The 121,848-nt window shown below is 41.6% G+C and overlaps 3 protein-coding genes across 4 annotated transcripts; all 3 read left to right on the top strand.

The window, feature by feature from the left end:
* The first annotated feature begins 7,661 nt into the window (after positions 1-7,661).
* nudt4b (nudix (nucleoside diphosphate linked moiety X)-type motif 4b) lies at positions 7,662-23,336 on the top strand. The gene is made up of 6 exons (XM_071909641.2): positions 7,662-7,755; positions 11,300-11,592; positions 18,481-18,591; positions 20,949-20,993; positions 21,418-21,505; positions 22,650-23,336. Exons 2-6 carry the CDS (start codon positions 11,494-11,496, stop codon positions 22,862-22,864), a joined length of 558 nt encoding a protein of 185 aa, XP_071765742.1. The 5' UTR covers positions 7,662-7,755; positions 11,300-11,493; the 3' UTR covers positions 22,865-23,336.
* Positions 23,337-28,535: 5,199 nt separating this feature from the next.
* On the top strand, positions 28,536-42,482 carry pkp2 (plakophilin 2). Its single transcript, XM_071909654.2, has 13 exons — positions 28,536-28,840; positions 30,851-30,921; positions 31,959-32,593; positions 32,885-33,023; positions 33,498-33,705; positions 34,299-34,476; positions 36,666-36,783; positions 37,096-37,257; positions 38,095-38,271; positions 39,512-39,665; positions 40,105-40,297; positions 40,675-40,762; positions 41,791-42,482. The coding sequence occupies exons 1-13, from the start codon at positions 28,648-28,650 to the stop codon at positions 41,857-41,859; spliced, it is 2,385 nt and encodes a 794-aa protein (XP_071765755.2). The 5' UTR covers positions 28,536-28,647; the 3' UTR covers positions 41,860-42,482.
* A 20,157-nt stretch (positions 42,483-62,639) lies between these two features.
* rassf8b (Ras association domain family member 8b) lies at positions 62,640-71,830 on the top strand. 2 transcript variants are annotated; one of them, XM_071909658.1, is made up of 8 exons: positions 62,640-62,751; positions 64,773-65,123; positions 65,776-65,972; positions 66,366-66,569; positions 67,366-67,440; positions 68,474-68,596; positions 70,703-70,829; positions 71,715-71,830. In XM_071909658.1, the coding sequence occupies exons 1-8, from the start codon at positions 62,640-62,642 to the stop codon at positions 71,828-71,830; spliced, it is 1,305 nt and encodes a 434-aa protein (XP_071765759.1). The 2 variants fall into 2 exon arrangements, with proteins under 2 accessions (XP_071765759.1, XP_071765758.1); XM_071909657.1 differs by having other exon boundaries at positions 65,776-65,985; positions 66,370-66,569.
* The last annotated feature ends 50,018 nt before the right edge of the window (positions 71,831-121,848 follow it).

Genomic DNA, 121,848 nt, shown 5'->3' with positions numbered 1-121,848 from the left:
CATAACCGTCCCTCAGTGATACTCTGCCTTAAAAGTTTTTGCATAATGTATTTGCGTACCCTCCAAGTCCTTCATGTCCTTACCAATGATACGTATGTCATTAATAATTCCTCTGGAGCAGCTCCCTGTTGGTGTTCAGGATAATGAAGTGAATATATCACAAGCCTGACATCTTGCCGCATTGTTTTGTTTGCTTCAACGATCAGATGCTGGATATAATTATGTTTAAGCTCTGATCTCATCAGACGGTGATTGAAAAGGCACACCCCAACACACACACACACATACTGCCATTACGGGCATGGTGCTCTCACCCAGCAGTGTTGAATGTAAATAATTAACAGTTTCCATTCATTGGATTTCTTTATGGGGCTTGAGCAGGGGAATCACCATGGGCCAACCCAGATGTAGAAAGAGGACTGTGCAATAACCAGAGGGAGCCACACCAAGACAAGTCATGCTTGTGCTGACAACGCTGATCAATAACCCGACTGTAATGTTTGACATTGATTTCAAATAGCCTGCTGATTGCAAGGCTCTAGCACACAGGGTTCAATACATCGTGTCTGTTTGACCAAGATGTGCTTCAGCAGGTTTCCTTGGAGAGATTAGATGAACGCTAACTAGAAACCGACTGATTATTGTCACACCGATTGTTTTAGCCGATATTCACCTCATGGTTACACAACACATACCTTGAACTCCTCGATATCGATGCCACTGATTCTCCCTGTATGAGAAGTAAAAAGAATTCCTACAACTATATTTTCAATACTTTTTTGGGGGATCAATAAAGTGATTACATTATTTCAAACATGAAAGTAATTGCACTGTGTAATCAGCTTTGTAAGTTGACATCAAAAATTTAAATCAGCATTGCATATTGGGCAGTGGCCACCATTATCAACCATTAATCAGTATCAGTATTAAAAAAATTCTGGTTGTCAATCATTAGCACCGACTGCTTGAGGCGTTTAAGGTGTGTGACAACACAGATTTGAGCTTTTAGACTTTACATAGAGGGAACACCCAACCCAGCACCCAGGTAAACAGAAGACAGAGATAAAGTAGCTAGGATGGGTCAGATAACACAGCAGGCATGAAGGTGACTACATTGGGTCGGGGGGAGCTGTTTTTACAATGACACATACTGTAACCTAGAAACTTTCTTGTACTTGAAGAGTTTATTTCCAAGGATATTTTGCAAAAAATTATTATGCTTCATCATTCAGTATCCCTAGAAACATGGAGGATCCAGTATGTAAAAGTTCTATATCATTTTGAAAGAGAAGGCGTCACTTTTTCAAATGGTGGTTGTCTCATTTTGGAACGAAACTCTCCATCTTTTCTCAGATTCATTTTGCATCACTTGCTTGCCCTCTTTGGCTCAGCGACTAATCAATCTCAGTCAAGAAAGAAAAAATTGCCACAGGCAGAGATATGGGCTTAAGAGGATTTGCTTTGCAAAACTGCATACAAAGTTCAAGTTTTGCCCTGTGAGTGAGGTGGTGACTGATAGATATTCACATGCACTTAAACCCCATTTCCTTGGCACAGTCACACTGTCTGGCAGCGATGCTGTGATAAGAAGGTAATTACTATGATTATGTCTTGAACGTCTTGATAAACACCAGCAAATCACCAGCTTTACGACGATTATGTTGGCAAATACAACACATATTTATAATGGTACATAATGTGACCTAATTCCCATCACATGCTATTTTGCCACTATCACAACAGAAATCACATAAATTGTGGCTCTCCTTCTTTTTTGCTACCATTGAGCATCACAATGACGTCATTTGAGTTGCAGCTCTTCTCTCTCTCTCTCTCTCTCTCTCTCTCTCTCTCTCTGTCTGTGTGTGTCTCTATCTTTCTCTCCCTCTATCTCTCTCTCTGTCTGTCTCTATTCAGATCACCTTTCCTTACGTAACGGCTCATTCATAAATCATCACCACACCTCTGGGAAGGGACGAGACTCTCGGCGGCGGCTGTAGAATTAGAAAATGGCCACACAGGGAGGATTTTACTGCAGTGTTGGGTTGTGTGATGTCATATCACATCATGATTCAGGGTAAATAACAACCTTATTATTGCATCTGTCAGATGAGATTCCAGATTCTGCTTTACCAGGAGAGGCCAGTCCATAGGGGATAAAGTTGATGATCCTCCATTTTTAAAAAAACTTTTTCCTTTAAAAGTAGGTTGTTTATTCAGACAGTACAGTACACTTACAGTAGACTTAATACATTTTAGGGCCACACCACTTACAATTTGCTGCACATTTTTGAGTTATATAATGGCTTTGAATTAGGTTTCATGGGTTCTGTCACCACTTGTCAGAAAGGAGAGCTGTGAGAGATAAGAAGTGGTAACTTAACACGAATGATATTGACAAAGTAGTATAACCTCCAAAATCTCACCTGCCATTGTAGAGTATTCCTGTTAAAGTATAGTGTGAGAAAGTACACTTAAAAAACCTGTCTATACCACAGAGATATATAAAATGTGAACAAAAGGGGGCTGAAAGGACCAGGTGATAATAAGTGAAATCAGCCTGAAGAGCACCTGTTGTGCTGTGGATGAAATGCAAGACATGTTTTTTGTCCCCAGAGTCTCTGATATAACTTGAAGATGTGACAAAGATCCAAATCAGAACCAAAACATCAGTATAAAGTTGTATAAATGGAGTTTCTTGTGCATGGACTTAACTATTATTTTCTGCTATCCCTTGAAGATGTACCACACTTTGAAAATGTGTGTGTTTTTGTGTGTTCCTATAATATCCCATTGTGTATCATAAGGATGCTTTCATTGTTGTTACTCATAGAAACACTACAGTGAATGAAGAGGGCAGCTCTCAGGTGTGAATGTACTATATGTGTAAGTATGCAACCCTCTCTCTCGCCTTGCATCTACCTGCTTTAACGAGCTTTTAACATGTTTCAGGGTGTTTTAGCCCACTGGCTTGGTTAAATATGGGTTACCATACTCTGTTTTTACGCTTTCTGTTTGTCACTGCTGTGGGGTTTTGATTCGGAGAACTTTCCCACATTCTGGCAATCACACTGTCACTGTCTGGCTTTGTTTATGCCCCTCTAAGCCTAATCTTCACATGATTATAGAGTGTCTGTGTTTTTGTTCTACCTCAAGGAGACAGAGGCATCATTGTGAGAGCAACATGAGAGCAGAACAACTTTGTTTTTCACCCCAGGTAGCCTAAACAGCGGTAGTTAATGGTGGCACGATATGATGCCCTATATTCCTTCATGAAGCCTTAAAGATACAATCCAGAATTTAATGGAGCGTCTGTAAAATTTGACTATCTTCACATATATTCTTCAATTTGATCTGGTAATAGAAAATAAGCTTTTTTGAACTTCTGACTCAAAATACAGCTCTCTTTTACTCCATTGTTCAAAAATATAACCACTGTCAAACCTTTTATAGCCTAAAAATGCAACTAAACCTCAAGTTTATTTTTCACATAGTGTCCCTGTATAAAAAGCAGAGACAATAGATTTCTAGAGTTAAAATACATCTTCAATTCACTGAAATACTATGTGACCCCATAATGTGATGAGGGAGACCATGCTGAGTCTTTATAACCCCTCGTCTCTCCCTGTCTTTCTGATTGCGTCAGGTAATTCATCCCTAAGTGATGTTTACCCATGTTGAGTCTATTTTACGCTCAGCTATCATAATGACAGGCCGCGATGTGAGCCAACAAGCACCCATTGTGTCCCTCTGCCCTCACAACCAACTTATTGTCATCTCGTCTTCCGTAACCTTGAGACTTGTATTTACTCTTTCCCACTGAAACGCCTCGCAATGTTAAGAGAGTTGTTTTCCAGTATTGTCCTGTGGGGTACTGAGTGGAAAAAACGGCGGATCCCTTGTGCCTGCTGTAGCTGAGTCAGCACAAACCAAAAATCCTTCAATAAATAATTAGAACAATAATAACTGTATTAAGTACAGATGTTAGTTTTTAGTTACTTTACTTGCGTTGATGCCTTTGGCCAGACCTTGTTTTGATCTGAAAACACTATGTGGTTCGATTAAGCTTAACAACATAAAAATAATCATTTCTAAAGATTTTACACCACTGCTTTTCTTCTTGGGAAATTGGCAGCAGGTTCTCTTCACTATGCTTTTCCGTGATTGACAACTCATCCAACACTACTGGAATTATTCTGATGCAGCAAACTCCACTTATCTTAAAACAAATGCTAAGGATCATTTCCAACTCCTATATGATGAAGATCTGGGCTCAGGATAAGCAGAGGGGCTCTACCTCTGTGTTGCTGCCTGTTTCCTGTAGAGACAAGCTGATGGAGGACACAGATTCATTCACAGACGTCACAGACTCTATATTCAACGGCGACAACAGCGACTCACATCCATCTTGGCAGCCTTGGCCGGCTGTCAGGAGCTCACTTCATCACTGGATGAGTTCCAGCACATGAAAACGGTCACCCCACCCCGAGTAACTTCACTCTTTTGACCTCAATCATCTGTTAGTAAAGGTGAATATACAAGGGAAGGGCATGGGGGGGATCTGTATATATTTCATTTTGAATATCACATTTAGGGACAAAACTCATTGTTTATTGTCACAGGCAGCCGTGTCACTCATTTACAAAATCATTTTACACCTATCGTGGATGGATCTTCATATCTCTCAACTTTATTTTTAAACTGCAGTGGCCCGATAATGTAGGCCTATTTGGAAAACAGATGGTCTAAGCTAAAATTAGTTAGCTACTGCATGATAGCCCATGAACTAAATTTAGCAGGACATAAATGATGCCTGGTCATTTTCTCCAACGTGACATTTACATCCTTTGCGTTACAATGCGTTTCGGCCTTGTAGCTCTGATTTTCCTCGCCTGGCAAGAAGCCATTCAGTCACATGCCTGAGGTCTGTAGGGCTGCGGGCTGAGGTCAAAGAAGAGACTTCTGGGTGAGCTAATCAGCTCAGGATTTTATACTCGTAATCGGAGTTGGCTGCAAACACTGAGTGGATCAGAGGCAAATGAAGAGGCAGATTAGTGCTCTATGTGTGTGTATGTGTGTGTGTGTGTGTGTGTGTGTGTGAGTGTGAGTGTGAGAAGGTGCAATTCTGTGTCTGTCTGTGTATGTGTATGTGCATATGTGAATGTGTGTGGCATATGTTGAGTTTGTCCGCACAAGCATTTGTATGTGTGTGTTTGTGTATGTTTGTATGCCCGTGTTAGGCTATATGTGTGTTTATGTGTGTGTGTGTGTGTGTGTGTGTGTGTGTGTGTGTGTCTGAAAGCAGATGTCCTCTTACTCTCCTGATAAAGTGAGGCCAGTGATAGGCAGACATTCGGCTCTGGCTCCTTCGCTCCTCCATCTGTCTCGATGTAGACCAGGAGAAACTGGATCCTTCTGTTCCCCTCACACCTCGGGTGAAGGGGGGGCATCTTAATTGCCTTCCTTCGTTATGCAAGATGACGATGATAGACCACATTCAGTAGCATGATGACAGAACCGTTTATTTTTCTCTGAGGTGACCGATTAAATTAAAATGGAAACATGACTGAGCATCTGTCTTCCTGTTTGGGAGCGAGGTTTCAAATTGGAATCCATTACAGATGACTCATTCACATAACATGAAACATTCGGTGCATCCAAAGGGCCTTACTACTACCCTAGTCCTAATGGGAATGTAGCCCCTAACCCTGACAGTATTGGTGCCCTGTTCTACCTGTTGAGCTGTACAGGACCATTGAGTAATCCTACAAAATGTCCAAACACAGTAATATAATCTGGTTACTTTCAATCACTTTTGGATTTACTTTACCTCCTTAATCCATTGAACATACAGTGAAATAAGATATTTACTGTATATCCATCTACAGGTTAATTGAAAAGTTATCATCTGCAGTTATCTACAACCATTATTTACATTAGTGTATATCTTCTTAATGCCCTTCTTCACTATTCAAATTTCATCTTCAACCTGATTACTGTGTTTTTACAGCACAAACCTTTGTTGTAGATCACTGTAGTCCCACTATATATAATCTGTTACAGCCTGATGTTACACCACTTTCAACTTTCTAACATGATGACTTGAAGGTTTATTCACCTCTGAATCAAGTGACCAATGTGATTAAATGTAACATGATTTGGGCGTAGTGATAGCATTTACCAACACACAGGATCTGATGTAATCATCCCGACTCGTGCTGCGTTTAGAGAACAGCTAAACCTAGCCTCAGAGTCAGAGGACAAAGACGGATGGAAGCAGGCATGTTATTGGGGTTATCTAGTGGGGACCTTCCATCACAGTCTGAATTAGACCCATGACACCTCCAGTAAGCTCAACAGTTAAGTCCTGCCATCTCACAACCACTCCCAATAATTTGCAGTAAATGATCAAGTGAGAGATTTCAATTACTGAGTGAAGAACTTTCGAAAGAAGAATAGTTGATAAGTCAATTTACATATTTTTTTTCTAGATATACCTTCTAAATACATGCACAGAGCCACCTACCTACACATGTCTTTCTAAAGTTCAGAATGCGGGGCATTCTAGTCGTGTTAAAGTCACAGGGAAGCGGCATTTCAACGTATTTAGTGTTCAAAAGTTCCAAAATTTGGGGGTGATTATTGTTAAATAGGTGTATGTTATTATATGGAGAGTTAGCTCCCGAGGTCATGATCATTTTTCATTTAATGGGTACCATAGCTGTAATGCCCAAGTCACCATGTCACAGTTGGAATGCACACTCTTGACGATGCCAGGAATCAAAGCAGCACCATTCTGTTTTTAGTCGCTAACCTATTTCTCTTGGCTGACCTCATGATACTATACCAAGTTACATGCATTGAGGTGGGGGACACTGTGTCACATTTTAGAGTAGACAGATTTCTTACAAGTAGGCTATCCCAGCCTACTACAGCCTGAAAGTAGGCACTCAGACAAGATATGGATATTGGAGACAGTTATCTTCACAAACAAGCAGACTATCTCACTCTTTGACCCACTTTGATCAATCTCACTGTTTGATCAATGCTTTTCTCCTGAAAGTCATTCGGGGTCTGATGTGATCTGGGGTGTCACAACATGTGGACGCAACTTATAATGTGACCGGATGCTCTGGAGCCCACAGGTCAAAGGTAAACTGAGGGTGAATGTGTCACAGTACCTGGAGACACATTTCTCCTCAGACAAACATAAAGGGGTAATGAGCAATTACGAGTATGTGACATCAACACATGCACTCTTATGGAGCCACGACAGTGACTTTAGTATTTGGTATTGAAGAAAAAAAGTTGGCATTGTATTTGGAATTGAAAAAAACTGGCATTGAGAAACAGGACACTGGCATTGAAAACAAAAAATAGTATGTATTGTAACTGAAAAAAAATCTTGCCATTGAAAAAAAATCAACTGAAAAATAAAACATTGGCATCAAAAAATGTAAACTTGGCATAAAAAACAAACTGAATGTAGCACACTTGCTAATTTTTTGACTATGCACTCACAATTGTTATTTTTTTGTTCAAAGTTTTTTTTTTCCGTTAGGGTTAGGTTTAGGTTTGCAGTGGAGGAGAGGAGGAGCGTGACTTGCATCTAATCTGCTTATTTTGGGAAGAATGCTGGCTGCCAGAAACTGCAGAGAAGAAGAAGAATGCTGCCGTTCTTGTTTGGGGAGGCTGACCGAGAAACAAACCCGACCGGCGCTGACTTTACGATGAACTCGGCTCTCAGCTGGACCAGTTGGTAGATTTTTTTTCAGTTCCAATAAATACTATTTTTAATGGAAGTTTTTCAATGCCAATGTTTTTGTTTTTTTTCAGTTCAATGTTTGTTTTCAATGCCAATGCCTGTTTTTCAATGCCATTTTTTCTTTCAATTCCAAATACAATGCCAACTTTCTTTTTCAGTGCCAAATACTAAAGTCACTGTTCTGGCTCCATACACTCTGCTATATCCCCATTACACTGTATTTTGGTACACATTCTTTTGAGTATCTAAGTGAGAAATGTCCCACATCTTTTTTGAATTGCATAATTTAAATAGTGACTACATTTAATCAGTTATTGATGACTCAGTTATAATGGCTATGAGAGCAGAAAAAAATGCCTGCAGTGTAAAGATACTAAGACAATGTGAGAAAATTACACATAAAACGATTTTTTTAAAGCTTTATTTATCCAAGGAAGGGTTTTGCTGGGCATTCATGCCCTTTTTAAGCACTGCCCATCTTTACACTCCAACTGTTATGCATGTTGACACCTGTGAGCTTCCCAGTACAACACAATGTTCTACGTTGGCAGCTTCACTGGAGCAACCGGAGGCAAAGTGTCTTGCTCAAGGGAGTTGTTGAGGGTGGGGAGAGCGTTATTCATTCATTTTACATTATATGAGTCTAACCTAAACCCAGCAACAAATGTGTTTAGTCAGGGTTAGGTGCGGTTCTTAATCACAGCGACAACTCCACCAATAACCAGTCTAGTATTGCAACACTGAGTGACCCTGTGTCCCTGCTGTCCCGGCCATGACCCCTGGATAAAGACTGATGAGAACACCAAATTCTGGTTTAATAAACCAGAAATAATTAACTCATATATACCTATGAACAACTGCTTAACTGGTTGTGTAATACCTGTCCCCTATTCCTTACACTGATACACTGATCGGAACTGAGACATGACTCAAATTTTATGTAATTTCAGTGAAAACAGAAGGTGATTGATATTTAACATTTACCGAAACACAGGATCTGATGCAACTATCCCAAGTGCTATTGAACTAGGTGAGCTCCCACGTATAAATACGACTTTAGTATAGAGTATAGCGAGAGTGGGTATGTCATGATGTGTGAAGTGGGCACATCCCATCACAGGTGTTTCCCTCATTAAGCCCATCACACCTCCAGAAGGCTCAACAGGCTCAACTAGCATCCAAGAATAACAGATAAATGATAAAATTGCAGTGCTTTAGTATTGAACGTTTTCAGTACAATACAGTACAGTACAGTCCAGTACAGTGCAATGTTCAGTTTAAGCAACCAGTGGGCTTGTTTTTCACACTATTGGAATATTTGCACAAACTTTCTGTAAGATGTACAGCTTTCCTTCAGCAAATATGAGGACACAGAAGAGCTAGGAGCACAGGTCTAAGTGTCATTACATGTGTTTGCATAGCAGGTGGAACTTGAAACAGCATGGGACTGCCAAAAGAAAACAGCTAGGAAATGTAGTCTTTTACATAACAATGCAATAAAAACATTACAGTGGACTGTATACTGACACATGGGCTTATAATATTAAGAGCTTATGTTTTTTTTTTGGTTTTCCTTGAATGGCTTTAATACTGAGCCGAGCCTGGGACTTCATGAGGAAAGGTGGCAGTGATTCAAGCCTGATGGGTTTTTAGTTTCGAATGAATACGGCTTTCCTAACATATTTTGGGGGAATTTTAGAGCTTCATTTTCAATATTGCACACAGTGAAACTAGGACTTTGTTTTTTCCTCATACCCTTCTGAGACACACAAACACATTTGCATTTAACTAGAGGAGTCAGAGCAAGTATAGGGCTTATGTGTCTTGCTCAAGGACACTTTGACAGGGTTGGACACATGCATTGTTGTAGAAATTGAACCTATAACCTTCCAGTTACAGGACAGTCTCTCTCTCTCCAGGTCCTCTCTGCCACCCCTGTGTCTCACTTGGACAAGGAGCCCTACTTATAAATAAAGTGGTAATATGTGTTTAATTCTTGATAGCAGTTTATTTATCATTCACCCTCAATTGCACAGGGATGTGATTTTTTTTTTTTTTTCCTCCAGGGTTTCGGTTTAATTTTAAACATGACTAGTTATTTCTGTTGAAAATGCTTTTTCCTCATCATGTCCTGCTTTTTGTCCTGATAACATCCATGAACGCAACAGCTTACTTCCGAGTGCAGACTGGCCAACTCACATGAAGCCTGAAGGTCTCCAGGAGTATTTAGGCTATAAGGTCTACAGTGCCTGAGAATGTGTGTTCTCCATTGACAAACAGATGTATGTGTCTAAGTGGGAATTTTTCACATTAGTTGGAGTTTTAGTTGGGCTATAGCCTACAAACATTTATCACAGGTAGAGCTGCTATGGAGGCAGAAATAATTTCATTGGTTTAGAGTTAAACCTCAATGGGCGGAGCCTGAAGCCCAGTGAAAAAGACAAAAGGTAAGACAGGAGGAAGCTAATATAATATGAAATGTAGTAGCCTACTCTTGCTACTAACTACTAAAAAATGCAATCTAGCCATGTTATCCAGGTTGGCTAAGTCCTGGATAACATAACCTACAAACTGGTCATATTAGCCATACTAGCCTTTAGCTAGCTAGCTGGTCTGCTGTCGACCTTCCAGTATCACGAATGAGTAAAAAATAAGTCATTGCCATTTGTATTTTTAGCTGTGACCAGCAGCTAGTATAAGTCACTCTGTCAGTCAGTCCAGTCGGGGGTTGGTCCATGTTGGCCCCAAAAGTTTTAAAACAAACAAATAAATAAATAAATACAAAATAAACACTGCACATACAATTTCTTAGGCAGCCATACCTGCTCACTTGTTAGGGCAGCGGGTTTTTGTGCGGGGTCCTGGGTTTTAATCCCAGGGTTAAACAGACTTTGAACCTGGCAGGCATTTTTGTTTACATTATGCTATTTGTCATGGTCAGTTTATAAGATACAATTTTTCCACCAATATACTTATGCCCCACACCAAAATTGATCTTTTAGTTCGATAACATTGACTGATGTTGCAAGCAGTCAAGACTAGGCCTAAATTACAGATCATATTAGGCTTCTTCATGAACTCAGTGACTGCACAACATAAACAAGTACAGACCCAACAAAACCTGCACTAATCTGTCCTCAGTTTATTACGAATTACATGCTTGTTTCTTTATATTTTTACAAGAGCTCTTTCTCTGCCATTCAAATTTGCCAGTTATAGTTAGCCAATTTGCACTCTCAAAAATTGTAATTCTTATTGGCTCCGCCCATTGAGGTTAACTCACCCAATGGGATTATTTGTGCCTCCGAGAAAGGTTTGTAAATCTAAAACTCCAATCTGCCTGTCCATTGTACTGACTCAGCGGCCATGCGCAATGGGTCCAGAGGAGGGCTGTGTGTGTGTGTAGGTTGTACATAAAATCTGCCTCTGCCGGGGGATTGCACACACTGTCGAGTGGAGTATGGGGAGAAGCTGAGAGCCTCGGCTTCCATGCATTAGTGTTATAACGCGCAGTATAACCGTATTGTTTTCCAGACGCACCGAGGTACGATTTCAGCCAATGGGAGAATATAAAGCCGGGATAGTTTGACTGTTCTCCGGGATCTCCAGGCCCCCAGTGACTGACCACCACGGATCACGGATGCAGAGAGCTACGACGATGCGGTGACTCCACTCTCTACTCGTCGGGTCCCTTTTGCCGGTTCCAGTTGGTGGCAGCAGAATAATCCATGATGAAGTTCAAGCCGAACCAGACCAGGACCTACGATGGCGAGGGCTTCAAGAAGCGAGCGGCGTGTTTGTGCTTCAAGAACGAGCGTGAAGAAGAGGTAGGGGATCCCGCAGTGCTGTGGTCAGCGGCTGGACCAGACACATATGATATAGATTAATATGTGGCCTACACATTATCCTGCAATCACATCCAGTCATTCAGGGAGCACAGGATTTATTATAAATACTCCACCTAACCTAAGATATGATGTGTCAGTGATAAAACCCAAATACTTTTTTTTCTTCTTTTCCACTCTTTTGATAATGCATGAGGGGTTTTGATTTGACATTTTACTTCGCCCATCTATGCACAGCACTGATTTTCTATATTTCTTATTGTGTCTTTAAGACTTTCCGTGCTGCTGCTGCTGCTGTTGCTGCTGTGCGCCCTGTGCCATCCAGTTTAGGCTAGTTTGATAAGCACACAGAGAATGAGAAAATGGATTGTTGTCAATTTTGACACAATAAAACAAACACGACGTCCGGTCAAAACTTTCAAAATAAAACCCAGTAGAAGTAACTCGTAATAGCGACGCTTTTATTTTGAGGACAAAGCCCGCTTTACTCCCGGTGTTACTCTTGCTAACTTGACGCAGCTGGCACGGAGGGGGCGAGGCGCTCTGTTGCACGTTTCCTTTAATAGCGGGGTCTAACACTGGGCTATGTTGAGTTGGGGGATAAGAATACACGGCACAAGTCTTTTCTAAATATATCTATCAATCTATCCGTCACTTATTCAGCAGCGCGACAGACTGTGCGTTCACAGCCACGCAGTGACCATTCATGATCATGCAGCAGCCTGGCCTCGAGCGGGCAGCTGTGTTGCAATTACCAGTACGAGGATTTAAAGGGGCTGCGCAGCCTTCACCATGTAAATAATGCAGTGATAAACAGACACATAGTAGCCTACTGTTGCTGCGTCTTAGAAGTCTCATTCATCAGTGATGTGAAATATACATTATCCCCACTTTTAAAGGCGATTTCTGAAAGCAGATGTCGTATTTTTGTGTCTTTTTCCCCCCCAAAATGCGGTTGTTTTTGGAATCGGATTCTATGACGACACTTGAAATCCCAGTGAAAAATTACTGTAATAGGACTGTGAATGTGTTTGTGGTTGTCAGTAGGCAGTTTATAACTATTCCTATAATATTTCTATATGATATTATATATGATTTATAGTTTTGCTGTGATATGTGTATAGTACCCTTCTAAATTTTACTGTAGGATTACAATAGTTCTTTTTCATAAGGGAATGCCCAAATTTCTCCAGCCTCCCCTAAAAGCCTGGAATGGGCTAACTGTTATGCAATGTAAAAACTGCAAGTCTGATATCACTGGCACAGGGAGCTCTGCCTGAGCCCTCCAGTGTTGGCTGTACAACACACAGATTTGAAGATTTGTACGCACGCACACACACACACAAACAAACAAGCACATATACACACTTACACATGTACAGACATGGTCCTTCTGGAGGCTACCATTTATGTCTGAGTTTTAAAAGTAAGGTCACTTTATCTGAAGGATTATAAGACAGAGAGACTTTCTCAATGAAACTGGTGATTTCTATATACATGTACATTTTATAGTCATTAGTATAAAAGCTTATACATGCACCCTTGGCTAATTTTTAGAGGCGCTTGATGATGCACTCTGGGCTTATTCTGGTTGCTCTTTATATAACCAGTAATTTCAAGACAGGACAGAGAATAAAAGATTGTGACAACATAGGTGTGACCATTACCATCGGGATTCCCAGGCTCTGACAGGCATGTCGGCACATGCAGTCCCAGAGATGACACCCTTCAAAGTAAGGGAACCAGTTTGTACCCCTGAATGAGAGAGGAACTCTGTTTGGTGCTAATACTGACCAGTTTGTGACGAAGCAGCCTGTGGGATGTTGGGCTTGGCGATGTCAATACAATCAACGCACTCTTGCTCTCCGTCTTTCTCTCTCTCTCTCTTTATCAGTATATCCACGAAACACACACACACACACACACACACACAAACACACGCACACAATTCCTAGACACAGGAGACCCAGCTCTCTTTGTAATTGTGGCGGAACAGGAGCTGTGCACGCTGCTGAACTGTTTTGTTTTGGAGAGGAAAGGAGAAAGCTGAGCCCTCGGGGCAAGGTGCACTATGACAGCAATTAAACTCCCAACAAGGGAAACCAGGAACTTGACAGCGCTGAGGGACAACAGTGATTGTTGGGTGGGCCACCTGAGTGTGAAAGCATGTGGGTTGCTTGGAACCTGTATGGAAGAAGACTATTTTACATTACATTTTAAGCATTTAGCTGACAGTCTTATCCAGAGAGACTTACAGTTAGTGCAACAGTAGAATACGTTTACATTCCTTGCTTGCCAACAAAACTCAGACAATAGAAGTAGCAAATATTCCTGGGTCCCTAGAATATTCATTTACATTGTATTAGAGTGAGAGTGATGAAGTGATAGGTAGTGCTAGCTTTTCAGTAAAAACCATGCTATAACCTTAAAGGCTTGAATGGATGAATGTCAACTAATTTATACAGTTCATTCAAATTGAAACAATTGCTGTGCAATTTACAGAATATATTTTTCTTAACTTAACAATGTTGATACACATCAAGTCAAATATGGTTTAATAGTGTGAAGCACACTGTAAAAGCCACAATGTGAAATCACAACTTTCTCATCCCATTGTACCTCATGCTGTGTTCTACCACCTTCTTAAATAAAGCCTTCATAGCTTCAAAGCACAGGATACATAAAACTTTAATTTAACTAACATGCTTCTTAGATTCTGCATTAAAAACAAAGCTCAAACTTTGAATTTTAGCATTGAAATCCTCTAAAACATGGTATTGGTGGCTCTTTTTGTTTAGTTCATGATTTAGGATTGACGTGATGTGTAGCATATTGGTTATAAGGTTAGAGGCTTTTATTCAACTAAACCTTATATAATGCCATTCATATTTCAGGATGAAAGGAATGAGGCCCTAACACTGGCAGTACCAGACTGTAGTAAACCACACGCTAGATGTGGAAGGTTTTACAGTGGATTGACGATAATATTATGTCACACTGGAAATGGGAGGGGGCAGGTTATCAGTGTGAGAATAAACTGTATCATAAAGTCATCAGTGGAGGCTATTCGTTTCTTTCTACCTTTTGATTTTCCTTCTGCCTCTATCTTTCATTCTTTTATTAGGTTATTGGTTTATTGGTGATACTTGGATAATCCACAGGCACAGGATTTCACTGTCTTAGTACTATCGATTTGGTCCTTGCACTTCTTATATTATGGCTGCTTGTGATGTTGGTGATAAATGAAAAGCTCTCTCTGTCCCGCTCACTGTCCCCTTTAATCTTCTTTTACACTCCTTCACCCCCCTCTCTTTCCATCCCTCATTCTCTCCCTCCAACACCCGGCCTGGCATTTGGAGCCTTCTTTATTTGACAGCTACAGGCGTTCCTCCTTGGGGAGCAGGAGGTGTTTATATCCTCCAGAATATTCCTGCCTGCTGTCCTTGTTGAGTCCAGGCCAGAGAAGCGATTAACATGACCAGTGTTTTACTGCCAGTGGTAGTTCTGATACCTCAAATTCAATACTGATTCCAATACTGATCCTTTTTTCAAATGAGTTTCAGCTAAATGGTAAATATGTTGAACGAAAGAACATTTCATTTTGTCATTTTTGTGTAACATTAGCATGCTTTGTCCTTTGCTATATATCATCAGAACATGCTCTTTTGATATTATCATGAAAAATGCCATAAACTAGTAGAAGGCTTCAGATCCCCCTGCTTTGACCCTTGCACTCCTTACTATTGATTGCTTGTAATGTTGGTTATCCAGGAATATAAGCTTGCTCTCCTCTTATAGTCACTGGTAGTCGCTTTGGATAAGAGAGGTCAGCTAATGCCTAAAAGACAAAAATCAGTGGAAGTAGAGTCCAGCATTTTGAAAGATTTTGATACTTTCAAATCTCCGTGCAGTTTTTCATTACCTATTCCCAGGGAAAGACTAGGGGGGGGGGGGGTGGGTTGTGTTGCAGAACAGAGTGAAATCTCACTGGAGAACTCTGTGGTATTCCCTCTGGGGTGTCTCTTTCACCCGGCGGCCACGTCACCCCTCCCTTCATTCCTAATGTGTGGGTGTTCTGCGCTCAGAGTTCAGCTGTCACCTGACCCCTGACCTCTTTCATGTCGGTGTGAGTTATTTTGTTTAGTTTTTTTCATCATGTTTTAGACGGCGGTTGTTGTCGATGGTGAGCGTCGAACAGTGATGAAATTTAAAACATTTCTGATTTTATAGATGATATAAAAGTCAGTTGAAAGTGACAGGAAAGCAATGTCATGAGGTGGTTTTGCATCTACAGTGTCCAGAGTATGGGATGTGTGCTTTAGTCTACTGAACTACCAAGACTGACACTCGAATGTGTACAAGTGGGTATTTGGTCCATTCCTGTTGAAATTCCTAATTACACAGAGTTTGTAATATGTCGATTCAGTGCTCTACATTCCTAAAATCATAAAAAAAAGACTAAATGTAGCCTGTGTTGTATTCTTAGGATGGACAAATGACAAGGTTCCTCCAGGGCAACAACTAAATGATAAAAATGGAACAACCAGAGTAGAAAATGGCTTTGTCCTCACTGCCCCGGAAGCTATGTGGCTTTTGTTTTGTATACATCCACACTATCGGTTTAGGACACGTTGACACCCTTGATCTCCCTCTAAGCCTGGCTGTAACTCAGCAACACAACCACAACAGCAGCTCTCTGCGCACGCACATACACACACATATACACACACACACACTCAGACAGGGGTTACTGAGTTAGGAGTGCTGTGAAGTAGCCATCTCTAGCACACACAGACTCTCTCACACACACACATGCACACGCACAGAGGCACGAAGAGCTGGCTTAACTGTGTTACTAGGTTCGTCTTTGCACATTTTTACAGCTCACACACTTCTGAGAAGACAAGCTGTTCTGGACTAGCACTGTTTGCATTAGTGTGAATGGCCCTTCCTGTAACATGCGCCATTTACTGTACACACAAATAGGACAAACACCTGTTGTATGTTTTTTTTTTTAACCTTTGTTTCACCAAGAAAGGTTTGCTGAGCACACATACTTTTTCCGCAACACCCTGCTTGACATTCATACAGTTGCACACATTCACAGCTATGAACGTTATAACCCCCCCATCTTAACCTACAGCAGCTGGGAATAAGCAGGTGGCCGAGTTGCGTTAGCGCGGCACGTGACGCAGGCAGCAGCCGTCGGTGCTGGCTGTCGAGGCCCCTGCATGTGCCGTCCAATTGGTTTGGCCCTCACCCCCGGCTCAGTCACCTGGTGGCCCTCAGAGGAGCCTCTGCTAGCCACAGCCACAATCCCATTAGAGAACATAAGGGAGGCTATATGAAAGCTGAGTTGGGATTAGCTGACAGACTGACTCTTACGGCAGGATTACTGGATGCAGTGATAGGACAGGTAGAGAAGGGGATGGAGGGAAGGTGGATGTGACCATCTGTTGCACAGGCTGTTGAACGTGGGTTTCCCTCTTTAATGCACATACATGCTTGCTGTATATTGTGATCAAATCAGAGGGATATGCAAATAAACAAATTTCCAGTTACACTTAATATGGCAATTGAAGTGCTCAAAAATTCCCAAAAGAAAAAAGTAGTAGTCATGAGTAAATGGGCCATTGAAGGGATTGCATTTGAGGACTATTTCAGCAGTTTGGCTTGCATTGGATTTTTATATTATTATGATCTGTGTTCTGCCACAGATTGTGTGTCTACTATGACGATTGAAGTGCTCTATGAAAAAGTGATTATGCTTACAGCAGGTGTGCTTGTGTCTCTGTGTTGTGGTCGCTATGTGGATACTGCCAGAAACCGCAGACACAGGCATATCTGATCCGTGCGTATCGGTGTACACTGCAACTGTAGTGTAATTCAAGCTCGGCAGGCCGCTTAGGGGAGCACAGAGAGGATTTGAGTCCTTCACGCTTGGTTTACCTTCATTGTTTACTGGGGTCAAATTGTGTTGGAACCCCTGCAAAAATGGCTTTGATTGAGATTCATCACTGGACTGGAAAGTATCCCAAAAGTGCAAATCCTGTCAATCTCAAAGTATCTGAAAGGTTGACAGATAGTTGAAGAATTAAAAATAGCAATGGAAATGCCTGGCCATTTTTGAGTGTGGACCATTTTTCTCAGATTGTCATACTCTACCAGTTCCATATATTTATTTCACTCAGAAGACCATTTATTCCAAAACTCAGGATCAGACTCACATCAGGATGAGACATTGATTTATTGTATGAGGACTCTGGTAGATTTAGGATCCCCTTAAGCAATATGCCACAAGTCAGCCTCTTGAGATTCAAGTCCCAAGTCAAAGGGGTCAGGGGTCAAGGCTCAAGTTCCAGCGTGACAAGCTAAGTCAAGTCCAGTGACAAGAGGAATTAATTCATATTGAGGCACATTTGAATATACAATTTAGTGCAGAAGAAATGTTTACAGAAATATTAATGGGCAATGTCAATGTAAAACTAAACCAAATAAGTAAATAGGTCATTTTCGGTCCTGACCTGAATAAGTTGAACATACCACGATCTAGAGCTGAACAATTTATCGAAAAGAAAATTGAAATCGCAATAGGAACTTCTGCAATTTCCAAATTGCAGAGGCTTCAATTAATTGCATAAGAGAGAGAGGTGTCAAAAATGGACATCTAATCAAGGTGTTTTAGAGCTTCAGGTAATCTTTGGTTCATGAATCCAGTACAATATTGGTGAAAACCTTTCATCATATTCAAACTCAGTAAATCCCACACACTGACATCTAGTTTTTTCAAAATCACTTTTCTTTAAACAATCGTAAAATTCTAAATTGAAATGCTCTAAGTTTCCTAAAGCTGTGTTTGTTCTTTGACAGGTGTTGCTGGTTAGCAGCAGTCGGCACCCGGACCAGTGGATCGTCCCTGGAGGAGGGATGGAGCCGGAAGAGGAGCCGTGTGGCGCCGCAGTGCGGGAGGTGTTCGAGGAGGTGAATATATTTAGGAATGAATGAATAAATTAATTGTTTACTAGCCCAGTTTTTGTTCAATTATATGTTGTAATGCCAGTCCCACATGAGATTACATGACACATAACAAACTTACTTCCAAATCTTTGTAAATATAGTTTAAGATCCAGACCAAGATTCCAGAAAAATGGCATTTTAATTTTTGCAAAGAAACAGAGTGCCTTGGATATTGTTTTTTTGCTGGGTACTACTGTTTTTGACTGGATCGTAAAGTGTATTTACAAAGACTTCCCATGCATCATCTTACTCTGACTCAGCTATTACCTCCCTCAAAAGAGCCACCTGTTCATTCTACACTGAGGATCCAAAGCAGCGCTCCATCCCTTCTGTTTTTGTCTATAAAAATGAGCACTTTGTAAAGTTTGGCAGCGACAGTAGAAGTCCCCTCCCCACCACACCACCAACATGCATCTATCCTGTTTGAGAAGTGCTGTAGTAGCCACTCTGTTCCTCTGTTCCTGCATCTATCCTACATTAGAAGTACAGAACTGTCCAAACAACTCTCTTTTGGTGGGGAGCTACAATGCAGCAGCGCACACATTCACAGTATTCAGAGCACCGAATGCAGCGAGGGTGACAGCTATTCCAAAATAAATCACTATCTACTTACTTTAAACAGAGGAATCCTCATTAATTTTAGGTGAATCCCAGGTATCTGTGTCAATAAAGGGAGGAGCGGTTAGGGAAATTTAATGTTTGAAGAGAATTTACACCGCTTAGAGAGTTCAGCCATCAGATCGATATGGGCATAATAATGCTGTGAGGTGAAAAACCTTGTATATCCAAAAGGCATTTAGCTAATATTCTTAAACAGAGCAACAGAATATAAGTGAGCATACGACTGTTGATAGATATATGGTTGTTGTGGGGATTAAACCTGTGACGTTTTGGTTAGGGAAAGGTTTCTCTAAGCATTTTTCGACCCTCCCACCTGATCTTTTCAGCAATCCTGCAGAACTTTGTAGATTGACAGCCGTGCACGCCTGAAGTCACATACGAGTCTCTCAAGCCACAATGCAATCATTAAATTCCGGTAAAAACATAATAAAGTCACCAAAATTGGAGTCGCGAGGTTTACGCCAGATGGAAGCAATATGCATGTGCAGGGAGAGATTTTTGAAGGTCTTCGGTGTCAGTGGCTGGATGACTGAGGAGTGCGGTGGTATTCCAGAGGTCCCGCCGGTTGGGAACCTCGTGTCCTGAGCCACGTCAGCAGTCTAAACTTGGCTCCCCACTGGATTCCTGTGCATTCGCAGGCCCTGCAGCCTGGCCCAGTGGGCACATCAATGGGACAGAGTGACAGTTCTGAAGCATGCTGAGAAGGGGAGAGGACAGATTCACATGTCTTGACAGTAATTTGATTGCTGTGAAGTAGATATGAATTAATTAAATAACGATCAGGTACTATGAAAAGCTTTCAGTAATACTAATTCAGGATTCAGACCAGGTTTCTAGCTTTACAGCACAAGGGAAAGTTACAACAGATTCTGTGTACTGGTAAATAGTTAGAATAAAATCCAGCTAAAATGTTATCCTTGATTCCCTCACGCAAATATTATATTACACACTCTCAAACACTCCATGGCTTCATGTTGAAACCACATTGCAGTTAAGAAAAACAACAAACAACAGTTGGATTTTGGCTTTGGTTTTAAGTAGAGATTCCCACAGAACGAAGGCCCGAGAGGCTCCGAGGCCACAGAGGATGAAAACGAACTAGAGAACAAAAACAGTTCATTCTGGGTACAGGGACTTATTGTGTCGCTTGGTTCTGAGCTGTATGTGTTTTAGTTAACGATTGGTTGAGTGCCCAGCATTCATATATCAAAACAAAGTCTGGGAGGCTACAGTGGAGTGCGGCACACACAGGCTGGAGCAGTCTGCAGGCTGAGGTGGAATACATCACATACTGGACAGTCAGGCACATTAACTCCTTTTTTATTGGTGTTGCCATTTCGGATGTTTTCGTTGTCCTTTGGTGACATATTTTTATAATGTAGTTGTATTTATGCAGCTGGGTTTCCAAATCAATATATGAAAACAATTGAAGTACTTTAAAACATTGAGATGTAATGCAATTTCCATTGTTTTTGACTTTAGCCTGTGTTTTGAACACTGCTTTTCAGTTGTTATCATTGTGTCTCATTCCTCCTCTAAGGCCACCACCGCCAGTCAAAACTAAACAAGTCACAGAAAAAGAGTTGTTCTGTCCTGTCCACCTTGCAACCCCGGAAACCCTGTACAGCAGAGTCAGTTGGAAAAACAAAACTCCTGCCTGATGTTTTTTTAATTATTTCCTATTTCTGTTCCCTCTTAAGGCCGGTGTGAAGGGCAAGCTGGGACGCCTGCTTGGTGTTTTTGAGGTAAGCTTTTCATTATATCATGCGTCTCAAGCAGTCTCTCATACATTGTACATTGTACATTACATTTTTTTCATTTGGCTCAATGCATATCAACACTCCAGCAGATGAGCAAATCAGAATCAGAATAGCTTTAATCTCCAAGTACAATAAACGTACAGGAATTTGACATCGGTGCAGACGCATTAACAACTCGCAGAGCTTTGCCATACATGCTGACACAGCACAAAGACAGCAGGGCCTCGCATACAAATTATGTAAACAGGTAAAACAGAATTGAGGCAGACAGATGCAAATTTTACAGCATAGCATTTGTCTATTCAGGTTTAGAGACTGAGCATCCTAGCGCACGGCTTATTGCATTTGCCCATGTTTATGTTTATTATATCATTAAATATTCAAATTCCTTTTCCTCTGATCCCTAAAGCAAAACCAAGATCGGAAGCACCGGACGTATGTGTATGTGTTGACTGTCACTGAAACACTGGAGGCCTGGGAGGACTCTGTTAACATAGGTACAATTCAGTTTTTCGCTATTTTCTGTGATGTGTGTGTGTATGTGCGTGTGTGTGTGTGTGTGTGTGTGTGCGCCTATATATGCTCTGCTGGATGTGTGTGTGTTGTGGTGTATATACTGCATTTATGTGTATGCCAATATACTGCATAGGGACTGTATAGGCATTGGGGTATGCAGTTAGGACAGGTGTCTATAAATCTAGACCTCTCCTCCTAGCTGCAGTAGTTCTGAGCTGTAATTCAGTCGGCAGTATATTACAGCTGTCATTAGCCTGGATGCCAGTATCCAGGGTTACTTTGTAGGTCGCTCTAACTGCCGGTTACTGTAAGTCCGAGCTTGCTGCATTGGCTCTTTTGCTTGTTTTCAAATTCACAAGGGAAGCTTGAATTACTGGCTGTGTAAATGAATTCATTCACAAATTGAGTCATTGTTTTGAGTGTTAACTAGTGTATACATTTATTTGCTGAATAAATTAATCAACTATACCCCTTAGTTTTGAAAATGATTCTGTTCAAACCTTTGATCTACATACCTGTGTTTCTGTGCCATGTTTTATGAGCAATGTCTTGAGTTGTTGTGTGTGTTAATCCATATGTGCAGGCATATATGTTTGTGCTTATGCATGCATTTATATGTGAGTGGTCATAGATGCAGTATCTACTTTCCCCTGTTAATCTTGTTAACAAGACAGACCAATTAGCAGAAGGTAACATGAACAACACTGCCCCTTGTGGTGACTTGATGTATAATATTTTGTCCCTGCTTTACGTCATAGCTCCCTTTTTCTGTAATAAGAGGATCTGGAGGGTAACAGAATTCAGCAAAGTGTTAACGACACCACTGCTCATAATCCTAGTGGTTGCTTATAATTCTCTTGATCTTTATTGCATTTTTACTGAGGGAGATTGTTGGATTTGGTACACCTTGAGGAAAAATCAACCTGTGCAAATGGAAAGAAGTGTCTAGTCTCCTTCTTTCAAGCTGTATTATTAGTTTCTGTATAACAACTCAACATTTACATCTGTATTTTATTAGTCTAATTACACTATATTTTTTGCATATGAGGGAAGCGTAATAGGGAGGGAAGTGTAATATTGAAAGCTCCCAATAACTCATACATGGTACTCTGTCTCCCCCCGCAGGCCGTAAGCGGGAGTGGTTCACCGTGGAGGAAGCCATCAAGGTGCTGCAGAGCCACAAGCCGGTCCACGCCGAGTATCTGCGGAGGCTCCAGCTCAGCTGCTCCCCCACCAATGGAAACTCCTTACTCCCAGGCCCGCCGGCAAATGACAACTACCCCCATTACAGCGCCACCGCCCCCTCGACGGGCAGCGTGTTGGCGTCGTCCCGCAGATAGGACCTCCCCCAACTCCCCTGTCCTGGACGGTCCACTGACAGTCTGTACAGTCTACACCTTTGCATGAATCTATGACTTTTTTTCAGAGTTGAGGCTCTCATGTATGTAAAATTCCTAGTCTTAGCCCCAGGACAGACCAAAGCCATTGCCGGAGCTGTGTTAATGACTCACGTAACGGACTTGGAGAGGCTGGTTAAGCTCACACCTCTGGCAGAAATACTGTCCTTGGGCAAAATCAAGGATGCGCTTTTGATTTGGAGCAGCCATGCTGGCAAACACCGGACTGATGAGTTCAAGAGGAAGCTGGCATGAATGACACCCGTGACACCCGGTGAAGGAATGCCTTACAGAAATTTTGTATGAATGTTCTATTCGGGTTATTTTATTTCACTAATGTTTTTTTTTGTTTGTTTTTTATAGTAGAATGCTTATATCTACTGGTAAATTAAAGGGTGATTCACCCCAAAATGAGTCCTTGTGGGGAATGTTTCCAGACTTAATAATATCTTAGTCAGTAAACCATGCTGATATGGTATATATCATATCACGCAAAATGGATCTAACATAAAAAAGACACCAGAGCATTGGTCTGTGTCTCTCCATTTCATTTAATGGAGTGGATTTTATTCTACACCAAGTAATCATTAATTATTAATGTTCTGTGGAGATGAAGAGTTAGTTCTAAAATGAAATATCCACCACCTGAAATATTTGACACCCCCTCTCACAAAAATGCATGGTGGCATGAAAGTCATTATGGAAAATAATTGAAGTTGTTACATATTTTAAAGGATCTGCTAACCTACATGTTTGAAATATTGACCACTCACTAACCACCAGGTGGCAATTTCCCCCAAAATGGATACATGTTTTGGAATTACATCTTCACATTAAATATACAGAGATCAGCTCATTTTAGGAGTGAGTGATCCAAAGTGGCCATGATAGAAATGGCTGTTGGCCGTAAGTGGCAGGGTCAAAGGTCAAAAGTGTACTGTCTCACTGGACGTTGTACCAGCCGTGGCTGAGCTGCTACCTCAGTAAACTGATGACTGGAAATAAGTCATGATGCTGTGTGGGACTTCCTCTGACACAACCCTGTTTAGTTAAAACTTAAGCCAGTGTCTCCGGAGTACGAGTCGGCTAACCTTGACTGATGCAACACTCCGGTCTTTTGTCCCTTTAAAACCGCATACCATTCATCAACCAATCCGTGTGTCCTATGCTGTTAAAGAAAAAGTATTTACTGATGCAAAGTACATATCTTTACCTTAAGTTGTGTGTACTGATACTGTATTCATTTCACTTCAGTTAATTCAGGTTCAAGTAGATTTTCTTCAAAATCCAAAAATTGTCAAACTTTTTTTTTTTTTCTTAAAGATTCATACACCTTACCTTGAATTAAATAACTGTGACTGACTTCTCTATCATTAACCAGTGTTTAGCAGTACTGAATTAACACCCTGTGCAGCTGAATAGGCAGAGCGTTTGGAGTTCTTATCACACTGGGAGCCGCTCATGCCCAAAGTATGCACTCATGGTGCAGTGGGTAAAACTGTCCACCAAACTACATGATTGATTTTTAAAGTGCATTGGCTCCAGCCCTGCCTTGTACAGTATGATTGTTTTGTCCTCCACCTACAGTGACTAGGACTACGTGCGTCCCAGGAAGCTTTAGAGAGCCACTGATCTCTTGCTGCTTCTCAGCCCAGCTTCGGCACAATCGGGAAACATGAATCTTTTTGGCTCAGAAAATGAATGGCAATGCAGTTTTAAGTATGAATATGGTAATATTTCATGCTTGATCTACACTGCTGTCAAAAGAAGCAGAATTTCCCATTGTTCCCTATTTAGACAGTGATAAAAACATAAATGCCACACATATTGGAGGTGGAAAATATCACATTTCAGATTATTTTAACCGCTTATTTAATCACGCACACTGACAAGGAGAGGACACATTGTTTGTTTTATGCAGCGGCCTTGGGGAGAAGCTGCAGGGGGGCAGAGGGTTACACACACACATATCCACACCTAGGAGCTGCCCAGTACCACAGGTTTGTACTTGCAACAATTTGCAACAAAAATGACTGGCACTCATCAGTCCCTGAAAATTAATATCCCTTTGGACATCCTACTGTCTTCCCATGGCCTTCAGATGCCCACAGTCCTTTGTTGACAGCTGAATGAAGACTGAAACCTAAACATGGACAGTGATTTGTAAATAGCTTTGAAGAGAAACATTGAAATGTGTTTGAATTTTTACCCTGAATGAACCTGTACAATTTCTCTTCATATTTTATATTATTCTTTTTTTTAAAACAATGTACAAATAGAAGAAAAAGAAATGTTTAAAAAAAAAAAAAAAGAATCCTCTTCAATATGTATATTTGTATTATTGACGGTTAATGTGCCACAGGTTGAGGATGTGAAGATTGGTTGTTTTGTGTGTGTTAAATGGAGATGATTGCATTTTAAAGTCACGCTCTGGTGAAGTCCATGTTCTGATGTCTGTAATAAATGAAGAGTTTCATTTCAAAATGAGATATCCATTAGACAAAACTGGCACGCAGTCTTATCAAATGATTGACGGCACAAAACAAAAACAGCTTTGGTAGTTTCTAAAGGATAGCAGGTAACGTAAATTTATGGTTGACAAAATTAAATTAACACTTACAGACTTGATCTTAAAACTTTTAGAAATATTGAGTAATAAACTTCATGTATTGTTTTTTTATTTATTTTTTTTACAAAATATTATGGCGTTTTGGAAATTAACTTGTCATGTGCAACCAGGCACATAGGACCTAATATCTAGTATTAATCAATTAATATAGATATAACATGATGAAATTTATGAATTCTTTTTCAAGATGGACATGAAACATTTTGGAAATAAACTCTTCAGTTTTAGAAAACAAAGTGAGGATGGTGATGATCAGAAGAATGTTTTGGAGGTTTTGGAAAGAGAATGAAAAATGGTTTATGAAAGGTGTGAAATTTACTATAGAGGGACATGGAGAAGTGTTTATTTCTGTGTGTGATTCAAACTGCTGCATAGAAGAAGAGAGATCTCCTTCCTTCGGTTTTCCCCTCTGTGCATCAAAAGAGGCCCTGTAACAGACTAGCACCCTGTCCAGGAAAGGGATTTGAACATCAATGTATCCTATATGCTGCAGAATTAGGGGAATCCTCATTTACCTGCCCTATGCATCACTGCTGCCTAAAGAAGTTTACTAACTTACCCACACTATTACAAACCCATTTCAGCTACCATAAACTTTCAGTCTTGTCTTGAATATTACAAAGAGTCGGACCAGGGTCAAATAGTATTTAAAATACTTTTTATTTGGTGTCAGATAACAAGGGTTAGGCTGCAATGAGTGCCAGAACATTTAGACAATCAAAGGAGAGTATCTGAATGTCAAATTAACAACTTACCATCCAACATCCTGTCTAAACCTGGTGAACGTCACCTATATTGTACCTAGAGGTTACAACACACATTAAGAATTACTTGTAAATATCGTTTGACCCTGGTCAGCAAAGAGAACTTTTGTAATCGCATCTTTTCTTTTAATTTTGAGAGAACATCTAAAGAAAACACCCAGGGTATTCTATTTGAAAGATAAAGTAAGACATGCAGAGTTTTAAAGACTCTAGTCACCTCAAAGCTGTCTGTGTGTGTGTGTATGTATGTCTGTATGTGTGCATATTGTGGGTTGATGAAAATGAAGGAAATACGACTTGTGCCAAATTTAAGTTTAAGTAATTCAAGTTTTTGATATGTCAACATTATACAGACCAGTATCCCTCTGACAAAAAATAATAATCATACACAAGTTTAATTGATGTTAACTCATGTAGTGTATAACATTTTATAACTTCAATTTTAGAGACTGACTGTATCCTCCATTTTTGAAATTTTGACTGAACTTCCCCAAAATGGCTATATAGGCTAGTATTTTGGAGTTGCACTTACCATATGTAACACACATAAGACTATCTAAACCACATGCAGCCTAAACCCAACTAATCCTGACATTTTGTTAACACCATCAGCTTGGAGTCTCCTGAACCTTCATCACCTTTTTTGTTCCTCCTCTTGCTGTAACCTTGTACTGATGCTAAACTCTGATGCTTGGGTCTGTGTTGATGTGTGAATGGTCCTATGTATCTCAGTGGGTAGAGCATGGCGATAACAATGCCAGGGTTAGAGGTCTGAATCCCACTGAGGCCACCCACAATAAAAATGTATGTACTCCTGGTACTGTAAGCCGCTGTGGATACAAGTGTCCACTAAATGTCATGTATTATGTGGATTTGGACAGCTGTGAATGTTTGCTGAGCACGTGTCACCTCACACGGATGTGTTCGGCACATTTTTAATCAAAGCAATCTAAAGCTTTGTCACCATTTTTTTTCATGAACATGATGCACAGTTGAGTTTTAAGTGAAAGTGATCAAAAGACCTGAAATGGAAAGATTGTTTTCGGAGCAAAGCGTACATTAAAAAGGGAAGAACTTATTGCACCTGTTGTTATGAGTTAATTGATTTGAAGGCTACTCTTTATACAGTGTCTCGGAGGCAAAATGTCATGATTTAATTAATGCAGATGATGATTTGGCATATTATGACTCAGCAGTAGGCTTGTTTCTGTAGAAGTGGCACCACTTCAAAAGCGGGCTCATCAATCATGGCAACACAGCAGCTAAATGGCAAGCCTCTACATGTTTCTTTGGGAAAATATGAACTTTTAGCTGATTCATAGCCTTGGAGTAAATTAGTAACCCTTGAGGAAGTTTAATAGCTTAATGATATATAGATATATTGTAAGTTTAATAGCTTAATGATATATAGATATATTGTCAATAGAATAGACTAGAACTATGGTCTACATAATAGGCAAAAGAAAATGATCTTTTTCTCATCTAGGAAACAAACAGGGCAGGTGCAGATCGCAAGGTCAGCAGCAAATGTAGCCCATGATGTTGCAAGGCTGAAATCGGCTTCTCTGGAAAAAGACACACCTGGTGATGGGAAGCTGTTATTGTTTTTGCTGTTTTTTTTGTTGCCTGCGGTTTCTGATTGAATCTCAGGCCGATTATGCACTTAGTCCCAGTGAGTAAACTAAACTGTTGGGCTCGTTATTATTAGATTATAATGAAATACTCATCAGTCGTTACTCATTTTTAGAGTAGCCTAATGTTAACACTACTTACTACTCCATGGCCGTGGGAGCAGTAGCTTATTCGTTACTCGTTATTGCCGGTACACCTCCAAAATCCTCTCTTACCTTAAAAATATCGATAATTAAATTGCCTCGACTGTGAATTACCAGGATAACCAAACAGTAGGCTACTGACACATAATGTTACTGTCACAATTTTGCTCTTTTAGTAGTGGGAATACTTCCACCCGGATAAAGCAGGCTAGCTAAACGTTTACAGTTCAGCTAACGTTAGCTTGGGTGTACAGGGGGTGAAACGTATGGACTCAGCTGGCAAATTAACTCTGATATTATATGTGAAACTGGAAGAGTAATTCGTTACAGCACTCGTTACAGGAGAAAGTCACGTTATACCGCCCAGCCGTGGTAAAATGACACCCTTAGGTGACGCCTACGAGCCAGGCCCCACCCTCAGTGACAGACGTTGGTCGATACTCACCTGGATGAGTCAATGGACTACTAAACAGGACTAAAACATTAATCCAGGAACATTATCCAACCCGTAAATGAAGCGAACACTTCCGACCTATAACGACTTTGGATGGGTTCAACATGGACGAGATGTATTTTAAATCGGTTTTACCTGCGCAGGATCCGTTTGTGCTGGATGACACAAGTTTGGCTCTGCCGACCGAGGAAAATATAATATCTCCGACTAAAGTTAATTCAAACGACCGGAGTCTGCGTGTCCACCAGCAGGTTCAGCTCACACTCGCACGGAGGGGGAAAAAGGCAACTTCAAACGGTAAAATACAAGCTGTTGTTTAGCCTGCTTTTACATGTTCAGCCCATAGAGGTTCAAACCTTCTCTTCTCTCCTTTCTTTTCTATCATTACCCATCTGTTCCATATGGGGGCAAGAGGCTTTCCAGCACATTTTAAAAGTGGCTGTAAAAAAAGCATAGGCCTACAAAATACTAGACCAGGGGTTCCCAAATGTTTTCATCGGGCTTCCCCAAAACATTTACCAGACCCCAATTTGATAGGATTTTATCTGAGAGACCCCCACCTGTGAAGACAACTTAATAGCCTCCATAATTACCAGTTTATAATACTGTAGGTGGGGAGAGTGAAACCTCAAAGTTTCATCCTCTCACTTTCTATATTGAAAAGAAATAATTATGATTTTAAACTATTCCTCATTTTGCTGCGGACTCCAGTTTGGGAAGCACTGTAGCCTACTAGACAGTAAAACCCCTACTGTAGGCCAGATGAGCAAGCCCTTGCCTACCTTTTTGTCCACTAAGGGAATATACAAGTACTCTTTGTATACTGGAGGTCTGCTGTTATTTATTAAGACTAAATACAAGCATTTTTTGGACTGGAATGCAGGCTCCATAGCTCCCTTGTCCAACAGGTTTCTGAGTATCATCCATCCGCCTAAAGGCAGATGAAAGTGACAGCAGAGAGAACCTGGTCGAAATCAGGAATTTTACTCACTGGCCTACTTTCCATAGGGTAGTATCCCCTTATTTATTAGTAATAAACAGTGATGTAGTCGTAAATTAAAAGGTGGGTAAACTCAGTTCAGTCAGTTCAGTTCAGTTCAGGGTGCTTTATTGGCATGAAAAACGAAAGTGCATTGCCAAAGCAAAGTCAACAAATTCAAATTCAAATGGCAGTAATCAAACTTGCATGACAGTGACAATGAACCTATCTAAATACATACATTTTGCATTCTCAAACAGTGTTGGTCACACATTTTTTTCTTTTTTACCTTGCCAATGGTTCTCCTGTCACTGATCAGCCACTAACATAAACTAAAATCAATTATATTTTCAGAAAACCATTACTTTATTTTTTCCTCAAAAGATCCTATCTTCATATGACTTACATCGGTTTGATACTACTTACTATGATATGCTATGAATTTACAAAGATTTATGTCAGCCTGCAAAGGTGGGAAAACTCTATTCCTCAAATTAAAAGTAAACTAGGTAAACATCCCTGGTTATAGATTATAGATTACTATAGACTGTAATTTAGGCAGTGCCATTCAGTATCCTTAAAGCCCTGATTTCCTTTACCTGTTGGTCAAGGCTGCAAACAGCCTGCGGGCCTGTGTTTGCTTGCTTGCTTTCCACATGACCAGAGTAGTAATTTGTTTTAATGAGTACCTAGGGTGAGAGATTAAATTCCTGAGCTGAATTGGGTCCCACTCTGAAAAACTTTTAGACCTCCTGCTTTAGGCCTATTACTAAAAATGGCTAACCAGTAGCCGATTATGAAAACGGATTAGTGAATACCAACTGATTCATAAATTATCCTGCTAAGGCAAAATGTTTCATGTGCATATTGTTTTCTGTTGGTCAAACTTGATTCTATACTACTTTGTGTGGTTCTTTTGTTATTATGTGGTATCTTGTAACAGTATACACTGGGAAGATGCTGTCCAAAATTATTGAAAGGGTTTTGGCGGGCCTTTTGGGAAATATGCTTTACATAGTACATGGGCATGTATGTCTGTCAAATTATCAGAAGAAATCTCTCTATTTGATCTGTGCGCTCCTATAGTAGACTTGGGTTTGGTAACCAGCATTGCCATCCTTCTGCTTCACCCTCTACTTTCCTCCTGAACACAAATTAACATATGACATTTGGTTGACACTTCTATCCAAAAAGTCTTACAGTACATTTTTAGCTCAGGTGTCCCCCAGTGGGAATCACACTCCTGACCTGTATTGTTAGTGCCATGCTGCAAGGTAATTACACTGTGAAACTGTACGCTCTAACAAAGCCTCTTCAACATGTTTTAGGTAGTGTCAGTTTACAGAAAAACCCAGCAAGAAGCCCTGATGCTAGAGATGGACCCTTACCAAACATGAAGGTAAGGGAGTCCCTCTCTTTCTCTCTCTCTCACACACACACACACACACACACACACACACAATTTAGTGACGCCGATGAGCCACTGCATGTGTTACTTCAAGATTTGTCAGGTCACCATTTTTTACCGTTAAACTAGATCTGATCTACTTTTTAAGATAGAATAATCTGATTCCTCAATGCACAGGAATCAAGTATAATCTGGTGAATACTTTATGTACTTTACTTGTTTCATTAAACGGGCCTTTCATTGGATCTTGTTCCTGTGCATTATGAGGAACATCAGGAAGCCTTAGATGCATATTCGGCTGCATGTTGACTATTGTGTGCCATCCTCTTTTGAATATAGTCAAATGGGAGAGTCCCTGGTCTGCTGCTGCTTTGTGGCCTTTGGAATTTGTTTTGGCTATCAAATAATTTTGTTCTTACAATATGATTTACAAAGTACGTAATGTCTGACATTTTAATAATGTTTGCTTCAGAGTGTAGCCGAATTCAGTGCAAAATCACATGAAGAAAAACGTAATTTCCATGTAGACTTACATGAGTCTCATACATGATGTTGTTGGCAAGGATCAGGGAAATAAAACATCTTATTTTAATCTGCACAGAAGGTCTCATAGCCTGGTATTATAGTATCTAAATAATGTGATGCCCAAAGTACAACCAGCATATTTAGATTTTACATTTGGGCAGCAGGGTGATGCAGTGAGTAGGGAGACCTTCAACCTGAGGAACCGGGTTCAACCCACTGTGTTGGAAATTATCCACCCTGCTGAAGTTGCTGAGCAGGACATTGAATCCCTACAAGTGCTGCTCTGCAGCTGAGCCTGACCTTTGACCTCTCTGGAGGCGGAGAGCAAAAAGAGAATTTCCCTATGGGGATCGATACAGTATCACATTATTTACATTTACATATTAGGCATTTATCTGATGCTCTTATTCAGAGCAATTTACAGTGAGTGGACCAGAGGAATAAAGTTACCACAGTGTATAGTTGTTGAGACTATTTTTTCAGTGCTCTTATTTTTGGCGCAGGTAAATGGAATGAGCTTCAGCGATCACTCTCTTTCAAGCAGCCATGTGCGGAGGCCCTCCAGGAGGGTGGAAGTGTCTCCTTCCCCGAGCCCAGAGTTACCTCGCAGCCGCTTGGCGTACGGGACCCTCCGCTTCGGGACCTACACCCTCCCTGGCCCCAGTCAGACAGTAAGGATGGCCCCTCTGCTGGACCACTCACTTGGGTCTGATTCATTTCGGCGTTACGCCTTCTCAGAAGTACCTCGAGGCACGCGGCTGCACCTATCCACACCCACTCACGGGAGCTACCACCATAAGTCAGTCAAACAGACAGCAGGGCCACAGGCCGTATTCGCAGAGGCCCCATTTCAGCTCAGTAACCACAATGGCTCTTCACGGAGTCACCACCAAACTGATGTCCAGAGGGAGACAAATAGTGTGCGGAGACACGCTGGCTATGGGACACTTGGTGCTAGCCAGCGTGGGGGGGAAGGGCTAACCTGGCTGGCTCGGGTCAGGAGGGACGGCCAGGGCCAGGTGCTCGGCAGACAGAATTCATACCCTCCCTCCATGGCCAGCGTTGAGGTGGACTTGACCAGGAGGATGGAGGCGGAGCTCCCCATTCAGCAAATACAGATGGAGAACGCTGTGACACTGTGAGATTTTCTTCTTTTTGTGGAACTCTTCTGTTGTGTGTGTGTGTGGGTGGGTGTGTGTTTTGGGTGGGTGTGGCCATAGTGCATGGGGTGGGGGATTAAATTATTTGTCACTCAATGAATTTCACTTTATATATTTAAAAAAAAATACAATAGCACTTTTGCACACGTGAATGTTCCAAAGACAGGTGCGTAGGAGAGAACTGAAATTTTAAATTTGCTTAGGGCCAAACTATTTTTAGTCTTTTGTGGATTGTGTATTTTCTCACCCGTTGCTGTCTTCTCGCACAGGAAGTCGGAGAAGAAGCCTCCGGAGCTGACGTTAGAGAGGGCCGTGAACCTGCTGACTCAGGACAATGAGGACACACTGATCTGTGCAGCCAGCCTCATACAGAATCAATGTTTCAGCAGCACTGATGCTAAAAAGATGGTATGCTTAATAGTCTCTGATGGTACTTGCTACTGGTACTTGTGGGATACAGCTAAGTGGCTATCCATGGTACAAGTCTCTAAGATTACAGTTCTCAGTTCTTACCATTTTAGCTAAGTATGCAAAAGCCAACGCTAACTTCATGACAGAGATATAAAGGTTCAAAATAGATTCAAATATAGAATATGTCGGCAGCTAAACATGTAAAAGCCAACATGAACAAAAACAAAAGCCAAGCCCTTTCGCTTCAAGGTCTGTGAGAAATTCGCAGGAATAATAAAATGCTTATCTCATTTGGACATGACTGTGTAATTGGTATATCAGTCCTTTCATCTCGGCGTGGTGTTATTCATCTTGGTGAGGGATGACTTTGATACTTGGCATGGCTATGATATATGATTACTATATGGCATTTTTTAATAGCTGTCATGGCTTATGCAAATCTGTCAATCAATAATCAATTTTTACCTCTAGGTATTCTATCTCCACGGGATCACGAAGCTCCTGCAGCTCATCCAGAACGACAATGAGGAGGTGCAGCGAGTCGCCGCCGGGGCGCTGCGCAATGTAGTTTTCCAAAGCAGCGAAAACAAGATGGAGGTGAAGGAAAATCAAGGCGTGGCCACCATTCTGCGTGTGCTGAAGAGCAGCCGTGATGTGGAGACCAGACGGCAGCTCACTGGTCAGTTTTTTGCAGATGTTGAGCTTTGTAAATAGATACACCAAAGAAGCAATGCTCTGTTTAAAACCCCAGACTGTACTTGCGATATACAGTTGCTGCCCTATTTAGAAACACTGTCACTCTACCACTGGCTATGTTTGCTGTATATTCTGATATATTGGATTGAAGACTTTTTTCTGAATCTTACTGTGTGGGCTTTTGATATAAGGTCAGACACTACGTCATGGCTAAATATAAGTTTTACATGTATTTTTTGTTTTATGTTGTATTGTTTGCATTCAGCCCACCATTCATTGATATTGTTTACTTCTGCAATCAACAGCACCTTTAAAAGGAATGCTCAACTGTGCACAGGACACATAGTTTTGACAACAGGGCAGCAGGGTGGTGTAGTTAGCTGGGACTGTGCTTCAATGGGACGGTCCGGGTTCAAGCCTCCATGACAGCAAGCATCCACCCTGCTGAAGTGTCCTTGAGCAAGACACCGAAGCCCTTAGCTAGTATTCTGCAGCTGATCCTGCACTCTGACCTCAAAAAGTCAAATTTTCCCTCTGGAGAATAACAAACCCTGCCTCTCTCCACCTTCCTCCTAGGTCTACTGTGGAACCTGTCATCTCACGACCTTCTGAAGGAGCATCTCTCCAGAGAGGCCTTGCCCGTCCTCACCAGCACCGTCCTGGTGCCCAGCTCCGGCATATCCGAGGGCGAGAACCCCAAAGATGAGCTCCTAGCTGACGCAGACGTTTTCCACAACGCTACCGGCTGTCTGCGGTAGGTTTCTTTGTTTGCTGTGAAACTGGACACCTGCTGAGCTCTTGCAGTGTAGATTATGGATAGGGGTAAACAGATACCACTACTGGCATCAGATATTCCGCTGATACAAGACTAAAAGAGGGTATTATATTGGAGAATTTCCCCATTATCATAATCTGTCAGCAAGAGTCACGTAATAAGTTGGACATCAAATAAAGGACTTACTATTCTGTCGTTCTCTGTAATGGAGAAAAACGGATCATATCTCACTGGTTTGTTCCCCAATGACTCACAGTCAAAGTGTCTGCTGAATACACATATTGGATTGGATTGGTACTTAGTATTGGCTCATACTTAAAGTTTAGTATTCATAATCTGTATTAGTACAGCCCATGTTGGGTCGCTGCATCATAAGGAAATAATTTTATGATATTACAAAGGGCAAAACACATGGCAATGAACCAGAGCTAATAAGTTATATAAAGTTATTGCTGGTGTAGTCCTTGTTTACCCAGAAAGAAGTCCCAGCCCAGACCAGCTGAGTTATGGCTAAGCAATCTCTCACCATGGTGGTAATTTTTATGATCCCTTGTCAGAATCCTGCTGTAAAGAGTAATTTCCACAGAAATAGAACCAGTAGAACGGCCTCTTCCTGATGGATCAATGTTATCTCTTGAGGTGCGCTTCCCACATTATTCCAGTTCTGTGGTGATTTCTCACTTAGGGGACAGAGCTCCTAGAAACAAGCTAGGTGTTCTGTCTTTTCACATGTTAAAGTCAGTCAAAGCAAAGCACCCTTACATGATTGAACCTTCCAAGGACAGAGGACTCATAACTGTTGGTTGCTTGTAATGTTGGCAATCTCACAATTTAAGATGATTCTTACTATTGCAAGTCACTCATGAGTCGCCCTGGATCAGCAGCTTGACCTAAAATGTTGAAGAGTGTATCCCATGCTAGATTCAAATGTAAGGGGAGGTATGTGTGATCAGCAATGTTATGGAAGCACTTTGCCACCGACGATGATTTTCTAGTGAGAATGTAACTTAACAAAGCTGCATATTGCTGTAAAATAAAGGAACAAAACAAATATATCAACAAAAAATTGTCCATAAAAATGGAAGACACTGCTGCTCCATTTATGCCTGCTCAACTGAACATAAATAGTCCAACTATGTATAGCATTAATATTATCATTATTCTTAACAATGTAAATTTACAAACACTATAATATTGAAGGTCCACCCATCAGTTCAGTGGCCACTAAGTACACCATCAAATGAAACCAAAAAGAAAGCTGATACTGCTGGCTCATTAAAGCCCACTCAGCAAAATTCAGAAGTAATCACCACTCTACTTGTGTTACATCATTTTTCTATTATCCTGGAAGCCAGGGAAACCACAATTTATCCATTGTGGTCCGAGATTACGTATCAAGTTGTTGGCTTCTAGTTGACCATTTGCTTGTTTGGACAGATAACTCCTATTTACAAAGCAGGGGATATCAGAATTACTGCTCCCCTGGCAACTATGGCCAAATGAAAACGGTGAAAGACTGAATTATTCATCGGGCCCTCTCTTCTCTCCGGTCCACTGAACTGAAATCACTCAGTCCTCGTTGGCCTTGCATGTTATCAGGTTCTCCTTATCATGTTCTAAACCTTTTCAGTCGGCATTCCTCCCTCCTGCAGTTCAGAAAAACAATGAGTTCCTTTCAAATTTATTTTCCATCACTGCACAAAGCACTTGTTAAATGACCAAAGGTTAATTCTTGTATTTATTTTGTTTATTTTCCCAGGGAAGGTTAGGTTATGTTAACATGTTTTGTTAGTCTGTTGAGATAAATTGCTGCCACTGGAATGCCAGAGATCCAAAATGGTGCATTTATTAAATTGTACAGTGCTGTATGGGGTCCCGTATAGGACATAATTCAAACTTTACCTTGTGCATACACACATTTTACCTCTCATATACATATATGAGATGCTTACACATTCAGATATTATGAAATACTCTCACATACAATATTAAAACACTCTCATATACACTACTGAAATGGTTTATGTGCATATATACCACTGAAACTCTTCCTTTTAAAGTATTCAATAATAAGGATCAGGATTTGCATATTCTTTAAAGACAAATGGAATGTAAAATGTTACCTCAATATCTTAAGTGTTACCAAATTCTGTTTTTTTTTTTTCCAGAAATATAAGCTCAGCTGGTCCGGATGGCAGGAAAGCAATGAGGGAGTGTGAGAATCTCATTGACTCTCTGGTCTACTACATCCGGGGCACCATAGCTGACTATAAGTCAGATGACAAGGTGAAGTGATAAGAGTTTATTTTCCCATTCAACTTCACAACAAAATACATTGCAATTACATTTTGCTTGGCAGTCTCATCTACAGTGCAACTTACAATTAATGCACCAGTGATAGGCTTGAATTTCTATATTCTCAAATCATTCTCTACATGCATACTTACTATTTTGTGTATTTTTCTTCAGTAATACAACAAAAATTATCCTTAGACACATACTATTTTTCTACACTGCACTTTCTCATGCCCAATCATTTATATAAGTCCCTTTACTCCTGTAATGTGACATTTGTGTATCTACTCATCTCCTCTGCAGTCCACAGAGAACTGTGTGTGCATCCTGCACAACCTCTCCTATCAGATTGAGGCAGAGCTTCCCCAGAAGTACGCCAAAGATCTCTATGAGTCTCGACAGAACCTGGCCCCCAAGGCCAAGACTCCCGGCTGTTTCGGTTATCGCAGTGTCAAGATCACAGAGGTAATCCCCTCATATGATAATCCAACAAGACAATACAAAGGTTGTCCTCATGTGGCACAAACCTTTGATGGCAACATTCAATGAAAACTGTTGGTTTGCTGCATGCTTAATCGCCAACCTGTTTTTGTTATTTTTCTTTTTACAATGTGAATAAAAGCATAAAAGCAAATTACACATTTTGCATCATTGCTTCATCTGGTTCACTTCTGCCAGCAACTCAAAGACCTACTGCTGTGTACAGAACACCATTCTCTTATTGGCAAAATACAATACTACAATACAATAAATGTTTGAGGCAAGAGACACTAGCAAGAGACCAAGCATGCATACCTTGCATTTAGTACATAGCTGCGTGTATGTAGCTAGTTAATTCCATTGTGAAGTGTCTTGTGCTAAGAGATATGTTAAAGGTTTTTCTAAATTTGGTTTAATATTTTAAAAAAAAGGTTCAATAAAACACTACCCATCAACTCCTCCCCTGTACCTGCATGCACACACACACACCTCAGATCATCTAACTCCAGTGCAGCTCAGTGGGCAAAAAGTAGACGACTGTGGCTGTACTGGGCAACTCCCAAGTGTGGATTTAAATAACTGTGAATGTGAAGTAGGGTGTTGCTGAAATAGAGCATGCATGCTTAGTCAGTCTTCCCCGGTTAAATAAAGTTTAAAATGCATACACACACACACAAGCCTGGCAAGAAGAATAAGAGTTTCGGAGTTGAAGAACAATGCTAAGTTTGTATGTTTTTCAATGTTCATCTGCTGCAATTGTTTGGCAACAATTTAAACCCACTGAACTGACCTCAAATCAACTGTTACAACCTGTCTTCTTAGCATCTGGAGCGGCAGTGCCCCCTGCTGGAGGAGAAGGCCAACCCCCGAGGCGTGGAGTGGCTGTGGAGCGCCATCACTGTGCGGATGTACCTGTCACTGATCGCCCGCAGTATGCGTCACTACACCCAGGAGGCCGCCATAGGAGCGCTGCAGAACATCACAGCTGGAAATGGAATGGTAAGGAGGGGCAGATGCAGTTCATGTCTTTGGGTTTTGGGGTTTTGGGTTAGAGTTCTGGATGCTGCCATTTGTCACAGCTATATTCACACTTAAATATACATATAGTTGGATGCTGTAATGTTTTAGTTATGGATCAGAGCAGGCTTATAGTTTGGGTTATGGTGAGATGAGAATGCTGTGCTAAGCAAAGTATTATCTAGAGGTAATACACTCAATTTGTCCATGTATGCATTAGTTAACTTAAAACAGTTCTACAGGATTGTGGAGGAATTCTGGAGATTGTTGCTGAATTCAAGTCGTGTGTGTTTTTAACAAACACGTCTTTGTACTGGAAAAAAAACCTTTCATCTCCAAAAAGCAAACTTTTCAGTGACTAAATGTGCATTTTTTTAATTAGTGCATAGACGTTTTGATGATTCACAAAATATTTTCAACGGGTTTGCTTCGTGTTACAGTCACGAAACTTGTTTTACACATTGTGGAAAATGTCAGCTATTACTTCAAGACTGAAAAATTAATATTATATTACATATAATACAATAATAATATTAATTTATCATGACTTTGTTTTCAAATATACCAGGCTCAGGGTAAGAATAATGTTCTTCATGATGTGTTGCAAATAAATGTAGTTAAAAGTTTAATTGAATTAGTTCAGTTAAATGAAGTCCTCACAGGCAGAACAGTCACAGCTGACAACAGCAGCTCCTCTAATTAAAATGAGGTAAACCTGCTGAGTGGAGGCTTTCCAGTTCAAATGCTGCAAACTGGACTGACTGGAAGGATTTCAGTGATTCTTTAGTGAGGGAAGACAGTCAAGACCAAGTTCAGTTGTGATGCGTTTACTGGAGTTAGTCTGAAACTGCCTGGGGAAAAAAAGGTATTTTTGAAAATGCAGTAACTTGAAATTTAATTAATCAAACAAAATCAAATATTAACAATGCCTTCATTAAACATATTTGATCATATATGTAAATAAATAGAGGAAAAATTGAATTCCTGAAACAATTCATTTCCAAAAGATCATCACCTCATGTTAATAATTCAGTACCTCTAAAATATAGAAGATCCACATTGTAAAAAATAGTATCAAATTGTCAGCCAGGGACTTAAATGACATACTACCCTTTAAAAAGTACAATAATGTGTTTAAATTTTGTGCTACCAATCGTTCTGTGAGAGTCGCTGTCAGTCACACATACCGTACAAATTGTCCATTTTGTCTGTGGCCTGGCAGGTGACTGAAGCCATCGCTCACACCATTGTACTGCGGGAGAATGGCCTTCAGCAGGTCAGGAAGATGTTACAGGAGGGAGAGAGTGATGTGAGGAGGACGGCCGTGTCGCTAGTGAAAAACCTCTCGCGCTACAGGGAGCTGCACCCTGACATTGGTAAATATTGGGATACTTTGACATTTTGAATATTTGTCTGTTATTTTTCTCCACAAGACAGTTGTTTGCCTTGTTAGGAATACGTTTTTGTATTGGTAGCTCAAATAATCGCAAGATGAAACCAATTGCTGCAAGCTAACAAACTGGCAGAAAGGATTACAGATAGAGTAAGAAAATAATTCAAATTACATGAGAAAATTCTGACCTAAAATAAAATAATGAATTAGCATCACTGTCCATCAGCCTAAAGTCAGCTGAACAAAAGGAAAATTCAGCTACACTTTGTGAATAATAAATGAAAAATTATCATAATACAAATAGCAACAAGTGCTGCTGAATTTTCCTCTTGTACAGTTCTCTACTTCATTCGGACACCTTGGGAAAACTGCGCGGTAGTAACAGATTTTATTCCACTTTCTTTTTCTCCATCATCCTGAAGTCAAGCAGGTGTTGCCGGAGCTGGTGGCGATGCTGCCCAACGACGACACCGGGACAGACCTGCCCACTGAGGCGACGGCCTCCCTGTGTCACATCCTCGTTAACCTCAGCCAGAACGACACGCAGCACATCAAAGCCATCGTCAACCACGGTGCCCTCCCCAAGATCATCAACATCAGCACCAAGGACAACGGGTCAGTTAGAGCTCCCCATATCATCGCTCGTAACTTGGAGTGCTGATATACTGCATACAGAGGCAATTTTGGGGGGGAAATGTTCAAAACAGTTTCTTCTTTAGCACTTTATTGAGAATTTTGTGATACTCAAAGACAATAAAGTAATGTATGAATTGGTGCAAAGCAAGATCATAAAATACAAAGCACAACTTGAAACAGTATATATAAGAACTGCAGGGGAACTTGAGTTTTTGGACTTTGGGATACTAGTACTATCTAGCGTCCCAGTTTCCAGTACAGAACAAGTCATCTTTTGCCCAGTAAGATAGCTGTCTGCTATCAAGTCGATATATATAGGAAGGAAAAAATACTAATTTCACCTTTCCATTTCTCAGCTATGGGCCAACGAGGGCGGGTCAGGCAGCATGCATCGTGCTACACAGCATGTGGAAACACAGTGAACTCCACGGAGCTTACAGGAAGGTGGGTTCCTATGCATGTGACACTGCAGCGTACCGCATAGTTTCTTAGGATAAGGATAATAGCGGTGTTTTCTTTAAGTGTGTGCCAATCATCTAGGCTGTCCCTCTTCTTTACGTTATTGCTGCTGCTCTCTGCACACAGTCAGCATAGTTGGAGAGATCAGGGCTCGTTTTCTACCTTCAGAAGAAGCTATTTGAACATGAACAAGCACAAAATTTGTGATAAGCTGTGACCAGATAGGTGCAAGTTGCCTTATTGTATGTGTTGTGACAAGTGGTAGCCTAAATTAGGCCTATACCTGTTTAGATTGTGCAGTCACTAATAAGGATGTTCATGAGTAGGCCTAATCAATCATCTGTTATTTAGTATCCCTGGGCTCTATATGTGCAGTGGGGGTTTTTGCAATTGTTGGGACCGACTGGCAGAGTGACTTATTCTAGCTGCTGGTTGTAGCTAAAAACAACTTCCACAGACTTTTACCTGAGTTTGATAATCCACCACGGTAAACATGAAGCCTTAACTTGGTTTTGTCAAAGTTTCTGTTTTATCATAATTTCTTTGTGCCCAAGTTGAGTGTTTTCATATCTGTGTGCGCATTACGTTAAGCTCTGCTTACTGTCAATCACCTGACACCCACAGGAAGAAAAGGAAGTCTCCACCAGGAAATAATCTCTTAAAAACATGTCGCCTTACAAACTTTATTGTCACATTCATGTCTTTTTATTTAGGGGATCTTTGTTAGACAGGACAGCAGTTCATTTCAGGCTAGGTTTGACACTAGACATAGACAAAAACAAATGGGCTATAACTCTATATGACACTGGTATTATCCTTTTAACTCTGATTTGGGAGCCTAAATAGGTCATGGGGCTTATTTTGTTTGCGTCTTCATGTAGTATATTTTGACAAGCCTTGTCTTAGGACAAGAGACAAATTGTCTCCTTTGTATCCAGAGACATTTTAAAGAACCACTGCAGTACAGTATGAATTCAGTGTCCTCAGATTGGTTGTCTTTCCTTTCTCAACAGGCTGGGTATAGAAAAGTCGATTTCATCAATGCGAGGACGGCAAAGGCTGTGAACTCATCGCGAGACTGAGCAGAAGACACCCACATAACAAACTGAAGTTGAAGCGTGTTTGTCAACCTTGTTTACACTTTTGGTCCCAAATCATTCAATGCGCTGTTGTATTGTAATGAAGCGTCTATCTTTCTTTTCCCCGTGCTGCAGACAAAAGTTTGTAAATTGTACCTAAGTTTCCCTTAAAGGACTCTTTAGCTTTATTGGCATTCCTCACTGAAACCATTGGGTACTACTGGCCACACTGAAGGACAAATGTAGAAACATTTCCCCCGATATACCAACTGTTTGGTGAAGACAATTAAGGAACTAAAATTGAAAATATCAATGTATCCCTTTACCATGAAAATTGTTGTTTGTGTAGTGTTTTTTCTACTTGTTAGTATGTGTCAGCTCCACTCGACAGTTTAGACTGCTGCTGTGTATTCTCAAGCACTTCAGACGTTACTGTAATTATACAGAGAATCAGAAAGCAATTATGAAGGATGAAAATCAAAGAAGGAAAAACATTACTAGTTGTCAAACTAACATACTATTATATATAAATGTATATAAATGACAGTTTCCCACTTAATGCACAGAAACAAGCTGATCCCTAGCCCTTGCCTTCTGACTTTTTCTGAATGTTTTTCCAGACATGAATAAACCCTTGTAAATGATCTTTGTTGTTCATCATTTCTATGCTAATCACTTAAGAAAATGCCAGGACATAACAGCTCATGAATCACTACAGGTGAATTGGTAAACTAGTTTTCAATATTCTCCTAACTTTTCCCCATTAAATCACTTTTATCTTAATGAGTATTCTACACAGAAATCATTATTGAAAAAGGTCAGTCATTGCCAAGCCATTATATAATGACAAATTAATGTGGTTCCATTTTCCATTAGTTTACATCCCCTTATATGCCATTTCTGTTAAGTACTTTTCTTTTCATTACCATCGACAAACAAAAGTTGAGTCATTCATCAGAAAATAACACTGTACTTCCGAAGTACAATTTATCAATACGATCAAAGATAATTTTTGTCCCTTTACACTTGAACACATGTGAGTTACACAGTCCATACCCAAGATGTTATTTAACTTGGAAACATGCAAACCAAATTAAACAATTCCTTCGATCATTTGCAGATTAAGTGTGGAAGAGGCGGTCTGTGCCAGCGGAATAGACGGCAGCATCAGATGTTCGGCTCATAACGTTCACACTTGTCAGTCAGTCTTGTGTGGGTCAGTGTTTTATCCAAGGGCAGATCTTGGAGACTTTGAGGCCCTGAAGCAGCGCTGACCTTGCAGGGCGAGCTGCACTGCGGTACAGCTGAAGGGGGGAGGAGCAGGGAGGCTGGGCGCCGATCAACATCACCCCTCCCACACAAGGCTGAAGGACAGAAAGAGAAAACAAACAAAAAAAAAAAACATGTTTAATGGCTGAATCAAGATGTGGATTAGGTCAGTTCACTTTCAACTTGGAGGGAAATTAAAAGTGATATTCTTTAATGGTGATTTTATAATGAGGATTCTGGTACATTGGACTGTAGACAGTGGAGAGAGACTGGAAAAGTGTGTGTGTGCGTGTGTATGTGTGTATATGTGTGTGTGTGTGTGTGCGTGTGAGAGAGGTATAACATGCAACAGACAGTGAGCCAGACTTGAACTCGCATCTCCGAGCTGAACACATCCTCAGTACCCAAAAATAGGACGCTCCTCCTCAGAAATCCCTTGCCCTTGTTTTTTATTCAAAAAAAGGCAAATTACCCCTGGGACCCACTCTGTGTAATAAAGCTGATCCCACCTGGGAACTCTAAAAAGGCCTCACTTGATTGGAGGCAAGATTTGATCAAGGAATTTCCTAAGTCAAATTAACATTTATCCCATGTGATTACAGCTTTATATTGGTGATTTAAATTGGCACCCACTCTTATGAAATAACTGAGAGTGCAAAATCATAACAAATTAGGGTACTTTAAAGTGAACAGTAGGTAACTTGAAATGGTAACACTTTGGCAGAGTGGTTTTATACATACCCCTGCTGATCTAACAGGCCCTCCACTGATTCCTTCAGGTCTTCTGGTTTGGATACCTATGCAATAAATATAAAATAAATAATACAACAGCTGAGACGTTGTGCTGTGATAGCATGAATGTAGCTGACAACACTTGAGGTTCACCAGCCAATACTGCAGACACAGATGAGCTAAAACTTTGTAATATTTTGATTTGTTTGGGGTTTTTTCCCTTGTTTTAGTTTCATTCTTGCATCCTTTTGTTGCTCAAACACTCTGATGATCATGTTTTGTAAAAAAGCACTTAGACTTGTCTGCTTACAATGTAAAAAAAAAAGTACATCATGACTTTGTTGATGTATAAAGTTTAACTTCTGTCTTTGACCTGATGGCCCTCACCAGTAACTGGAGATGAGAGGAAATCAGCTGTGGAGCAGGAGGTGCAGGCAGGATGGGTGGAGGATCCTGGATCCTGAGTCCATGGACTGCGGGGAACCAACAGCATCCACTCCTTTCTGTGGGCAAAATGACTGATTGGTTGACTGATTGAATGATTTTGATCATTAAACAGGGATGTAATGATACTAACATGTAACAAAGTAGTACATTTATCTCCTGGTTTTAAGGTTGATATATTTGTACTGGTTTTCTAGTTTTATGCAGACTTAGTATTGCATCTTTGGCATTCAAGTAAAACTCAACACCAGTATTTTCCTGCAGTGGCTTGGCTTCATACCTTAAATCATTCAATGCTGCAATCCCCTCAGCTTCCTCTCCCTCCTCTCTGCCCTTTGTGAGAGGAAATATCATATCAAATATAGATCATAATTGCCCATGAGAAGCACTGATTAATTAATGATTCAAATATAGATTGAATAATGTTACTTACATTAATTAATAATTGATCATTCTAATTAAGGTGTGAACCTTTATCATGATGATTGCAATTGAAGAATGTAGAATAACTCTATTAATCCTCCTGCCAGACATGAATATACTGTACTTGTCTTTAAAGATGTGGAACACAAGTTTTGCAGTGAGGTCAATGGAGTAAGTGCTGTATCCTGCAGAGGGCAGTGGTGTTGTAGCATTAACTCTCACCAATTACTACACATCAGTCTCCACAGTGGGGTGTGGAAAAGTGAAAAAAGAACGTCCAGACTTGAGTTTTATTTCTCATGTAAAGTATTGCTGTCCCCAAATAGAATTTATCTTTCATATAGTTGATTATTCCACATTTCTAAAAGGGATTTAGCGCTCAGATTAAACTCTAAGCCTTTCTATTTCTGGAGCTAAACTTTTCCACACTTTCCCCTACTTTCTTCATTTCTCTAATTCTCTCTAATCACTCCACTTAGTGAACTATTTAGGTTACAAAGTCCATGATTGCTAAGCCTTAGTTATTGCACTAGCAGAGAAAAGCTCTGATGAAGCTAAATCCTTCCAGCAATATTTGTTTTTCCAGAATTTATGCTGCTCTGTGAATTGGTCATATTTTTATTTGACAGGGATTCCCTGAAAGAGCCACACCCTGTTGTGATGTAGTTATTATTCAACCAAATTTTTGTGGAAAAGCAAGGGAGGGTTTAATCAATAAGCAATTAGTTTATTTGTCCTTTTAAGAACAATCAAGCCCAATTGGCAACGGGAAGTCTTACTAACGCAATCTATATCGATATAATTTCCCTTGAAGAGTCGCCCAGGATGACTTACTTTCCTTGTCAGCATTACTCAGTGTGTGAGAGATAAATAGGCGACTCTGAAGCCTGAAGAATGATATTTATAGACCAACATAGAAATAATATACGTCCAAAATACCAAAATAGCCAACAGTAACAGGTGTCAAGACACATGAGAATAGGTTTGTTTGCTGTGGGAGTTAGGGTGGAGCGGAGGGGAACAGAACAGTGCTGCTGGAGTCGCCACATACTCACTGAGCAGATTTAAAACTCAGAGTTCACATCTTCAGAGTGAAAGAAAGGGATTCTTTCACAGGATCAGCAGCAGTGGAAAACAGGCGAAAGAGAAGCCAATCTGAGCGTCTTGCCTTTTGCTTTACACTGAGGCCATTGTCAGTGGTGTCAGCACTCAGGGCAAATTGCTATCCACTGACATAATCACTGGAGAACATTGGGGATGTAAAATGAAGCCACCGACCAAAGGGCTGTTATGTCTTGCAGAACTCTCCAGATATCACTTTCATGAGGTTTGGTCGACACAGAACAAGCCAAACAAGACATTTTATAGTTTCTGTGGCTAGAAAACCCCTCTGATCTCCTAAGAATGCATGGAATGAAGTACCACCCTCTAATGTCACAAACACGGACAGGCAGTGTTATGGGAGGCACTGAGTACGCTTGGTGTTTTGTGTCAGAAGCAGACGACTATAAATACAGAACTCACAGCACTTCGCAGGTAGTCTGCTGCCCCGTCTCCCCAAAGACGCTGGTGCACAATGAACAATGAGAGAAAGAGTCGGGAGGTGACATGTAGCTGATTGTAGTCAACATTTTGGCCTGTACACCTTTCTCAAGACATACAAGATACAGCCTCAAAAGCACAACTGAAATGTTCTCCTGGCGCTGAGGGAATATCTGTCCATTTAGTTCCTGGAACTAAGCGATAACTCCGTTGAACTACACTGCAGAGGAATTAGAGCCTATATGAGCCAATATGCTCCTCCACCCAGGGGGTCGGGTGGAGGAACTGGAAAAGATGAAGACAGGGCACCTGGTATCCAGCAACACTGATAACTGATAATTGATAATTGATTACCTATCTACCCAAACTAAAATTTTGTACATGCTGTAAAATAAAGGAATCAGTACTGAGACTGCAGGAAATTATTGGCACAGCACCAATACATATTAATTTCTAGACCATCTGAAAAACAGGCACTGCCCTTTTCACCACACATCACAGGTAATAAATTATTTTTCAACGCTATTGTTCAAAACTGAGTCAACAAGCCAATTTTGGCAATAGAAATAATTATATCATGTATCTATATCGTGTAGCATGACAACCTGTTATGGGTTTGTTGTATAATTACATTTTGTTTACATGCACTGCTAGTTCATTTGAAATAAGTTTGTAATTTGTTTCTTGGTTGGACCAGTGTTTCAGTCTGCTGGTGGGTGGAGCCTCCTCATTAGTTGGTGTTGCCTAAAGCTGATCTTAGCTTTTAAAAAGCTGAGTTTGATGGAGCACATGGTCAGTTGTTCTGTGTTTGAGGGGGAGATGCCATCAGATTCACCCGCTGTCTTGTCTTGTGTTGTGTGTGTGTGGGCAACTTGTCTCTTTGTGTTTGCTCCCTTTTTGATTTCTGGTTCTCAACTTTATTTGGCCTAAGTTTTAAGGCAGTTTGACAGTATGACATTCAGGTTTCAGCTGGCAGTAGCGAAGCAAATATTTTGGAGATTGTGGAAGCAGTGCTGGTAGAAAATCAACAACTTCTCTCAGAGAGAAGAGGCAGAGGAGGAAGATCTTATGGAAAGAGAAACAAATGTGTCACCAGTTGGAGGGATCCTCCCCAGACAAATCCTCCTCTCACTGCAGGTTCCCCTGCTATGACAGATGCCCCAGTTACACCCTTGCAAATACAACTGTGTGAATTAGACTGAAAGCAGAAAATAAAAGATTAAAGTTATGACTTGAGTTCAGAGAACTTGAATTAAAGGGTAACTTCGGTATTTTTCAACCTGGACCCTATTTTCCCATCATTTTGTGTCTAAGAGACTAATGGGGACAACAATTTTTGAAATTGGTCCAGTATTGAGCGAGATCGCATTAGCCGGCAGCTGTGAAACGAGCTGCAATGTAATCCGATGGGGCAAATGTGAACCGTCAATGTGCGTCCACTAAAAGTGCTTGTTTTTGCCACTGACAGGCTCAGATTGTTATTATAAGTGTCTGACAACATTATGGAAAGGACCCTACAGAGAAATGATCCGGTCTGTGTGTAACTTCCTGCAACAACTCAACTCTCGCGAGACTGGTGCAAGACTTGGTTACACACAGACCGGATCAAGCGAAAGGTAAAGAAAAACGTTTCATTTCTGTGTGGGAGAAACGAGCTACCTCCCGATCTCAGCAGAGAAACAAGATGGCGGAGAAACGGAACTTAAATTTCTGGCTCTGTGATCCTGTGATTGAGTCCACATGGTTCTCAGGTTCTCATGTCTTTTCAATGTGTGTGTATTGCGTCCAGCCGCCCCCTAGCGGCAGAAAGTCAACGTTACAGTGTGACTAACTAACCAACGAACGAACGCACTAACGGACGGAGACTGATCCATAGTCCCCCTGGTGGGGGACAATGAGCACAAAGATCTAACCTTGAGAAAGCTGCAGTTCTTGCAGATCAATCTGACTCACAAAATCACCCTTACAACAAAGTCAGCAGTCACAAATCCTGGTGCTAAATGCAGTTCAAAAAAGTCTCCATCGAAGTCCTTGTCAGCACCAAGAGAGGAAAGGGCAGACTGGTCCCACAAATCAAATAGTGTCATTAGTGCCATCAGAAGGGCGGTGTGATTAATGTAGCCTACGCCCTGCTCTAGGGAAGAAAATAAGAAATTTAAGAGCGTTGCTCTTCTGAGTTCTCTCCCTTAGTGCTCTAGTCAGAACTTGTGACTATGAAACTACATGCCAGATTTGTTTAAGCCCTTTGTTTCAGATGGGTTTGTGTCTGCAGGGTGATATGGTGTTAAACAGAGCATCTCAGAGAATCTCAGTGTTTTTCATATAACTGACAATATGAGAAGTAGTAACAGTGTGTTCCAAGTTCCTTTGTTTAATGTGGTGCTCGAGTCTGACTTGTTTCTGATCCTGTTGAAGTTGCACATGTGGCCTGGTTTGAGCATAGTATCTTATAACTTGATGATACTAGCTATAATTTATTTGACAGTCTAAATTCTGTGTCTTGCCTCCAGATGGAAAATGGGTGTTAGAGAACAAATGTCTACATAACAAATGAAAGCAAGCAAACGTTTTACAGCTTCAAAATGCATATAAAACTCCTTCTGGTGCCACAGTCCTGGTTCCTAAAAGCTCAGACAAAAAATGTCAAGTTGAAAACAGGTTGAAAAAAATCCAATGAATTAGTCATTGTTGGTATATTTACACAGATTTTTTAGGGACAGGGAGAAGGATAGGACTTGAAGGAAAATAATATCTTACAATTTTCAGATCCCATCAAACTCAAAGTCAATGTCAGTGTTTACGAGCAGCACAAATATACAAAAGCAATACTTGTACAGCTTCAAAATACATTTGACTCACATTTAGCTGACACATGTTGTGCGACATGCTAAGCTGTCATATCCAGTTAGTACTTGTATCAGGAGCTCAGTTGCTCACTTTTAAATCCTGGACTTGGTACTTAAAGCAGCAGCTTCACTACAGCGCGCAGTAAGATTGAAGAGCAATCTGAAACATCGGCTGTAAATCCTGGAAACATCTGTCAAACATTCTGTCACCAAACGCCTCCAAGAAAACTTCAATCATCCGTGGCTTGATTGTCGCGAACAGTTGAACCATATGTTGAGGATCAACTGAGGAGTCTCATTTCAAAACAATATTTAGGCCTATACACTGCTGGAACAAACTCCTGTGCCTGCTCTTATAAAATGATTGCTGGCAGGAAAGTGAAGCACATTATGGGTTACTATTAAAGTTATGAGTCATGTAAAGACCTTTGCTTACAAAATGGGTTTGTGACAAAGTGCTTAACAGAGCCACAAAGGACACAAACAGACAAAAACAAGAGACAGCAACTGTGCAAATTTTGTGTAACTTGTCAAAAGTTAATCACTAAAAATAAATAGCATTTTATCTCAGTGTGTGAGCAGCTCTGGATCATAGTAACATGTTCCCACTGCATGGGGAGCGGGGCAGGATCGACATTACAGTATACTCATCAGTGATTCTGCCTAATCAGCACTATAGGCAGCTGTCATGATTAATGCTGTCAGACATGAGGACATGCGTGCTGAGTGCTGAATTTAAATTTCACACACACACACTAACAGAAATCACACTGCGCTATTCAGGACAGATTTTAAGCATCTGGTGTGTGCATTGCCACACAAACAACACTGATTCAAACACAGTGTTGAGAGCAACTATACATCACTTGTCGCCATGGAGAAGCATCTCAAGATGGTTTCAGATAATCTTTAGAAGTCATTTTAGTGGAGGAGTGACATACACACACACACACACACACACACACACACACACAACCTTAGAATCTTTGTCAGGCAAAACACTATGTCAAATAAAACATATAAAACTGTTCTGATAAGGTAAATCAAAATGTCAGACTCACCAGTGTATACGACATATTCGTTGATGTTGTGTGTAACCCAGTCTCTTTGTGAACTGAAGTTCATCTCTGAACAGAAGGCTTGTTTGCTGTTGCCATGGGATACCAACAGAGGAAAGCAACAGGAGATGGAATAATATGTCTCAGGATTGGAAACATATAAATGTTATTTGAATTACGCTGTTCCCATTTCTGTCATAAGGTAATAAAATGATCTATCTTTTAACCTTGTTAACTATTTCATGATTTAAATATTTGAAATACCTTTCCAAGAGTGTTTTACTCATAACTGTGGCTATATCTAAAATTAAAGTAGGCTACACTCAAATATGTTGTTGAAGAGTTTGACTTGAAGATGGAAAAGATATCTATATTTGGACTTTTCTTAATCCATAACTCAAATATAATGAAGCCTGTTGCAGCCTCAAAAAACATGTGAACTCATACTTTCACATACCCTCAGTCCCTGTATCAAAAAGAGAAAAATTGTATTCAATCCAATAAATCACTATGTAAACAAGGCCAGTGGTGGAGTGGCGGCCTTTCAACAGGGGGCGCACTATTCTAACATACTGGGGCTTTAAACTTATGTGGTTGTCCTTATGCGTTCTCTTTCACTACAGTATGAGATATATATTGTTTTTTGTTCTGTTTTGTTATTTACTGAATAAACTTTACTTGTGTGGCAGGTATCAAAGCGACGTTCTTCACAGACAAAAATAAAACCTGATGACACTTACAATAAATATTACAGCAATGTAACATCCCTTACAAAAGAATTATAGTAATCCTAAAATACATTTGAGGATACTATACTATACTATAAATGGGCCTATCCCAACAAAACTTAAAAAATATCATGCAGCTAATCAAAAATTATACCACAGAAAATCATATAGCCTAGTAATGAAAAACACAATCTGTCAATATTCTATCAATATTCCTATAGGAATATTATAGCAATATTATGGCGACACTATAGGACTTATGTAAACTCACTGAGTGTTACAGACACACTTTAAAATAAGAATATCAGAACTGAGTAGATCTCGGGGTCCATTTGCGTCGCCAGTGCATTGCAGCTTTAACCGGTCCATAATGCCTTGCGGTGTCCCAGTTCTGTTCCAGTGTAATTTACAAGCTTCTCTGATGGGGAGCGAGCAGCGGGGAGGGCAGGCGGAGCAGCAGATGTGAATTGCCCCATGTCGGATGTCCGATGACTGGACGGACGCATGTTTACAGCGGGCGTGGATGTGCGCACACCGAAAACTCCCATCCCAGCAGCTGATTTCAGGCGCGGATCCGCACGGAATAAACAGGATTACCCGCCGGTGGCCCGCCTGACATGCAGCAGAAAGTACCGGATTTTTATTCCAGAGAGAATTACTGAGGCTACAGCAGAATAGGAGAGTTTCAAATGCTCTGACATCCAGTCATCTGCGGCTGAGTAGAGGTAGGATATTGGGTTTTTACATGGGGGAGCAGAATGCAGCGGGTCTGTCACTGTGGATCTGACTGCTGTGTGGCTCACTAACTTAAATGCGTCAGTCAAGCCAACATTTTAAATCTGTGGCCATTCAAGCAAGGTTGTATTAAAATGTCCTCGAAATGCCACAACATCACATATTGATTTCATAGTGGACTGTTTTTAGTTCAACGTGAAATATCTCAACAACACACACAGAGGCTGATCAGTAGTTGCATAACTTTATTTTTGCAGCAGGTTTACACTGTTGCCCGTGTTTGTCTCCTCCTCAGCCTCCTGTAGCTTGGCCCTTTAAACACAAATATCCCAGTGATGGTGAACAAAACATTGATCTACTTTTGGTTTATATTTTGCACACAAATGCCCACATCTTCATATGGGTGTGATGGTGGAGTTCCTGTCAAATGTTCATAGTGTGAAGTCTCTGGAAAAGGCAGCATACCTGATCCATGACCTGGCAGGATGTGACTGGACTGGTCACTGTTTGAGTGGATTTGCTGAGTCTGCCAATGATGAATCACTTAATAGAGTCAGGCTATAAGCGTTCACTCAGCAGTGGTTTTAATCATCAGTCATACAGCTAGAGTCAAAAGTAAAGACCTTTTTTAAGTACAGTAAGGACAAAAACTGATTCATAGGCATTCTATGTCACAGCCAAGGACACTCTGCTACACAAACGTACACAGAAAAGACTGAAGAATGATTCCTAAGTTGATTTCATTTCATTTGATATCAGTGTCCTGCACTGTAGGTTCCCAGTCCACACTTACAAGACACATCCAGGCATCACTTGGTAAATCTGTGTGTAACAAACATTCACAAACAAACTCGGGTATCACACAAAGTAAACTGTTGTTTTCCCCAGGCTTTACAGATAAAGTTTGCCACATAGAATCCACCTTTTCTGAAACACATCAAGTCTTTTATAATCATCCAACCAAACAACAAATAACAACATTTTGAACAACAAATAAGCAGATATTGAAGTCATTTTGCTGTAATACATTTCTCCACTCATGCAAAGGACAACTGAATGTAAAATTCATTTCATTTTCAGTTTCTCTGAGATTTACCACTGATCCGTTCTGTTTCTCATTGTAATGTCGCTGACCTAAATATTGCACAAAAGAGATCTTTGGCTTCTAGACAAGTTCTGCATGACTTATGGCTCTGACATATAAAAACGATTTGTTCTTAGTTCAGTTTTTCTACCACGTCAACATACCATTTTTCTTTACAAATGGAAGGGAATGGAAGGGAGTAATTGGTTTTTAATATCCTGTATATCACACCATAATCCATTTCATAGTCTATATTGTCTATCATTTATAGCTGTTTGAAGAATGTAATTTTGTCCATTCAAAGTTTTTTTTGTTTTTTTTGGACAACATTATTTTCTTCTGAGAAACTTTGCACTTTAGAGGTTTTCATTACAGAAAACATGGCCCATTGGGACAGTTTGAATTACATTAGGTCCATCGGTAAACTTTGTATAATATTTCAAGTGCAGTGTCTTCCCTAAACCCTCCCGTCCCTCCCGTCCATCTGGCTCTAAATCTAGTTGACACACCAAGGCTCCATTTACACACTCTGCTCAAATCAAAAATACATTTATTCAGTTCATATTCATGCAGATTTTTTTCTTTTCACACTGTCTTAAGAGAGATATTTGATTTCACATGGTTATACGGTACTTTGAAGAGCGGAGCTATGCACAATGGTGAAAAATTCAGATTTGATCAGTGTAAATCTACGCTCCCAGCTCAAATCTGATTTATTGATCTACAACATGTTGATTCAGATCTCGTCTCTTCACTGCTGTCTAAACAGGAAACATCTGATTCCTTGTGGTCAATCCATATTTTGACTGCAATTTAAAGATCAGATCTGTGCCACTTGAGTGAAAAATTCTGATTTGATGTGGCAGTGTAAATCCAGTCTTGCTGATCTTTCAGAAGACCCCCCTCCCCTCCCCCTCCCCCCTTGTGGTCAGCTAAGCTCTTAGCCTTACAGGGTTAAAGGCTTATTATCTCCACCAAGCTGATTAGTTTCAACTTTTGAGACTGCAAGGTTCCACGTCAGGTGTGATTGAATGGAAGGTAATTTGGTCGGCCAACCTTCCTAGCATACTAGCACCAATGGAAAATATAACACAAAGTTGAATTTTTGATGTGAATATGGTACACTGTTTTCTTTGTGCCTTCAGCTGTTAAACAAAATGTTTTTCCAGATACGGCAGTGGAATTGATGACAAGCTGCCATTTGTTAAGCTCATCAAGCTGTGGCTATTGACTGCTGTATGGCACCAACACTCACACCCATGCTAATGATGTTTTCAGTCCTGGTACTGTAAGGAACTTTGGATAAAAGACCTTGTAGCTCAAAATTGCAGACTTTTCAGGAACTATAAGAAAAACAGCCTTGTGTTTTTAGCTTGACGACCAGGCATTTTGGAGTTTATCTTATTGGTTTATTTTTTAATTATTAGCAATTTGAATTATGAGCTTTTTACCCGACAGCAACGATGTTGCACTCATGTAAAAAAATGCACTGTCGTTTTAGCAACGAGCTGTTTGTTCTCAGGAAAACGTCAAATGGTTTCTTACTTGGTTCCCTCTGACTGTGGATGACAATACCTGAATGGAAAGCCGTTCTGTCCAGTTACTCCCTGAAGCTTTTCATTCAGCTTATTCCAGCTTTTGCTAAGCTTGTAGCCACCTCACTCTCCTCAGCTGACAAAGTTGATGTGGAAGTTATCTCTGCAAGACGTCTCTATTGAGAAGCACAGACGGCATCTAGCAGAACACTTGTTTAACACAGAAACATTGCTGCAGAAGTAGGAAATTGAGTGTAAGACAGGAGGTTGAAAGGTGTAGTTTTGATACAATTTCATGCATTGATTACCTGACCCAGCAACTAAAATGCAACAGAGCGAAGCAACTGAATGTTCAAAAAAATTGCAGACCAGTGGAGAGAGGCCTACATGTTGCCTACATGCCTTTCCAACATGGCACTGATCTTGTCTTAGCGGCTGTATGACGTAATTGAGCTTAAAATTTCATGTTTAACATTCTGATTAGATTTGAAGACAAGGAGTCATGGCAGAATCTGTGAAGGAGACAAAGCACGGCACAAAGCAGCCAGAGCGTGTGTAATATTCTGTTTAAGCCTCTATTTTACAGTTTGACAGTTTTAAAAGAATATCAAATTCTGCCCAGTCGGTGTGATTGCCAATTTTGTTTCATTGTTCAGAAAAGGAATAATGTGGCACACAGAATATCTTTTTAAGAGATTGTAGGGTTGACCGACTGCATTGCTGTAGTTGCAGTATTAGTAACTCCCTCCAACAGCAAGGTTAAAGTCAATTCCTCATGTTTCCATTTCTTCATGTTTGAAACACCTGCTCACCCCAGCATCTCCAGTGGCTGTTTCAAAGGCCAGTCTGTTCCTCTGGCTTGGTTTCCGTGAAAGAAGGAATGGCCGCTGAAGACTGTAGACGGCTGCTGGAGAAACCCTACACTTCCATATGGATCTAAGACATTTTTAGTGCCGTTATGCATAGCGCTGTTCATTCACTGTGTTCAGAAGTAATGGGGAACTTCCCTCTGTATTAGTATTCTTCTCCCTAACTCCTTAGAGGAATCGTGCTGACTCCTGCCTTGGCCTTATTTGATTCAAAGAGCTGGAAAAGGAAACAACGACTGATTTAATTCTCAAGTTGGCTTTTACTAAAATATATCCGGTTGGTAATATTGACAACATGGAAAAGGAGATGTGTAGTTATTTCAGTAACATAGAGAACAGTTTTATATGAGTTGTGTGTTTATAATAAATGAGGCGTGTGTGTGTGTACAGACTCTTGTACAGCCTTTCTCAAATGATGAAACTGAAAAACAATTGTCTTTGTGTCCTTGGGTCTGGCAAGCATTAATAGTTTATATTGATTTTCCATATTGTATACAGAGTGGAGTACGTGGTACAATTATGTCTTTTATATGAGCTGTGATATAGTTTTTTGTACTATGCCATGGCCGGAGTCCAAGAAGAATTTGTCCTTTGGGAGGTGATAGACAGTAAATATGATGACACACAGGGACGGATTCAGGTGAAACTAAGTGTAAAAGTGTCGCCAGCAAACCAACATGAGGACCATTTAGCAATACTCCACCGACCTTCGTCTGTGCCTGATCCCCAGTTTGAGAAACGCTGCAGTAGTAAACACCTCCACGTTCCCTTGTTGACCACGTTAGTCCCAGGAAGAAACAAAGAGGAAGTGACAGGGAAGCACGGGTTGCTTCTTAATTGTCGGCGATTGTTTGGTCTCCTTTCCCAGACCGTGCCCTCCAATCAATCCAGTCATCTGTGTAAGGCTCGGACAAAGCCGGAGCCGTGTCGCCATGGTGAGGGATTGTTTGCATCCAGTCATGCCGCTAGCCATGTGGGCGTCCCAGCACCCCCCACCCACCCCCTGCACCCTCCAGCACGCTCTTTTGTCTGTGCACCTCTTGTTAGAGAGCAACCCCCCCTTCTGTTGCCTCCTTGTGCTTTTTGCCTTGCATCATCAGCTGTCGAACGGCTTACCGCTGCTGTCAGATGAAAACCTCATATCTTCAGCTATGTCGAGTTTTCAGAAGTAGTGTTGTTTTCAGACTGACATCAATGCATTTTTGAAAGGATACAATGGGTTTTGAACATTTTTCATGGGGCCCATGGTCCTGGAATGTAGTCTGTGTGTAACTGACCATGCACAACAAGCGTATTGGAAAACACTTTTGTGTTGAAAATTGAGAGTTTTTCATATAACAGCATAATTATTCTGTTTTTTATTGGTTTTGTTAGCAGGCTGCATGTGTGTCAATGGCTTTGTTAAAGTTTAATTTAGAGATGGGCTGAAAGAGCAATGGGCTGAGGCAGGCTGGGAAATGAACTCTTTGGTGGGCATTTTTCAGCATTTAGTGGGCAATTTTGTCAAAACCCATCTCATTAATGTGAGAATTATGATGCCTGGTTTGCGTGAAATTAGATGCACTTCTTTTGCATTTTCTATCTTGACACACTTTGCACCTGTAATCCTAATTTCAGGGATATTTAAGGAGCCTTCAGGGACATTTTTATGGTGATCCCCCATATTAATTGCCCATCCTGGGCTGAGGAAATATAAATAAGAAATACTGACTTGCCAAACTATGTCCCCTCCCTAACTCTGCCTCCTTGTGGCATGCTGAGAATGAAACTTTAGGGGAGCTAGACTGAAGTCAAATCTAAGTTTAGCTCAACGGTTTATAGCCCAGACAAGCGTAACAGTCTTCATCCTTGAGACCTAGCGGCTGCCATCAGATAACAGAGAGAGACATCTTGGCTCCCCATCTCCCCATCTTTTCACCAAGTACCTCACATCTACCTCTCCATGCTGAATCTCCTCTCCTCACCCTAATTGTTCTCAAAAAAATCCACTTGCTTCTCTCTTGACTTTTGGTTCCTTTTTATATTTGGTGATTCAGGAATTTGATCTTATTCTGTTGTTGCACTCTGCAAGTCACTCTGCATAAGAGCGTGGGCTAAATGCATAAAATGTAAATTTAATGCAAAATGAGATGTATACTTTGAGTGGGATCCTGGTGGCTCAGAGTGTCCTGGCTCATGTATGTACTGATTAGATGGAGTCATGACAGAGTCTGTGAAAGAGACAAATCGCATGCCTACAGACTTTGTTGCCACTCTTCACAGATACTGCAAACATAAAAAAGTCATTTGTAATAAAATCACACATAAAATCACATCTACCATTTCCACTGTAAATGTGAAGAAGGGTGTTGTTCCCGAAATCACGGGGCAATAAAAAGGCTAAATCGACTGTCCTGGATTCTTTATTAATGGTTTACTCTTTGGAGGATTCGGCATCCAGTTGGAATGTAGAGAACTGAGTTGGGCTGTTTATTAAACTATGACTAATGGGAAAGGAAATTCCAACACAGTCTTTCCCACAGGTTCTGAGGTTATTTATTGTGCTGTTGTAGCTCAGTGAGTAGAGCATGATACTAAAGGTGGGGGTACAACAAAGTCGAAGTTTCCCAAAAAAACAAAAAAAGAAACAGTCAAACACACCGGCGCATACACATTTGTGTTTACTCACTGTGGCTTTTCTTTCGTTTTCTCCGTTTACTTACACTCCACGCAAGTGGGGGTGCATTAAGATTAAAGAGGTAACTGTAACCTAGGAAAATTGGAAATAATGGTGACAAAAACTCAAAACAACAATGGCTGTGGTGAAAGAGCGACCAAGGCAGCTGAGGGAATATGAGGATTTAGAAGCTGTTTGATCGGTCATAAAGGTGCAGATTTCCTCTAACAGGCTCAGCAAGCCGAGTGGCTAAACGATTAATTTTGAAAGATTTGAACACAAGATGTTAGCATGGAGATGTAAACAAAGGCAATGAACTGGAAAAAGAAATGGAGGCACTTTTCCACAAGGCAACACAACCAATCGGGATATAGACCAATTGCAGACCGCCACGCACTGGGGGTTGGTGGGCGATGAATTCAGCTAGTTGGACCAGCAGACCTGTGAAGCCAATGAGGCGTTTCCTTTTTTCTGTAAATGTGACCTGTTGAACCTGATGAAATTGGTTTCCGCAGCGGCCTTGGCGCTCCCAGGGTCAGGGGTTCCACACCCTGTGTAGCTCAATAGGAACATGGTGGCACTAACCCCGCCAGGATTAGGGTTTTGATTCCCACTGGAGCCTCCCATGGAAGGCGTCTGAATTGTTCAGGCGGCCCTCGGGCGGTATCGACGTCAAGGATGAGAGCCGAGCTTATAGGCCTCTCAGGGAAAAGGATAGCCCCCGCTCGGTAGGATTGCAGAAAGTCTGAACATCTGCTCCTGCTCGGCTACCTGAAATGAACGCTCCCACGGCACTGTAAGGTGCTTTGGATAAAACCAAACACCAACCGGCATATGTTGTGATGTTTGTGTCGGAGGGCCAGAGGGAGCAGGGGATGCTGAGTCGAGGAATGAGATGGACTGTGCGTACAACACAACAACAGCTGTTAATTCTGAGTTTGTGTTTTGATATTGTGGTGGGCCGCCGCAAATAAATCTGCAGGCCAGGTGACAGGTGGAGGGCGTTTCCAAGGACTAGAATCATCTTTCCAACAAGACTGTTATCTTGGTGGAAAAGATGAGATAGAGTCCTGGAAACACCCTCCAACCATCACTGATCCACCTGCCAGAATGTCGTCTCTTGATAAACGTGGACAGCTTATTATCACAGCTGGTAGACTGTTATTATAAAAAAGATAGTTTTGCTCCTCAGTCCTGATTGGCTTTGTGATGTTGGAAACAGTTGTAAAATATCCAATAAAAGCACACTTCTGACCGCTTAACAGTTAAGCTAACGATTAATACGGCAACCGAAAAATCACCATTCATATTATTTTGCTTGGCGGAAGAATACGATTATCATTGAACTATTATTGACTTAAAATGAAAAGGTTTATTTAACATTTTTATTTCGTTTTTATAAAAGCAATTTATCATGCCCAATGGCTTCTCATGGCTTACTGCTTAATTCCTCTCATCAGATACAGACATTATGTTCTTTCATTCGGAAGTGAATTGCTGTTTCAGTATGTTGACGTGAATGAAGACAAACTGAATTGACCAAGAGCCTTGGTTGTTGCTTATTTTGCTCTCTTGTTGTATTGATAGGGTTATGATAATTGTATCATGGAGGAGTGAATGACTTCAGCATGCATTCTTGTGTGTGTGTGTGTATGTGTGTGTGAGAGAGAGAGAGAGAGACAGAGGGAGAGGTAAGACTTACAAGCTAGTGTCAACTGGCACTCGCACTGAATGAAACCACTGTGCGATTTAGATATTGCATGTCATTGAACAAGGATTTCATTACACCATATCTACCACAGCCATGGCACTTTATGGCATATCCAGTATCACATCATTTATTGGTATACTGTGTCTTATGCAACCTTGTCATAGTTTTGAACCTTTGTTAAGAAGCTGAAGGCAAGAACAACTCAGCTATTACTTCTCAGTCGAGCTTTTCCAGTGGACAGCGCCCCTCAGATTAGGAATGGTTTCACTTACATTTAACTCATGACAGATGTTTCTTGCAGCAAGCATGACATGTTTGCTGCCCCGGCTTCTCTACCCGAACCACCTAACCAAAAGGTGAATAAACAACGATTTGACCTGTGCATGCTTCAACTGCAAAGGATTCAAATGAGCTTATTTAATGTCAGATTGTATTTTCTTTAGCATACTTTGCTGCAGCTTGGTCAGAAAAATCGATTAACACTTGGTTTTAAGTGTTAGCTGTTTTTGAAAGCTGTATTATCTGTCTTTTCCTGTTAGTCCCGCTGCCACAGGTGTCACCCATACCAGAAATGTTGGCCCTCTCTCCACTGGAAGGTGCTTTGGATAAATGTGTCCACCTGTATCCAATCAAATAAAAATCTATCATCCTCGCTCATCCTTTTACACTCCAACCCTCTGCTCTCCTTTTCATCCACCCACACCTACTGCCTACTTCCCCGTTTGAAGAAGAGTGAAGAAGAGTGCGCGGCGTAATGTGGTCTCCAGTAGGAAAAGGCCTCCAGGGCGACCGGTGGTTATATTGCAGGAGGAATGGGAGTTCCGTTCCAGCTGTGATGAAGATGGAAGGGGTCTAAATTGTTCAGGGAGGCCTCGGGCGATATCGAAGTCAAGGATCAGAGCCGAGCTGATGGCCTAGTCAGGAAAAAGGATAGCCGCTGCCCAGTAGGTTTGCAGGAGTCTGAGCATTAGGCGTCTGCTCCTGCACCGCTGCGATCTGCACTGTTGCGTCGGCCCGCTGTCACGGCCTTGCCAGGTTCGTAATGACTGCCTCGCTGCTGAGGTGCTTGTGTCAGCAGTTTGAAATGGCTCTCATTCTGTGTGCGGGCGGCCACCAACCGCTGTAAGCTTTCCTGTGCTGGCACCGCTGAGTGAAAAAGATATTGGATGTGGCCTGTTAGACGGTCAGAATCACTGCACCAAACCTTTATTGCACTTGCAGTTGTTCGCTTACAGTAAGCTGAGGTCACTGTGTACAACCAGGTGGCGTTTGTTTGGTTGTTAATCGTAATTTTAGCTGTTTCTATTGATACTGTAATATGTCTCACTAAATCTTGCTCTGTTCCCTTGCTCCCGCCCCATGAGTCTATTTCACTGTAGAAGTTGTTGATATGTCTCTGCACCAGTATCAGCAAGATACATTCCTCTACATTTCTTGTACTTGGCAAATAAAGTGATTCTAATATTAGAGGAAAAATCCACTCTCTAACATGTTAACACTGTTTAGAGCTATTGCGATGGACCTTGCATTTCCAGGCCCATTTTGTTGTTTGGTGGTGTATAACCACCAAACGACCACCATGTTTAACTTGCAGCTGAATGCGAGTTCACGCCTATATTCTCAAGGCATTCTGGGAAATGTAGGAAATCACTAACTGCAATAGAAGTAGGGTGAGGAAAAGTGGGTATAACAAAAAGGTAAATTACACTTCATCACAAAATAACTGCTGGAATGCACTGAGCAACACAGATTGATGATATACAGCATAACAGTGTAAGAGTATCTGAGGGTTGAATTTTCGTTGTTTTTGTTGTCATGCTATTGTCTGCCCCCAGAGGCAAAATGCAATCAATTTAACAAATGAATTTAGTTTTAAAGCTAAAGGGCAAAATATTATTTCAAAGTAAATAACAATTCTGGTGATCTAGGAGTTTCAGTGACTGGGGGTTTAAGGGTCCATGGTATGTAAACTCAAAAATGAATAATTATGATTTTTTCCATTTGGTTGATGAATATTTAGGATCAGCATGTCATAGCAATAGAGCTGAGTGCATCCCAACTCAACTAGAAGACCCCCAGCCAGTCATGAATATTTATAAAATACCAGTAGTCCAAGGAGACTCATTTTAATATCATACAGACCTAGCGGACTTGCTCGCATCCCCACTTACCATCTACAAATCAGAAATCTTGCCCCTCATCATCTTGGGTTAGAAGGAGGGGGAGAGGTAGGGAAAAATTGGGTGTGTTCGTGGTTGTTCGTCGTTTTTTGGGTATTTTTGAATTTGAACTGAATACTTACATTGTTTTAAAAAGTTAGCACTGGCAGCTTTAATAGTTCTTGTCTATGATATTCTTTATACGGAAGAGGATTAGGGCCACATATGAAAAATTTATTTGAGTTCTGACATTAATCTCAGAATTCCGAGAATAATGTAAGAATTCTGAGAAAAGTCAGAATTCTGAGTTTAGGGAATAGTTCACCCAAAAATTTAAATTCGGTCATTATCTACTCATTCTCATGCCAGTACAAACTCGGGTGAGTGTTTTTTCTTCATACAACTTACCTGGAGTTCTCCAGGCTCGCTGCTGGAGGAGCTTCTTCCAGTGAATGGGAAGTGAATGGGGAGCTGGACGTTCTGCTTCAAAAAGGGCAATAAATGTCCATAAAATTACTCCATAAAGCTTGTGTAGTATAATCAAAGTCTTCTGACGCCTGACGATCGCTCTATGAGTCGAAAAAAACGTAATTTGATCCATTACTTCATGAAAATCCGAGTCGATCGCCATTGCATGTACTTCCGCATTACCAAACCTCGTGAGGCCACCGTGGCCGCACAAGGTTTGTGTGTGCGATAGTGCGCGACCTCCATCTCGTGAGGAATCTCAGAATTCTGAGAATAAAGTCAGAACTCAGAATTCTGACTTTAAAGAAGAATTCTGACTTTAAAGAAGAATTCTGACTTCAAATTTTTCACACGGCCCTAATCCTCTAACGTATCTTTACAATTCAAGTATAACTGAATATTTTTACTCCTGCACATTTCTTACTGGCAGCAGGCCTGTAACTTTCGTTTCTTCCTTTTTTCCTAAAGGATGGCTGACAGAATATTGTTAGCACCCCCTTGTGGTGTGGAGGAATGAGGGCTGGATGAAGGCCATGGAGCTGAAAGTTTGGGTGGACGGAGTGCAGCGGATCGTGTGCGGGGTCACAGAGTTCACCACATGCCAGGAGGTGGTCATCGCTCTGGCACAAGCCATCGGTAAGTTCAAGGCACTGCTTACTCACCACAGTGTATGAGCAACAATGTGCTGAGCTCTTTTCCTGCACAGGTGGAAGAAGATACACAGAAAGAATGTGAGTGGCAATTATGTGTCATTGTTAGTTTTTATGTTGGGGAATTCACAACCCAAATCCCAGACATAAATGCACATGAGCGTCTGTACAAAGAGGTGGATAATCCAAATGCGAATGACAAAGACCAGCGCAGAATTGTTGAATAAAGAGAGCGAGATAAAATTTTCTCCGCCTGGCTCCCAGGCTGAAAAACTTTAACAGCTCCTGGTGTAAATGATGTTTTGTCTATTATTAATTCCTCCTGTGGGGATTCTGTGCTGTTGGTCGTGTGCAGTGTTGTCAAGGCAGCTTGTCAGACGAACTGGAGATGATAGATTGCACTGAAATGAAAAGTGACTACAGGGCACAAGTAGAGATTTTCACCATAAATGAGCTGCGCAAAACGAGATGAGTCACACAATAGACTTTTGCTTCATTGACATGCTCTGGACAAAGAAATGGGTTGGCACCTTGCTTCTGTTAGTCATTGGATATGTATATATTTTATTCCATATTCACATTTTTTGTTCTTTTGTGTGGTTGGCTGAAGCATAATTCAAACCCTTTACCTGTCTGTCATTCACAACAAATGTGTCACAGATAGAGGAAATTATTTTGTGACTGGCTTTCCATTATGCTCTCCCTTATATGAATTTAGGTTTAATGGGGAACAGTCAACTTCAGAAATGCTGCATGTTATTCCTATGGTACAGAATAGTCCAGACAATATTTGTGAACATGAACAACTCTCTCCCCAACCTAGAAACCGGGAAATTAAAGAGTCAGACTTGAGATGTCATCAGGCATAATATGGAGCTTCTGCATAGAAAATAAAATAAACATTCTGTGGATCCACAAAATCAGTCTCCCATTCATTCTGTATGGAGCAACTTCAGACTTTATACCTGATGACATGAAGTTTAAGTTTTCTTATCTCTGGTTTTGGGAAGGCTTTGTGCACATTCACAAATGGCGACTGGACCATCCAAGACCATAAGCATAACATATACGAATTCTTAAATTGAGTGATGTTCCCCTTTTAAAATGGACAGATTTATCACTTGCCTTTTTCTACAGGGATTGCACACTAGCTCCAGATAGATTTCTTGGAGAGTTAAAATGCATGTGTCTTTCACAGTGACAGTCAAGCAGGAATTATGGCGTTCACTGTCTTTTGTGCTCCCCATGCCTTTTGTCCGGGCCGGGGCACTTTGATGTGAATGGCTGTAAGCTTAAGCCATAGTGATGAATGTGCTTCTTTTATGAGGGCACTTACTGTGCAAGAAGGGGGGTGTCCTACTCTTATCTGTATGTGTACAGACACGCACGCAGGCATGCTCTCTCTCACACACACACAGACACACACACACAGGCTTGAACCATTAAACCTCCCTTTTTATAACACTATCCCTTTTTGTTGAGTTGAATTTTCCCGCTGTAAAGTTCTTTCACTGAACACATTGGTACATCTCTTTGAATCTACCTACGGTGCGCAAGCGTGGGAGAGTTGTGAATGCATTTAATGAATCTGCTGTAGTGAACCTTTCATGCTCTTTACTACTGTAGTTAGCTTACTTTTTAGCTGTTTTTTAAATAGGCAATTTCACCAAGAAGACAACTTTATTTACAGCATATCAGTTCATATCAGAAGGTCCACTGGGCATTTACACCATGAGGGCATATATTTCTAGTATGGATCCCCCCTAGTGTATAAAGGCGATAAATATGTAGGGTGAGAACTCACAGTTCTCTTCTTACAATTTATATTTTTATTATTATTTTTGAAGCAACAGTCCACTGAAACACACGCACATTTCAGGCAATGTCTTCCTCCCCCTAGTGTAAATGCCATGATCTAATCATTTAGCTGTAAATGAGCAGTCATTAGTCAAGCAATTTGTGCAACTGAACACTTCATGAATCTAATTTTCTTTTCTTTTCTCTCAGGACGCACCGGCAGATACACTTTAATCGAGAAATGGCGGGACACAGAACGTCACCTGGCTCCGCATGAAAACCCCGTGGTGTCCCTCAACAAGTGGGGTCAGTATGCCAGCGACGTTCAGCTCATCCTCCAGCGAACCGGCCCGTCGGTCAGCGAGCGGCCCACGTCCGACGGTCAGGCCCGCGGCCCGGAGCGCGGCTTCTACCGGCAGAGCCTCCCGCCCCTGGCCAAGCTCCGCCCCTCGGTGGCAGACCGCTCGCTCAAACGCAGGGAACCCAAGCGCAAGTCTCTGACCTTCACCGGAGGGGCCAAGGGTCTCCGGGACATATTTGGGAGAAGCCGTGATGCAGAAGGTAGCGTATTTAGGTCCTGTGTTTCTTCAGCTATAAGTCACTGTCATGTTTCCAGTGGATCCCCACATAAGACTTGGAGTATCTAGTATGTAGCCTGGGTCCCAGGAGGGGACTGAATGTACTAAATTTGGGTTCTGAGATGATTTATGTATGGAAGAAAAAGACTGTGATGCACAGGGGAAATTTTTTGTCAATGCTGTTAGGCAACATAGACTAAGGAGTTGTTTTGTTATTGTTGCAGAGATTATATGTCAGCTTATTGTTGTCAGGGAACATCTTAATTGCTTTTTGACCTTGGGTCTTAGTTTGTTTCTTTTTGCTAGGATTTGCTGAGTGCTGATCTTATACGTTGTGAAATATTTGCCTTGTGCATCACCACCCTGAAGCATAAAAACAACACTAATATGTTTGGAACTTTAATCTTTTTTCTTTATTTAGTCTTTATTTATAGTAAGGAGATGCCTCCCACCAGGAACCAGACCCATCGAAATATCTTATTACAGTGGTTAACAGTGCTTGTCATTAGTTGTGGACATACTGTATATGGATTTATTTTTATCTCCATTTCTGCAAGTTGACATTTCTGTACGAGTGCCTGCTTTTGTATATATCTCTCTCTGTCCCTCCATCCATCCATCCATTCATTACCCAGCCAAGCAGGCACAGCAGCGCGGTGTGAATCTGAGCCTGACCAGGGTCGGAGGTGGCGGACTAGCGTCTGTCCCCGGGAGTCCGGCCAGAGAGCTGAGCCGGCTGGTGCAGCTGCAGAAGGACAAACTGCAGGCCCTGGAGAGCCGCCTGCTGGGCTGCGAGGCCGAGCTGCGAGACTGGGAGGAGGCCGCCGGCGAGGCCAGCGAGGTCAGTAACACCACAGCTGCCGGGGCGACTTTATTTACAAGAAGAGGAGACGTGTGCGTATCCAGCCTCGTCAGCCCAGGTGCTGGGTAGAAGCACTAATGGAAAGATATATCTGCACACTGGATTCAAGCTCCCAGTACTTTATTGAATCTTTATTGCATTTTTGCTCTATTACTCATCTGATAAAGCTGAACCTGCACCCTTCCCTCCTACATAAATTGCATTTTCAGAACCCTTATTATGTCCTCTGATGTATTTCAAGCTTTATGTCACTGTCTACATCTTACTACTTACTATTTATAATTGCTATTGCTTTTTTATTAGTATTTTATGTTCTCTTTGGGGCAGTAAAGATTTCAAGTCTATTCAATTTCCATTCGCCAGGGAGGGAACCTGGAGGAGGAGCTGCTGCTTCTGGAGCAGCAGGTGAGGAGGAACGAGGCTGAGGTGGAGGAGGAGGAATTCTGGCAGAACGAGCTGCAGATCGAGCAGGAGAGCGAGCGGCAGCTTCGGCAGCAGCTAGCGGAGCTGCAGAGCCGCATACGGGACTGTGAGGCTAAACTGGTGGAGTACCTCACCCGCATACAGGTGAGCACCGGGTGACCCAGGACCTCACCCTTCTCCCCTGGATGCTAGCTGGTTGGGTTCATATATAGACAGCATGTATATACACTACCAGTCAAAAGTTTGGACACACACATTTTTGTTTATTTTTAATATTTTCCACATTTTAGAATAATAGTATAACCATCAAAACTATGAAATAGCACAAATGGATATATTTTAGATTCTTTAAAGTAGCCGCCCTTTGCCTTGATGGAAAGGCAAAGGCTTTGGAAAGAAATTCATACATAGGCATCAACTTCACTATTTATATTTGTCTAAGTAACAAATTTCAGGCATTTAAGCATAAGCCTTTAGATCAAAATGGCTTTAAGATAATGAAAAACATAGTACTTATACATACAATACACTACCAGTACTTTTGACTGGTAGTGTATATTAGAACCCTTTTTATTTCCCATGCAATCTGCCTGTACATCTTGGTTACATGATTTTTTCAAATTTTTGTGTATATGAAATCTAAACCATAGTCATGACCCATGACCTTTTAAAATGCACAAACAATAATTACTGCTGTTTGCCTTTGTAGTGCAGTGTAGTGTTCTCATTTCTTTCTGTGGAGATCATTTTCATTGCAGTTCCGCTTTCTTAGATTGTATCAAATGGAAATTAATCTACAGGTATATTCTGAGAAATGAGAGAGATAATGCAACAAATGTCACACATAAGCCCATTTCAGGTCCATGGCATTATGAGTATGCAGAGTGTGTGTTTGCTCATAGCACAGTGTGTTACTCTTATTATCTGTTCTGTCCTGTAGAGTATGGAGGTGGGGCTGGAGCAGGAGCGGCTGCAGCAAGAGGCAGAGCTCAACCAGCAGGCCAATGAGGAGGAGGTACGACCCCGTCCTGACACCTTATCCCACCTTGGTTACCAAAACACAAACCATAGCATGCAAACAGACATGGATGTATTGTTGTTGATTTACAAAGATCTCATCCAGCTCTCTATGGATGAAGATCATCTCAGTTATGCAAATGTTAATATTTTAACTTGAATGAGTTTACTTTCCAGAGTTTGTCCCACACAGAATCAATTAAATCAACTCAAATCAACCAAATCAAGTAAAATTTATTTAAAGCACATTTTACACAGACATGTCACTTTATACACACACTTAGAACAATAAAGAAGGCAAGCAAAGATGTTTTAGTAATAACAATTATAAAGTGATAACCAAGCTCAAAATAACTAATATAAGCACAACACAGAACAGAAAAAGAGAGAGAGTGTGTGTGAGCATGTGTATGTATGTGTGACCACACATGTAGCTTTGTAAAGAGCCACCTCCATTCACAATACAACCCTATTTCAGGGGTGCATGCAACTCTAAATAATGCATATGCATAGATCTTAGCTTGCTTTTCAGAAATGTAATCCAATCACCATTCAAATCCAATCACCAGTCAACCACAAGCACTGACCAGATTCTGAATTATTAAGTGTCTGTTCAGTCTAATAAATCTGTGGTTCCCAAAATGGCATTTGAAACCCCTCGGGGATGCTTTAGCGGTTCTGTGTGGCCCCAGAAATTGACAAACTGGTTAATTTTAGTATTATTTCATACACTAGAATAGAAGCGCTTTGTTGTGCGATTCTCAGCTAAATCATATCTAACAGCAAATATCTTCTTGGATGGGGATATCTGGGACAAATCTGATCAGTTGAGAGACATTAGCCCAATGTAAATCTAATAAGGTATCTTAAACATGACCAAGTTTAGAAACCCCCATCCTAACCAGAGATGAGTATGACACATAACACTGTGTTGTCTTTCACATCTTCTATGTGGCTGACATTTTGTTTGCTGTTAATATTCTTGAAGATTATTTGCATGAGCATTGGCTTTCACATCCTGTGTGTTTCAGGTGCGAGTCCAGCTGGGCAAAGTGAGGACGGAGTTGGAGATGCACAGCCAACACACGGCGCGGCTGGAGAGCAGCTGCAGGGCGTTGGACCGCTCGCTTGGACAGTCCAGCAAGAGACTACAGGTCCAGTTCATATTTTACTGTTTGTATTTGATTTTGCTTTCCAAACTCAGAACTTTATAAGGAACTTGATGGCAGTAGAGCGCATACCTCTGCCAGCAGTCTGCAATTGTCAAGATACGCCAGTTCCACATGTTGGATTTTCACCAAAAGTTAATAATTTCTTCCATGCCCCATTACCAACAACCCATTTTCATGACTGGACCTGAAATGGGACATGAGATCTGTCTGTTCAAATTCTAGCCACTTTTAAGCATTTTAGCTGATTATCACAATGACCAATCAGCTCTATATCTGTTCAGTGGCCATTAGTGCTGCCCTTCTACCACTGGAACAAATTTTGGAAAAATTAGCAGGGCGGTTAAGTCTAAACTGGAAATGAGCTCTCCAGTGCCACCATGCTATTTGACTGGGCCAATAATGGAGGGTTTGCCTCTTCTTCTGTGTGCTGATGGGCACACAAAGTTTTGTGGTATTAATTCAATCCGTTCGGAAGTTGTATGCCTTTTTATGAGAAGCCATGCCCACTACCACGCCCCCCTTTGGCCAACTGGTGTGAAAAGTTAATCAGTTCTTCCTTGCCCCATGACCAATGTTTCTACAAAGTGTTGTGCAAATATATTCATAACTGTTTGAGATATCCTGCTAACAGACAAACAGACAGAATGGGGCGAAAACCTAATAATTACTAGAAGGGCACTCAGAGAGCGCAGACCTCCGCCAAGGTTTGTGCTATTACTGCTTGTTCGTGAGTCGGATCCGGATCCACTCCAAAAATTAATGGGTTCTTCCTTGGCCCATGCTACACCCTTCCACGAAGTTTCATGAAAATCGGGCCAGTAGTTTTTCCGTAATCCTGCTAACAGACAAACAAACGGCACCGAAAACATAACCTTAACATAACATTTTGCTTAAAAAAAATGGCTGTTCCAATTACAGCATGTTACTCCACAGGAAGATCATTCCATGTGGAAGATGGTTAAGTTTGATTTCAGAAAATGTTTTTTAAACATTCTCATTAAACAAGTCAGATAGGCTTGGCTCCATGGGGTGTGAAGACTTGAACGCTCGCTGTCTGAAAGGTCCTCTGAACGCAGGTGAACCCACAGACATCTAAGCTCATTTAGTTCTGGGCAGTGAAGCAAAGTTTAATCTCTGGCTTCCAGGGATGTATGCTGTATCCTTGGCTGCTTATATCCCAGTATGGATTGAACTGCTGTATGTACAGGCCAGGTCCAGCAGGGTGTGGGAAGTGTGAGGTAATGAGAAGGGGAAGGGAGGAGGGTATTACAGCATTCTTTGGCTGATTAGAGAGGGGCCTGAGTAAGTCCACAACCCCTTGGCTTCAGTTGCATAACCTTCTGGGAATGAACTCATCTCAGCCCAAAAAATTCCTCTTTACCCATTTTGACTGTAGTCCCTTATGGATTTCACCTATTAAATCCACCTCAGTCGCAAAGGGTAGATGAAATGGAGGGGGGTGGAGGATGTAGATCAAATGGAGGGGGGTGGAGGTTAAAAAAATAAAGATTTTGAAGCCTGAAAGAAATGAGACATGGATTGTGTAAAACAGGGTACTGTCCTTCAAAAGGCTTGCACTGTTTACTGTCCTGTTGTCCCTGTGTATCGGTATGTACTTTGTAACTCTACACTGAATGTCTGAAATATTAGGAACATCTTCCTGATATTGAGTTGCAGCCCCTTTTTACACAATCCACATCTCAGTTGTCTCAAAGCTTAAAAACTCTTCTGCAACTCGTCTGCTTCTCTTTATCTACATCTCCTCCTTTGTGATTGGTATAGATTTAATAAGGGAAATCAATAAGGGATAATGGCTTTTACCTGGATTCACCTCATCAGTGTACTTCATGAAAAGAGCAAGTGTCCCTAATATTTTGGACATTCAGTGTATGTTTTTTATGTCAAGACAAATTCCAGTACATTCATTGCACTCAGCGGTGCAATGAACTCTGATTCTGCACTCAATATTAGGAAGGTAGTCATAATATTTCACACAGTCACATTATTCGACTTACACACCTTCTTTACATTACGTCAGTCTTAGGCGAAGCCCTCTGTTTGGTTCTCATGGTGTTTTTCCCCCCACAGGAGAAGGAGCAGGAGCTGGAGCAGCTGACAAAGGAGCTGCGACAGGTCAACCTCCAGCAGTTCATTCAGCAGACTGGTACCAAGGTCACCGTGCTGCCTGCCCAGCCCACTGAGGAGAATAACAATGGTACACACACACACACACACACACACACACATACTAGTGACTCTATGACTTGTCACAATATCATCACCTTGGTAAGAAATTCAATTGAAGACATGTAAATTAGGAAATTGACATGCATGTTGTTGTAGTATAAATATGGACGCAGTGCCACCTTGTGGTCGTACTGAGCATGACAGGTTGGACTTCAGCTGGTGAGGCAGTTGGACCTGAAGGCTGTTGTGCTGTAACTGTTTAACATAACAACCCCACTGCTTGGACCAGATCACTAGAAGTCATGAAAATACTGCAAGACTGTCACAAGACTGTTATTTGGTAGAGTGCCTTAAAGAAGAATTTAACAAGTTGAACAGTTGTAATTCATTCATCACTATTAGAGTCTAATTTTGACTATAAGGGACTATAAGGGAAGAGCTATTTGGTGGACACAACCTTTTTTCTATGGTAGTGTTTTAAGTTCAGAAACAGGAAATGTATTGTTATCTTCAGATTTTTTTTTCCTGTCACCTTTATCATCTTGCTGTGCTGCAGCTCCAGACTTTACACCTGATGATATCTCAGGTTTGATATCCACCATTTGAAAAAAACGGCACCTTCTCTTTTAATAGCACACATTTATAAGAAATGCTGGTACTGGATAATGGCTAGATGATAAATGATAGTGACCCAAATTATTGTATAGTAAGAAGAAAGAAGAAAGAAGAAGTAAGATTGTCCTAGAAAGATTGTCCTAGAATCCTAAGAATCCTCTGTTATTCCTATAATCTAGGACCTGGATCATAGGAATAACACAGAGGATTCTTAAATTCAGTAGTATCCGCCCCTCTTTATGGCTGGCTAATCGATTAACAGTCCGCTTCTGTGTTTTTCCCAACCCTTTTGCTACAGAAGTGGAGTCTGGCTCTCTGAAGCGACTCGGCTCTTCACGCCTCTTACCCAGCGACCTCCGGACTCTTCAGAACGCCGTCTCCTCCAGTCTCAACCCCGAGGGCATCTACGTTTGACCCTAAACTGTCTCGGAGCCGTTATTTGGGCGGCAGGGCTGCCTGGCCATTACCAGGACTCGTCCCTGTAGCCGGAAGGCCGCAGAATCGGTCCCCCCATGAGCCCAAGTGTCCAAACTGCTGAAAAGGGGGACGCAGGCAAATTATTACCATGGAGGATCAATACAGTGTCACAACAACAAAAAAACTTTGACCAGAAAGCCTACATCTGTTTTACATCTTTCCCTCTGTGCTCAAAAATCCTGCATTGGCTTGTCTTCCATCATGCTAGGACTGAAAGTCAAACTGATGTCAATACACACACATGCGCAAACCTTACGTTTTAAATCTGCTGTATGTAGGACAGAGGGTGAGCGAACACTCCGGTCCTTTAGTCTACAAAGGCTGCGTTTGATTTTGATTTTAGCCTTGCGTGGGAAACTTTGACGTGTTTCTGATGACTGAGGAGGTTTGAGGCACTGCAGATTAATTGTTAGTTCTGCACTGTTTTACACAGACATAAGTTATCAGGATGGAAGGTTTGGACACCTATATACACACATGCATACATGAGTACAGGCACTAACACAGACACGCACCACACCTATGCTATAACCATAGCCATATCTGATTGCCTTACTCTGGTGTTGCTAATTTTAAAGCCAGAGGTCAATATGTCTATATTTCAGTGTCACAACAAAACACAAGGTAGCTACTGTACACTATGCACCATATAAATGTAATATTTGACAAATCACCATTTCAGGTGATTCATAGTCACAGTTACTGATGTCAATATAACTGAACAATGGCTCAAATCTTTTTTTTTCACCTATGAGTTTGAATTTTTGTGTTGGTGTTTGAACGGAAGAAGAAGATCCCACATATTTTCCATGTTTAGACTGCAATGAAAAAATATTAACCCATCAGATATAATAAATGAGTCAAGAAGAAACAAACAAAAAGAAAACAGATTTAAAGCCCCCTCCAGTGGCCTCATCAGCTATTCAACGTCTTTTTTTTTTTTTTAAACTCCAGAAGTAAGTCATTAGTTTGGCAGGAACAACTGATTCCTGCAGATGCCTGTCATGTCGCCCTAGGTTCAAATTGGAAATTTGAATAGAGTGATGAGGTTGCTGGAGGCCTTGGAGCCTGCAGAGTAAATCCAGCCTCTATTATAAACTTTGCCCACAGTGACTTCTTACCCCAGTCTGACCACTAGGGGGCAACAAAACATATGTTATTCTGATAGGAGTCTTCCATGTTCTCTATTTACTACACCTGTCTTCATTCATTTCCTTGATCCATGTAATACTGTGTGTATTGTTTTGTAACATAGACTCAGCACTTTAATTTTCAACGTATCATTTGAGGTGCCACTTACAATGTTGGGCAAGCGTTTGATGTGTTTTGCTGTGTTCCTCAAGCAGGGAAAGACACACACACACATACACACACACACACACACTCACTCACTCTAGAAGCAGTATTATGCCCACAGGCTCTATTCATTTCTCTATGTTCCCCCTCATTTGTAACATTTTAATGAAGTAACTGTGCCGTGTGTTTACTAATTATTTCTCTGAACTAAAGATGTCTCATATGAACCAAAGCTAGTGTGACAACAAAAACATTATAGCAGTTACATGAATGTACCTTTTTTTTTTTTTATACGAGTGCAACATATGCCCACAGCGTACTTCTCTGAGTCAAATAGTAGTTGTTTTCACGGTTTGTTTTAGTCTTGTGTGCCAGATGGGTGGGCTTTGTCACACAGGGTAACATGACAGAAAATTTCATAGGAAAAGAAAGTATCTGGAACTTAATTTAATGCTCTTTTCTGTGATTGACAACTTATCAGACTCTATTTAAAGTTAAACCTTAGCCACCTGGTTCCTCGTTAAGGTTAAAACAAATGCTAAAAATAATTTTGCAGCTACAATTTGACTGAGATCTGGTTCTTAGTGTACTTGCACCATGTTTCTAAGTGATGCTAATCTCTCATCACAGACAAAAGGGAGATTCTGCTCTGAGTTTCTGAGATTAGATTGACACTAATTGGATTGGGAGAAGCCAGTATCGGAGCTGTGAACGTATGATAAGAAGGTGAATTCCTCCCCCCAGTGTGAAGGATCTCGGATCTTTGTTTTGCTCTGCGGTGCAAAGGTAACTTGAGGAATTCACATCACAAGTTGGCAAACTATTCTCAGAGACTGTTGGATGAAAGTTTTTCCCTCAGTATGCAGTATTATCGTCATGGCAACGACTTCAGCTGTGACACGGAAGACTGTAACCCACTGTAACGCAAGAACCACAGCTCCTGTTGATGGGGAAAAGTTTTGACTAATGGCATGCCTTACTGAAAAACTGTAAATAATGTCTACATATCACTACAGCGTATGGAATATTTTCTGAGTATTTTGAAATCAGAAATCTGCACAGTGCTGAACAGGTTGGATTTTTCTGAGTCACCTCATTTAATGCCACCATTCAATAGGCAGCTCTGTGTGCATGCAATAATGGGTGATTCGTTTATTTGGATTCCAATTAGTAGCTACCAAGGACGCAACGATTCATCTGAGGTTTGATTTCATTTTTTTTTTTAAATGTACGCTCAGAGAAAACAGAATTACAGCGTTTATTACAGCATCCAGGCAAGGTGCTGGGTCCAGTGTGAATCAGCAGAAAAATGGTCGAACCTGCACACTATCAGCTTTGCCTTTTCACAATTTATTGTGACAAAAGACAGTGTTTGGGGATCTGAAAGAGATCCATGTTGCATTGAAACACTCTGTCAGCTTTTGTCACAACACAAGGTTACTAATAGTGATGGCTGCATCATTTGTGGCTGATTTTGCTTAGAGACATTGCCAATAATTGGTTTCCATTGTGCCACCAATGATGCTTCGCAATAAAGTGCATATACAAAATTACATGATTGAGCCATTATGGAAACAGCCATCAAGTCGTTTTCAAAGCTACTTTAGAAATGTTGAAATTTTGCAGACGGGGGGTGTAGTGCTGGGGAATGTTTCAAGATGCAGAATTACCCAGATGAGAATTGGGAGAAAGTACTTCTGGGAAATGTCTCCAGTTATTTGACAAGTTAAAATCTAAATTGGCTCTTAGGGGTTTTTATAGTTGTTTGATAAGTTAAACTTGGGATCTAGCTTTATTTTAAAAGTTAAACATGTACATTGGCTTGTGATTCCTGATCATTTTGAAAGCCATCAGGTTAATGGTGTAATCCTGCCTCTTGAAGCTGCTTCCCCTCACACTGTTTACATGAACACTTCACTGTAAACTTCATGCTGGTTAGATGAACTGTGCTCCGCTAACATCCTTGACTTGCTTCCATTAACTCCCAATTTAGACAAGACAATTATTATTTATTATTATTATGATTATAATTTTTGTATTGTTTATCTGCAATTGCATCTACTATATTTTCAGCGTTCAAAAATGTAACAAATAGTTTTCTTTGGCCCATCATTCAGGCACTAAGTATCAAAAATATGGAAAACAAATATAAAAGGACAATGTAAAATCAATAAATAAATAAAAAACATACCAGAAACACATACCTGGAAACTGCTGTACAGTGATTCTGACTTCTTTAGAGTATCTTTTATGGCATTTCATATTTATTAGATAGTACATGCACTGGTGGAGAAAGACAGATAAGATAAGAGAGATCATGGCCATCAAAATACTGGTGTCACCGAGTCAAGTGCGGGTGCTATCATTTGAAAATGTTAGTGACATTAGGTCCAGCAGACAAAGCTGATTTACAACATTTGCGGCCACTTATAGAAACTGTCACGTTGCAGCTGCTGCTGCATTCAGAGCGAGCTGCAGATGTGAGGGTGACTTTTGCAGTTCTCTGAACGAGATGAGATAAAAGGGTGACCTTCTATAAATCTATGAAGGATGAAAACAACTTCATTTTTTATGTTTCTCAACTGCGGGAAGCAGAAGCGCACTACCTTCTTTACCTGCTCTTCAAAAGTCAAGTTACTGTCAGAATCACTCCCAGCTCTCTGGCTACTGGCTTTGTGTTGGAAGACAGACTACCCAGATCGATTGGAGTTGGGAGGGTGAAATAAGACCAATTTGAGATTTGTTTTCAAGTTTAACACTTTGAAGGAATACTTTTTGATACTTGACAAAGTTTGAGGACTTTGTTTATCACACCTGGTGTATTGGGAGGCGGGGGGGGGGGGGGGGTTCTCCATTTGTCCTTCAGTCCCCCCCCAGTGGATTCCAGCTTTAATACTTTAATCGAGCTCCACAGTTGGGTCAGAGGGTTTCTGATTACATCTGTGACCCTCTCACACCACACAATATCTGAAGATTTCTATTCCAAAATGCTACATGTCCGTCCAGCCTGTAAAAGTGCTTGATTTTTGTCAGCCAGAGACTCAGGTTGCCTCCTGCTGTTTAACAAATACCACCAGTTGTTTTAAAATTTTGCCATCATTTCTTTAGCGGGCATCACCTTTTTTTTTGGTGGATGGTGTATATCTCATTAGGGAGTGAAACTCTTCAGTTATAGTGACAGCAGCTCCCGCCAAGCAGACACCAACTGAGCTTCCAACCATTAAAATGCTACAGTAATATTCAATTCAAAACTGTATTCTTCTAAACCGGTGCTGCCCAAGTGTTTTGCATGGAGGGCCAAATGCCAAAACATAACATGGATGATGGGCTGTGGGCTAAATTGGACTGGACGTTGATCATTTAGAGATCCAGTGTAGTCATTAGCTTCTTCCTGTAGGCATCTCATTTACTGTATGTCATCATTAACGCGTGTAATACGCAACTTATGTCAAAAATCACTTCCCGAATATAAATAAACTGTATAAAATAGGTCAAATACAGTATCTTATCACTCCCAGGGCCACAAAGAGTCATGGGAAGAGCCAGATTTTCACTTTGGGTGGCTCTCTGCTGAACTATTCTATGGGTGAAAATGTATCCTTAATTCATACAAGAAATCCTCTTCTCGCTAAGCTACGTCGGCTTCTTCCTCTATCTCCGCCGACTCAATCACTGAGCCGTCCCTGGGCCTGCAACAGCATCAAAGTGGTTTGATTTTATCAGAAGAAAATCTGCGTGACCCTGTAGTGTGACAAGAAGACTTTTGTGGGGAAAGCGCTTGGATGGAGATCAGAGATTTCATGAGAGATGGTACCCAGTGGTGAGTTATTTGAAAGTCTTGCAAGGCACAGTATGATCGGGATGAGTAATAGTCTTGCGCTTGTGAATCCTAATTAGTCAACATCACTTTCTGAATTATGATGCAAATATTGCACCTTAGATAGATTAAATGAATGTGTTTACAATGAATTATAGTTCTACCAGAAGATTGATTGGACTATGTTGGGTGTGTATGTGTGTTCTGGTGTGTGTGTGTGTGTGTGTGTGTGTGTGTGTGTGTAATTGCACATGCCATGGCTGAACCTGTCATTAAATAGCCCCTTGGCCCCTCTCCTGAATTTGTTTATTCTGCACTGGGCATAGGAGTAGGTGGCAAACAGATGGGCACCCATGAATTATGGAAATGATGGGCTTTGATTAACCACCACACACTCTGCTGGATAAAAGTAACTCTGGGGTTGCCAAGTTATGTGGTGCATTGGGCTGTGCCACCAGTCAGTCAGCAGTGTGATGGAACTGAGTGTGGCTTCACCGCTAGGCTGTAATCCATGTTTGATTGATGTTGTTTACAGCTCAATCTTGAAAACTCGGAGCAAAACTGATTTTTTTTTTCTTTTTAATTTGGTCCTGGAGCAAGGGCACGTCCAAATGTCCAGTAGACATTTCTAGACCATTTTTTATTTACTTGTGGGTCCCGCGTCGCTCTCGCGTCGATAGAAGTACTCGATGATCGGTATCTTCTTGCATTAATGAGGAAGTTTTGAGTAGGTATTTTATGCAGATTGTTCATTTTGTCAGTTTATCTTCGTTCAGTTTAACTTAGTTTGACGACAGCCTCATTCTGAAGAATTTTGTTGCTTCTTTATGCCATAATCCATCCTTTAGACTTGAGTGTTGGAACCCAATAAAAGAGATTCACGCAGTTGTGTTGTGCAGGACACTTAATCACCAATAACACAATCATCTAATTCTTCAGAATGTCATTTTCATCAAAGATTTCAGAAGTTTTTGAGATGTTTATAAAGTGTTTTTTTATAGAATCTCTTTTTAAATATAATTGATCTGATTTGTTTGAAATGGGTACCAATTATGTCAATATTGGAAGAGACTCCTACAGCCAACACCCCCTTTAGCATCTGATATCACCCCCCCCACATCCTCCACCCCCCTCCACACACACACACACACACACACCACCCATCCCCCCCACACCAGTGTCCCCATCTCTTCATATTCATAAATGAAGAGAGACAGCCTTATTCCGGAACCAACACGGAAAAGCAATTAAAAAGGAATTAAGGGTGTGCAGGGAGAAATTGGATATGATATCCGACGCCTATTGTAAATGTCAACGTTATTACTGTGTTGTTGTTTCCCATTCCTTGGGCCGCCTCGCCCGTTTTCAAGAGTGACAGCTCATAGTCCGGCGGGCTTAATGAAGCCGTCTCAGCAGCCCAGGGTCTTGGCATGCAAGGTGAAGAGCGCTGCTTACCCTTTCTGCATGCAACTCTCATTAAGATCACTTTCCCTCGCTAGTAGTAACATCACCACCACCTCCCTGCTTTTCATTTTTTTCTCTTCTTTTTCTGTCCTGAAGCAAACGCCTATTAAACTTATTTAACACTGTAGTCCCATCACTGTGAGATTTGGTACTGTACTAATTGTGTTTTCAGTGAACACCAGGAAGGTTAGTGATTGCCTCTGGCATTAGCTAATGGGCTCCTTAATACGAAAAGTAAAACACCCTGGAACCTCTATTTATACACTTTTCATTGTCGATATTTCAATCTGTCAAAAAACCTGTTCAATGGAAATATTGTCAGCAAGAGTTTGGGTACTTTGGGTACTTGGGACTTTGGGTAAGGGCTTTTTCTACTGGGACTTACCCAGCCTCACCTCACTGTAATAATAGTGAGAAGCTTTATTTATCACCATTGGGAAATTCATCTTTTTGCTTGCCTCGCTCCACAGGGAGATCAGAGGTCAGAGGTCAGATATACCGTGCTGTCCACCTTTACTTGATGTGTGCATAACTATTACTCAAGCTAAAATCCTTACTAAGATAAAATTAAAAATATATATATATATATAAATCATTGCACTCATGGAACTTGGTAACCGAATCAGACACTGACCATTTACTGTCTAGGTAAATGACAGGCGAATTACCTATGAAGTAGTATGGCCACGGATAAAACTCATGCAACAGGGAATCTGCGTCTGGTGGGTGTGTTCGCACTTGGACATCTACTACGGGAAATGGGAGTTTGGAGACACGGAAAAGCAATTTCAGTTTTAAGTCGCTGCTGCCTGCTGTCCAAGCCGTCAGTGAGACATAAGAACCGGTTCTGGTGTGAGGGTGTTAATGGAATTACATTGGGATCCAGGGTGAGCGCAGATTATTGTATTACTGCAATATCTGAATGTCCTGTTTTATCACACTTGAATTTACCCGAGGGACTTTATCCCTTGTACCTTGTAGCTTCTGCTCGCATGTAGTGAAATTCACCTGCACACTGCCGCTGGATTCAAATTGTTACTACGCATTTTAACAAACAACAAAAAAAAACTCCTGGAAGGGCTTTTGCTGAGCGTGACTGCTCTTTTTCAGCCTGTTCTTCACCTTCATGCAGTTGCACACATTCACACTGGGAGCTGCCCAGTACAACCACAGTCTGCTACTGGTGGACACTGGAGCAACTCGGGGTTTAGTGGCGTCCTGAAGGGCACCTCAGTGGTATTTGCTGAGGGAGGGGAGAGTGTTACTCATTCATTTTCCCCACCTAGATTTTCCCAGATTATCTGTCCTCAAATCTAATATTGCAAGTTCAAGTAAAAAGAATAATCCTTTTCCAGATTTCTGTGATTATGCATGCACATGTACAGCCAGTCTATGTAACCTGTGTGTGTGTGCGTGTGTGTGTGTGTGTGTGTGTGTGTGTGTGTGTGTACACGTGCACACGTTTCTTGCCTTCCTTTGTTCTCACCCTCCTGTCTTTGAGTCTGTCTTGTGTGTCTCAGTTGATCCTACTGTATAATGGAAGTGGATGACAGCCACATCTGAAGTCAGGAGATGAAAGACATCATTTACAAGAAGGTGTCTGGTCTGTGTGACACGGCGTGAATGAAAAGTGGAGCTTATGCACACACGCACCCACACACACACACACACACACATATATAACACAGTATATATGGCAACAGACTACTGCATGTGTAAGACACTGCTGTCACAGAAAAGACACTTCAGTGCAAATTTGGTTTTTCTTTTTCTTTCTTTGAAAGTTTACATAGTTATGTGTTGAGTGACACTTGGGCCCTTGAAACCTGCTAAACCCCATTATATAATTTCAAAAATACATTAACCTTACTTAGTTGTACTTAAATACATCACCTTACTTTTTCTAGACAGGTAGTTTTTGTCTGACAACAGCCGAATGATGTGACATTCTGCTGCTGTAATTATTGTAAGTCATTCTGGATCAGAGTGCCAGCTAAATACATAAAATATAATGTACTGTAAATATACATGGATAGTAACACTCAAAATGGATGTGACTAATTAATAAGATGACACATCTTGCGTTACCTTTCAGCACAACGTGTTACTGTAATTAGAGGGCATGCTGACACTAAATGGGCTGGTGTTGATTTGTCTACTGAACTCAACTGTCTTTTAAAACAGCATGGCTGCATTTACACTGTTCTGTTGCAACCGTCCTGAACCAGATCCACTGGTGAGGTTTGGGGAAATAGTTCAAGGAGTTTGACTAGATAGATTATATGGCAATCAGACCTAAATACCAAGTAAGTACACTAAATTGACATTTCACACAGTAAAACATTTTCATTTTTAAGTCTATCACTACTAAGTAGGGCTTCATGAATGGAAAACTTACTTTCATTTTGAAAACCTAATCTAAAAATCATACTTGTAAAACTTTTGAAAATACGGAAAAAGTAGTAGATCCTAGTAATATTATTTGATTCAGTGTTCCAAATAATAGGTTTCAATAAACAATTTTGCCTGTTTGCAATTATTGCAATGCCAGTGGTGGAAGGGGATTCCCAGGACAGCCTACAGTATGTTGGAGCATTACTGTAAATGTGTCACCAAATTGAGGCCTATTGCTTTAAAGCAGATACTCAGAACAGCCCAGAATGCCACAAACACCTCCTGCTTCTTCTTTTGTTTCTACTGCTCGAGAGTAAACCCCTGAAACAAGTTGCCTAAGTCTTCCATGTCCAATTACCAGAGACATTACCTGCCAGGTCTGATTGTGTTTCGGTAATCTCTGCTGTTCCTTTTCCTGTGCATCCTACCCTCCTGTGTGCACGGGCGCCATAAGGGGTTAGAGGCACCTGCACTGGCGTCAACCCTCTGCACCTTGTCTTGATGCCCTTGAGCGGTAATTGGTTGAATCCCTCCAGAATCCGGCTTCAGGGCACAGAAATCCACAGCTCCCCAATCAGCCAGCTGTCAATCATTCAGCCAACTAAACTAAAGCCGGGGATAACTAACAGCCTGGGATTGGAATTTAGAGTTAGACAGACATAAATCTCTCCGACAAGTTTGTGCTGGCCAGGTAGTACTTTGATAGGCAGGCCTATCACCAAATTGGATGACAAGGCTGTTGCCAACATGGTGGTTAGGGGAAGCACAACATCCAATTTTGCTTTCACAGAGGGAAGCAGGATGTGTCATTTTTTGTTACAAATATGTAAGTGATACAGCCGGCATCAAGGCAGCCTTGCAGGAATACTAAATAGATGTTTAGCTTTGGTTCACAGACAATCTAAAAACACATGATTCAGAGGGGAATCTGCCATTGTTATATTTTTCCCATGAAGCCCTGTCTCTCTGTGTGCATCTTTAGGCAGGACTCTAACCAAATTGTCCGTCACAACATGGTACTGAGGGGCAGCACAGCATCCAGCTCTGCTCCTCACAAAGCTAGAAAAGAAGTGCAATTTTATTCGTTCCTGGTGGTAGTGGTGTGATTTTATCTTGCGATTTCTCGATGTCAGCCGCAGCAGTAGTAGCCTCCTGTTCAGAGAAACCATTTTGTAACCAGAAAGTCCCAGGTTTGATCCTCATAACCCGGAGCGTACGCCCTGCTGAAGTGTCCTTAATCAAGAATCCCCAGCGCTCCTCTGCAGCTGACCCCGCCATCTGACCTTCCTGCTGGGAGGGAGGGGGGATGGTGGGGGCCAGGCAATAACACAATCCTTTGGGGATCAATAGAGAATTGCAAAGTTCACAAACCATATTGCTTCCCCTGTTTGATCACACAAGAAGAACAACAGTAAACAGTAATCCTCTTCAACAGTAACTAATTCGACAAAATGATAGCCTGCACCAAAACGATGATTCGTATCCCACCTGTGCCGGGAGACGCTGTCATCATGAAAGTAAGCAGCACAGAAAGATAACCTTTATTTATCCAGGGAAGATTTCCCAAACATACCTACTGTATTTAGGCAATTCCCTGCTAAATTCATACAGTTACCCACTTTCACACCTGGGAGCTGACAGACACAACCACAGTGTTTTCCTGCTGAACTGTGCAGCTCCACTAGAGTGATTTGGGGCTGAGCGCTTTGCTATCATACTTTACTTTGCTCACCCAGATTTTCTCTGCTGCACCGAGGATTTGAACCCGCGACCTTCCGGCCACAAGCCTACTTCTCATTTGGCCACTCGTGTCATCATGGTAGATTATAGCAATAAGACAGCAAGGTGTTCAAAGAACGGTCCGGCAGTGATGCAGCGAGGCTCAAGGTGGAGTTGAACACCGAGCCGTAATCAGAGAGAGTAAAGGTATAAACAAGAGAAGCTGTAGCAGAAATAGATAAGGAAAGGGATTTTTTACTGTGAAATTAAGCGATAGAGTGCATGATGAGGATGTTTTGGGGATGCTTAGCATGTTTAGTATATTTTTCTCCTATCCAGGGAAGGCCAGCTGTTCTTTCAAGGGATTGTCAGCGCAGTTGGAATCCATCTCTGTCCAATCTGTTGTATAACTACACTGTTATATAATTATACTGTATGGACGAAGCGGGTTCGGTGGCTATGTGCTGGTGTGGGAATTGTATTTTCTGGCGTCATTTTGTTCCCCTCATCCATTACAGCTGCAATGCAGAGGGGTAACTGTCAGATTTTTTTTTCAAAATTTTTGAAGCGCTCCAGCCTTCAAGCTAGTTTACACTACCTCCGACTGGCATCATGCAGCAGACCAATGCTGAGCACCACTCGCATTAAAATTCAGATAGATCAGCTCTATCCCATAATTCATTTCTGCTCTGGTGGGAGCATTGTCACAGAGCACAAGTGGCCATCCAGTTGTTCGATGAGCATGATAATTATGTCAGCCATATGCCAAGGCTTTTTCGAAATCACCTGATCTGAACCCAACATCAGCGAGAGAGATGGAATAGTGCCGAAGACAGTTTGCCACTTCCACTAACAAAACATCTTTATTGACATTCTCTTTATTCATTATTTGCTCCTTTATCTCTTGCTGTTTGCCCTTTTTTTTTCTTCTTTTTTTCTTTCTCATCTTGGGCATTCCTTCAACTCCCCCTTCCTATCTCGCCCCCAACCCCCACCCCTATCCCGTTCACTTGATTATGTCGAGCCAGAGTCGGGGAAAGTGTCACTATGGAAACAGGGGCAGAGGCAGTGGAGGGCTCTCTATGGGAGTGAGGGGGAAAGAGAGAGAGAGAGAGAGAGAGAGAGAGAGAGAGAGAGAGGGGAAGGGAGAACTGGCTACTGCTGTGGAATCTAGGAGTGCTGCTCTGACTCAGATCTGACTAAAAAAAGGCAGATAACAAATTGTATTCACCAGTCAGTAGTGGAAATGCACAGCTATTCAGACAGGTATATTTATTTATTGGATTTATATATTGGATCCAAAGCACCTCACCGTATCATAAGTGCCTCTTCTTTTTTCCGAGAGCCGGCAGTCCACTCCCTTAATAGTTCTCCTTTATTGAGACTGTAGGAAAGCTATGAGGGGATGTAGAGATGTGGATTCCCAGGAGACAAGAATCTGATGTGATTTCAGCCCGGCAACGGCGCATATGACAAATACACTGAATGTACAAAGTATTTAGGAAATCTTCCTGATATTGAATTGCAGCCTCTTTTGCACAATCCACATCTCACTTGTCTCAAAGCTTGAAAATCCTTCTGCAACTCGTCTGCTTCTCTTTATCTACATCTCCTCCTTTATGATCGGTATAGATTTAATAAGGGAAATCAATAAGGGATAATGGCTTTTACCTGGATTCACCTCATCAGTGGACTTCATGAAAAGAGGAATATTTTGTACATTCATCAGTGTATGATTCAGTATTGGTGCCACACACAGAGCTGCACTGGACCACCATTTGAGTCCACACTACCATATTACATTATCTAAACATGCAGTGACGCATCTGGGCGGTTGTGTTTTGCATGTTTATTTGCCTTAACTGTCATCACCACAGAAAGTGGGGAATAAAGAAACCTCACCTTCCCACACACACATTTACCAGATTTAAAAAAGAATGTCTGCATTTTGATTTGATTTTACCGCGTTTGGGAAAAGCAGCATACAAGAAAAATGTATTAAGAAAGTATTAACAAAAGCATTTATTTCCATTGTCAGCCTTTGAGTTTGAGGAGTGGGGTGGTGTAGGAGAAAGGAGAGACAGGACGGAGCAGGTTAGAAAGGGGGAGGAGTGGTGGGGGGGGGGGGGGGGGGGGGGGTGTAGCATGGGAGGGAGGTATGATAGTGAGAGGGGCTGAGACAGTAGCTGAGCGAGCCAGAGGGAGGGAGGCAACGAAGGAACGGCTCTCCTTCTGAGGGGGAGCCGAGTTCTTCATCCCAGAGCCGAGGGAGAGCGAGAGAGAAGAAGACAGACAGAGAGAGAGAGAGAGAGAGAAAGAGAGAAGTCGACAGTCCCGTCTGGCCGGTCCATCCCAGCAGCTCCAGCTCCTCAACTTGAAACCAAGACATCCGCTGTGAGGTATGTTACCTCTCACTGTCTCCTTTGTGCCTCTCCTCCTCCTCCTCCTCCTCCTCATCTCCCCTCATCTTCATCAGCACTGTGGACCAGCCTCAGTCAGTCAGATGCTGGCGATGTTAAGTAATGCGTGTGCAGCAGTAAAGATCCTGCCAAGTGCAAGGCTTTACAGCAGCAGGTTGGAGCTCTCTGTGTGAGTGTGTGTGTGCGTGCGCGTGTGCGTGCACGTGTAGGTACAATTCTGTTCAGTATCAGGCTGGAGCTGTGTGTTTGTGTGTGTGTGTGAGGCACAGAAACAGAGGGAGCAAAATAGGGTCTGATTTCCCAAAATGTCAGCAGTTATTCTATTGAGATGTAGTTTCTCTGACATTTGAAGACTGATTAGATTTTCTGCAATCAAACGTTTTCTTACTACAGTGAGACCTGATGTTATAAACAGCACCGAAAAGAGGTGATCACATCTCAACTTGGCATTGATGTTGTTTGGATTCTTTAATCCTTTCACTCACAGTTATACAGCGGTGTGTAGAATTGTGTGTAATTGTTGGCAGAGAGTAATAATTGCCATAATACAGCACTTGCAGCTATAAACAGAAGCCTATATGCTCTATAGCTTGATGCTGTTGTAACTCCATTCTTCAGTCAGGTGTCAGGTTTTGGATCATTTGTTTAAAATATTCACAATGAACTTGCGATTAGTCATGAGGAATATGAGATATGTGTATAATTTTGCTCATTTGAACACCTGCTTTTTGATCATCTCCTGCTGAAATGCCAATGTATTTACAGGCTAACAAAGATTTCGTGGAGATACACATTCATTTTGTATTATTAATCTGCTGTTATGCTCTTGATGTTTTGTGGTAAATGAAATACATCTTTAAAAATGTCTTATGGGACAATTTCTGTAGTGTTAAGTAAAATTAATCAGTGTAACCAGTTGAAATATGTCTAAAGATGTTAAAACAATCGAAAACCGCATTATGTAGGAAAACTGGCACTGCAGCTAACAGACTGCTTCCATGACCCTAAGTCTCCCTCACTGTCCGTCAACAGCTCTCTTCATTACTGCCATTAACGAAGGGGTAATGTTATCAGGCACATCGGCGATATTGATCGTCTAACCTGCTCCCCGGGGTGCGATAGACCAGACTGAGCTCCGAGTCTTAATTCCAACTCTGTTCTTTATACAGGAGATACCGTTTCACCATCCGTGAGAGAGCGGAGAGTTATTGAGTGGACTAGCGCAGGAACCGTCTTTGTGCTGTGACTGTACAGACCAGTGTCATGATGTCATACTTACTGGACCTCTCTTTCTGAACACTGAAACACTGAGAGGAGGTGGACTGTCCTTTAAAAAAACAAAGAACAGAGTACAGGAAGGAAATATTGTAGGATGTAATTTGTAATTTGGTCGTTCAATGTGTTGATTCTACTTTATTTGAAAGCAGTTCTGTGTGCTTTATTGGGAATATTTCATGTAAAAAAACAAGAGTTGAATGGAGGATCTGTCTGGGTTATTCAGTGGCAGTTTTTGTGCTGTGGCTGTATACAGCTGTAGGCTTATGTCATGATGTCATACTTTTTGCCCCCCCCCATTCTGTCTTCCCAGCAAACTATCATTGACGATAGACACAGAAAGAAGCTGAATTCTCCTATAAAACATATGAAAAAGCATAGAATACAGGTTTTTATAGCATATTTGCAGGAGGAAAGCAAAATATTCCAGATTCTAGCAGGTAATTCTATAATTTTACAGGAGCTCAATCTCTGCGTCAGAGCATCTCACCTGGACTTAGACTGACATAAGGCTCATTTACAGCCTCATGGTCCCAATATGAGCTTTTATCATTTTGTTGCGACTTACATTATAGTTTAGCGACTTAATATTCCTCAATGTAAAAGAGAAATTACCTGATTATCTATTTTTAACACATTTTATAATCTAATTTGTGTCTTCTCGGCTCAAAAAAGGCTTATTTACCTCCTTCCCTTATTAAAACTGCAGTCTTTGTGTTCTGTACATAGTGAATGCTTAACCTGTTGACAAGGCAATAGCATGAAGTACAAGGCTATTGGAAAACCTACATGTCTTGTTTGAAATGACACACAATTGTGTTACTTTTCAACACAACATGTCACAGATTGACTTACTGCATGTTATTGGTACATTTCATGTGAGAAGTAGCACAAATGTGTGCTGAAAATGACACTAAACACAATTTTTTTAGTATAAATTTTGGAGTATAAGCTTATGCTATTGCATGACAGACTATGTACCAGTTATAATGTACGAGAGCGATACACTTGTGCGTCAGTTTCATCACTGATTCAGCTCAGACTGTAGTAAGTACGGGCCTAGATGTATTCGTGTGCCTGCGGGCATGACTCTGTCTGTGCATCCCTCTCATGTTCATATGTGTTTGTATGTGGGTGCATCTGTGTGTGTGCGTGTGCGTGCATTCGTGTGTGTGTGTTTGTGTGTGTGTGGACTGCAAAGAAAGTATATGGAGATCAATGCAAGCAGCTGTTCTCTCCTCACTTCAAACGGTGCTCTGTTGTTGGCGCGGCAACGCTCCGACAGGCCTCGCGCAAGGGGATCAAAGGCTAATGAGACAGCCATCGCACAAACGCACCCGGCAGACCCATGAATATTGATACGGCTCGGGAGAGAGATGGAGGCAGGGCATCTTCAATCGCTCATCAGCAGCCCGATAAATTAGAGAAGGTGGAGGGGAAGAGAGAGAGGGGGGGGGGGGGTTAGGGGAGAGGGTGACTATACATTGGAAGGACTTTCGATTTCAGCACCACATAGCCAGAATATCTGATCTAAAAGGTGTTAAAGACCCACTTTGGATCTCACATTTTACATTTTAGCTGACACTTTTAGTTAGATAAACTTATAATGAGGGCGACAGTATAATATGCCTGAATTCCTTGAACACCAACATTGCAAGCGGCCAAGTCTAATAACTGATTTAGATAATGAGATATTACATAAGTCCAACACTTGATAGAGGCATTACAGCCTAATAATATATTGCACTGCACTCTGATCTCTCCGAAGCAATGCATATGTGTATTTAGGAGTGATATTCGGACAGAATACTTTCAATCACTGTGATACAAAATAATCCTTTGTAAAATTGCGAGATGTATTTTTTACTACACCGCTTTCCTATCTTTCTTATAATAAGTTTTTCCTCTCTAGAAAGCAATTGCAAAATGAGAAACATCCAATTTCAATTAGGCATTGCTTCCAAAAGGTTTATCATAATTTCTCAGTACTCCAATGGTAAACCAAATGGTGCTGATTTTGTACCATAACCACACTCAGTGAAGATACAGAGTGGACCTGGTGCGATGGAAAAACCCTATAAATGTAACAACACAGATACCACTGAGTCTACTGTCCTCAATGGTCAGATGCTTTAAGGTGACATGCCATCCACAAAAACACATTTCCTTGTGTTTCTTAGCTCAAGGTTGCATTGCACAGCAGCACTGTTACCCTCCTGAATGTCACCAGCTCGTTCCTCCCAGTGGTCGGTGGCTACATGACATGTTAAAATTAGCTGTCTTGCATTATCCACATCGACAAGCATCTCCCCCTGCAAAGTGTGTAAAAAATAACTAAAACAAGCTAAAGGTGACATTTAGGATGATAACAATGCTCCCATCCAATACAACTACCCCAAGGGAAGGAACACTATGAAATGTTGTTTTTCTGGGTGGCATGTCGTTTCAGCCTAGTCCCCCCGTCAACAGGCAGGCAAATAGACATTGGAAGGAGGACAAGTGCAGAGGCAGGCGGGGAGGGGGAGACTGATGCGGCAGGAAAGGCCGTCTACAGTACGTGGGCGAGTGTGCCTCCATCTTGACTCTGGCTCGTAAATCAAGCCTCCCCTGCGGGGCCTATCTTCCATTCTCAGGCCTCCGCAACAGCTTGTTCTCCAGCCTGTGACGAGAGGGGCTGTTGTCACAGCGGTTATCGATCGCACGGGATGAGTTCGTTGGACCAGGGGATTTCACCCATCCGAGTGTGGTCACTGAAGTGTCCCCTCCTGCCGCCGTGTCTGTCTGTGGGCTGCAGCTTCTGGCCAATGCCAAGTCACAAGTACCATCAGCTGAAGCTCACACTCGTGAGTTTCATTTCAAAATGAGATCATCATTTGCAAAGAGTGATTTGCAAATTGCTTGATAGCATAAAATAAAAACAAATTACAGTAGGCTTACTTATAGCAGGTAATCAAAATGGTAACATTTTACAGACTAGGTCCTCTAAATTTTATGATGACTGGTGAACTTCAGGTGATGATTTTTTTTATCCAAATTGAGACGCAACGTTCTGGAAATGAAACTCATCAATATTTTTGCTTAGGATGTTAAGTGGTAATCTTATGGAGGAGATCGCTTCAATACATTTAATCACAGTCAGTACAGCTCAGTAAAGCTGCTGTGTTTCAGTGCTGCTGAATAGCACCAACAAAATGAACATGATTGATTTTGTTAACAACAAAAAATCTGACCCTTGCACCTTTCCGAAGTATATACCTATTATTTTGGCAAACAGGCTCATTAATCAGCTTACAGTTATGCACTGAGAAGATTATCTGGATATTTAGTACACTACAGTGCATATGCTCATGCATTTGAAATGATGCTAAGATAGCTTGTATCCTACACACTGAGTGCTACAACATTAGCATGTATGTAAGCGGACTGGACACACAGAGGTGAAACTGCTGCTAATCTTTTCATCATCTATGGAGTCTTTGATCTGTTTTACCTGTAAGGCAACAGAACAAAGATAATCTTAATACTAAGATGCTTTTATAAAACCCTATACCAGATGATGAGGTGATGTAATACATTGATCTAACACTGCAAAGCGTTGGGAAGTGGATGGTTTTTAGATTAGCTGGTACCTCTGGTGGAGTTGCTGCTTTTTTTCTAATAAACTACAGGTCGGGTTCAAAGATAGGTCTTGGGATGATTGCTGGTGAGTTCATACATGGCAAAACTGGCAATATGATTTAGTGAAATCCAGGATGAGAAACTACATTTAAATCAAATTAAATGCAAATTTTATTTTGGATAGCTGTTCTAAAAAAGGTTTAAACCTGTGCTCCAATGGATTTCCAATAGTATTTTCTCTCAAGTTGGAATACTTTAAAAACAAGTAGCTGAAAATGATTTACTGCAGCGCTCTCCACCTTTTTAAAGCCAATTAGATGAACGTTTCATGGAAATCAGGGAACAGTTTTTGATCTCCTGATGTCATTTTGAATTCAAGAGGGAATAAATTACACAGATTTGACAGTTCCAAAATTAAAAACCTCATCCATCTGACACTCCTGTCAGGTGAATACTTAACAAACTAAAATCCCCAATTATGTGATTTTTTTTTGGTGATTTGACACATGCACACACACAAACTCACACACACGCACATGCACACACACTTGCGCACGTGCACGTTCTTGTTTCATTTTGCATACAGTGTCAGTAAGCAGGGCTGGGTATTGAAAATTTGAAAAATACCTATCACACACATGCACAGACTATTTTTTTTATGTTTATCTGATTTAAGGCATCAAAAGGTATAGAAAAGTTCCAAATCAGTCAAACACTCATCAAGTGCATGTAAAGGAATTTGTTGTGGAGCAGAGACATTAATGTTCCTGTACATAGAAATTCAGTACATAAAAATTGTTGGATTCTTTCAACAGGATCTCAAATGGCCAATTATGGAGAAAATAACATGAGAATAGTCTGCTTCAGCTGACAAAAATGTAAACGGCATGTGCAACTACAGAAAGTAACTAAGTCTATTAAAAAGTAGCCTAAAATCCTTTCAGCATAGAGAGGAACTGAATTTTTTTTAGAGCCATTTTAGAGCCAGCAACGAATTTCAAGTCTCACAACTGGTATTTGTATATTGAAAATGATAGTAATAATAATATTACCCCACCATGTCACCACTGCCTCCACATTCTTTGTCCTCTGGCAGTTTCAAAGCATTTCTTCATCCTGTTTCCTCAGCCTGAAAGCCTCGTTTGTGAAACTCCACCAGCGCTGCTCACAAGTGCCCTCCCACTCAACCTCCCGGCCTGCTGAGAGCACTTGAAAGCAATTTTTTTTTAATCAAGTTCACTATAAAGGCCCCTCTGATGCCAACCTCAGCAATACTACCATTTTGTTTTTTCAGCTCCATCTCGCTCTACATTATATTGATATAATGAGCGAAGTATCAAATACTGTTGACTGACATAATGAGAATTCTCTTTTGATTTTATTGCGCTTTCTGGACAGATACGAGTTAAAGTGCGCTCTTAAAACAATGTGTCATTTTTAACACATCTGCGTGTCTAGTTTGGGACAACAAGCATTTGTGTTACTTTACAACGCAGCGGGTGTTAATAACATCGCATACTGACACAACATATGTTGCTCGACTGGGTTGGTTGATGGGTTGGGTTGCTGTTTTAAAAGTTGATGCCCTCTCATCCAAAACTTGCTGAATACAAGTCAGTCTAGGAGTTTGAGTATAATAGGAAAAGCTTACTGAGCGTGTGCAGCATTCCTCCATTATAATAACATCAGAAAGTTGGTTATTCGCTATACAGATGCACCAGAAGCTATTCACCTCCTAGCAATTCTGCACATTGTGTGTTTGTGTGATCGTATCATATTCTGATAAAAAAATAATCACAATGCATTCACAATGTGCTCAACACTGCTGGTTCACACAGGCATTTATAGATAGAATTCCTTATGATAAAAATGTTTGGTTTTCAATGTGAACATATGTTTTTCTATATTCTTTAAAACTTTTGCAGAAACTTTGTGCAGAAACTTGACTTTTTTTTTTTAACATTTTCATTCAACAACAATATTATATAGTTCTTATGATGCTTTGGGAGCAACAATTTTTACCTAAGATTTTATGATTTTGGAGACTCTTCTTCCACCTTGATGTGTGTAACTTAGCACATGAGCTCACGTCTCTCTGAAGGGCCCCTCACCTCGGGTAGACCCCGCCACCATCAGTGCTGCTGTCCCTTCCTGATGTCCTCAGGCAAAGATGTTTCTGCTGCATCATATTAGTGAAGCCCATATTTTATAACCACTTAACAGTCACTGACCTTGAGACTGATGCACCAAAGTGCATACGAATGTTACCCTTCTACATTGTGAATTCAAAGCATTTAAACAAGAGCGCCTTGTTTGACACATCGTCACTGCGGTCGTCCTGTATCTGACACTGTCTTGCTTTAAATGACAAGAACGTTGTTTAGTATTCAGTTCTCGTTAAATTCAATCAATTCTATAAATAAATTAAAACCACTGTTTACTCGTTAATGATAGACCAATCATTCTCAACTAACAACTATGATGGGCCAATCAGTATCAAGATGCATCATCCCTCCGAGTTTCATCAGAATCAGACTGGTGGTGTAGCAGTTACAGCCTTTCAGTTTGAAAAAGTTTGAAATTTTGATCTTTCATTTTAGCGCCCCCATCTGGCAAATCAGTATATTTTTCAAAATCCCAGACCACAGTGGCAAAAAACGTAATTTGTCACAATCTGACAAGTCATGTCTGAAATATCACGTTTGATCTAAAAATCTTGACCATGGTGAGAATTGATTATAGCGCCCCCATTAGGCCAATCACTGTATTTTTTTATACGCTGGAACAGTGCGGAGATGCATCATCCCTCCAAGTTTTGTCAAAATCAGACCAGTGATGTTTGCGATTTCAGCTAAGATATCGCATTTCACCAATGGACAGACAGGCACAGTTGTTCAAATTCTGAATTCACTTCCTAAATCCACTGAATTGAAAGTGAATTGAACCCAGCCTCGCTACGTTTTCTATCCCCTAGCAGCATGTCATCACTTAGTTTCATGAGAATTAGAGGGATGCTCTTACAGTACTGAATTTTCTCGCAATCTTGTACATTTTGTCTGTATCTTTAGGACAAGAAGGCATGATGTTCCATGAAGACTGCTGACCGACCTGAAAGCCACACACTAAGCAGGTGAGCCTCTCTGTTCTTACTGCAGTCTCTAATAGAACCATAATGAGGATCCTTGAATTGATGGGTGGCAGCCCAAAGGTTAGAGAAGCACAGATGAGCCATTATGATCTGTGATGGTCCTTGATTTGTCAGGAACGACAAGACAAATGATTCCTTAATTTACTTTATGGAATTTGAAGAAAGGAGTGTCCTGGACCTTTATGCATCACATCATGGTTTCAAGACTGACTGATGTCCTTTCTCTTATGCCATCCCCCCTCCCACCCATCTCTCTAGTGTCTAATAAAGCAAAAACACAATGAAATAGCAGTAAATAGTGCAGTACGTAAGATGCATTTATTATTCACTGACTTTATTCGGATAAAGGGAAATACTGCAGCATATAGTGTATGGAGCTTATTGGATACTCGGACACAAATGCAAGAGCCACACAAGTGAAAAAGGTCAGAAACTCTGAGACGGAGGATCAATACTCTGAAACCATAATCCTTGCCAAGACTTAGCTGGAGTGTTCTTTCTATGAATTTTAAAGTGGTACACGTATAACTATCAGAGAAGCCCCACTTTCTAAGTCCTATTTTTACTCTCCTGCTGCGGCTCGATCCCCAGGAGGAAGTGTTTGAAAAACTCTGTATTGCCAATACAAAGCAATGTGGGCAGATTTCTACACTGATGACCACTGAGCACTCAAGCTGGGCAGAAGCAAAGTGCGATGGCGACCTGCAAAGACGGATGTTATAATGATAACCGCTTTGAGATGTCAAGAGCTAACTTGACTAACTATATCCGAGTTTGGGACATCAATGTACCTCTGAGATCTCGCTTTTTTAGTCCCCACAGCTAAAAAAAAATCACAATCTGCAGGTAACTTGTAAAAATCTGCAGTTAGAGTCTTTGCAATATTTCGCAGCCTTTAAAAAACAAGATAAACACAAAATTCTATGGAATGCAGACAGAACAGAATACCAAATCATCTCAAGTTATGTAGGCTATTGCTTTTGATGTTCAGCTCATGCTGTTAAGATTTGAAAGCATTTTTATTGCAATAATATAATAATATAATTTAGTGCAATAATATAAAAAACTCTTCTCTGTACAAATGTGCAAAAACAAATTCAAGTAAATTAAACATCTCCACAACTACATTACAAAGTGCATGCAGTATAATACAGTTCTATGTGTTAAATGCAGTCTTTCTTTAACTTATAGATTTTGGTTAAAACTGCTGAAGCCGTCCCCTGGCAATATATAACCTATTAATCAGAGGGCAATAGTTTAAGCAGAACTATTGTCGTAGATGACATAGATCAAGTATGGAAAATTACATCCTGCCCCAGCTTCCTAATCCTCAGTCAAATGTGTTTTAATGCAACGGCAAGAAACTGTGTGCACCAAGGGTACTTTAGCCAATAAAGAGGAGGAATGGGCATAAAGCACTGAAATAACCTTTATGTCAGCTATTAAACTGCACTCTCTGTGCAGTAGAACTTTCCCCAACTTTGATTTGGTGGCTCTTTGCTGGAAAGCGAGAATTAAGTGAAAACAGAATAAAAGTTTAACCACCTTTTAGTGAAATCTAGAGGCGGTAATAGGTATTTTAGATGATTTTCGGCACGATTCCTCGCCTTCCCTATTTCCAATTTATATTTCTATTTTCTGTCGCTCAATCCATTTGCACTGGAAATACTGCAGAATTGCGAAAACCAGGGGGAATTACTTCATGTGTTTGTATCTACCTGTTGCAATAATGATGATATCCTACCTGAGCTCCAGTTACACAGCTTCAGCTCCAATCTGTGTTAATGAGATGACACTTCTGTCTACATGTTGCTGTAATATTTACAGACACAGCACATACAACTGTGGGCAGACTATAAATTCAATCACTGTGTGCATTCAGGCAGCATGGCGTATCGTATGGCTGCAGCTATAGAGGCGGTATGGAGAGCGTCCAGCAGTGCAGCGGGCCAGTCTGCCCTCAGGTAGTTATACTGAATACAGCGATGTGCACGGAATAAGTTATTAGCATTATAAAGCATGGACACAAATCCTGTGTTTTGTCACAGTTATAATGATGATACCCTTGCTAAGCTCGGGTTGCATCGTATCGGCTCTGACCCTCATGGGCCGAGTTCTGGTGACACCTTCCAATCTGTGTTAATGAGATGACTCCTCTCCGTCTACGGGTCACTGTGATATTTACAGAAACCGTTGTAGCGGCAGAGATCCACGCCTCCCCGTGGCGCTCCCTCGCCTCATTTGCATAGCTTTCAGACTTCCCATTCTCTCTCTCTCTCTCTTTCGCCACTCTCGCTGTGCTTCTCCATGATCGACAGGCTCCTTCGCGCTTCTCTTCAGCTTGTGTCGCACATGTTAATTAAAGCCTCTAATTAGCTTTCCCCACTAAAAGGCCGCATTAAATCAGAGTTGGAATGGCAAATGATTCCTGGCATTAGCATAATTGTGTTTTTGAAGTGTAAAGATCCGGGCATTAGGGATGCTAGCACACGTTTTTGTTTCAGTGATTTGTTGTGTTTGGGGCTGCGGACCCTAGGGGCCACTGGAGGTTGGCTGGGTGGGGTGAGGGGCCCCAGGACCCTACAGGGGCCACACACTAATGAAGCCTGCTCCTCTCTGATGGAGCAGAGACAGGAAAAACAAACCTGTGATGTGCTACCCTCAGGTGGTCCTGAGAGCCTGCCAGAGCGGAGGAGGACTCTGTTGGAATGTGTGTGTTTGTGTTTGTGTGTGTGAGAGAGAGAGAGAAGGAGGTTAGAAACAAACTGTCTGTGCATGTGTGTGAAAGAGAAAATTAACCCTGTTTCTGTATTTTGCTCTGTCCCTTTCTCTGTCTCTTTGTGTATATGAGTGTTTGTCTTTTCTACCAGTTTTGACAGTTTGCCATTAAAAATAGGACAGAATTTAGGAGAAAAAATAACATGAATTTCACATGGGAACACATGATGTTTGAGATTCATGTTTTCACATGCGACCTTGTGAACCTAATGTGATAAGATGTACCATTATCTACAGCTGTATATACTGATGGCTTTTATCTGAAATGTATGTGAGAACATGGGGAATATGAAACATGTAGTCAGCCAGTGAAGTTGAGGCACTTCACATGTGACCAGTAGCTGTATTGAGACATTCCCATCCAGACAGCAGGAGGATTTCAGAATTGGCTCTTCATATCTTCCTGTCAGGTTAGTGAATAGACATGGACTCTCATGCCTTGAGCCAGGTACTCTATTATAGCGTGATATACCTGGCTTTACCAGTGATTAGTCCTGTGCACATCCTCAGCTATCAAACATGACCAAATTTGTCACTCTCCTGCGATTTGCGCCTGGGGGCAGACATGGTGTACTTTCCAGTAAGTTCCTCTGGGCAGACTTGCTCACTGACTACTATGGGTAAATTATTCAGGGTGAACTCGCAAAAATATTACACCATGTCTATCCTTGGGGCACAGTGGTGGAACAGTGACAGTTTGGGGGGGTTGTCTGATAGCTGAGAGTGTTGTCATGTGAGTTATTATTGAACCAGCCAGATGTACCACAATACGGCAGAATCCTGCTCCGCCCTTGAATCCGCTCCAGGCAGGAAAACCCATTAAGATGCATTGGAAGAAGGATCATGCAACGAAAGAGTGGAAGGAAGCAATGATATAAGGAAGAGTAGGCCACAACTTCACCCTAACAACCATCAGAACTATCCCCACATACATACTTACATTTTAATTGAATTAAGTCTAGCTAAATGTTTCTTTCACTGAAAGGCTGTTATAGTGTCATATTCCTGAGATGACGGAATATTCTTGGATGAAACTGTATAGAATGTTTTGTTTTTCTAATAGCAATTATAAAAAAAAACACAAAGGGGTGCCAATCAGTGGGGACCTGGTCTGAAATATGTTTGTTTTGAGAGGGGTGAGAGAGCGAGAGACAGAGAGGGAGGAAGAAATATTGAGAGAATAGAGAAAGATCTAGGAGGAGAGAGAGAGAGCAAGAGAGGAGGAGAAGGAGGAGGAGGGAGAAAAACAGACAAGAGACAGAAACAGACAGAAAGTCAGAGAAATATGGAGACTGCAAGCAGCGCCAGACTCTGTTTGGAAGTCTAACATTCATTATGTCGGTTTCACCCTGGTGCTGGTAGATGGAACGCAGTAGGGGAACTCAGCCAGCCAGCAGAGAAACCAAGGGCAACGCCAAAGGCTTGATTTACACAGCAACAAAACATCTCACCCTGTGTGACCTGGATTTGACTTTTTTTGTTTCTCTAAGTTTTGCCAAGTTTAGCTGTTGATGCCAAAAGGAAATGTTCCTGTATTACCAGCGCTGATTGTTAGCAGTTGCGCTCCCTTGACATCCACGATGCGTGCTGCAGCTGCATTGACTGCAGATCAAGCTTGTGATGTCATCAGGTATAAAGTTAGGCAATACGCCATGCGAGGCCGCGCTTTGCAGTATTTTTAGCACAGCCAAGAGGCGTTGTTTGGCATCATGCACAGCGGATAATCACTGTAAAACACTGCTTTAAGTGGCTTATTGCTTTTAGAAAACAACAGGAATACACCATTGTACTAAAAAAGAAAGAACAACAGAAGATATATCATGTAATTGCAACGTCCTTGGTTCAAATCGGCCCAGGATCAGGTCGCATGTCATCTGTGTCTCTCTCATCTTTACTGTTAACTATCAAATAAAAGCAAAAATGCCAAAATGTAATTTTTAAAAAGGGAAAAACGCAAAATATTCTTATTCTTCTGTCAAGTAATGCAGTTCTTCAACAGTAGCTTAACAACATGGTTGCTAAGTGACACACAAGGAGCAGTATGAGTGATGATTTTCATAACTGTTATGCAGTTACAGGTCTGTGTTTATATATATATATATCTTTAATAGTTACATGACCTGTTATGTGGTCACAGGTGTGTGTTTTACAGTGGCTTCGAACATGACTCAGCCAATCAGAACTGAGGACTGGAGCTTTCCGTTTAATAACCACAGACCATGAATGAGACACTGAAGTTATGTACCTGCAGTGATTACCAAGTGTTTACCCAAATGAGATTTTTTTCTAACCGTGTTGTTGTGTTGTTGAACCAGAAATTGCCTCTGGGCTTTCCTCCAGTCACCTTCACCATCATGCTGCCAAACTGTTTCTCTCCGGAGCAGAATTTATATCTTTAGATATCACAAGTCTGAGCCTTAGTGCTCTTTTTTCTGCTTTTAGGAGAGACTTTATCAAAAAACCTCATTACTTGAAGTTCACCATGTAGGAAGATCCTGTCTGAGGATTATCCTTTTATCAATCAAGGACTGAAGCTACCTGCTGGCCTTTAAAAGTAGTCTAATCTATTTTGTGCTATCAATCATATTGTGAGAGTGGGTGTCATACTCTTCAGGACCTTTTTATGTGTAACGCAAATATTAATTACACTGTCCTAGTCGAAAGGCATAACCTATATCGGTATTGTTAAGTGAAGTGGTGTTCACCTTTAAGAGCGATAGACAAGCTAGCGTTGGAAACTAGCCAATCACAAGCCCAGGAATAAATTGATATTTTCATTAAAAAACTGGAGCCTCATTTACGATGGGGGGGTGGGGGTGGGGGGGCTCATTTGTGCAAAATATCAAGACACAGATATGACAGGTAAACACAGATACATACACACACACACCGACACACACCGACACACACTGACACACACACCCTGCAGCCCTGATTGAGTGTAAGTGTCTGCGTTGCCGGTCAAGGTCAGCTGATAATGGGAGAGATTGAGGACAGGGTGAGGTGGTGGTGGAGGGTGGGGGGAGGGGGGATGGGGGAGGGGGGTTGGCAGCAGTCTCAGGTAATGAGATTTACGACCCTGAGCTCTCACTGCCCCCCCCCGCACCCCCCCCCGCCCCGCACCCCCCACCCCTCGGCTAACATGATTTATAGATCTAATAGACGTCAGCGCTCCCCCCTAAGATAGAGGCTTCGCATTATCACTGAGGGAAAGTCATCCGTTCAACAGGGCAGACAACTCTACCATCCAATCCCAGGCTGTGTGTGTGTGTGTGTGTGTGTGTGTGTGTGTGTGTGTGTGTGTGTGTGTGTGTGTGCATGTTGCTGTTAAAAACATTCAACAGATAGAATCACAACAGATACCAAATACAATGTTCCAATTCATAGCATAAGCACACCAAGATACAATGTGTGTGTGTGTGTGTGTGTGTGTGTGTGTGTGTGTGTGTGTGTGTGTGTGTGTGTGTGTGTGCATGTGTGCGTGTGTTTGTGTGTGTGCATTTTAAAACTCAGCCAATTCAATACTCACTATCCATAGCCAATACTAATATAGGCAGACCAAGACACAGAGTACATCTGTGTGTGTGTGTGTGTGTGTGTGTGTGTGTGTGTGTGTGTGTGTGTGTGTGTGCATTTGTGTGAGTGTGTGTGTGTGTGTGTGTGTGTGTGTGTGCTAGCATTTTAAGACTCAACAAATACAGATATTCACTATCCATAGCCAATACTAATATTGCAATGTAGCCTATAGCTCAGGCAGACCAAGACACAGAGTGCAGCTGTGTGTGTGTGCGTGTGTGTGTGTGTGTGTGTGTGTGTGTCTGTGTGTGTGCGTGTGTGTGTGTGATTCTTTTCCAGTGTTGGTGAAAGTTACTTTTAAAAGTAATTTAACACTAAAAGAAATTTAAAAGGAAATAACTTTACCTCGTTACTTACCTTGAAAAGTAACTAGTTACGCTACAAAGAGACTCATGCTAGAGTACTTTTGCGTTACCCAAACACACCAAACCAAGTGTGCTGTCAATCATTGTTTTAAAATGCAATGCAAGACTAGAAACACTAAGCCAATCTCATTTCTATCAGTTTTTATATCAGATTTAGATTGTGTTTTTTCTACTAAAATTTGTGCTAGCAAAAATGAAGCAATAGGCGATGTGAGAAAAATAAAAGCAACGATATTCCAATTTGAAAGAGTAACTAATAACGGATTACAAGAATTGGAACGTGTTACAGTAATGTGCAAAAAAGTAATCTGACTACTCTTAACTCATCGCCCCCAACACTGTGCTGCTCATCCTGCTTACACTCTAAACAGAATGACATTCAACTGAAACAACACATAAACAATGCTGATGTTCCCATACCCTGCACAAGCCAGCCGAGGCGCGGCCAGGGTAAAGATGGAAGCCGTTGAACTTACTGCTCATTACCAGAACAGCCTCTCTTAGAGCAGCAGAAGAACTGAGGCAACATCCTCTGTCTGTTCGGCTCTGTTTACCGAAGCAACTGAAAAATTCAAACAATATGGTGACAGCCAGATTGTCTCCCAATAGATGCAGTGCTAATATTTGCACTAGGCCTGCTGTATGTGTTTAAAAAGATGGTAGACTGGATTGTGTGCGCACGCTTACACACATGCACACATTCACACACAACCCCTTCAGCTGTTTGTTCTTTTGCAGTCTCCCATCTCAGTATATTTTGAGAATGAGACCAATAAGCCCCCCTGCTAAGCCCAGACTAGCAGTTATTGATGTGTTTCGGGTTTTTTTTTTTTTTTTCGTCTGGAGTTTATTCTGTTCATTTTCACTGTGTCTGCCAGTGTGTCAAGAAGCAGTTACTTTAAACAGCCTCATACTGAGGGGCTCAGAGCCGGAAGAGCAGCAGTGGAATCTGAGGTAAAAACGTGTTGTATAAATCATATTAACACTCTATCTAGTGTCGCTCTATCTCCATCTATTTAGCACACAAGCACTTTGTTGAATTAAAGTGGACATTAACAAGAAGACAATGTATTCTGGCTGTCGTATAAAGTTAGCCAACACCTACTTACTTCCAATACCATATCCTATCATCTCTCCCCTCTCGCTTTATCTCATCGCACCCAGTGTCTGGGTGTGGGTGGGTGTGGGTGCTCAAGCCAACAGGGAACTTTGTCACTTTATTTAATAGAAAAATGGTGATTCAGGTGTGATAAGAGGTGTGGCTGGAGAAAGGCATACAACAGATTTAAAGAGAGAGAGCTGCAATTGCTACAGACTAGCCCAAAATTTTCACCTGGATGATAAACCTATGCACTAAACTTTGAATTAAGTATTCATTAATTTCTACCTGTTATTTTCAGATAAACGCAGTGGGTGTGGATGCTCTTAATTTTTTTTTTTTTTGTGTGTGTACAACGATATTTGTTGGCTACTCAGCTCTTTTCACCTGGGGTAACATTCTCCACTGCAATGAGGACAATAAACTGTGCTGTTCAAGAGCCACAACAATTTAAGCTCAATAGAGAAAATGCACTGTTGAGATTCCTCTGTGGTACGTCCCCTTCGCTTTATTAGCTCAGCACTAAAGGGTACTTTACTCCTCTCTGTGTACCTCTGTTGGTGAAAAAAAGCACAGTCCATTCAGAGCCACAAGTGAGCACCCAGACTATGGGGATCTGGATTTACAGGAGTAATACATATTGTGGGTGGGTGTACAAAATGAATTAAACTATAAGGTGAGGCTGAGGAAAGATTTTGATCTGACTGGACAATAGAGTAGTATTCTGTTTTCTGTCTTTCTTACCTTTCTTTTGGTAAATCATGACATCTGTAAATCTGACTCACTTACTGTATACTATACCAGGATATCAATCTAGATACACACACACACCACAAACCACCAGATTTAAGTACACACACCAAAAACCACCGGATTTAAACACACACACACACACATAAAAACCACCCAGCCAGCCAGCTGCTCTCAACACATGCATTCTAACAAGTACAGTAGCACTTCTTCAATGCTAAAATATTACAGCTTTGTTTCAACACAGAGGAGAGCGGCATAAGGCTAAGTGTTGCCAGACAGAGCTTAAAATGGCCGCTGTAACTCTGGAGCCGAACCAAGCCCAGCAGACGGTGGAGAGACTTGCGGTTGGATGGCTGGGTTCGAAGGCAGCAGCTTGTTAGGGTGGAAATGGATTAGCGCGAGGCACAATGGGAGTCTTAGGCGTGTCTGTGGTGTTGTGTTAAAGCCCTGCCTACGTTGCCCGGGCTGCTAGACTCATTTATGCCCAGCGGTGCATGCAGCAGCCAACTCTCACACACACAGGGCTTTTCTAATTGCCATGGTTTCTTCTGTGCTTGCAGCGACAGCCTAGATTCGGCATCCATCAAAGCCGTGAATGAACCTGCGGCGCCGCGCAATTGTTCTGTTTGTCACATGCAGCCGGTAGTGGAATTATTTCTCTGACACTGTTGTGTTACATTGGGAGAGACCCTGTCGTGTCTTACAGTGGGATTGAGGGTTTTTGACCGACACTGGGCAGGCTCCCCTCACCTGCCCAGATCCAGACACACTACAGAGCAACTGAAGGGCTTCGCTCCAAAACGCTGTAATTCGTGTTAGAAAAAAACAAATGCCATGTAATTCAAAAATACAGATGATTTCTCCGCTCAAATATGTTGGAACCAAAACCTTTATAAAGTAATATAAAGGTTATAATATGTTGTATAAAGTAATAATCTGCAACATTTTCATATAAACAACTGTCTTGCTGCTCTCTATCACCGATTGATATAACACAATAGGGATTCAACCTATAGCCAGTTCATGAAAGCTTTTACATTTGCAGACGTACAGGAATTTATGTGTTTTTTACGTCTCTGGCAGCAACAACAGCAGTTATTTTGTAATAAACAGAAGAGATGGATAGTTGGCATGAGCAGTGATAGCCACCATGGCTGAACAGACAAAGAGAAGAGCGCCACCTACAGAAACTCAAACTGCATCAACAGAAAATCGAAAGAACAAGACGTCACAGTACTGGACACACTGTTTGATTGACAGGTGATCTGTGGGAAGTGCAGTGCAGAAACACCACAGCAATGAGCGCTTAGCAACAAAGATGTCAGCAAAATAAAAAAAAACGAGGATCTTGCAGATGAACTATTTTATAACCTAGTAACCTCAATAATACTCCACAGCGAACATTTTCTATTCATGCCAGCAGTCATTTTGTTAAGAGTAGATGTTAAATTTTTCAGCTGGTGGTGGAAATCTAATTCTGGATTGAAACAACTCACTTAGGCATAGGAAAGTGACAAATCTCAACAATCGTGGGTGTAGAAATTAAAAACTGGCACATGTGGGACAAGGTTTGATCTTGTGTGTGTGTGTGCGTGTGTGTGTGTGGCTTTGTGCGAAAGTAGCACAAGGCCAAAACCAAATGTGTGTGTGGTCTTGCATCTAGTTGTGTGCAAGAGTGGGACAGGTAAATTATGATTGACAGGCCCTAATGCCCTCTGCAGCGAATAAATGGATAATCGAGAATCCTGTTGTGACGCCCCCCCATACTGAGTCTGGAATGAGACACATAGCCATCTGAGCACTCTGATGACAAAGGCAGAGATTGATTGTGTGTGTGTGTGTGTGTGTGTGTGTGTGTGTGTGCGTGCCTGTGCCTGTGCGTGTGTGTTTGTGAGAGAATGAGAGAAAGATGAATTCATTCTCTGACCTTCATAGTATCAATCACTCCATTTACATATTCATTTCTCATATTATAAAGCAGTGACACTAATATTATTCTGCTGCTACCTCCACAGCATCAATCCTGTTGTGCGTTCACTGTGTACATCAAAAGAACAGACAGCCGCCTGAGTGGGCGGGGCCACAAAACCCCGCACAGGTGACGCTGTGGATTTGAATCCCGCTCACGCCATCTCTGCTCTTTCCTCCCCATTCTCTCACCCACAGAAAAATGCTATAAAATTATCTTTGAAAGAAGGACAAACATGGTCACAGCGAACACAGTCGCCCTAAATCTCTATATCGACCTAAATTGTGTGCAAGACATCTTAGACGAGAATACTGCATTCACATTTTACATTTTAGACATTTGGCTGGAGCGCTGGAATGCATAAGCAATAGAATAAGCTTAAATTGCTAGATTGCCCCCATGCAGCCGATAGTGAGGAGTGTAAGGGTCAAAACCACACAGCACCCAGACAATAGATTTAACAATTTGCTGTTGTTGGCCATTTGTAAAGAGTAATTTCTTTTTTTTTCGAAATGAAGAAAAGAATGTTTACTTTCTCCGTCCTGCGATGGGGTGCGATAGAGAAGTGTTATAGGTAATGAAATAAAAGCCGGGGGGTGGGGTGGGGGGTGGGTGGGGGGGGGGGAGACTGCCGGGCGAGTCACGTCCGTCTGCAATGCACTTATCAGGTGGGGATTTTGTGGAAGTGTCAGTTGGGTATAGGAAGCCTTCAAGGCTCTCGGGGAAAGGGGATGTTGGGGTAGTGACAGGGCTATCTGCCTCTGACAGCCCAAAGACCTAAAACCGGATGGCTGGGAGAGATAAGGCTCTGTCGGCGCTGGACACACACAAACAGACAGGACACACACACACACACTCACACACACTGGATGCACGCACACGCACACACACACACAAACACACCCACACGCAACCAAACACTGGCATTCACTTTGCATTAACAAATTCCCTATTGCCTGCCCACTCGCTCATTCATTCAGTCATGTGCACTAACACACACACCTGCGTGCACACACACACACACACACACGCACGCCACACATGCACACACATGCTGGCTCCCTGTCTGCCAGACCAGCGAGGCTTCCCATTAGCTGTGGTGCAGTGTGCTGGGTGAGGAGCGCTGGGGCGAGAGACATCAATTTGCTTCCTCTAATGCGCTCGCTGCCCCCACAAGACATATTGATTATTTCTTCCCCGCAAAGCGACAAATAGCAATTTCGGGGGCATAATGGAGATAGATGGTTGGTTTATAAGCAGCCCCCAAAGAGAAGTTGTAAGGGGGTGGTGGCGGTGGGGGATGTGGGGTGATTGGGGATGTTCACCATCCCTCCCTCGTTTCCCCCTCTCTCGTGAGTTTTAACTTTCTACCCCCCTCCACATCACCACCCGCCTTCACACACAAGAAAATGCAGTTGAAAACAAACAAGCGCAGAATAAAAATGAACACTGAACAGGGAAATGGCACTAGGTGTAGTTAAAAAAAAAAGATAAAAGACATGAAGTTAGTGAGAGACCGGTGCTGGTGTATCTACATGTGGGGGGGGGGGGGGGGGGAGCTGCAGGTATGGCGGCTCTGGGGTGCGCAGCTGTTGAGGCGCGTCACCAATGCACATTCATTATGCGCCTCCTCGTAGGAGCGTCGCCTCCTCCCGTCTTAATGGCTGTACTGCAGAGAGCAGCTGCTGCCGCAGTATTAGCTCTGCCTCACCCTTCGCCTGTTACATCCACTTCATATCCTGCTTGTTAGCATCAGCGTAGCTCATCCATAGGTCGCTCTCATCGCAGATAATGAATATTCGGTCCTCAGTAGGCCTGGGTCAGAATGACTCCCCAGACCCAAACCTTTACGGCCCATTTCAGGTTTTAAGATGAGAGAATTTTCAAACTTCATTACCTAAGGACTGAAAGATGGAGTGTTATGGACATTCATAGTTTAAGAGACAGTGTATTACTTTTACATCGAGCTCGTTATCATTAACTGGTCTGATGCTTCTTCTCACAGCATCAGGCAACTCCGGTTTATATTTTCTTTTTCAAAACATTTCAAGGTGAAGTAAGCTCTGATTGATTTTACCTATTAAGTCCACTGTAGTCGTGACAGGGAGAGGTGGATGATTTTTAAGCATTGAGACAACTGAGACCTGGATTCTGCAAAAGGGGGCGTCGTTCTGCAACTTATTTACTTTGGCTAATGGGCAACAGAGCAGACAACAGATTACAAATGAATATTAAAACATAGATTGATAGCATCTGGGTTGAGCATTGGGTTTGTTCAGTTTATCAATATTTTATTTGTGTATATATTATTTTATTTCTTTTGCAGACACTTTCAGGGCTTAACTTGGCACACTTTTTCTGACTGCCATTCTCTGCAGACATTTATTGGACAACTGAATATTGCTCTTCCTCCAGACAGCTTGCAACCACTGGTACTTTGCTACATATAGTGTGTTGGCTGATTTGAGGGAGCTGACTGCCAGCTGTAGCAACCAGTGGTGCTGCAGACTCTGGGGGGGGGGGGGGGGGGGGGCATGGAGAAATGTGGACTGATAGGAAATACTGCTCAAATGTTCAGCAGCAGCCAACTTTTTCTTACGAAGGAAACAATGGCAGCACATGGCAACTGACAAACCAATTGTCTGCAGTCATAGAGAATGAATGGATTTACTGTGTAGCTAGTTGCTTCAGATACGTGCTGTGTGGTTTCATTCAGACTGCTAGTAACCACATGGCCATGATGCTCTGCATCTGCCGATTTGAGCTAGCTGTTAGGAAGCTATTGTGCAAGCGCCAGTGGCATTGCAGCGGTAGGCGGGAACATATAGCAACGCTAGTACCTGATTGGCCTCTGATTGGCAATGTTGCCCAAAGATTCAGCTGCAGACAACTTTTCCTCGCTGGTAAATGAAGGTAACCATGATCAACACTGGAAGATAGGTTTCATTTTGTGATAGAAAACACAGCACATGGACGTCTAGTGACACTTCTTGAGCTGCTTTCAATGTGAACAGATGGTTAGAGTCCAGACCCTAAGAGAGAAGTCAATATTTGAATCTTGGTATTCTGCAAATCAGCATGTGGGTTGACTATTGTTAACTAGTGCATTACCCAGCGCTTAATCAGCTAATCATTTAATCTTTCCCATCCACACTTGGTACACAGAGAGGGTACCTACATTTATTTTGCTTCTTTATTATTAAATTCATGTTGTTTGAATATTTTAAAGTTTTCATTCCATAATGCTATATATCCAGTTTTACAAAAGAGCATTCCTTGAATATCTTCATTCAGTGGTTCAATGATATAGATTCCAACCACATAAATATAAGTATTTGGTAAGCAAAGGTCTTAAAATCACTAGTAACTCCAAAATTAGTTTTACTTTCATGTCATTTCCATAGGTTTCACTTTTTCACATGGTAGATATTCCATTTTTGAACAAAACTCTTCATATAGAGTGATATCTATAGTCTGCTCTCTAGTGTATGTGTTTTACTGTCCACCAAGAACAATTTCTGCAAATGCATTACACCTGGAGAACAGTGATTTTGATCCAGGCCACAGGAACAGAATGCACCCTGAATGTGTGAAGTGTTCCAGGGGAGGTTCAGGGTCTTTGATCATAGATTTTTCCCAGAGAGCTGTCTTCCTTCTATTATTTGAGCCTTAATCTCTGACAGTTCCCTTGAATTTTTCATTTGTCTTCTTTTCTTTCAAACTACTGTCACTGTGTAATAAACAGAAAATCTTGCAAATCTCAAAACTTATCAAATCCTCTTGTTTAAAGCTGAATTATTTAGTAGTTTTTTGAACACTAGGTTTGATTGACAGAGAAAAGTGAACTTGCTGGCTTACCTGCTCTAAATGACACAGCACGAACTGAGCACCTTCATATTTTGTAATAGTTTATAATGCTTGTATAATACTGCTGTCACAGAAAAAACACATAACTGTTGTTGGTGCTTTTATTATTTGAAGTTTACAAGGTCATTTAAGGTGAGTTCATGACACTTTGGCCCTTTAAACCTGTTAAAAACTCTCAGTATACCCTCAAAAAGATAAAAATTAAACAATAAAAAATCCCAACTAAAAACACAAGCATTATTTTCTTCCTTCCTGAAAACTGACATTCTGCAGATACCTGGTCCAACAACACCAGCGATAAGGCTGTTTAATTCAAATGTTGTTCAACCTCATGAATGTGAATAAAGCAAGCATGACAGGCCATTTTGTTGTTTTTTAGCGATAATGGATTGCAGCTTTAATTGTATGCAACAAGCCTGCAGTGGGCCATTAACCACAATAAATTATTTCCAAAGCTTGTTTGAAGAATTACAAAAACTTTGACCGTTCCAATGGCTCTTATACCCCTCCCCTGGCAACTATTATCAATTTAGTTTGTTAAATGAAGGTAATGTTGCCATAACAAAGTGTAGCAGCGGCAACTTCTCTGCTCGCATGAAAACCGACAATCTTAACGAAATGGAATTTTTAAACACCCTGGCCAATCCTCAGCAGACCAATAACGCCTCCTTCCCCAGAGGAGGAACAGACCTAAATTATAGGAAACAGCTCAGACAGACAGAAGTGACACAGAAGCGCATGCGAAATGAGCTTATTATCCCTGTTACTGTCAATGCAGCGCAGCCAAGCTGTCAGTGATCACAACAGACATGTTATATACGACAGGGGTATTACTGGCCCGGGCCTGATAAGAGGAACGATCTGCACTGCTGATGAAAACAGACAGGTGGGATGGAAAGGAAAGAGGGATGGAGGGACGAGTGGAAGGAGATATGGCAGGAGAAAGGGACGGACGAAAGAGGGCTAGAGCAGTTGGTAGGGGGAAGGATGGGGGAAGGAAGGATAGAGGGATTGGAGGATAGAGGAGAGATGGGGAGCTATAGGGAAGGATAGAGGGAGTATAAAAGGAAGGAGGGAGTAAGAAGGAGGGATGTTGGGATAGAGGTAGAGAAGGAGGAAAGGAAGGATGGAGGGATGGAAAGATGGAGACATAAAGGGATGGAGGAAGGAGAGATAGAGGGATTGGAGGCTAAAGGAGGGACGGGGGATATAGGGAGGGACAGAGGGAGTATGAAAGGAAGGATGTCGGGACAGAGGTAGGAAAGGAGGAAAGGAAGGGTGGAGGGATGGAAAGATGGAGACAAAGGGATGGAGGAGGAGGGATAGACGATGACAGATGGAGAGATTGACAGATGAAGGCATAGCAAGATGCAGGGAAGGCTTGAGGAGGTAGGGACAGAGAGAAGGAGGGAAGGATAAGGAGTAAGGGAAGGAGGGACGGCAGGATAAAGGGATAGAGGAGTGGATGGAGGGATGGAGGAGGGAGAGATGGAGCGATGGAGGGGTGCTGGCTATTATCCTGCATCGATTTACTCCAGTCAAGGTTGGCTGATCACGTAATGAAGTGTGGGATCTAGGGGTTGCTGCGTGTGCTTGTCTGCGCCTTATAGCTTTTTGGATGCATTGTGTGATGATGTGTCGCGTGTGTGTGTCGTGTGTGTGTGTGTGTCGTGTGTGTGTGTGTGTCGTGTGTGTCTGTGTGTGTATGCAGATGGTAAAGTGTGTTCTGCAGTGGTTAAGCACAAAATTAGGTCTCTGTCTCCAGGATGCTCTGCCTGAGTGGGTAATTGATTGCCCAATTGACTACTGCGGAAAGAAATATTGCGATCTTTTGAACTGATAAAACCTACTGGCTGATAGATTGCAATATGTCAACGCCCCGCAACCTTGAAATTATAAGGCTGCACATGATATTATGTTGCAGATGAATTATTCGTATAATGGTTTTGCAAAACAGGTATTACCTCAGAAGTTCAAAGAAAATTTTTGGATTTTATTTTAAAAAATGTAGATTAAAAAAAAGTTAGACTACAAGTTTAAGGCACTATACCTCAAAACTACTCTAAATGCAGATGGAACATTCTAATACCAAGTTTACTCATTTAAATTTAGAGTACCAGGTTGTACATTAGCTCCTAGTCAGGCTCAACATGTAAAGGAATTCCTGAATATGTAATCTTTGTCAATCTGCCCACAATTACTGTTACATTACATCAGATTTTAGGCATTTAGCTTGTATAGAGCGACTTACAATCAGTGCAACAGTTGAATAAGCTTCATTTGCTTGTCTAGCTGTCTGTGACCTTCTTGGTTCTCCTTCTGGGACTGAGACCTTCAGCGTCACGTCTACCTGCTACAGTTTTACTTCCATACCTCTCCTCCTACAGTACATTCCCTTCATAGTTTCTCTTTTTCCTCTTACGGTCCACTAATGAAAATAACAGCGTCCAGACGATAGAGGTAGAGAAAATATCCCTTTGCCCCTGGAGTTCTTTATGTATAACAGAGGATAGGCCAGTAAATAAGAACAAAGGAGATTTTGTTAATGCAAAACAGGAGTTAGATGAGGTACAAATAGAGGAGAAAGGTAGAGGAGTGGGGAATGCACCATATAGCTGACAAAGGGGAAAAAGAAATGGTGTCTCCCCTCTACCTGCAACTTTTTTTCTCTCGCTTCACTCCCCTCGCTCCCCTCTCATTGTTCCCTCACACCTCCTCTCCTGCATCCCTCTTTCCTTGATTTCCCTTCCACGATGCCCCGCGCTCCCTCTCCCAGTCTAATCCGCGGCTCTACATGCTCCCTCTTTGTTCTGCGGCCCTGACAAGTCGTCTCGTTCCCCTGCTCCGAGGACAGCCCCGGTGCGCGCGGGATAATGGAATGAAATGCTGGGGCGCCGCGGCGTGATAAAACCCCCGAGGATGCTGGGAGAAAACACAGGAGTGTGTCACCCAGGGTGATAACACTCTATTCTCCTCTGTGTCTGTCTGAGGAGCGGGGATTATGGTTTTACAGGCAGGCTTTGCCGATTTGCAGTCCCTTTCTGCACACTGGGATGTTGACATAGGAAGGTATCATGGGTGTCACAGGGCGCCAGAACAAAATTCTCACATCTGTCTTGTGCAAAGGTCTTCATTACTTTTGAGCATTTGCCGTACCTCATGCAATCATATCTTAGTGGACAGGAAATTTGAAGTCGGCAAATCAAAGTTCACTTCATTCCTATAACGTAATAGGATTTGTGGAGAAATCCCAACTGCATCACAGTCGGAAACAGAATCACTTTAATCAGCAAGCACAATAAATCTACTGAAATTTGTTTTAGTGACATCGGTGCAGAGACATATTAACAATTTATAGTTTCACAAGTCCAGCTCAGATTGACGGTGTCTACTGCAAATTTCACTGAGAAATTGCCTAGCATTTTAACTGAAGTGCTTGGGTTGTTTAGGAATCCTATGGAGCAGAGTTTCATGCTCTTGGGTGTAAACCTTGAATGTCTAGACAGGCACCTCTTCAGGAACCAAGACAAACAGTCTTATTTATGATGTCGTCCGTGGGTTTTTGAAATTATAGAATGTGTTTTGAATGGATTGCGCATCTTGGTAAACCCATAACAGACCGCTTAAACCTTGAATTCAATTAAAAGTATGACAATTATGCCCACAGATAGTGTAAGTGTAAATGCTAAAGGAGAGTGGAATGCCCACGACATAAAAATAAAAAATGACCTTAACGAAAACTGGAGTTATAAAGTTTTGACATGACAGCAGGGATTTGCTTTAAATTTTTTACCACTATTGACTGTTTTTCAGTATCTCTGCTTCACACTTTCATACAGCTAGACAGTTTCATACCTGGGATCAGTCCAGTACCACACACAGTCCTCTACTGATGGCCTCTGGGCAGCTTCACTGCCTTGCTCAAGATTACCCTGACAGTAATTGTTAAGGGAGAGGAGAGTAGTTTAATCATTCACTTTCCCAGCCCAGATTTTGATTGGAATGTATTATATTTTAAGCCTGAGCCACGGAGAGAATATTGAGCCTATTTTCTCTGGCAGATGCTCCGGTCTGATCAGCCTGGCCGCAACCTTACATGAAATAGGATCCAGAGATTCACAGGTTGTGCAGGCTTTGAGCTCGGATTTTGTTTTTACCACCGCAGTGGCCCAATTGTAATGACTGGTGCAGTGAGACAGTGAGACGAGGGATCAATAAAAACTGATGATTGGTAAGCCTGGCTTGGTGCTGCTGAACAATTATCAAGAGTTCGAGGCTCTTGGTAAAGTTCAATAGATGAAACTTTGCCATTTCTAGTGAAACATTCTGGGTTCTGCTATTACGCTGCAGTCCACCTACTCTTGACCCCAATCTCCCAGACATCTACACAGGCAGGAGAGGTGGATGGGGTGCTGCGTGTGGACGCCTTCCCCCTCCTCAATCACGCCCACCACATACCCCTCTGACTAACCCGCCGCCTATCTAACAATCGAACGGCGACGTACTTTAAGCTGACCTTGACCACACAAAAAAAACTGAGCAAGTGGGGGGAGGGTGCCTCGAATGAGCAAACCTCCCGCCCTAAAAATAGAAAAGGTGGCAATTAAGTGCCAATCTAATCATCCCTCTGGTAAACGAGCCCTGAAGATTCCGCCCTCATATCCCCCGGGCTTTTTTCACACCACTTCCTCATCATTGCTGGCTATCGGCTTAATTACGCCCCCGCCATCCCCAGATAAGAGAGTGATAGCCTTATCACCACGGCTCATTTCCAAATCCATGAAATTAATAAAGTCTACCTCCCATCTCAGTTCGGGGAGCAAACTTATATTAGCTGTCGAGTGTGAGAACTCAGTGAAGTAGTACTTTGCCTGCTCTTACTGTTGGCAAAGAAAGGCTATAGGAAATCGTCCTCCACAAGCTGAAGGACTAGGGGGAAAAATTCAACTGTACTTAAGGTTTGTTTCAGGGGGACGATATTTGGGCAGTCGTCTTTTAGCCTGATGGAGGCTATGTCAGCCGAAACGTGTTCGCTTTATGATTCCGGTTCCTTCATTTCTCATTCACACAGTGTAGCTGAATTGTTCATTTGGTTCAGTTAACTACTTAATTTGTCTTAATCGTCACCTTGGGAGAACTGCAAGGTTGCGGCGGTTTTTGTTTCCTTCAGGCATGAAGTGTGCACACACCACCGGAATGTAGCACTTATCATCTAGTCGGGATGTGTGAGGATGAGAGCGCCGCCTCTTGTCAGTCCATAAAATTCCCAACTTGTTATAATTAACTGATAGTTTCGTTATCTGTAGATCATCAATAAAAACCCAATCAAATAAAGTGGAGCCAATGCTGCTTTTCAGTCGGATCCACTTTGAGTCTCTGAGTTCTCTAACTCTCCATGTTGGCGGTTGTAATCAGCGGGGAGACAGCTGGTTTCACTGCACTGTTCCACCTGCCCGCTCCCCTGAGTAAAGGGCTGTGCTTCGCCGACCAAATCCACTCCAAGTCTCTCTCGGAGGCACACTCCAGCATGACTGGCAGGGGTCTCACACATCGATTTCAGGGAAAAGGGAAGGTTGGGCGGACCCGTCACCGCACCGGCGCTGGCAGTGGAACGAGACGGGCTCCCACTAGGTTTGGGCCTGTCATTTATTTCTAAACGACGGCAGATGGTGGGCTTGGCGCTTGCACCATCCTCTCAATCTCCCAAGGTGCACTTCTGTGATGGATGTGGCGGAGGGGAGCGCTGCGGAGAAGGCTGAGGCACATCTGCGCGGGCCGATAACGGGGGGCAAAGTATGTCTGGGTTTTCTAGCTGTCGACTCGCTCTCACATATTACTCATTCTCACACAGACCTCTTGAGGACTCACATCTTTCCGAGTTCATTTGCCTCTCGCTTTCATAGGGTGCCTTTTGCCGCTCTTATCAGCCGTATACCCTCCCGTTAACCGTTTGGTCGGACTTTCGTAGAGTGCAACATTGCTACCTGGCTAGAGATGTAAAAGCCTATTGAAAGTTTCCTTCCAAAATGAGATATCCCCCATTTGAAAGATGTGATACCTCAAATGATTGCTGGCATGATAGCTAAATTGAACATCATATAAGTTATTAGCTATCTTGAGGTTACTTACCTACTTTATTTACAAATTATTAACATTTAGAGGATGCCATAACATACACTGAATGTACAAGATATTAGGGACACTTCATGATGAGGTGAATCCAGGTAAAAGCCATTATCCCTTATTGATTTCCTTTATTAAATCTATACCAATCAAGGAGGAGATGTAGATAAAGAGAAGCAGACGAGTTAGAGAAGGATTTTTAAGCTTTGAGACAACTGAGATGTGGATTGTGTAAAAGGTATTTTGTACATTCAGGAAATGGACATGAAGCATTTTGGAATGAAACCTTTCTTATTGGCTTTTTCTTGTCTTATTGGCATTCTTCTTGTAATTCTTATTGGGTCTCTGGAGACGGCTCTGTATAGTAAGGACAGTGAAATAAAATATTTTCTTGAAATGGCTCTGATTAGGCTTTATGTGTTTTGATAATGACTACTGTGCATTCATCAAAATATAAAGAACATGTGATATCCACACTAAATTAACAGCAACCGCTTTTTCAAGATGCAGACGCTGTTATTCAAACAGTTTATAAAGCCGCAGCCTCTGCCTACACGGCATCTGACACAGTAGATCCAAAGATACATTAAAGTGAGCAATCACTGCCTAACAACACCGCTGCAAAGGTCAAGTCAGCTTCATCATCCTAATCATCGAAGACCATCACTTTCCATGATTTAGGGTTGCAGTAAAAGCGTCATAACCCGCCCAACCACATCCCTCCCCATAAACGTATCCATGGCAACAGAGACGTCGGGCTGCCCTCCGCCGATGCATCTTTGGGATTCTCTGCGCGTCGCTGCAGGGTGACAAGTCAGGCGTAAAGAGTCGATTTAGCTGCGGCATTGGGGAGGCTCGCACATTAGCAGAAAGGAAATAGGAGCCAGCAAATACTTAGTGGGTGATTGGCTCCGCAATAACAGAACACCCCCTTTGGCAGCTCGTCAAGCGGTGCTATACGGATGCCATTACAAACAGGGGGCCATTAGCAGGCACCCGGGCTTTGTGAGGCATGTCAGCGCTTCGCTCCTTTAGCCCCGAGGGCCGTTTTAAGACGTGTAATATCAGAGCTGTGGACTGTCCGTCCTGTGTGGCTTTATGCCATTTACTGTTGTCGATAGATAGACAGACAGACAGACAGACAGACAGACAAACTGATTACATCCAAGTCCGAAAAACATATTGCTGTTGTGAGAAAACCCCATAACTCCAGTTTGATGATTTTCATATTTTCACTTCAAATGGATTACATGTTCCTATATGGGTTGAGAAAATTCTCTGACCTCTTGGGCTTATGAAACCCTTTCAGAACCATTGGATAAACTCAAAAATGCAGGGCTGTTTTTTCTTAGTTCCTGATAAGTTGACATTTTGGAAATGAAAAAAAAAAAAAAAAAAGACAAGGTTTTCACCCAACAGTGATGGTATCCAGTGCTTTTAAAGAAAATGTAATTTAACAAGGTAAAGCATCTAGTGCAGATCCCTCCAAAGGCCTACTTACATCAATCCCCTTGCAGAAAGAAGCGATTTGGGTCAAAACATGGTACATAACTGTGTATACATGATGCCTCAGAGGATCAGACCCAGATTCAAGACAGAAACAGAACCTTTCCATTTGCCTGTTTGAACTGAAAAATTCAGACTGTTCTTTCAATTTTGTATATGTTACTGAGGGAGCTAATGTTGTCCATATTATATTATAGCAACCATTTAGTGCATTTTTTGCCAGGGAATTAAGTTTTTTAACAGATACACACAACCTAAAAGCTTCTGTTTGCTGTAGGCAGCACCAGAGACTCCTGTTGCATTATAATGACTCACTCACTGTAGGAAACAGTCCTCGGTGTTTTTATGCCCCATGCAGTGAGGAATATGGTAAATACATAAATAGTTAGATCTACACAGTGGCACTATGAATATGCAGTAACAAACTACCTTTGTCGGTGTGTTGGGATGAATATTTTGTCACCTTGGTGTGCACTGATGTTTCCATCAGAATTATTTTTGTGGTGAAAAGGCCTCTGAAATATTATTTAGACCATAATGACTAAAACTCTCCATTGACACCAATACAAAAGAGATTCTTTTAGGCAGAGTAGCAGCTTCTCTAGGAGTGGCCCATCCTGATTTTTTGGTGGTGGGATAAACACAGGTGTTCACCAATGGGGGTAGAGCAACCAGACAAAACACAGAGAGGGAATTCAGCCAAATGCTTAGCCAAAATTTGTGGTCTGGTGAGTCTGGTGACTCCACCGACCACTTTGTCGGGTAACCAACCATCACAATTGTTTCTTTTCTGTTCTAAAAATCCCATCCAGCTGGTAAAACAGTTAAAAAAAAAAAGCTGTTTGAATGGATGTCTTGGATGAAGAAGTGTCTGTTCACTGCTCCAGTGTGGTCCAGTGTGGCTCAGGGGGCGGTGCAGGGCACAAGCAAAGCCAGGGTTAGGGCTGCACTAGGCTGACCTGGTTCCAGACTCCTGAATCGCGTCCCGCCCACTTTTCAGATTTTGTTGAGCAATTCAGAGTCTGGTGTTGCCCTCGTCAAAGGCTTTTTCTCGGTCGGAGAAACAATCGAGCCAATCAGCGCCTTTGTAGGCAACTTGTTTTTCATTGGCGTTTCGGCAGAATAGATTTATTGAAATCACCTCCTTAACCAACATTATTGTCTTTGCAAAAACAATATTTTTGCAAATCTGCAATCTTGGTAAAGTTGGTAAATACGCTGGCGAACAATGGACATAGTTGCTAACTGGCTGCAGCATCAGCGTCAACTAAAGTAACATCATAGCAGCTGGATACATGAGTCACTAGTGATTGGTTAGGGGAAAATCACCCCCACACAGAAAACGGCTACTAGGAGGCAATCTCAGGCTGAATAATGGAGTGGGAACGAAATGGCCATTCAGTCTGAATATCAGGCTAACACTAGGCTACTCACTGGGGCTGCCCATGCTGAAAATGTATACATTCATAGTAGAGAACTGCGCTTTGGATGAAAGCGTCCACCAAATAGCGTGTGTTGTGTAAAATTAGCCGCCTGCCTGTCTGGGCCGGCCGTGCTCTTAACCAGTCTCCTCTACGACCCTCCACCGCCCCTGAGATGGCGCACCAACACCCCGGGAGTGGGGTTTTTTTCACTCCCGCAGGCTCCCTCACTGACTGGCATCTCATTAGGCTAGCGGAGCGCCGTGCCCGCGTGTTCGCCGCCAGACAGGCCACGCCACAGGCTGCATGCTAATTGGGGAGGCGTAGCCAGCATGAGATGACCTTGTATGGTAAAAGGAAGGAGCCAGAGAAGTGGATTTGTTTCTTGTCTGCCAGGCGGGGGGCTCTCCTCCCCAAACTGCTTTCGTCCTGACCTTGGACAGCAAAGTCAGCCGAGTCTGGCCACTCACTGGTGTAAGAGCGTTAAGTCCCATTAAAAATATATTAAGCAACATAGTGTACAATGTACTGTAGCAAGCACTCTACTTAGTACACTGTATTAAATAACATAGTGTAATAAGTAGAACATCTTAGAGTGACATTATTCTGACATTAATTTGCCACTTATCATAGCTGTAATACATTTTCAAAGCTTCTTTTACTTGACAACTCATTAGGTTCAAGACTTCAAGTGAAAGTCACATTCAAAACATATTCTGACAGTAATTTAACACATATCTTGGCAGTAATACATGTACTTTCACCTTTTGTGACATTAATTTACCACATGTCTTGGTTGTAATATAGTCGCAAAGTTTTGAGGTTCAGGTCATCCTCACAAAGGGCATGTAATTTCCACTGAACATGAATAGCTACATTATAAGCCCTGAATGACAATGCGGATAATACGGCAGGCAGTTTTTTTGGCCAATGTAGATGGGAAACACTCGCGGCAACAGGCGACAACGCCGTCCTCCCTGCGACTTTCAAATACTGAAAGCTGTCTAGCACAATCTGATATTTCATCATAACCTCTTTTCTCCAATAACACGACCCTGTGGCAGTACACTCAATCTCAGTACTCACATCTGACACATTTTCTCAAACAGCGAAACTGTACAGCGCTCAGATTAAATTCCAATCAATGACAAAACACGTAAACACCGGGACAGAGAGGGAGATGGAGAAGGGAGGGGAGGAGAAGGAAGGGTGGGGGAGGCAGATATGTGTGAGTGTGTGTGTGTGTGTGTGTGTGTGTGTGTGTGTGTGTGTGTGTGTGTGTGTCTGCCTATCCAAAAAAGCACAAACAACTAGCAAGACTGTGTCCAGTTTCTGCAGCAATAGATAGCCTGGCAAGCGGAAGCACTAGTTTTGTATCCTTAAAAATCCTTAAGCCATGTTAAATCTTTGTAATACTTAAATCCTAAATTATAATTTAGCTGATACAAATAAAGAATATAAAGTGTGTGTGTGTGTGTGTGTGTGTGTGTGTGTGTGTGTGTGTGTGTGTGTGTATGTGAGAGAGAGAGAGACAGAGAGAGACAGAGAGAGACAGAGAGAGAGACTAGCCAGCCAGTCTGTTTTAGTGTCATTAGTTCTTCCCTGCCACTCATTGATAAAGAGGCGCTGCCATCAGCCAAACCAGCCATCTCCTTCAGTCCTCATTAAAACGTCGTCATATTAAAAAATCATTTCAGCCCTTTGCTGATGAGCCTTTTATTGCCTCCGTGAAAATGTTCTCACTTTGGAGTCAACGGGAGAGAGAAAACCTTCAATGAATAATGAAAGGGGGGGATGGAGAGGAGGAGGAGGAGAGAGAGAAAGAAAACGACTCAGTAGATAAGGGTGATTTGTTGAATACTTGGGAGGACAATTTCGATTTTTAGACCATTAATTTTCTCTTCATTTACAAGCTGCACTACATAAACATCCCCATCTTTACAATAATATACAATGGCAAGAATAAAGTGAGGCTCCATCTTGCTCAGCAGCTCATGACCTGGACATGAGCAGAGTGATGTAGCACTGCAGACTACAGAGCAGCTTTGTTGTGACTTCAGTCAAGGAAGAATATACTCTACAGCGGTCTTATGTACTTCATCTTATGCAATAATGAGGCATGCTGTGTAGACTTATGTAAGCAGCTAGATCTATACTGCAGTGCAATGAAAACGCAATAAAAAACTAACTTTTTCAGTGCAAAAACAGTGCTGCGATGAACTGTCACCTGCTTTACTTTCTTGAGAAAACACTATTTTTCATGTAACTTGTACCAGTCTGATACTACTTACTACTGCCTGAATGAATTTCTATCATAAACATTTGAATCAAGTTGAAAAAGGTGAGTAAACTGGTAGGTTTACCCTACACTACATGGAGAAACTACTACAACAGAACAGCTAACGTTAATACTAACATACACTTAGCTAATATAGTAAAGTTACATCCTCAACACAGAATTAATCCTACTTACAATGAAGAAGTCCAGCAAACAATATGCAAAACCTAAACCAAACAATCTTATGTTGTAAAATGGCATGAACCCTAACACTAACCCATCAGCAAACCAGGGAACTTAAAATTAATCTTCTATACTAGCTAGCGAAGCGCTTCCACAAGCTATTGGTATCAGATAGAGAAATGTTAAATGGAAAAAGCAATCCTCCAATGCCACCGCAGGGCAAAGTAGCTGCAGAAGGAGCGACACAAATAAAGCCCAATAAAGCCTGAGAGTGAGTGTGAGTGTTTTTGCCATTAAGGATTCCATAGGAACGAACAGAGTGTCTGACGAAGGTCCTTGTGACTGAAGCATCACGTTTTTAATGGAGAGCTTGCACCTGTTCATCCTTATGGGTGTATAAACCTCTGCTCCTATTGTTTCAAACACAGACTTATTCCCTTATTAATTCAGTCCTATTTCCAGCAGGAGCATTTCCATTGTGTTCATTTGTTGCTTTAGTAATGGAAAGCTACCAAAAGCATACATATCCTATATTAGCTGGGTAGAAAACTGATGGGTTGAAGGAGAGGCTGCACATTATTCCATGATGTAAATTTAATACCACCTCATGTTCATGTTTTTAGGCACCGGTGTTTATCAGATGATTTGATTACATCTGATGAAGAGCTGATACTGGAAATGTCTCCCCTGAAATGAAGAAGCAAAAGTTATGTGCAACTTGTTAAGTTACAGCATGCTTTAGCTATCAGTTACTGTATATGTTAATCAAATTTCTATTCAAAGTGGAGCAGAAATAAATTAATTAGCAGAATGAAGACATATTCTTTCCCTCAGCTGTGTATTTTGTTTATAAGATATTTTAATTGTAAAGAGAAACAAGATTGCACCAGAATCAATCTATTAATGTGGGGGACCATAAATTATGAGAGGAAATTAAATTGCTTTCACACACACACACACACACACACATACACAAGTGCCAACTGACACACACGCATACAGAGAAACAAGACACACACACTCACTCACACACACGGTTTGTAGGAGTACATTAACTTCCCAACAGAATATACATAACTACTTGATTGGCCTCAAGGGATGTAATATCTACGCTTTAATTTCAGAACGCAAGTAAGCATGTCCTGTTACAAGCCAATACAAGAGCTAAATGCCAAACGCTGTGTTGGGGACGATGTTTGTTATGCTCCCATTTCTTTTCTTATCGGGACGTCGCTCTGTTTTCAGCTGAGATGGAAAGATTGCTGAAATATTCATCTCAACTAGAACTACTGCTATTTAGATTTAGAATTCCTTGCCTTGAAAATTACTCAAGTAAAAGTAATTAAAAATATACAATTCCTCAAATACTCAAGTCCAAAATAACTTGATCTTTTGGTATTTAAGTTGAACATTAAAGGTGATTCAAGTAAATACTCAAGTAGAGGTAAAGTAGTTGTAACTAATTGTGTCCTGCTTCTGGTAATTTTGGGATGTACAAGCTGCTGTGGCTGGTGTACAAAAAAAACGTTAGTTTGTTACACTGGCTCGAGGGTGATGTTCATTTGTGATATCCTCATTTCATATTCTCGCCAGTCAGAGAATTGCTCATGGCCGGGTTTTGGGTTATAATACAGAAGCTGCCAAATCAATGGTAGGTCATTACTCACTCCCCCTCCGTACCGACATTCTGGGCAGAGGTGGAAAGAGTGCAGAAATGTTTTACTCAAGAAAAAGCACTGCCATTTCAGTTAAATGTTACTCAAGCCAGAGGAAGAATGCTTGATTAGAAGTTGTGGAAATGAGTAAAAGTAGAAGAGAAGCTCGGTAAACTCTGGGTTTTCGGGGTGTAATATATGACATGGCGGATAAATGCTGCGTTGGGGAGATGATGCTCATTTGTGACATCCTCATTTCATATTCGCGCCAGTTGGGCATGCCACAGTTTTGAGGTGCAATATAGGCCTGCCAAATCAGCGGTAGCCCCATTACTCATCCCCCTCCGCGCTGTCTCCTGGCTTGTGCTCCGGCGCTAATGCAGATTACAGGGATATATGAGGGCTATTTTGTTCGCTGCAGGGTGGAAACGATCACAGGCAACCCCATCCCTCTCTGATGCACGACTCTACATCTGTTCCCCCCATGAAAGCCTATCTGGAGATCCATCAGAGCCAACCTCTTATCAGATCTGAGGCTGCTACATCTATTGCACATCAATTATAGATGCTATGTGTAAAAAATTGGGTCGCTCTATCAACACGCGCGCTCGATCCTCTGAGACAGTGTTTGGTTAAGTGATTAGTAACTTGACTTTTAGACACGGTTTGCACATGTTGGAAGTGTTAAATGGTCCGTGTATGATACATGAGTGTATAGACACAAGGGCCTTCATTCAGCGTAGGAGCAGAATGGTGTAACGGTTAAGTAGCCACAATGATGAGTCCTAAACATTCCCATGAATCTGTGTTTTTTGCAAAAAATAAATAAGTAGAGGAAATGAATCAACTGATAATCCAAACTGGGGTGAACATGGATGGATTGTGGCACCTATAAGTACTACAATCGATCATGATATTTTGGGGCTCTTGGTGGTCTGTAGTTGTGGAATATGCGCAATATAAGTAAATTCCTCATAATCAATAACCCTGTTTCTTTCAGCTGTAAGACAATCTGAAATGAAAGATGAGCTAAGACGCATCATTTTTGGTTGAAGATCAGTTGCAGCTTAAATTCATTTCCAACTTGCTATCTGACGGAGAACACAGACATATTATTCAAATTTCTATGTGTTGTGTGACCGGGACACGTCCAAAAACCACACGTTTAATCTTTATGCAAGTCTTTCCTCATCTGTTGGGTAAATAGTCCATTCATCATATTATTGGGCAT

Source organism: Centroberyx gerrardi, chromosome 24, assembly GCF_048128805.1.
Source record: "Centroberyx gerrardi isolate f3 chromosome 24, fCenGer3.hap1.cur.20231027, whole genome shotgun sequence".
Taxonomy (NCBI): Eukaryota; Metazoa; Chordata; class Actinopteri; order Beryciformes; family Berycidae; genus Centroberyx; species Centroberyx gerrardi.
Note: the sequence above shows the minus strand (reverse complement) of the source record. Positions and strands in the feature narration are given on the sequence as shown.

Excerpts from the sequence above, each read along its gene's own strand:
- nudt4b (XM_071909641.2), top strand. The coding sequence starts at position 11,494 with ATGATGAAGTTCAAGCCGAACCAGACCAGGACCTACGATGGCGAGGGC. Across the intron at positions 20,994-21,417 it reads GCCTGCTTGGTGTTTTTGAG|CAAAACCAAGATCGGAAGCA; the intron begins GTAAGCTTTTCA and ends TGATCCCTAAAG. Across the intron at positions 21,506-22,649 it reads GGAGGACTCTGTTAACATAG|GCCGTAAGCGGGAGTGGTTC; the intron begins GTACAATTCAGT and ends CTCCCCCCGCAG.
- pkp2 (XM_071909654.2), top strand. The coding sequence starts at position 28,648 with ATGGACGAGATGTATTTTAAATCGGTTTTACCTGCGCAGGATCCGTTT. Across the intron at positions 28,841-30,850 it reads GAAAAAGGCAACTTCAAACG|GTAGTGTCAGTTTACAGAAA; the intron begins GTAAAATACAAG and ends AACATGTTTTAG. Across the intron at positions 38,272-39,511 it reads TCACAGCTGGAAATGGAATG|GTGACTGAAGCCATCGCTCA; the intron begins GTAAGGAGGGGC and ends GTGGCCTGGCAG.
- rassf8b (XM_071909657.1), top strand. The coding sequence starts at position 62,640 with ATGAAGGCCATGGAGCTGAAAGTTTGGGTGGACGGAGTGCAGCGGATC. Across the intron at positions 62,752-64,772 it reads CGCTCTGGCACAAGCCATCG|GACGCACCGGCAGATACACT; the intron begins GTAAGTTCAAGG and ends CTTTTCTCTCAG. Across the intron at positions 70,830-71,714 it reads CACTGAGGAGAATAACAATG|AAGTGGAGTCTGGCTCTCTG; the intron begins GTACACACACAC and ends CTTTTGCTACAG.